The sequence below is a fragment of the Salmo salar genome, chromosome 09 (genome assembly GCF_965601325.2).
Source record: "Salmo salar chromosome 09, fSalSal1, whole genome shotgun sequence".
In the NCBI taxonomy this organism is placed as follows: domain Eukaryota; kingdom Metazoa; phylum Chordata; class Actinopteri; order Salmoniformes; family Salmonidae; genus Salmo; species Salmo salar.
Genome location: NC_138299.1, coordinates 16,431,066 through 16,552,961, shown reverse-complemented (window position 1 = coordinate 16,552,961; position 121,896 = coordinate 16,431,066). Strand labels below are relative to the sequence as shown.

The 121,896-nt window shown below is 43.6% G+C and overlaps 1 protein-coding gene across 1 annotated transcript; it reads right to left on the bottom strand.

The window, feature by feature from the left end:
• Positions 1 to 474: 474 nt before the first annotated feature.
• On the bottom strand, positions 475 to 52,176 carry dlgap2a (discs, large (Drosophila) homolog-associated protein 2a). Its single transcript, XM_082955637.1, has 12 exons — positions 51,026 to 52,176; positions 39,084 to 39,295; positions 29,889 to 29,957; positions 25,984 to 26,173; positions 24,658 to 24,877; positions 16,538 to 16,597; positions 11,406 to 11,791; positions 5,870 to 5,955; positions 5,257 to 5,699; positions 5,069 to 5,160; positions 2,505 to 2,675; positions 475 to 2,116 (listed from the first exon to the last, which is right to left on the bottom strand). Exons 1-12 carry the CDS (start codon positions 52,106 to 52,108, stop codon positions 1,910 to 1,912), a joined length of 3,219 nt encoding a protein of 1,072 aa, XP_082811763.1. The 5' UTR covers positions 52,109 to 52,176; the 3' UTR covers positions 475 to 1,909.
• Between the last annotated feature and the right edge of the window lie 69,720 nt (positions 52,177 to 121,896).

Genomic DNA, 121,896 nt, shown 5'->3' with positions numbered 1-121,896 from the left:
GCCGGTATCAAAAAGCATTAGTCACTAAATCAAATTCTGGAGAGGTTTCTTCCTTCATATCTCTTCCCTCTGGGACTGTTTCACATTATTACCTTGTAGCGGTTCCTAGAAAAGGTAAAAATACTTTTCACACACTGCACTTGCCTGGTAGGTAATCAACAATAGAAACTTTGTCCAAGATTGTGCAAGCTGTGTTCTAATCAATGAAACAATGTAACTTATGTGTTGTTTGAACAGACACTGTTATTCCTGGGTTGGCAGCAATGGTAGGAGAAGGGCTAGATATTTGAAGAAATGACAGCACTGCTTTGATACAACACGATATGTAGGAAGGCATGGAGATATGAGGTGAAAAAAATCAACCATGTGATTAAGAATATTAATTTCCTCTCTTACAATTCAAATACAACAATACTGTTGTGAACTTTGTTTGTACATTTCCCTTGGAAATACAGAGAATGATAAGTGCAAAAGTGCATTATTTTCCGTATATTTGATTTAAAGAGCTACGCAAACCTTCCATAGCATTTTTTCCACTGCAATGAAATGATGTAAAATATTTTTCTGAAAAAAAAGTATTACATGTTGTCTGCTTCAAGTAAATGTCATTACATGTGAAATGTCAATAGTATAGGAAAATGTAGAGTATAGTGTGGAACGGAGAAAGGTAGTGAGAATGATTTAGACATTTTTAAATCAAATTTTTTACCATGACCCTTGACCTTTACCTGACTGTGTAGAAAGCTGAATTTTCCAACTTTGACAAAACCAGAGCTTACTGTCAGTGCATACAACAAAACATTTCAGAAGGGATGACCCACCTGCCTCTTGGTCAGAAGCTACAGTGAGGCATGTACAGTTGAGGTATTTCAAGCATTGGCACTTTCAAATAGGTTCACTTTAATCATTGTGTGATTGTTATCTTGTGAACACAATTGGAAACAACAGTACAATAATTGTAGAGGTTTCCACCAAGAGTTGGACTCATCATGGGGTCATCAATTCGTAACTGGGTTTGTATTCTCTCTGGTTGCTGGTAGGTTTCAAAGCTACACTTTTTAATTGCACTTTGCAAATGTTGAAAAATACATACATACCCTTCCAGAATAATTGAATGAGAGTTTTGGGGGTTGGCTATTCTATCATGTAACACTATTCCACTAACAAAAACCTTTTTCATGGGAAAACCAAGGAGAAGATGAACCAATTCTTAGATATACACTGAGTATACAAAACATGCCCTTTTCATGACATAGACTGACCAGGTGAAAGCTATGAGCCCTAATTGATGTCACCTGTTAAATCCACTTTAATCAGTGTAGATGAAGGGGAGGAGACAGGTTAAAGAAGGATTTTTAAGCCTTTGAGACATGATTGTGTATGCGTGCCATTCAGAGGGTGAATGGGCAAGACAAAACAGTGCCTTTGAACGGGGTATGGTAGTAAATGCCAGGCACACCGGTTTGTGTCATGAACTACAACGCTGCTGGGTTTTTCACGCTCAACAGCTTCCTGTGTGTATCAAGAATGGTCCACCACTCAAAGGGCATGTAGCCAAGCATTGGGGTCAACATGGGCCAGCATCCCTGTGGAACACTTCGACACCTTGTAGAGTCCATGCCCTGATGAATTGAGGCTGTTCTGAGGTGTTCCTGATGTTTGGTATACTCAATGTATATCCACTAATACATATCTGTTAATTTGAAGAGGAGTTTTGTGATATCCTACTCAGTGAGGGCTGGAGTGGAGATGAACTCAGAAGATGATGATAGTGAAGTCATGAGGAGACAGATAAGGGAGGGAAGTGTACAGTAGATAGTCTAGAAAAAGGCTAGTTAAAGGAGAGTCTAGTTTAGGGGTAGTCTGAGGGGGGAGACGCCCCTCACCCCTGACCCCTGTCCCAGTCCTCTCAAAGGCGAGTCTGGGCCTCAGGGATGTAGATCTCGATGCTGTCTGCTCTCTCTGACACCGAGTTCTGACGGAAGGAAGCCGCCCGCTTGGCCTGCATCAGCCTCCTGCGTGCTTCTAGGCGGTGGCGGTCTGGAAGGTCAAGAGACTTCTCCCGTGTCACGCCTCTCTTCCCAATCATGGACTTCTTTGGTGCGACAGGTGGTAACTGGACACAGGAAGAAAGAGAGATGAGCTAGACCAAAACCCTGTCCGTATCGAAATCTATTCTAGAATTCAACTTGTATAGGCAGTAGTTGACATATCATCCATTTGAGTGGTTGGAAATACATCGGCATAGTTAAACACAATGTCAATGACATCCAGTGATGCTTCACTAAGCATTTGACCTCGCATACAGAACAGCTCCACCCTATACCACTACTACGTGGCTCTGAGTAATCTCACATCTCTGTTTAATAAGGCTCTGACTGTGCTCTATGTAGCTGAATCTGTGACCATAGAAATATAAGGATCCTATTTCTATGCCTGTCTCACCTGTGACTGAGACTACCCACCATAGACAACCGAAAAATAATACATTGTATTCTGTATACCTGAGTGCTACCCACCCTTTTCTCTGGGCTCTTCTCCACGGGCCTCCAGTCGTTGTTCTTTATCTGCTGCAGCTCGTTAAACTTGGCGGTGACGTCATCAATGGACAGCTGCAGGAGGTCCCAGAATCCAGCCAGGTCCTGAGAGGTGGGGCGGGGCATGGCACTGGGGTCCTGCGAGGGGTTATAAAGGACCACATCAGTGCCTGAATTACAGATACTCAAATCCCAGTGTACATCAGGAGTTATTTGTTGCACTTCTACCAAAGCCCACTAGATGTCCATATCAGACCTCAAACAGAGGAAAACCTCAATGAATTACGGTATATTTTTCTAATAATAAAACAAATTTTTCCAGCAAAGTCATGGGAGCAAGAAGGTCAAAGTTCAGAAGAGACAAGCATCTTATTCCCATCGTCATCTCATGGTTAGACTATAGGACTTGGAGGACAATCCATTGAAATGAGCCATAACAAAATGTGATCAGTAAGTAGCAATCCCTCCTAATCCCCCTGAGGAGGGGAAAAAATGAAGAGGGCTCACATTTCATTCACTGCCAGTCAGTCTTATTCATCACATCACATCGGCTAGAGTCACAATCAGTCACACTATTGACCCCACAGACAATACTAGCGAGACTATAGCCTAAACCAATACCTCCAACTCTGTTATGAAGTTAAGAGTTGAGAAATAAGATCCATAGCATCCCACTGGTCGCGGGTCACCATCTCCCCCCATTAATTCAGTGACTTTATGTGCTTCATATATTGAATGGCTGGAGGGCACAACAATATCCCAGCCGACTGTCTGGTGGCATTTCAGACTGCTGCATTCTGGATGTAGATCTGAATATATAGGCTCTGAAGTAAAGGCCAGGTTCACTCTGAATTACAATGAATAGTGGAAGGTCTCAGAAAGGAAAAATGGTAAGCAGTACTTACTCAGTGTTAAGAAATACAGTTACTGTACATTGGTAAAAAGTAATTGCACAAGTTATAAACGCAATAGTTTAGGTCACTGCCACTAGAAAGTGATGCTAAGAGCTACAGTACTTACATACCAGGTAAAGCTTTGGTAGTTATATAAGTCCTAAAGCTGTAGTATACCCTATACTACAGTACATACAGTAAGTACCTGCTAAAGGGTAATTCAATAAGTTGTGAGACTATAATTCAACTACAGTTAGCCTGGGGGTAAGTTTAGCCAGTTTACCACTATAGTATAGAGTGGTGGGGTGGGGCGGGGCCTGGGTGTAGAGGCACTGAGGCACTATTCTGAATGCACAGCACCAGATCAGACCTGATGGTTGACTCATAGCAGTGTGGAGAGGCTGTGACAGGCTGAGATCTCACCCCATCACTGATCTACCTCATTCATCGTCTCGGTCTGAAACTTCACAGGGGAGATACATAGAGACCCAAAGGGGAAGTAGCGGAAGACAGCGCTGGGCTCATCTCATCAATATTGCTGGCGGTTCAAAAAGAAGGCTGCACACAATCCAGCATAAGCAAACAAATACAAAAGCAGAAACTTATACTGGGGGAGTGAATGAGGCTGACACATTAAACGATTCTGGGAAATATAAGCCTTGCCTGTGTCAGTATGACTTAATCCTGTAGCTCCTCCCACAATAAAACTTGCTGCTATGCTCTGCATCTGTCTTTGAAAGCTTGTTCAACTCCAGCTTATGTTATCGAGGAGAAAAAAGGGGGGGGGGGAAGACGGCTCGATAAAGCGCAATTAGACATCTCCTTAAGCCTCTTATTTGCGGACGCCACTTCTTCAAACGGAATCAAATCCATGTTCTGAAAGTGTATGCAGTATTATTTGTAAACTGTCTTTGTCATATGGGGAGATGCAGCAGCTTGGGTAAGCTTTAATAACTGCTCTCCTCTCCCCTACAGTGAGGGAAATAGAAGCAGGAAAACTCTATATAAAAGACTAGTTCAAACTAAATAATCCCTGTGCACTTTTCAGCCTTTCCTGAATGCAGCAATTTCTGCTGTATATGGCAAAAAATAGCAACACATTTTTTCATAAGCAAAGACAGGCTTAATCTCAAATATTGGATATTTGGATGATATCAATAAAGAGGGGTAAGATTAGAGGCAAGGAAAGTATCAGCCAGATATTCCAGCCCTTCCGAGTGTTTTTTGACAGGATGAAGAGAGAGGACTGCGGCAATAGTTCTTAATGTAAAAGGCGGGCATCTCAGTATTGTAGTTAGATCTGTGAGTGCATCATTGGGAACGCGTACATTCACAGTCTCTCATTGTTCTCCTCAAGACGTTCTCATCTCAGATAGAAACGCGCAATAATAAATAAAAAAAATTCACACTCAATGGTGCATTTAAAGGCTTCTGACCTGTTGGCCTAAGCCATTCTATGTAAGAGACAGGAGAACAGTGCCGGTGGATACAGGAATGCAGCCGATATAACTGTGTCCTTTCCTTTCACAACCCAGAGTAGTGCAATAGTTTTTTTTAAACACACACTCACAAACACGCTCACATACCATATGTACACAGACACACACAGGGTCATTGTTTCAGTGACTTGTTACTCACCAGGTTCTGCTGACACAACCAGTAAAACTGCTGGAATTTCTGAGACATGAGGAGCTGAGCACTGCCCACCGCACTCCTGATTTTACCTAGGACTGAAAGACAGACGTTCAACTGATCATCTGTTATATGAAAGTCTTGCGAGTCTCTATGGGAGAAAACGTCTGCTAAATGACTCCTATCCCACTCACTGTCCTCAGAGAGGTCGTTCTCCTCCGCCTCTGCCTCCATCTCTTTACACCATCCCTCCATCCTCTTGGTCTCTGCGTGGAGCAGCTGCATGAACCAGCTTCCATCCCTCAGCAAGGCGGGGGACGTCCGGCCCGACTCGCCCGACGACTCTGCTGGCTCCCTGGGGGAGGGGGGCTCTAGCTGCCAGGTGGTCTCGCTGGAGGTCTGCTGGGGGCAAGGGGGCTCCGTAGGGGTCCGGTAGTCCTCCCGGTAGCTGAAGAGGCCCTGGGTGCGGACGGTGCGCACCCCATACTGGGTGGGCGTGCTGGGCTCAGAGTGCCCCCCTAGGAAGCCCCCTCCAAATTGTAGGCCCTTGTCCTCCATGGTGGGAAACCCCTCCATCTCCATGTCAGCCTGCACGGAGGCTGTTACACTATTGGAGCGCTTCAACCTGCCCTGCCCTCTGAGACACAGATTAGGGAAAGCAAATATTTAGGCCATCAAGGGATATTGTAAACAAACACACACAGGTAGAGAAAGAGGAAAGGCTGGTGACTTTAATAACAACACATTGTTAAAGATTAGCACAAATCCAGAAATGGGAAAAAGAACCTATTAAAAAAGTAATTTTACCGTCTGTCAGCTTCCACCTGGATCCCCACAGAATGGTATTCCTTCGACCCTTTACTTTCTGAGTCCGAGTCGGTGGCTGCTTCCACCTAATGCAGCATAATAACATAGCAACAGTATTCTCATTATTACCACTCCCAGATGTCCGTGGGGTTATTGGTTTGGGGCCGGCGCTGCACCTCCTCAACTCTAAGCGGCCTGTCAGAACATAACTGCAATGTGATTTATGGAGGCAGAGAACCCAACCGAACACAACCAGTTTGTCCACACCCTCAGCACAATGATTTTATACCAACAACAAGCTGCCGTGGTGGAGATACACAGTGGTGGTAGTTTAAAAAAAAAAAAAGAAACCTATTACAAAACCTGATTAGGGAGTTAGCGAGGTGTGATCACCAGGGGTTTGGTGTGTGACACAGACACATAGATTTTGGTTAGTGTTCATTGGTGCATGGTGCTGGCCAGGGATGATAGAGACTGATCCCCGTTTGTCCTGAGGGTGCACGGATCCTCTTACTGAGCCCCACCCTCACTAGACTGACTCTCTCCATATGATTGGCACCCTTAATAAAGATGAGCAAAAAAAGTCTGCATTACAAAAATTTGGTGGGGCATCTCTGATGTTATGGGACTATTTTGCTTCCACTGGTCCTGGGGCCCTTGTTAAGGTCAACGGCATCATGAACTTTACCAAGTACAGTGACATTTTTGCCAAAAACCTGGTTGCCCTAGCCAGGAGGCTGACACTTGGCCACAAGTGGATCTTCCAGCAAGACAATAACCCCAATTGAGCAATTGCATTAGTATAAAATAATATAATTTCCCAATTTTTTGGAGCATGAAATATAGCTCAGTGTTTGTATTATTCATTTTATAGTCTTTTTTTAATCATTTTATCAAAGCTGCCAATAATTATGGACCTGACTGTATTTCAAACAAGAACCATGCATCCTGTATGGCTGGCCCTTTATTAGATGTATTGTCAATAAAGGTTTTATCCTGAAGTTACATATAACCTACAGTCTGCATGGACTAGTAATATTTGGGAGGCAGGTGTGTGTGATAGTTAGAATTAGTCCTTGAGAAGCCCACTCCCAGGCTCTCTGATGAGTAACACAAGTGTGAGAACAGCACACTTCTAATTTTACAATTTACTATATGATTAGCAGGGTAATTTGAAAATCAATTCATCCACATTTTAATCCTCCTTCCCTCTGAGAGATCACACCTTCCCCCAGTTCTGAGTTAATGGCCTGACCCTGACAGAGTGTTCCAGCCGACGCAGGCAGAATCCTGACTAGGGCAAGCTTGGAACGGCTGTCTGTCTGAGAGCCTTAAGCCTTAAAAGCTCCAAACTCACATTAATAACTCTTTAGCTTTAAGTGGTTTGAAATGAATGGAGGAGTGTGTGTTCATGTCTAGCAGGCACGTGCATAGATAGAGCCCTTTTGCCCTTTTACTAAATACTTTTTATGAAATGTTTTGTCTACTTTCTTTCTTGCTACTATAAATGCAACAAATTGCCTATCAAACTAAATCATTTCTCATGAACTCATTCATCTTGACAAAATGTCCCCTCCACCGCCCTTCTGCCACCACGAGCGTGGCAGTGCCTTGCTGCACTCTTCCTCGTCACACGCACATCCGCCGGACAGTGAGTTTGAAATGAATACCGCAAGTAGGTGTGCTTCGCAATTGCTATCATGTGTCGTCTCACGGACAGGGACAGGGAAGAAACCAACAGCAATTTGCATCTGTCAATAGCAGAACAAATTCAAATCAAGTAAAGACTAGTGAGTTTGTTGTGACAGCATAGCCTCATTAACTAGCTCATTCATCTAGCCTATACTAGCGATGATCAGCTGTTACAACCCACCCCGTAGTGGTTTGAGCAAAGAAGTAGTTATTCTTCCAGCTTCCTTTCATCTGAGGTCAAATGTGAACTATGTTACACTGCAGAGTAGCCTAGTACAAACAGCACAACAAGTGACAGTGCTCTGACCCCCCCCCCCCCCCCTCCTCCCCCCTTGTCTTTCCCAGAAAGAAAGTCAGCGGTGAGTTGCTGCTGGTTGAGGTGACCTCTGTAACTTTCTGGCACAAAGCAAAGTCCATTTCAGAGAGACTGCTGCTCTATGATGGATGAGGAGATATTTTGGAGAGCCCGGGCAATGTTCAAAGTGTGCTGGCAGAGACAGAAAAGAAAAACTGGTTTGGTGAACACACACACACCATGCTGCACACACACACACTACGCTCCACATATACTACACACACTGCACAGGTGTGAAAACTTTGGAAACTGTAGGCATCAGCATTTCACTCAGACATGGCTTAGTCTCACTGAGATGAACGTAGGTTGGTAGTGAGAGTAAGGTCCTGCTACCGGATCCATTCTTACACTGTCCTAATACGGACACTGTACACTTTAATGGCCCCCAGAAGATGAGGGGTCAAAACTCAAACACAGCGGGGTCAAAAATCAAAGTGCAGAAAGAGTCAAAGGCTAAAGATTAAGATTGGGGTCCTGCCGGAAGTAAGGGGTGAAAGGTGAAATTATAGGCTTTAGGCTACACTTCCAGAGGTTAATTATACTGTACTGTATATCCCCAGGAGGTCTGTGATGATGCAGGTGAATTTAAATGTATCTTACTACATCGGCCAAATACTAGTGGCACAGTTTAAAGACAAACTTTGGAGGAGGTTTTGATGCATTTTTTGCGTTGCATGCAGCCCTTGTTTCAATAACCGTGGACCTTCACACTGCCAGCCATCACTAATCAAAATGCTTTTGTATTTTACACACATCACTGGAGCCAATTTGAAAACCGATATAATTCAGGCCCACCACGATGAGCGTAACGACGTTCAGCTCAGCCACTTAAAATCATCATCATTCATCCTCTAGGATAGGCTGCCTGATCATCTCTGGGTGACTGAGACTCACCTGTCTCCACAAACAAGCAGAACAACTCTAATATTCTCTATTGATGAAAGGCTGTGTGCAGTCTGAAGGGATGTCTGTCTACCGGTCTGTCTGTTTTATTCAGGGGCATGGACACATCTGTCACGCCCTGACCATAGAGAGCCCTTGGTTCTCTATGGTGTAGTAGGTCAGGGCGTGACTAGGGGGTGTTCTAGGTTACAGTGAGGGAAATAAATATTTGATCCCCTGCTGATTTTGTACGTTTGCCCTCTGACAAATAAATTATCAGTCTAAAATTTTAATGGTAGGTTTATTTGAACAGTGAGAGACAGAATAACAACAAAAAAATCCAGAAAAACGCATGTCAAAAATGTCATAAATTGATTTGCATTTTAATGAGGGAAATAATTATTTGACCCTCTCTCAATCAGAAAGATTTCTGACTCCCAGGTGTCTTTTATACAGGTAACGAGCTGAGATTATAGCACACTCTTAAAGGGAGTGCTCCTAATCTCAGTTTGTTACCTGTACAAACAACACCTATCCACAGAAGCAATCAATCAATCAGATTCCAAACTCTCCACCATGGCCAAGACCAAAGAGCTCTCCAAGGATGTCAGGGACAAGATTGTAGACCTACACAAGGCTGGAATGGGCTACAAGACCATCGCCAAGCAGCTTGGTGAGAAGGTGACAACAGTTGGTGCGATTATTCGCAAATGGAAGAAACACCAAAGAACTATCAATCTCCCTCGGCCTGGGGCTCCATGCAAGATCTCACCTCGTGGAGTTGCAATGATCATGAGAACGGTGAGGAATCAGCCCAGAACTACATGGGAGGATCTTGTCAATGATCTCAAGGCAGCTGGGACCATAGTCACCAAGAAAACAATTGGTAACACACTACGCCGTGAAGGACTGAAATCCTGCAGCGCCCTGCTCAAGAAAGCACATATACATGTGTAACAGTGTAGGTTCCGTCCCTCTCTTCGCCCCAACCTGGGCTCGAACCAGGGACCCTTGCACACATCAACAACTGACACCCACGACGCATCGTTACCCATCGCGCCACAAAAGCCATGGTCCTTGCAACGCAAGGGGAAACCCTACTTCAAGTCTCAGAGCGAGTGACGTCACTGATTGAAACGCTATTAGTGCGCACCACCGCTAACTAACTAGCCATTTCACATCGGTTACACATGCCCGTCTGAAGTTTGCCAATGAACATCTGAATGATTCAGAGGACAACTGGGTGAAAGTGTTGTCGTCAGATGAGACCAAAATGGAGCTCTTTGGCATCAACTCAACTCGCCGTGTTTGGAAGAGGAGGAATGCTGCCTATGACCCCAAGAACACCATCCCCACCGTCAAACATGGAGGTGGAAACATTATGCTTTGGGGGTGTTTTTCTGCTAAGGGGACAGGACAACTTTACCGCATCAAAGGGACGATGGACGGGGCCATGTACCGTCAAATCTTGGGTGAGAAACTCCTTCCCTCAGCCAGGGCATTGAAAATGGGTCGTGCATGGGTATTCCAGCATGACAATGACCCAAAACACATGGCCAAGGCAACAAAGGAGTGGCTCAAGAAGAAGCACATTAAGGTCCTGGAGTGGCCTAGCCAGTCTCCAGACCTTTATCCCATAGAAAATCTGTGGAGGGAGCTGAAGGTTCGAGTTGCCAAACGTCAGCCTCGAAACCTTAATGACTTGGAGAAGATCTGCAAAGAGGAGTGGGACAAAATCCCTCCTGAGATGTGTGCAAACTTGGTGGCCAACTACAAGAAACGTCTGACCTCTGTGATTGCCAACAAGGGTTTTGCCACCAAGTACTAAGTCATGTTTTGCGGAGGGGTCAAATACTTATTTCCCTCATTAAAATGCAAATCAATTTATAACATTTTTGACATTAGTTTTTCTGGATTTTTTGTTGTTGTTATTCTGTCTCTCACTGTTCAAATAAACCTACCATTAAAATTATAGACTGATCATTTCTTTGTCAGTGGGCAAACGTACAAAATCAGCAGGGGATCAAATACTTTTTCCCTCACTGTATATATTTCTATGTTGGTGCTCTTGGTATGGTTCCCAATTAGAGGCAGCTGATGTTCGTTGTCTCTAATTGGGGATCATACTTAAGGGTTTCCTGTTCCCACCTGCTTTGTGGGATATTGTTTTTGAGTGAGTGCATGTTGCACCTCAGTACTGCACGGTCGTTGTTTGTTTCTTGGTTTGTTTTAAGTTTCACTAAAAATAAAGATGTGGAACTCCAATCACGCTGTGCCTTGGTCCGTCTCTCCACACGAACGTGGCAACATCTGACGTCTGCAGACTGCATGTGTGATCAAGCCCATTATTCTCAGGGTCACAGAGGCAAGAGAGAGCGAGAAAAGATAGAGCGGAAATAGAGTGAGAGATGGCGAGAGAGACTCATTCAGTAAAGCCTCATTCATGAGTTGAAAACAAATTAATGGATTGCAGTAAGATGACTCATTGGTGCCATTTTTAGACCTAGAGGAGAATGGGATGTGTGAGTGTGTGACTTTATGAATGTGTGTGTGTGTGTGTGTGTGTGTGTGTGTGTGTGTGTGTGTGTGTGTGTGTGTGCCCCTCACCTGTATCCCTATGGAGGAGCGTGGTGTTTTGAGGTACTCCTCAGCCTTGGATACCAGGATGGCTTTATCACAGGTTATCACTGAGCTGTGACTGTGACGATCTGTGGACGGGTGCCTCTTCTCAGACCTCAGCCCAGCTGCCTCCATGGCTATAGTCACGGCCTTGGCACTGTCCAGGCTGTCTGTGGAGTTATACAGGGCCCTGCCCAGGCTCAGGCCCAGCCCGTCCCCCCACCCTCGAGGGTGCCTGCCCTCATGGTACGTGTCCTGGGTGGACTCTGTACTGCTCTGGGCAGTGACGGAGATGAGGGGCTTGGAGCCTGAGGTGGAGCGGGGTGGGACCGGTGGAGGGGTCGTCTTCTTGTAGTTGTTCGTGTACGTGACCGCTGAAAGATAAGAGGTCAAAGTTAAAAGGAATGCACAGTTGAAGTCAGAAGTTTACATTACACTTAGGTTGGAATCATTAAAACTTGTTTTTCAACCACTCCACAAATTTCTTGCTAACAAACTATAGGTTTGGCAAGTCGGTTAGGACATCTACTTTTTGCATGACACAAGTCATTTTTCCAACAATTGTTTACAGACAAATTATTTCTCTTATAATTCACTGTATCACAATTCCAGTGGGTCAGAAGTTTACATACACTAAGTTGACTGTGTTTTTAAACAGCTTGGAAAATTCCAGAAAATTATGTCATGGCTTTAGAAGCTTCTGATAGGCTAATTGACATAATTTGAGTCAATTGGAGGTGTACCTGTGGATGTATTTCAAGGCCTACCTTCAAACTCAGTGCCTCTTTGCTTGACATCATGGGAAAATCAAAAGAAATCAGCCAGGACCTTATAAAACAAATTGTAGACATCCACAAGTCTGGTTCATCCTTAGGAGCAATTTCCAAATGCCTGAAGGTACCACGTTCATCTGTACAAACAATAGTACGCAAGTATAAACACCATGGGACCACACAGCCGTCATACCTCTCAGGAAGGAGACGCGTTCTGTCTCCTAGAGGACTATTGGTGCGAAAAGTGCTAATCAATCCCAGAACAACAGCAAAGGACCTTGTGAAGATGCTGGAGGAAACAGGTACAGAAGTATCTACATCCACAGTCAAACGAGTCCTATATCGACATAACCTGAAAGGTTGCTCAGCAAGGAAGCTTTTTGGAGAAATTTCCTCTGGTCTGATGAAACAAAAATAGAACTGTTTGGCCATAATGGCCATGGTTATGTTTGGAGGAAAAATGAAGGGGTTTTGCAAGCCGAAGAACACCATCCCAACCTTGAAGCACGGGGGTGGCAGCATCATGTTGTGGGGGTGCTTTGCTGCAGGAGGGACTGGTGCACTTCACAAAATAGATGGCATCATGAGGTGGGAAAATTATGTCGGTGTATTGAAGCAACATCTCAAGACATCAGTCAGGAAGTTAAAGCTTGGTCGTAAATGGGTCTTCCAAATGGACAATGACCCCAAGCATACTTCCAAAGTTGTGGCAAAATGGCTTAAGGACAACAAAGTCAAGGTATTGGAGTGGCCATCACAAAGCGCTGACCTCAATCCTATAGAAAAATGTATGGGCAGAACTGAAAAAGCGTGTGGGAGCACGGAGGCCTACAAACCTTACTCAGTTACACCAGCTCTGTCAGGAGGAATGGGCCAAAATTCACCCAACTTATTGTGGGAAGCTTGTGGAAGGCTACCCAAAACGTTTGACCCAAGTTAAACAATTTAAAGGCAATGCTACCAAATACTAATTGAGTGTATGTAAACTTCTGACCCACTGGGAATGTGATGAAAGTAATAAAAGCTGAAATAAATCATTTTCTCTACTATTATTCTGACATTTCACATTCTTAAAATAAAGTGGTGATCCTAAGACAGGGAATTTTTACTATGATTAAATGTCAGGAATTGTGAAACTGAGTTTAAATGTATTTGGCTAAGGTGTATGTAAACTTCCGACCTTAACTGTATATTATACCAACATGTTTGGACGCAATTAGCTTTTACCACATGTAGGCCAAATTATTTAATATTTTTAAAAATGAAGCCTGATGAAGTAATGTAAGTCAGCTAGGTAGTTTTATATTTGTATGAGAGGGCTAGTAGGCCTAATTTTTGATAGGCTAACGTTACTTGATGAGGACAGGCTGTTAGCAACTCTGCTTTTGTCTTGAAGCTAAAATGTGATGAGTATTGCCTTCAGATGAGAAAAGAACCCTTTATTTTCTGCACATCCTTGTGTATTGTTGCATTATTCAAGAGTGTGATGTGGTTTGGTTCCATTTTTCAATCGTGTAATATCTTAAAATAAAGTGGTGATCCTAACTGACCTAAGACAGGGAATTTTTACGTGGATTAAATGTCAGGAATTGTGAAAAACTGAGTTTAAATGTATTTGTCTAAGGTGTATGTAAACTTCCGACTTCAACTGTATATGTATATGTGGTAGTTGAAGTAGGTGAGGTACTGTAGGGCTTTGCCGTTGACTATCAGAGAGAGGAAAGGCCACTGAGTGCTATTCACTGTGGAGGGTTGACAGCCCTTCTCCTAACATGTATTTGATGAGCAGTGGATTCTAAGAGAATACAGTTTTAAATCCACAGACATGGACTGCTGGACTAATAAATTACTTTGGGTTTGATGTGTCCTCTTCTTTAAAACAGAGCTTTGTAGGAGCTGCCTAATACAAACAGCTTGTCCATTTAAAGAACATCTAATGATCAAAGCCCAGAGTGGTCTTGGCTCATCAGAACTCTCAGAGAGGGAATGAGGAACGCCCTGAATTATACAGTAGGTCAGCACTTTGTTTCCCATTCTCAAAATTATCTCAAAGAGGTCACCAAGATGAGTCAGTAGAGAGAGAGTGTAACAAAGAACAGATAAAAAAAAGAGATAGACATGGAGGGAAAGCGAGAGAACAAGAGAGATAGAGAGAAAGAGAGGGTGAGGAAGAGAGCGAAAGAAAGAGAGAAAGAGAGAGAGAGATGATTCAGCAGAAGGACAAAAATAGACACATTATTACTAAGCAAGTCATGCAATGGGGACTCATAGCTCTTGCCCCCATCTTGGCAGTGTTACTTAGCATTTAGCCTGTCCCTTCACGTCCAGGCACAGTTTGAGGCATGTACACAAATATATATATCTTTTTTTAAATTCAACAAGAACAAATGATTTCAAATTAATATTGAAATGCAGAAAAGCCTGTGGGTTGCTTGTAAAAGGAAAGAAGTATCTTAGGACCTGAAGGTCAGAACTACAATGGCAACCATACCAGGCAGACAGGTGGTTTACTTTACCTTTAAATCACACAATAACTAACCAGACAGAAAACCTGCTCTTCATCTCCATGACAACAACATGGACACATTTTCTTCACACTAAACAAGAACATTGTGCTGACAAGAATGCTGCTGAGTTAAGTGGTAAACTGTGCTTTCTGAATAGAACAATAGTAACTGTTTTTTCTTTAAATATTTTCTTCAAACTCAAGAGGATTTCTTATGGAAAACTTTAGCATTACAAATTCATCATGCTGAATCGTTTTGTGGTTAAACACCCCCAACACACACACACATCCGGTTTAATTAACTTGAGACACAATGAGTGTGATTCAAGTGCTCGGTCTCTGTTAGGGAATCTCAATTTATCAGGTCTGAATTGTATGCTAATACTAGAGAGAGCGAGGGACTTGAGGGACGTGACATTAAGAGCATTTCTTCCAGATTAAATTGATCACTCTCAGAAAACAGTGCTTTATTTCACAGGCTTTTAAGGATATGTAAATTATCTGGGAAGTGGATGGATGGAGAACTCTATTATCATCACTGTCAAGAGTGTTCCAGCCCAAAAAACAAAACAAAAACTAAGATGGGAACTACCTCAGACACTAACTAAACCTACTTCAGAGAGAGGGGAGGGGGAGAGAGAGAGAGCCCTTAGCGAGTGCCTAGAGAGAGAGCAGAGAGAGAGAGCATGAAGCGAGTGCCTAGAGAGAAAGCAGAGTGTATGGAGAGCAGGAGCACAGGGGCATGGAGAGAGAGCATGGAGAAAGCAGGGAGAGAGAGCACAGAGAGAGAGAGCGGGACAGAGCACAGACAGACAGACAGACAGACAGACAGACAGACAGACAGACAGACAGACAGACAGACAGACAGACAGACAGACAGACAGACAGACAGACAGACGAGCAGAGATAAAGCACGGAGAGCAGAGAGAGAGAGAGCATTGAGAGAGACAGAGCTTTAGTCAGACAGGACAGGACAGAAGAGAGAAGTGTGCCAGACACCAGTGACTTCCTCTCTGTCACTCCATAGCTGACAGCACAGCATCTGCCATGGTGGCTGATATAAATATCCTTGCCTGAACTCCATCCTTTAAAACAAAATGACTTGACAAAGTGCTCTGCCCGCCATATGGTTCAGTAAGGCCCAAGGATATAAACATAGAAACCTTGGCCTGTACAGAGGAGAAGGGTGGTGTGTGTGTGTGTGTGTGTGTGTGTGTGTGTGTGTGTGTGTGTGTGTGTGTGTGTGTGTGTGTGTGTGTGTGTGTGTGTGTGTGTGAGGTGGGTTGCTGCAGTCCTGGCTGGACCTGGGTAGAGAGAGAGAGGGGGCATGAGGGGTGTCTGGTTGAAGGGAGGGGTTGAGGGAGGGAGGCAAGGGGGCTCATAACTGACAGACCATCAGTTATGTGGGCCAATGTCCGGAAAGTGTTCGTCATCGATAGAGCACTCACGACATCTCTCACTCCCTCAGCGCATTTCAGGAGGGGGAGAGGATAACGGCGTAGAAGAGGAGTGGGTGCGGGACCATTTTACATTCCACTGTCGTTTTTCAATCTACCTTTGAGATAAAGGCTTGTGCCTGATGAATCAATAAGGTAGAGAGATGCTCAAGGAGAAAACAGCCAGGAGTGACCAAACAAGAACACAGAGATAGTCGCTGGGTCTTAGCAGTAAAACAATGTGGTGGTGTTGCTGTGTTTTGTCTTGATGAATTTGATAAGCCTGTGTGAGGGTGGGGACTGTTCTTTCACAGCATTTTAACTGTATTTCATGAATAAATGATAATGACGCTGGTTCAAAACATATTATTCATCACCACCTATTGGCTCGGACAGGAGGTTTACCTGGGGTTTCGTGGGTCGTCCGGTCAATGGTGCAGGTAGAGGGAAGGCGGAACTGGATCCCTGAAACAAGCCAGCCAATCACATTCAACATCCTGGTCACATCTGCCTAGTGCCCAGAACATGCACCAATCACAGTACACTATACAGAAAAACAGCTACGTACTGTAAGTGTCCACAGAGACAGGATGACAATGGCAGATAAATCAAGGATAAAGTATCAATTCAAACACGATGATTGGATTGTGAGGAAGCAGCAGAATACTTTTTCCTTCAACAGTAAAATACAGGTAACTGCCAAAATAAAGGAAACACCAACACAAAGTCTCTTAATAGGGTGTTGGGCCACCACAAGCTGCCAAATCAGCTTCAATGAACCTTGGCATAGATTCTACAAGTGTTTGGAACTCTATTGGAGGGATGCCAACACCATTCTCCATGAGAAATTCCATCATTTGGTGTTTTGTTGACGGTGGTGGAAAATGCTGTCTCAGGTGCCGCTCCAGAATCTCCATAAGTGTTCAATTGGGTTGAGATCTGAGACGCGCGCACACACACACACACCCTAAGCATGATGGGATGTTAATTGCTTAATTAATTTAGGAACCACACCTGTGTGGAAGCACCTGCTTTCAATATCCCTTTGTATCCTTCATTTACTCAAGTGTTTCCTTTATTTTGGCAGTTACCTGTATATTCACACAGTGAAAAGAATGGTGACATTTGTGGCCATCTATCCATAGAAATATGCACTCAGAAGATAAGGCTTTTGGCTAATAATTAGCTGATTAAAGTTTTGGTTCCTTGATGATTACATAGATTAATTTAGTTTTTAACTAGCAATCAGTTGTACAGTACACTGCTACATTTCAAATGATTTAAATGTGAAATGAAAGATCTGTTCTTATACAAGATATGACCCTAGTTGACCCTGGAAACTGTAATAGGATCAGTAAGAGGCTATGAGAAGATGTACAAAGAAGAAGCAAATCCCAACAATCACGGTGAGACATTTACGCATCACTCCCAAGCTAAAGCAGCTGAGATCATTGGCTGGCTGGTAGACGGTATTAGCATCCTTGTAAGAAAACTGAGCGTTTAGCATGGCTAAACAGAAAAGAATGAATGATGGATGGGCAGTTAAAGGTATGGGCATTGGCAAGCATGGCTCACCTTCCTGGGTGGGCTTAGAAAAATAACTTCATGCACTGCCATGTTGATGAGCACTTTGAGGATTGCTAAGCAACGAACGGAACGCCACAGTAGGCAATGAGGGTGGAAGAAGAAGAATCTCTTCACGTTCCTAACTTGACAGTAAGCAGTAGGTGATAGTAATAAAAATAACTACTAAATGAGAGTATTTTAACTTCCAGTTATCAATGTTGGGTAAAATAGCCCATCCAAAACAACTAAGAACATTCTAGGCTGATCACTCGCTGTGAGGTGAAGTTCTCTACACCAACACTCTCATTCAATCATATGCGTCAGAGGTGTGTTCATGTTGCATCAAATGTTGCTGTCCTAATATGAACACCATACAATTGGTATGTCATAACATCTTGGCCTGCTTCTAGATGACACTGTATCTAATGAAACATCCAACAACGCAGCAACAGAGAGAGGAAGTCTGATGTATTAGGCAGTGGAAAGGAAGTAAATGAATGTGACAATACAACCTAATTAACTTCTCTCCTGTGAAAACCTTGTCAGATTCAGCCAATTGATCTAACTTTTCTAAACGGCAGCACATGAAAATAAGGAATTAAGCACAGTTTCTGCTCAAAACAATAGGACAGAGTATCACTTCTTAGACTCAAATACATTTCTAATCAAATACATTTCTAATCAAATACATATCTAATCTTTTTTTTCTCCCAGTGTACTTTATTAGAGCCCAGGATTTAATGGGCTATTTCATACACAGCTCCTTAATAAGGATAGCACAGAAGTCTCGTGTTTCATCTGGTTGGTGCCTTGCTGGTAGCAGAGCTGTCGTTCTATATTTTCAATAGTTTCTGGGATCTGTTCCCAACACTGGGCACAAAAATATACGACCCAGCACCAAACGCAGTACAGTAGGTGTCAAAATAATACGTCTTCAGAATCATCATAACCATGCAGTTTATCATCATCACTATCTCGGGTCTCCGGGTCAATAATGTCACCAGTAATTCTTAGAAATAATCTGGTGATTTACATATTGTGTTGTATACAAAAGGATGAACATTAACATTTGGATACACTTGAGTAGCAGCTGTTAGAATGACATTCCCAGTCTTTGGTTCCTGAGCATGAGGATGATCAGTGACAGTAGAGACACAGCAACATCACTCCCCTGCGGCAGACAGACAGACATGACCTCCATGCCATTGCTACCTGGGGATGGATGGAGTTGACATTGGAAGGGAAACATCCCAACAGATGTCTTTGAAGCTTCTGTCAAATATCTGTTGATGTATACAGTGTAGGTGTTGGACAAGACTGACTAAACTGACAAAAGCAAGGGATAGGCATAGTAACGGTGTGTGTGTGTGCATGTGTGCTAGCACTCTGGTACCCTGTAAACCATGACCTACAAGGACCTGTACATTGCTAGACATGACCGCCTTGTCGACCTGACAGCTAGTGAGGTGAGACCGGTAGTCTCCCCAACGGCACACATCCTTAAACATTCTTGTGTAAGTTAGTTTGATGTTGATGATAATGCATTTTCCTGTGTACCAAATACCCCAGACATTGTTGTTGTAGGGGAGGCCAGATGGAGGTGCTAACATGGAGCAGGCCTTTGGTGACACGCTTCTTAAATACCAGCCCCTCGTATCAAGCTTGGACAGCTTTGGTGCAAGCTAGTAGCACTGATAGTTGGCCGTCTTGGCCACCTACATAGGCTTACAGTTTGTGGCCTCCAGATTGCAGGCCTGCCAAAGACTAAAGAAAAGCAATTGGCTTGGTACTGCTCTGTTTCAGCTGTTATGGGCAGCCTAGCTGTTGGAGAACAAGGTGCTTTCTGTATCCTTAAGTGTCCATGCATACAAAAAACTGTTGACATGTTTGAATCCTTCTTGAATGTAATGTAATTTGTGGATTCAAATTGTCTTTAAAGTGTGTGTGCATATTTCTCTGTGGTGTGTTTCTGCATGTGTACAAAACATATAGTATTCCCAACAGTCCAAACAGCTACTGAGTACTTCTGTTCCATAATCAGATTTTATGAACAATGTCAATTCCCGAGGTTCCCGTTTGTTCCTATAGAGTAAATCCAATTGCTCATATGATCCAATAGCCAGTCTTTGGGATTTATGGTTATATGAAAACTGCCCAGATTTACTTTGCTCCATTCCGGAGTGACATTGAACAGAAAACTCAAGATATGTCATGGAAAAACAATATATCCACAGAAAAACAATGTATCCACAGTCAGAGCAAAGATTGTCAAGAACCATAAGCAAAGGGCAGTCTATTTAGTCTACCACAGAGCTTCACAGAGTCTTTGGTAAAACATGTGGTAAATGCCATTTGTGAGAGACGACAGACTCATCGATTTAAAAAGTATACACTCATTACTAGTCCTCTTAAAGAACTGTAAGGAACAGTTCATGTCAATGTTCACTAATGCGTACAGCAGTTCAGAATGCTTTGGTCCATCAGTTCAAGCCAAGTGCAATCGAAGTCTGATGTACATTCAACTTCTTTGATTGTTCATCACATTCTTATGGTACATTCCATTCAACTATGTGGTTGCTGCCACTAATGTAGTCATTTAATGTCAAACCACATTAATGGGCAGGGGGTTATCCTATGCAATAGGAAACATTCATACAGAGATTTACGTGGCCATGATACCCAGAAAATGCACCGCCTTTGGACATCAATACTAAATGTTCCCATGCTGTAATCTGCTACCGATCATTCATCGCTACATTATTCTTACTGTTCAGAGTGTCAGAGACATGTATGTTATCTCCGCGCTGTTGTACTCATATCTCCCACTCCATAGCTCTACACTAGAACTCCTCTTCATGGACCGTGGTTCCCACTGGGGAGCCTTCTGCTGCCACCTGTCCCACAGAAAGGCCTGGTCACAGTGAGACTTCCCTGGGTTGTCAGGAGTTGTCTCCCCCTCTGGATCTCCAGGGTCCTCAACGACATCCATGCCAGAGGTATCTGTGGCTTCCCCTGTGGCATCCTCTGGCTCCATGGGTGCCATCTCAAATGGGGACAAGCTAATGCTAGCTGGGTCTTGTAATAATAGTAGTGGATCTAGGCCTAGGATGACTGGTTCTGGGTGGCACATCGTGGCTGGGTCCAGGGCTACTGAGTCTGGGGTGAATGGACTGTCCAGTCCGAAGGAGACCAGACCAGGTGAATGTACTGTAACTTGGTCCAGTGGTTCTGGATCTTCAGGGAACTCAGTAGGTAGGTATTCATGCATTTGATCTAATCGGTACTCCATAGCTGAGTCCACAGATACTGATTCCATTTGGTATATAGAGGTTTGGTCCGGACTGGGGGGGCTCAGAGAAACTGGCTCTGGTGGAGTGTACATGGCGATTGGGCTGAGATCTGATGAACTCACACTAACGGTCTCCAGAGGTTCTGGCGGATCCAAGAAGACTGAGTCCAGATCAGATTCATCTGAGGAATTGAAGGTGGTTAAGTCCAAATGGACCATAAATGGATCAGATGGGCAATCAGTGGCCTGGTCCTCTGATTCTGGACAAGGTGGCCATTCTGGCTCCAGAGAGTCATCAAACTCATCAAACGAGTCGATGGTGACTGGATATGCATGCACTACTATTTCCGATGAGAATATGTCTAAATCTAAGGGGATTGGATCTGGCAGGTCTGGAAAGCAGACAGTGGCTAGGTCTTGTGATTCTGAATCAGGTGGGATCAGACACACATCCAGGGGTTCTAAATCAGTTGGGCTCTCTGGAGTAACTATGACAGTTGGGCAAATGGTAACTGAGTATTGATCAAGTTTCTCTGATGAGTACACATTAGTAGGGGACAGTGGTTTTATTTCTGGCTCTGTTGAGACTATGGGACCTGGGCCTAATGGTTCAGGGTCTGGCAGACACACAGGAACTGGGTCTTGAGACATTGGATTTTTCTGGCGCACAGTATCGTCTTCCACAGATTCTGAATCTGATGCAGACAAGTCAGAGTCTGACTCTTGTGGTGGGGACACAGTGACCTCAGGTACTGGATATGGTAGGTGCAGAATTCTTGGTTCTGGGACTAGGGGTTTCACATTAACTGAGTCAATTGATCCTGTATCTGAGGGGTTCAGATTAACTGGGTCCAGCTTGTCTGTTTCTTCAAGGTACACATTAGCTACGTCTGTGGGCACTGGATCTGGAGAGCACAAAGCCTTTGGGTACAGCTGCTCTGAATCTAGGGGGTCCTCAATGGCTGGATCCACTGACTGTGTTTCTGAGGAGCTCATGCTGACTCTGTCAGGAGATATCAGTATTGATAGCCTCTTCGTGTTCTGGTCTAGTGGTTCTGGGCAAACCACAGTGTTTGATGAGTTTACTGGCACTGATTCTGGTTGGATCATGGTGACTGGATCCACAAGTAATGGATCTAGAGTGATCGGGATAGAACCCTCCACAAACAGCGATGCCGGACGCCTTAGAATGGCTGGGTCCATTGAGATCTGTTTAGGAAGACGGCGCCTCACGATGGCCTGCTTCTCCTGCATCTCTCCCTCCTCAGGACAGTTGACGGCTGCGTCCGCCGTGCTCTGTCTCACCAGCACCTTGCTCCTGGCCTGCGTCCCTACTGACAATTGAGCCACTTTAGTCTGTTTCCCAGCCGCCCCTGTTCCCCCAGACGCCCCAGGCTGTGGAGACCACGTGTTGTAGTGCTGCGTGAAGCTGTTGAAGTTACTATTGAAGGCCCTGAGCTCAGTGCACAGGTCCCTCCTGAGATCAGACAGCTCACGACGCATGGCCGACACTTCCTCCTTCCACTGCATGCTGATGGTTGCAGCCAATTGGGCCGACTCCTTGATACTGGCCTGGATTGCTTTGGGTGAGGGCCTCTCTGGGGCCTGGACGCTAGCTTTAGGGGGCCTGAACAGTCTGGGTGAAACAGGGGGCCCAGACTGGGGTTTGGCTGTAGCACCGATACTCTCTTGGCGGTACAGTCTGTCTCTTCTGATAGGGCAGCCTAGATCGTCATGGGCCAATGGGCCTGTGTCTGCCACGTCTCGATGTACACTGGCCTGGTACTCAGGTAAGCTAGTGGCTTCCTGTGTATATTTTCCCTCTGGAAGACAAACGTAAATATGTGTAGTATGTCATCAGGCCACAGGTGTGAGCAGCTGGAGAGAATGTGCTATCAGAGCCACAAAGCACAGAAATCAAGTCATGCAGTTTTTAGGTTAAGAAATGTATGAGTCAAAATAAGACTTGAAATTGGCCTATATCTTTAGTGTCTAAAAATCATTATTACAGTATGTGCTTGAATCTACAATGCTACATAAGGAAACCTTCAGGAACACAAACTAAATGTTCATAGTCCCATTTTGACTCATATTTCTGATTATGGTTTACACTGCCTTCCCAATCTGAAATGAACCTGTATCATGCATGCTTCTCATCTTTTCACTGCACAGAGACAGCCCCCAAAACACATGACAAAGAATAAGACACTGTTAAAAACTACTGTATGCATGGTATTCAAAACCTCTGGTAGATTGACCACATATGACACAGGTGTAACTTTGTGCACTGGAAAGAAGCAAAGATGAACATCCCCGCCTCTATCAGGAAGTATAGTATGAACCCTATTGAATTTCATGATGTCCAGTATAACCTATCTACCTGAACTCAGAGGGGAGAACCAATCACCCAAAGACTCCTGACATCAGACACACCCCACTCTCCACACCATAGATTACATGAAATTGCAATTATACATTTTAAGATGCTGTTTTAGTTTGTTGAGAAAGCAGTGTAAATAACCTGGAAAAAGTCTATCAAAAGCACAATTCTCCAGATGGTCACACCTTCTCTTAACCCTTCCCATATATCATTGGTAGAACTACATGTCAGAAAGAATGGGTACAACTGAAAAACCGTCAATCTTCTTGTTGTGTTTGTGCAGATCCAGGAATGGAAAACAATAGCATGCCTACTATTTCTCCTCTGGCGAAGCAGGTGACCTTACGGGACCGTTTGCTGAAGTGCTTTTTAGTCACTCAGTGTCACACTCGCAGTTAATTTTATTTCACACAAAAAAAAAAAAAAAACATTTTTGTGACCTCAATTTTGTTGACCAGCGCAGTTATTACCCACCACATCTGTAGGAACTGAACTGTAGAATCTGTGGGAGAGAAAACTCAAAGCACAAGGTGTGTCCATCACTTTGTGGTTTGTAAGTACAGGTAAATAAAGCTGTGGTAAACCCATTCAGTCATGAAGACTCTGGAGTTGAAGGACTGTTCATCTCAGCCTTTTTCCACTGCCCAGAGTGTCAATCAAGCTGAAAACACACCCAAAGCACCCGTGGCTTATCATGAAATGAGGTTTAGAGTCAGATTGTGCTCAAGGCGAACAAATCCATCTAGTAAAAGAAAAACCAAAGGGAGAATAAAATCCATCATTGCCTTAATCTGAAAAGGTCTCATGATATAACGTTCACTTCATGTACCTGCAGAATGATTTCAATAGGGTTCATAACTTTACTCTCTGATATGAATGATGAATGAAGATATGAATTACTGTATTGAAAATGCAATATGATGGATTGGCTCAAAGCAACTCATAAACTGTACTTGAATACAATTTTTATATCAACAATCAGGAAATATGTAAAAGTGATTCATGCAAACGTATGAAGCCATTTCATAAAGCATTTCAAGAGCAGAGCATCACAAGAAATCTCATGTGCATGCTCTTAACTTCATCAATCTCACTTGATACAACATTTTGATATTTACAAATGGTAACCGTCTAAATTTATGTATAAGGATTACTTTGCATGGCTAATTAAACACATCATTCACTTTGGATACGAGCTGTCATCTTAATCAATTGTCCATACACTACTGTATACTTTATGCGTGGTGTCTGTCTATGTGCTGCAGTCCCCTCCTTCCCTGTTGGTCTTACCTGTGGTGGACCTGATGGTGGAGGTGACAGTGGAGGAGGTCATGGTGGGGATGCAGTCATCATCCTGGGAGTAGCCAGCCTGGATGGCCCTCAGGTAGCTATGACTCCGTGTCCGGAAACAGCCGGGCAGGTCCAGAGCCTCCACAGCCTGGGATTCCACCTCACTGAACACCGACTCACATACTGACTCAAACTGACCGTTTATATCTGTTTCACTCACCTGCAGGAGAGAACAACAGGGAGAGAAAGGTTCAATTCAACTTTCACTTTTCTTAAAGTTTTTGCCATCGTGGGAAAAACTTAATTGGTTGTTTACAAAGTTTGGAGTTATGCTCTTTTCTTCCACTTAATAGAAAAGTGTTTGATTGAAATGGGTGCCAGCTAATTGCCAGAGAGCAAATGTTTGAAAAGGATAGCGTCTGCAGAGAGGTAAACAAAATTGCATTGTTCAAATTCGGGTTTAATTTGAGCATTTTCTTGATACGCAATTACTTTGTGAAATGTCAAGCCTATGAGTTGCTCAGCAGGACAATGTTCTTTGCTTGTTGTTGTTTTTCTCAGTTTCTTCAGTTTGCCGCAGTAGCTCACATTATGCATTCTGTAAGCTAGATCTATGATGACATTTTTAAAGGATTGGAGGAATTCAAGGTCATATTCTGTAGTGGCATAGCATACTGTATGAGTGTTAGTTCCCTCTGGATCCCCTGAGAGAATGTGAGTCCTGACCTCGACAGAACCATTATTTGGCAATCTTATTATCCTCAGACAGATATGCATCTTGTGATTTAAAGATATCAATTTAGGGAAAATGAAATGGTCCGATTCTATCTCGCCATTGCTATTTGGCAATCTTTAAAATCAGAGATAAAGATCCTGTTCTATTGAAAGATGTATTATCTTGTAATAACCTCAGCAAGGTGCCGTGGAGGCAGAGATAGACCCAGAGAATTAGGGGGAGAGAGGTTGAGCTTTTAAGACTTCGGACAAATCAATACACCCCGACTTTAAGAGAGAGATTTAGATCTTAAATGAATATAAACCAGAGACATAACATACTCCATTTGGCTTGTACACATTAAAATGGATTTAATGTCCATTCTAAAGTGCCCTTCTAGCCAATCAGAAACGAGTATTCAACAATGCCATGGTATAAGATCAAAGTACCTGGATCTAAGGGAGGTTAAAGACAGCATTGAATAAAGGAAGAGAGAAAGAACGCGAAATCCATTGACAGGAGCCAGAGTCAGGGCAGACGGCCGCCGCGATATCTGACATAAGACAATGACAATATCCTGGACATATCATTGTTATAGGCCAGATACTCACCTGGCTGACCTGGCTAACACAGCTGGCCTGGCTGAGAGTGCTGACCGCCCGCATGTAGCTCTGGTTCCTGGAGCGGAACTGGGCTGCTGGGAGAGGTGGCTGCTGGGATTTGTAGTTGGTGGAGGGCTCCAGGGCCATGCTGCGGTGGTGGGGGTGCATGTCTCTTGAGGTCTGCAAGTGGTAGTTCTGACTGAATGGAGAGAGAGAGCGAGAGAGATACGACAGAGAGGGAGAAACGACAGAGAGAGAGAGCGATAGAGACACACAGAGAGAAATAAAGACAATAGTCATCAAGGTGCCGTAGAAATGAGCTTAATAGTTTGACTAATAAACAAGTAATTTGACACAGTTGTTACATTGAGGAAAAAACTGAAGTGTTATTAACTTCATGGCAGACATCCTCTGGGCGAACTGAACTTCAGACTGAGACTGATTATGACATTGCATTCCACAGGAGAGGTGGATCTTCCTCACCCCACTAAACCATTGCTGTGCTCAACAGTGTCCTCGAAATGGCAATTCGATTTGCTATTGTGCTGAAACATTCAATCAACGCTTGAAGATTAGGTAAATGCTAATTAGGAGCTAGTTAGCAAGCAGAGCAAGAATTTCTGAGAGAGCAGGAGAGTCAGCCAGGTCAATTAAATGTGCTTCCCCAGAAGGGCAAAATAGCCTTTAGTCACGGAGTCACAGAGAGGTTGGACTAGGACTGCTGTCAGAATGATCGGACCAAAATGCAGCGTGTTCGTAGTTCCACATATTTTATTTAACGTGAAACTGAAATGCAATACACCAAATACTAGAAATACAAAAAAACAACAAACCGTGAAACAGAGAGGAAAACACATTACTCAAAATTAATCACCCACAAACACAGGTGGGACAAACATCAACATAAATATGACCTCCAATTAGAGGTAACGAGGATCAGCTGCCTCCGATTGGAGATCAACCCAAACAACACCAACATAGAAATACAAAACTAGAAACTGAACATAGAAATACAAAAACAGACAAACACCCCCTGTCACGCCCTGACCTACTCTACCATAGAAAATAACAACTTACTATGGTCAGGACGTGACAACTGCTAGCATGACATGTTAAGTGCAAATAGACAGATGGAGGAAGAGATGGAAAGAGAACAGGTAGGTGAGGAAAGCATAGGAATACAAAATAAGTACACCTAATGTCAGATAGGGACGAGTAAGCAGTTTTCAAGACTTTGTGTAGGAACAAAAATTGGTATTTTTTAGTGTGACTAATGCCAGTGTGATTAAAATCCTGCCACTCCCTCAAGAACTGTCAGAGATGGACCTTTTACATGTATACAGCGTTCATAGACTATATCAATCATTCACACACTGTATGGCAGGTTATCCCTGAGTGAGACGACATCCAGAGATGAGCCTAGGAAAGAAGTGGATTCAGGTGCAGAGGCTCAGTTAAACTAACTAATATACGATTAAAAACAGAGATTAGTCACCGGTCAAGACCAGCTACCACTGATACATTCAATGGCAGTTAAAGACAGAACCAAATCCGTGTTGTCAATATAGCTAAGAGCCCATGTAGGTTAGACAGAGCCTTTGTTGTGTTCTACGATGCTGTATGGCTTGGCGGCATGGCAAGAGAAATAGGAGATTGGCCTGGCTGTCACGCCCTGACCACAGAGAGCCATTGTTTCTCTATGGTGAAGTAGGTCAGGGCGTGACTGGGGGGTATTCTAGTTGATTATTTCTATGTGGGGTTCTAGGTTACTATTTCTATGTTGGAGATTTGTATGATTCCCAATTAGAGGGAGCTGGTAATCGTTGTCTCTAATTGGGGATCATATTTAAGTAGTTATTTTTCCACCTGTGTTTGTGGGATCTTGGTTATGTGGAGTTGCCTGTGAGCACGCCATAGCTTCACGTGTTCGGTGCGCTTTATTGTTTTTGTGAGTTTCATTTAATAAAGATGTGGAACTCTACGTACACTGCACCTTGGTCTGAGTATGATTACAACGACGATCGTGACAGAAGATCCCACCACATCAGGACCAAGCAGCGTGTCCAGGAGGAGAAGGTATCCTGGACTTAGGAGGAGATCTTGGATGGGAAGGGATCCTGGCAGGACAGGATTGCCTTCCTTGGCGGCAAACGCAGGGAGAGAAGGGAGGACCGAGACGACGCCGGGGTTCGCGGCCTCAAAGACAGCCCAAAAGACAGCCCGAATGTTTTGGGGGGCACACGGGGTGGTCAGCGGAGCCGAGGAATGAGCCAGAGACCATCAGGGAGTCGAAGGAGGAACTCGCTGAAAGATTCCAGAGAGGTGGTGGTGGTGATGAGAGAGCTGCAGCGTGGGTGTGCTGAGGAGCGTGACACCAGTCTGGTGTCAGCTGCACCGGTTTCACGTATCTGGCCTCCAGTGTGCCTCCCCAGTCCGGTACGTCCTGTGTCTCTTCCACTCACTCGCCCTGAAATGCGTGTCCCCAGTCCAGTGTGTCCTGTGCCAGCTCCAGTGTGTCATCGAACCGGTACCATTGATGCCGGTTCTACGCACCAGGTCTCCAGTGCGACTCCACAGCCCAGTGCGTCCTGTGCCAGCTCCACGCACCAGGCCTCCAGTGCGCCTTCACAGTCCGGAACCTCCAGCGATGGTCAACGGTCCGGAACCTCTAGCGGGGGTCAATGGTCTGGAGCTTCCAGGCAAGGCGTCCAGTCCTGCTCCAGGGCAGGAGCCTCCCTCTGCGCCAATGCCCAGTCCAGGCACGGTGTCCAGTCCAGCTCCAAGGCCGGAGCCTTCCCCTGCGTCGATGCCCAGTCCTGCTCCATGGCCGGAGTCTTCTTCTGCGCCGGTGTTCAGTTCAGCTACGGCATCCAGTCCTGCTCCAGGACAGGAGCCTCCCTCTGCGCTGATGCCCAGTCCAAGCACGGCGTCCAGTCCTGCTCCATTGCCGGAGTCTTCCTCGGCGCCGATGTCCAGACGCGGCGTCCCGTTCCATGGCAGGAGTCTTCCTCTGCACCGATGTCCAGGCCAGGGCTGGTGTCCAGTCCCGCTCCTTGGCAGGAGTCTTCCTCGGCATCGAGATCCAGTCCAGGCACAGTGTTCTGCCTGGGTCCATGGCTGGATCCGTGGGATGAACGGTTTCTTCGGTCCGCACCAGAGCCACCACCAAAGATGGTGGATCTGCGAGCTGAGCGGGTTCTTTGTCCCACACCAGAGCCGCCCCTGATGCTGGTGGATCCGCGGGATGAGCGGTACTTCGTCCAGTACCAGAGCCACCACCGACACTAATCACCCCCCTACCCTACCTATTTGGTTTTTTGGTTTTGCTGCCAGAGTCCGCACCTTTTGGGGGGGGGGGGGGGGGGGGGGGTACTGTCACGCCCTGACCATAGAGAGCCATTGTTTCTCTATAGTGAAGTAGGTCAGGGCGTGACTGGGGGGGTATTCTAGTTTATTTCTATGTGGGGTTCTAGGTTACTATTTCTATGTTGGTGATTTGTATGATTCCCAATTAGAGGCAGCTGGTAATCGTTGTCTCTAATTGGGTATCATATTTAAGTGGTTATTTTTTCCACCTGTGTTTGTGGGATCTTGTTTATGTGGAGTTGCCTGTGAGCACTTCATAGCTTCACGTGTTCATTGCTCTTTATTGTTTTTGTGAGTTTCATTTAATAAAGATGTGGAACTCTACGTACGCTGCGCCTTGGTCTGAGTATGATTACAACGACGATCGTGACACTGGCTGACTTGCCATTGACTAGGAGTGAGTGTTTGCTGTATGAGGTGTCCATATTGAGTCTGTCAGCGGGGCTCAGTGCCAGCTGGCTTTTCAGCCTGACCACCGCAACATGGCAGCACCAGAGAGCGAGGGGGAGGTAGGAGAAAGAGAGGGAGAACACTGTGCTTGTACACACCTTAAGTCTGCAGCAAAATTGGTGATGTAGTTCCGCACGTCACTGTTCATTTTATCCACCCGGTAAGAGCTGTGGGCAGAGAAGAAGCAATGTTACTATGTCCACTGCTGGGGGAGTCAATGGATGCGGGTGGGACTGAGATCACAGTGCAACATCAATGGATTCTGAATTTGTATGTTTGTGGAGACATCAAATGTTTGCCTGTGATGTTCACCAAAGTGCAGCAAACATTAGGGTGATACAAGAACATGTTTATGGACAAACTGACCACCGTAACAGCAACTAATGGCCATGTGGAAGATGGTAAAAGGTGTAGACTGACAGAGTGGTGTCAGTAAATGGTGCTTCATGGCAGACAGTACCTCATGTTATTGGGAAAGTGAAAGGGGGATACCTAGTCAGTTGCACAACTGAAATTTGTCTTTCGCATTTAACCCAACCCCTCTGAATCAGAGAGGTGCAGGAGGGGGCTGCCTTAATCGACATCCACGTCTTTGGCGCCCGGGGAACAGTGGGTTAACTGCCTTGCTCAGGGGCCGAACTATTGCTCGGTGTCTGTATAACACACAGACAGACACACTAGACATCATGGGGGTATCCAATTATGATGACTTTTAGCTTTAACGTAAGGTGCACACAGTGGTACAATTCAAAAACAAAATGAGTCTTAAGATCATCAGCAATGATAAGTAGGCCATGGCTCATTTACCCATGAAGTGTAAAACACACCCAATTAAAAGACAGAGGATCTCGTCTTGAATAAAAAAAGTTATTTTCCTACGGCAGATTAATTGTGCGTAACTGAGGAGTAAAATACAACTTAAAGTTCCATCCATGAACAATGAAAGCAGCTCCAGCTTTTAGCTGACAACATCAGATGAAACCGCAGCACATTGACTGACGGAGATAATGTGCATTACTTCACCCATCCCCACAGCCACGGCGTAAAAATGACTAGTATAGTCGACAGAGCTTAGACAATCTGCTTCACAAAAAGGCAACTCTTCATAATTTTTTTTACCCCTGCACATTTGCCTTTAATGTCTCTAAGTGTTGCTAATGCACTTCCCATTGGTGACAAATATGAAACTATGATATGACGTGAATCTCTACCTCCCTTCTCACTTTCTCTGCCTGCCTTTCATGCTGGCTGTGACTGGGACCTTGTGTATTCTTTCAGTGGTTAAACAAAGATGCTTTTTAGATAAAGTCATTGTGCTGCGTTCTACCAAAACGGCGAGAGAGAGAGAGAGAGAGGGAAAAGTCATATGTAAGAGTACAAAGGAGAGGGAGAATACTGCAGCTAGGAGAAAGATAGTGTGTTATAAAGCTGGAGAATGAACTCCAGAGAGAGAGAGAGGGAGGGAGAGTAAAAGGAAGTGAGGGGGAGAGAAAGAGAGTGCATTAAACCTTGAGGGTGAACAGATGAGGGCAATAGGCACACACTAGGCATTATAACTTCTGGGAAATGTGTCTGCTCTATAACAGGAAGGACAGCATCCCAGACAACCAGAACTAACAGCAAAGCCCAATAGAAAATAACCACTGTCTGACTGTTTACTGTCCGTGGGACTGAAGATAATGAGTAGTGAAGTTTAGCCTCGACCCCGGAAGACAAGGGGTCAGGAGACAGTAAGGAAGTCAGAGGGGCCTACAGATGGGTTTAAGCCACATTATAAATCCATTATAATCATCAGCGTCTAATTATGATTAGCCATTATCATCATCATCCCCATCATGAACATACAGTAAGAGATAAATAACAGGTACATGGCAAAAAAAATATAAGGCAATGTTTACATGACCCATTTTCAAACAGCCCCTTATTTACCACTGTTTTTAAGAACCATTCACACAGACCGGAAACCTGTATTTTGGTTACAGGGTCTGGGAAAATGCAGGAATCATGACTAGATCTTTAGGTGGGTTTTAATTGACTATGTTTTTTACCCCTACCCCTTTCAGATATTCCAGAAAGCTGGTATAAAAAAAATCTGCCATGGTTAAATAGTGGGATTTTGGTCTGTCTATTCACTGTAGACTACCCGCATGTTGGTGTTGCAGTGTTGGCCTACCTGGTTCAAGCCAGGCTGAAGAATTCTGCCTGTAGAGGCTGTAGCTCGGTTAAAAGCGTTGGGCCAGTAACCGAAAGGTCGCTGGTTCGAATCCCTGACCAGACTAGGTGAAAAATGTGTTAATGTGCCCTTGAGCAAGGCACTTAACCCTAATTCCTCCTGTAAGTGACTAAAATGTATGAAAGGGATATTATAGTCCATAATGACTGTACCCTTAAAGGCAACAATGACTTTAACTATGAGGGAAAGTACCACACATATCTACTGTATATAGTAGAAGTCTTATGGGAACAGCTCAACAAACAACGAATCAGTGTCTCAAACAGCAACTAATCAATGGAATGGGATTTCTCTCCGACAATAAGATGTGACAAACAAGCGTTCATATGATCCGCAATCCGAATGACTAATTGCCTTATGTCACATCAGTAACTAACGAATGCTTCATGCATGTTCATTTTAATTCATTACGAATGCTACTCAAGAGGCTAATCATAATTTGGAGAAAAAAAAAACTGAGTTATTTTAAAACCTGCCTCAAATAGCTGGGATTGATTTTTGCGTGGTGTAGATCTTGTCCCCCCCCCCCCCCCCCCATTCCCAATGAGAAGGCAGCCATTAGAGAAAGTGTGCCTCTCTCCAATGAGTGGGGAGTGCTCCTCTATCAAGCGCTATGTGTACCATGCCTGATTGACTCATTAACTTTTCCTGCTATGCAGTGATGCTTTATTTAAATGCCTTTCCAGTCCTATATCATCACCAATAATACATCCCTTAAAAGAGTTTTGCTAGTCCCTTGTATCGCGGCGTGAAATCCGATACAAATTACATTCATTTATCTTAGTCTACAACCTACAGCTTGGGACCCCAAGGCACCTTTGTGGGGGGGTGAATTATTATTAATTAAAACATCAGTCCCCTCTTGTGGTGGGGCGTTTCAGCTGAACGGCCTAGAGACAGGCTTGTTGATGGTGATGGATTCTTTATTGGTGAGAAAGTGGATAAAGAGCCACCCTGTCAGCTATGAGAGGGAGGTAACACAAACCAAAGGCTGTTCTCACTTTAACACAATTAGCTACAGGAACCTCTGCCGTCAAATTTACACCCACCGCGACCCCGAGGGAGAGGAAATTGCTTCAAGTGGGAACAGAAATCCAACCTTGCTCACTCACACAGGTGCCTCAAATCCAATCCAATTCAGTCCAAACAAGCAGTGAGCCATGATATTATGAGAGCTTTCATGTCAGGTGCCACTCAGATCAGCAGTGCCACTCAGATCAGCAGTGCCACTCAGATCAGCATTACTACTCAGATCAGCAGTACCACTCAGATCAGCATTACCACTCAGATCAGCATTACCATTCAGATCAGCATTACCACTCAGATCAGCATTACCACTCAGATCAGCATTACCACTCAGATCAGCATTACCACTCAGAACAGCATTACCACTCAGATCAGCATTACCACTCAGATCATCGTTACCACTCAGATCAACAGTACCACTCAGATCAACAGTGCCACTCAGATCAGCAGTGCCACTCAGATCAACAGTACCACTCAGATCAGCAGTGCCACTCAGATCAGCAGTGCCACTCAGATCAGCAGTGCCACTCAGATAAGCATTACTACTCAGGTAAGGAGTACCACTCGGATCAGCAGTGCCACTCAGATAAGCATTACCACTCAGATCAGCAGTACCACTCAGATAAGCAGTGCCACTCAAATCAGCAGTGCCACTCAGATCAGCATTGCCACTCAGATCAGCATTACCACTCAGATCAGCATTACCACTCAGATCAGCAGTGCCACTCAGATCAGCATTGCCACTCAGATAAGCATTACCACTCAGATCAGCATTACCACTCAGATCAGCAGTACCACTCAAGCATGGAGCCCCATACTACAGCCAAATCGGGACATTTTTTTGAGCAATGGCAGAGATCAAAAGTATGGCACAAGCCCGGGTCTAAAACAACTAAGATATAAAGTCTCTTTTGAGTTCCTAATTAGTCAAAATTAACATGTACAATTAAAAGGGAAATTAGTAGAGCCAGGAGTTTTACTGACCATGTGACCTTACCAGGCAAAACTCTGGGCCTCAAGGTCAGCCTGTCACACCCTGATCTTTCACCTGTCCTTGTGATTGTCTCCACCCCCTCCAGGTGTCGCTTATTTTCCTCAGTGTATTTATCCCTGTGTTTCCTGTCTCTCTGTGCCAGTTCGTCTTGTATGTTCAAATCAACCAGTGTGGTTTTTCCCGTGCTCCTGCTTGTCTACTAGTCCACCCGGTTTTGACCTTTGCATGTTTCTGGACTCCATTCCTGCCTGCCTGACCATTCTGCCTGCCCTGACTTCGAGCCTGCCTGCCATTCTATACCTCTGGATCGCTGAACTGGTTTTGACCTTTCGCCTGTCCACGACTATTCTCTTGCCTACCAATTAAAGATTGTTAATAAACATCTTGGACTCTAACCATCTGCCTCCTGTGTCTGCATCTGGGTCTCGCCTTGTGCCCTTTTACAGCCAAAACTACTGGGCCCAGAGGTGAGGCTCAAACTTCAATAGATGCAATAGACAGACAGGCAATACCGGAGCAGTCCTGGCGTGTCACAGGAAGACATGGTAAGACAAAGAGAATATTACTAAGTCCATTCAGTCATGAAGTAAAGGCCTCCACAGCAGGCATTCTTCAGCCTGGCCTGAACCAGGTAGCCCAACACTAACATGCTGAGGTAGCCCAACACTGTCTACAGTGAATACAGGAGGAACTTCATCAACTGTCTCCATACTTGTGTTGTCAATGGACTCTGAGGCAGGGCACGGGGCCGGGCAACATAAAATGATCCATATAGATATTCCTCTTTCACTAAAAGCAGCAGGCTCCTGGACTAACTGCTGAGAGAGGCATTATCCAGAGAGACCCTCAGAGCATAATACGTGTAATGGATATCTGCTGCTCCATCTTCTAAATCACTCCCTTTTTAGTGGCATTCTTAATGGAGTGTAATTCTTAGTACCCAAATCCCAAAACTGTGTTGTTTTCATAGCTACTGGTTTTGGATCATAGGCAGATGAAGGGCATTAGCAAAGCCACTATCATCACATAATATAATAAACCTCTGCATTGTGTAGTACTGCGTGAGTGCGTGTCCAATCGCACTGACGTGCTTTCACACGTCAACGACATATACGCCCACAGAGGACTTTTAAACCGTTCAAAATTCATTTCAACTTGTTATCAGACAAAATAATAATAATCCTTTGCAAAAAAAACAAACAAGCAGTGTAAATGAAATGTAATTAACACCCCAGAATCCTGGGTAACTCATTTTAATTGTGTCATGCTGACAGTGGTGTGAGTACTAAGGGATAGTGTTTGCTACACTTGCTGTGATGTCAATATTTTCCAGGAAAAAGCCTTGCTGTACCCTAACGGTAATTTAGCAACCAGTGTTGAATGGTAATGAGTAGAGCTGCTGCAGCATGCAGGGGTTGGGGAGGAGAGAAACACACCACAGTCATACAGAGCGAGGTAGGCATAACTGGATCAAGACCAACATAGAGCTGATGCGGCAGTACAGCAGGGATACCACAAGCACCGTAGAAATGGATAGAGATACATAGAATCTCCATGACTGTCACGCCCTGACCTGAGAGATCCTTTTTATGTCTCTATTAAGGTTTGGTCAGGGTGTGATTTGGGTGGGCATTCTATGTCTGCTTTTCTATGTTTGGGATTGCTTTGTTTCGGCCGGGTATGGCTCCCAATCAGGAACATCGTTTTTGCTGATTGGGAGTCATACTTAGGCAGCCTGTTTTTCCTTTGGGTTTTGTGGGTGAATATTTCCTGTTTAGTTTTGTTACACCTGACAGAACTGTTACTGGTCGTTTTTGGTTGATTTTTGTGAAGTGTTCATTCGGTCCATTAAAATTATTCATGATGAACACATCCTCCGCTGCACCTTGGTCTCATTTTGACGACGGCCGTTACAATGACAAGAATTACAACAGGCACGTTTGCATTTACCTATGGCAACAGGTTTCACACTGTATTAACAACACAACTTTGACATCATGTTACATCAATCTCTATACTGGCACTTTTGCTGTTAAGTTTAAGGGTGTCAATCAAATGACCAAGAAGAAATATAGAATTTTTGGTATGCCAAAATATCACTGACAAAACATTCCCCCTTTCCAAATAGAAGACTGTGCTAGCACAAAGCAGCCTGTTATGCGAGTGCCAAGAAAATAATTAATCTAATAGTACATTGATAGAGTCCAGCACATGTCAGTCACGGTGTCGTACTGACTGACACAGCAGAATAGAATAGGCAGACAGAAATACGAGGTTCTGAAAGTGCTGGTCTGGGAGGAGGGTTTTACAATGGCACATTAATACAATGGACTCCTGAACTCTCCTGTTATTACTGTTTCCATATTCAACCATGAACAAAGAGAGACGAGTGGCCTTTGAGGAAGAATGAAAGGATGCTTGCACTGGCAGACAGTGGCGCTACATTAACAATTACATCAGGGAAAGATGGACTCGCCAAGTACAATTTAATGTATTTATGTCTGATATAATGCTTAAATTAAAAACGCAATAAAGAATAAACTATAGCTGTGGCTCAGAGAATAGTGACTTTCTCATACCTGCACTGACACAATGAAGAACACCTTTTATTCAAGACAAAACTCTAAAACCATTTAGACTGAACGTCTATGGGAGATGGATTTTACACTGAGATCCACCTTTGAACTACCACAGGATCTCATAAAATGACTATGCTTTTATTGCAATATAACTCTGCCACTGCTCTGTGACCTAAATTGACAAGGATATGAATGATATATGAGAGTGCCCCAGGGGTGAAGGTGAGGAAGTGCGGTAACAAGGAAATGGGAGAAACACTGGGCAAACACAGCAGCCATTGACAAGGACAATTAACAAACCATACAAGGACAAGAAACAGCTCATATGAAAAAATACTACAGTTTACAATAGAATACTACAGTACTTACTATAGAATTCTATAGTAAATTGTAGAATACTGTAGATTATTCTACTACATACTGTAGTACCCCTCATTCATGTGTAGTACTTACTATAGAATTTTGTAGAATACTAAAGTAAATACTGAAGTATTATCTACAAAAAAATATTACAGTAAATGTCCGCTAAAACACTACAGTCCGGGGCCTCCCAAGTGGTGCAGCATCACTACAGCCTTGGGTTTGATCCCAGGCTGTGTCAGAACTGGCCGTGCCTGGGAATCCCATAGGGCGACGCACAATTGGCGCAGCGTCGTCCGGATTAGGGGAGGGTGTGACCGGATGGGCTTTACTTGGCTCATCGCACTCTAGCAACTCCTTGTGGCGGGCCGTATGCCTGCAAGCTGACTTCAGTCGTCAGTTGAGCGGTGTTTCATCCGACACATTGGTGCAGCTGGCTTCCGGGGTTAAGTGAGCGGGTGTTAAGAAGCAGCGCGACCTTCACCTCTCCCGAGCCCGTTGGGGAGTTGCAACGATGAGACAAGATTGTAATTCGATAACACGAAAAGAGGGGCAAAAATCTAATCAAATGTAACACTACAGTCTGCAAAAACACTACACTTTTTTAACTATAGTAAATTATACAGTATTTCATTTCCATATACCCTGTCCATTCCCCTCCCCCATATACCAATTTGTGCCACCCATAAGTGAGAAACCTGCATGCCAAGTATGGACCATATTGTGTTCTATACAGGTTCTAGAATATATTATTATCCGTTCAAACCCCAGTCCTACCTACCAACAGGTTATGGAAAATTTGCTCGTTTAGTATTTCTCCAGTAGGTTTCCTGAAGGAGAAAGCCACCACTTCTATGTCAAAGATAATAAAACAAAAACACTATAGTAACTACTACAGTAATGTCTGCAAAAACCCTATCATAAACACTACAGTATACTACAATCTGAAAAAACACTACAATAAATACTACAGTATAGTACAGTCTGCAAAAACACTACAGTAAATACTACAGTATACAATCTGCACTATATTAATTACCATAGTAAATACTATAGTTCTTTTACTACAGTATTTCTACTATATTTAACAGTAAATACTACAGTAATTGTAAATACTACAGTACTGTAAAGTCCGCAAAAACATTTCAGTGAATATTATAGTATTATACCATAGTATACTATAGTATTTTTTCATGTAGAAGTAGACACAGAGGAAATAACCTGTGCGCCCCTTTAAACACTATGTGTAATTAATTCAAGGCTCTAAAACTATTCTGAAACCAGATTTGTAATGGGGAGACATTTCTATGGAAATAACAACATTGGATCGTTTTGGTTTTAATTTTCCTCACTGACTTTAATGTAAAGAAAAAGAGAACTACAATATGCAGTTTTATAATCCAATAACGACATTGCCTTCCAACAGAGTATGTAAAAAGGCAAACGGCAGCACTCTTGCCCCTCTTATTGAATCATCTATCTAGGATATGTTTTTGCTTGCGCCATTGTTAGTGTGTTAGAATTTTGCTCGTCTCATCCAAAGGACAAGTATTGTAATCTAATTTCATGTTAATCTGCTGCATTTGTTCTAACGTCATGCCATCATCATCCTAACTTCGTTTCTGTGATTGTGTCTGCATCATGGCCTATCTAATCCTTTCCAGCATTCATTCATTTTATGCCTCCAGTGCACACACTTAACAAAGCTTTATAAACAATGACACTAAAAACTTTTTGCTATAGAAATGAAATCTGATTAATTTATTAATTCATTTGGTATTTCTACAAGTTCTAGAAGTTGCCCTTATTAACCACAGATCTAGGATCAAACCTTTGGCATTTCATGTGTAATGGGGGTCAGTGTGCCGCTAACAGCTTAGCTTCCTCCCATGTCTGACTGCCCCATACTGGGCTCGAACCAGTGATCTTCTGCTTCGCAACATACGTGACCGCCCTCCTTGACAACGTTCCATCAGGTTGAGGCACCCAAAAGGTACCGATTTGGATGGCTCCATCCGCGACATTTCAAGCTAGCTGTGGAGTGAGCTTACGGCACGTTCTTAACTCAGTTACACATGCTAGGATACTTTACATGGCCTACCTCTGGGAGTCTAGGAGTGGTCTCTGCATGACAGACTTGACCAGGGCGTCTGGCCGGACCGTCTTCACGGGGGAGGTCTTGGGGCTGGAGTCAGACTCTCCACTCTCCTCATCACCCATGGCTTTGACGTAACTGCTGCTCCTCATCCTCCGACAGGGGATCTCATCGTCCTTACCTCCCCCTGGGTAACCACTCCACTCATCCTGAGGTACCTGCGGGGCGGGAGATAGAGAGAGGGTTAGAGAGAAGGGTTGGTTACCCTGTAACAGAAGTAGTAAGATTGTAGAAGATACTGTAATGTAATTATAGTAAGAGTACTATAGATACACAGGTTTACCTCAAAGTTTCTTTGGTCCGACTTGCAGTAACATGTACTTACCTACATGGTACAGTAGTTACTGTAGGTAGGTACAGTTTATCTTTAAACTGTGGATATTGTTACATAGACCTGAAAACAGTTAGCCATTAGCTGTTTGGTTTTGGTATGTCAGGAGAGTTGTTGTTTTCTCAATGTGGCTATTGGCTCAGCCGTAGTGTAAAGCAGACTGTCCTCGATCATGTTTATTGGTAAAATGAAGGTGGTGAGAGTGGGATCATAGCGGATCAAACTAAATAGGAGATTCATCCACAGTCACATTTAACCACAGCTCAGGCAAAGATAGGTACAGTACATCACTTGTAACATTCTGTTATCATTCTCTCTCTATAGCTAGTAAGACATTTGCAGCTGAGACAAGGCTCTTGCATGGCATCATCCCCATTGGCAAGATGTTTTCTGACTCAGACTTGTTCCCTTGACTGCAATCTGTTCCCAGATTGAAACTTAAAGCGAGGTACGTGCAGTGTGATCGTGCTGTGTTTACCCAAGGTTGCATTACACATCATAAGGCTCTTCAATATTGAATGTGAGAGCAGCATCAGAGATGTGGTGTCTCCTGCTTTCAGAGTGTTACATGTTGCCTGATAAACCACAGCAGAGCAGCGGTAACACTGTTTGACATTCCTGAGGGATGGTTTACTTCCTGACGCAAGACGTCTATGAGCAGTAAATAAACCATGCAAGAGAACTGTTCTAGTTCAGTTGAATAAAATAGAATTGGGTTTAATTCAATATAATTACTTCAAAAATATACAGAGTAATTGAGGGTCTATTTGTTACAAAAACCCTTCTGAAATTCAAAAGATCAAACTAAAATCCTAAGCCTAACACAAAAGTATCATATTCTGGTGTTCTGTTTGTATAATGGCAGTTGTTGAAAGGTTGTGGAAACTATTTGAAGCTGCTGGACAAACGGCTAGGGGTTAATTTAATCGAACTGATGACATCATGCTGTTTACAAACTCATTTAAATATCACAGGCTCGTTAAATAAAGAAGTTAGCACTAAAGTCTCTCTCTCTCTCTCTCTTCCTCTCTCTGGGCTCTATTTTCGGCTGGCAGAAAGGCGGTGCAAGTGTCATACGCACGTTAGTTAGCAATTTCGTCTGGCACTGACATTTTCCAGCCCTAACACCAGGTTCGGTAATTTACCTGTCTAACATCAGCTCGCTTGCACTGAGGGGGAGGGGTGGCAATATTTGAGGTTTGTCCTTAAAAACAAGCGCAAAAGTGACTATTTCATGCAGCGCTAATGGGCCATTTTACAGCGCTAATGGGCCATTTTAAGACCCACAAAAAGCAGGTCTTAACGGTAACGCAGTTGATAAAGGCATGAATTTAGAGAGCGCAAGTACAGCCTATCCAGCCATGAAGCACAGTGCCCATGGAAAGAGAGATGTGCTTTTTGTGCCGAGGAATCTCGTATTTAGAAAAAAATCTATGATTGGTTTCCCCCCATGTAATTTAACTTATTAGAAAGATACACCGTCCATTGGTAAATTCGTCTGCTATTTCTGGAGAAGTGCAAATATGATCTGTAAGATGGTTCCATGCTGTTTATAAAACATTACATTTGCGAGCAGTATAACGGTGAGTGGACATTCCCTCGATCTCTTTATATTTTTGGTATTGTGTTAGGTTTGTTACAATAGAGCCCTCTCTATCACAGTTTTGCTTTACTTCAAGTACAGCAGAGTTCAATTACCGCAACTATAACAGCCGATGCTCCAGTACCATTTTCCGGACGGTAGCAGAGTGAACAGTCTATGGCCTGGGTGGCTGGAGTGTTTGGCAATTTTTCGGGCCTTCCTCTGACACGGCCTGATGTAGAGGTCCTGGATGGCAGGGAGCTTGGCCCCAGTGATGTATTGGGCTGTCCGAACCACCCTCTGTAAGGCTTTGCGATGTATTTGCCATACCAAGCATTGATGCAGCCAGTCAAGAGGTTCTCGATAGTGCAGCTGTAGAACTTTTTGAGGATCTGAGGGCCCATACCAAATCTTTTCAGCCTCCTGAGGGGGAAGAGGCACTGCCGTGCCCTCTTCACGACTGTGTGTGTGGACCATGTTAAGTTCTTAGAAATGTGGACGCCAAGTCACTTGAAGCTCTCGAACCACTCCACAACAGTCCCATCGATGTGGATTGGGGCGCACCCTCTTTCTCCTATAGTCCACGAGCAGCTCCTTGGTCTTACTGATGTTGAGGGAGAGGCTGTTGTCCTGACACCACACTGCTAAGTCTCAAAATGAACCTTTATTTAACTTGGCAAGTCAGTTAAGAACAAATTCTTATTTTACAATGATGGCCTACCCCGGATGACGCTGGGCCAATTGTGCGCCGCCCTATGGGACTCCCAATCATTGCTGGTTGTGATACAGCCTGTAATTGAACAAGGGTCTGTAGTGACACCTCTAGTACTGAGATGCAGTGCCTTAGACTGCTGCGCCACTCGGGAGCCCTCTAGACTGACTCATTGTTGTCTGTGATTAGGCCTATCACCGTCGTGTTGTCAGCAAACTTGATGATGGTGTTGGAGTCATGCGTGGTCACGCAGTTGTCGGTGAACAGGGAGTACAGGACGGGACTAAGCATACACCCCAGAGGAGTCCCAATGTTGAAGGTCAGCGTGACGGAGGGGTTGTTGCCTACCCTCAGCACCTAGGGCCGGCCCGTCACGAAGTCCAGGATTCAGTTGCAGAGGGAGGGGTTCAGTCCCAGGGTCCCTAGCTTGGCGATGAGCTTGGCTTACCAATGATCTGACAGTAGAGAGCTGGCTGTAGTTAATAGGGCTTGTGTGTTGAAAGTCATAAGGCCCGTGGGACCACAGCGCTCTATGGCAGAAATTCATAATATTATGACTCCAGAGTAAGGGGCTTGCAAAATGTGCCATGATGATGCCACACAAATAAGCAAAACTGGGCCACACACACATACCAAGGGAGTTATCATTTTATATCCTTCAGACGACACACACACACACACACACACACACACACACACACACACACACACACACACACACACACACACACACACACACACACACACACCGTTTGTTGTACTATCCTTGTGTGGTCCAAACTATTTATTCCCATTAACCTAACTCTAATCTTAACCCCTAACCCTAACTCCTATCCCTAATTCTAACCCTAAAAACCGGAAAAATGTCCCCACTTATCTAAATTGTTCTTGTTTTAATACGCTTGTGAGGACGTCTGGTCCAAAACACACACACACACACACACACACACACACACACACACACACACACACACATTGAACGCTCACCAGAGTCGATGGGTTAATTAAGTCTTCAAGGAGTTAGATATTTTTAGACGTCTAATTAAGGAAGGAGCGCCAGAGGACAGCCATACACTGTGGTGAGATTTGTTTAATTTGGGATTTGCTAATAAACTAGATAGACGGGTGGATTCCCCCCCCCCCCCCCCCCCGTGTAGAGACAGCGAACCAGACATCTCTGTGTCTCCCATCCTAATGAATACACACACAGCACAGGGCTGTTTGCATGGAGGAAGAGAACATACAAATCTACACAGTCGTGGTCCAAATGGTTCATGCTGCTTGCAACATGATAGAATATACTAGAATGTGTACTTAGTTATCTATGGGCAGAATGTAATAAATTTACTCAAGTGAGGAGAGCCACTACAAACTAGACATGACGGCAAAACACGAGAGGCAGAAAAAGGACACATTCTGAGATATACAGTAGCTACAGTCTATCTCCTCTCCCAGACTATGTTTGGGCGTTCACCTGTATGTGGCCTCAGGTCTCAGCCTTGATCCTGTCCTAATAGGATAGACTATACATTCTAAATTCTAGTCCAGTTCTCCAGATAATATGTGAATGGCTTGTACTGAATGTGCATTTCCAGGCCTGCGCTCTCAGCCTTGCTCCTGCCCCATAGGCCTCCCCAGGGGGATGGGCTGTAGGCTGTAGGCCCTGCTGCTGCTCCTGCAGTGCATTTCATTGATTAACTCTGCAGCTCCGTTCCACTCAGGTCATCTCCCGCTAGGAACATAAGTCAGCGCCATTAAAACAGGACCCAGCCAGAGTAGAAAGGGGGAAAGACCTGGCTTCCCTGGCACGACGTCGCTAAACACCTCAATCAGTGATAATCCCTCCCCACTCCATCATTTCTTCAGAGAGGATTGTGGGAAGAGAATGATTCAGTGTGTTTTAGCGAGGGGTGTTATTTTTTTGATCTCCCCTCCCGTTCTGGCTCTCTCTCTCAGACTACCTTGCTCTACCTCTCTCTTTCTGTGTTTCTTGGTCTGGGTTATGTATTGGATGGTCCTGGGTCTGGGTCTCACTGCCTGGTAGGCTGCAGCTAATGGTCTTCTCTCCCGTCATAAGGTTGTTGGACTCCGTTGTCAGGGCAATGAAGGCTGGGGTCTCTATACCTTACTACCTCAGAAAAAACGTAAATATCACCTTTACACAAGTATTCAGACCCTTCACTCAGTACTTTGTTTAAGCACCTTTGGCAGCGATTACAGCCTTGAGTCTTCTTGGGTATGACGCTACAAGCTTGTCCCACCTGTATTTGGGGAGTTTCTCCCATTCTTCTTTGCAGATCCTCTCAACCTCTGTCAGGTTGGATGGAGAGTGTCGCTGCACAGCTATTTTCAGGTCTCTCCAGAGATTTCGATCGGGTTATAATCTAGGCTCTGGCTTGGCCACCTGAAGCCACGCCTGCATTGTCTTGGCTGTGTGCTTAGGGTCGTTGTCCCGTTGGAAGGTGAACCTTCGCCCCAGTCTGAGGTCCTGAGCGCTCTGGAGCAGGCTTTCATCAAGGATCTCTCTGTACTTTAATCCGTTCATCTTTCCCTTGATCCTGACTAGTCTCCCAGTCCCTGCCGCTGAAAAACATCCCCACAGCATGATGCAGCCACCAACATGCTTCACCGTAGGGATGGTGCCAGGTTTCCTCCAGACGTAACACTTTGCATTCAGGCTACAGCGTTCAATCTTGGTTTCATCAGACCAGAGAATCTTGTTTCTCATGGTCTGAGAGTCCTTTAAGTGCCTTTTGGCAAACTTCAAGCGGGCTGTCATGTTCCTTTTACTGAGGAGTGGCCATCTGGCAACTATACCATAATGGCCTGATTGGTAGAGTGCTGCAGAAATGGTTGTTCTTCTGGAAGGTTCTCTCATCTCCACAGAGGGACTTTGGTTCTCTGTCAGAGTGACTATCAGGTTCTTGGTCACTTCCCTGACCAAGGCCCTTCTCCATTGCTCAGTTTGGCCGGGTGGAAGAGTCTGGGTGGTTCCAAACTTCTTCCATTTAAGAATGATAGAGGCCATTGTGTTCTTGGGGACCTTCAATGCTGCCCAATTTTTTTGGTACCCTTCCTGAGATCTTTGCCTCGACACAATCCTGTCTCGGAGATCTACCAACAATTCCTTCGACCTGTCTTGGTTTTTGCTCTGACATACACTGTCAACTGTGGGACTTTATATAGACAGGTGTGTCTTTCCACTACATCAAGTTGTATAAGCATCACAAGGATGAACAATAGAAACAGGATGCACCTGAGCTCAATTTAGAGTCTCATAGGGTCTGAATACTTATGTAAATAAGGTATTTCAGTTTGTGTATTTTTAATAATTTAGCTAAAAATTCTAAAAACCTGTTTTCGCTTTGTCATTAATGTGTGTAGATTGATGAGAAAAAAAATATTTGTATACATTTTAGAACAAGACTGTAACGTAACAAAATGTGGAAAAAGGGAAGGGGTCTGAATACTTTCCGAATGCACTTCAGCTATAAAGGTATTTTATTATTATTTTTTTAACCTATGCCCTCCTTTGAGTGTAAGGCTTTCGAGCGAGGCTATAGCCCATCTCTGATGATGTGGGTTTATTTTGTCTGTCTGGTTCACCCTCACAGAGAGAAACTCTGTGATTTCTGCAGTGCTGCAACTTCACTCTGCCTTTAATCACAGGCTTTCTCACTCTGAACGATCCACCTTTGGCAAGTCAACATGGCAGTTCATTGGTTTATTAAATCCTGCCGCATTGCCTTATCAGCAAACCTATCAAAGCCTAATCCTTGCTTTGTACTCTTCTGGAAGGAAAAGAGAGTTGTGTTAAATGGTGAAAGTGAATTAATCAAGACTAAGACAAACCGTAAACAAAGATATTGTGTTGTGGCATTTTGGCCGAGCAGTGTGCCAAGAGCAGCAGTCGGTAGTAAATCTGTATCTTGGTCAGGTAAGCTGGTCACGTCCAGGGCTTAATTGCATTGTCACTGTCACGTTACTGCATCTAAATCAAACCTGCTGTTCCTCCCCAACAGGTACTAACGAGGGCCTGTGTGTGTGTGTGTGTGTGTGTGTGTGTGTGTGTGTGTGTGGGAATGGGTTCATGGCAGGGTAATTGGGACTAATTTGTGTAATCAGTCTGCCAGAGAGAGAGCGATGGTTGATGCCACATATGATTCCCAACATTTGTAATTTCAGGAAGAAGCCAACTGTACTCTATCTCTGTCCTGTCCTCTGCACACTAACGAGCTGCAAAATCTGGATCCCTACAAATCAGCTGGGCTAGACAATCTGGACCCTCTCTTTCTAAAATGATCCGCCGAAATTGTTGCAACCCCTATTACTAGCCTGTTCAAACTCTCTTTCGTATCGTCTGAGATCCCTAAAGATTGGAAACCTGCCGCGGTCATCCCCCTCTTCAAAGGGGGAGACACTCTAGATCCAAACTCTTATAAACCTATATCCATCCTACCCTGCCTTTCTAAAATCTTCGAAAGCCAAGTTAACAAACAGATCACCGACCATTTCTAATCCCACCGTACCTTCTCCACTATGCAATCTGGTTTCCGAGCTGGTCATGGGTGCACCTCAGCCATGCTCAAGGTCCTAAATGATATCATAACCGCCATCGATAAAGGACAGTACTGTGCAGCCGTCTTCATCGACCTGGCCAAGGCTTTAGACTCTGTCAATCATCGCATTCTTATCGGCAGACTCAATAGCCTTGGCTTCTACAATGACTGCCTCGCCTGGTTCACCAACTACTTCTCAGATAGAGTTCAGTGTGTCAAATCGGAGGGCCTGTTGTCCGGACCTCTGGCAGTCTCTATGGGGGTGCCACAGGGTTCAATTCTCGGGCCGACCATTTTCTCTGTATATATCAATGATGTCACTCTTGCTGTTGGCGATTCTCTGATCCACCTCTACGCAGATGACACCATTCTGCATACATCTGGCCCTTCTTTGGACACTGTGTTAACAAACCTCCAAACGAGCTTCAATGCCATACAATACTCCTTCCGTGGCCTCCAACTGCATTTAAATGCTAGTAAAACTAAATGCATGCTCTTCAACCGATTTCTGCCTGCACCTGCCCGCCCGACTAGCATCACTACTCTGGACGGTTCTGACTTAGAATACGTGGACAACTACAAATACCTAAGTGTCTGATTAGACTGTAAACTCTCCTTCCAGACTCACATTAAGCATCTCCAATCCAAAATTAAATCTAGAATTGGCTTCCTATTTTGCAACAAAGCCTCCTTCACTCATGCTGCCAAACATATTCTCGTAAAACTGATAATCCTACCGATCCTTGACTTCAGCAATGCCATTTACAAAATAGCCTCCAACACTCGACTCAGCAAACTGGATGTAGTCTATCACAGTGCCATCCATTTTGTCCATATACTGTACTACCCACCACTGCGCCCTATATGCTCTCGTTGGCTGGCCCTCACTACATATTCGTCGTCAAACCCACTGGCTCCAGGTCATCTATAAGTCTTTGCTAGGTAAACCCGGCCTTATCTCAGCTCACTGGTCACCATAGCAACACCAACCTGTAGCACACGCTCCAGCAGGTATATTTCACTGGTCATCCCCAAAGCCAACACTTCCTTTGGCCGCCTTATTATTATTTTGACGACATTGCTGTGAGAGACAAAAGTAAATGTATTGTTGTGTTAGAAAATGGTACAGGCGTGGCATGGAGATCAAAGGGAAAACCCCTACCAACTTGAAAGTTCACCTGAACAGCATCCACAAGAAGCATTCAAACAATTAAAGTAAAAAGACAAAGTGAGACAGCCACCAGCTAGCTGCACGTTGACAATGCAAACGGCAACCTCTTCCCGAGGACAACAGACTTTAGGAGTGTGCTTTAGACCTGGGTGAAAGTAGATACCATTTTTTTCCCGGTGTGGTATTTTGGTGTGTTACTATTTCCTTTTTTTATTTCCTTTCTTACTTTTTAACTCTGCATTATTGGGAAAGTGTTCGTAAGTAAGCGTTTCACAGTAAAGTCTACACCTGTTGTATTCGCTGCATGTGACAAATAACATTTGAGTTGATGTTCCTATATGTGAAAATGTGTGAAAAAAAGGTATGGGCCTAACAGTAAAGCCATGTCATTTAACTGTAAAAATGTATGGGCCTAACAGTAAAGCCATGTCATTTAACTGTAAAAATGTATGGGCCTAATAGTAAAGCCATGTCATTTAACTGTAAAAATGTATGGGCCTAATAGTAAAGCCATGTCATTTAACTGTAAAAATGTATGGGCCTAATAGTAAAGCCATGTCATTTAACTGTAAAAATGTATGGGCCTAATAGTAAAGCCAAGTCATTTAACTGTAAAAATGTATGGGCCTAATAGTAAGGCCATGTCATTTAACTGTAAAAATGTATGGGTCTAATAGTAAAGCCATGTCATTTAACTGTAAAAATGTTTGGGCCTAATAGTAAAGCCATGTCATTTAACTGTAAAAATGTATGGGTCTAATAGTAAAGCCATGTCATTTAACTGTAAAAATGTATTACCTTATAATGTGGCATGAACACAACCAGGCATGATGTTTTCATTGATTGTCAAACAAATCACTTCAAAAAGCAGGCTACCTGCGCACAGTCATCCACTCTTAAATAATTCCAGCATCTAAAACAGTGCACTTTGCACCTGTCATTTAATGAATGAAAAGGGGCATCTATTAAAACACCAAAAAGTGTAATGACATTCGTTGATTGTCATTAGGCAAACTTGTAACCTGAATAGATTGTTGTATGCACGGGTGTCCGCGCATGTTTCGGTCCCGACTAGTGATCTCTACTTTCTCAAAATGTTTGTGTTCCCCTCGAACCACACCGCATTTTAGTATACACAGCATTTTGGAGTTCATACCATCCGTTCTTAAGTCCATTCGCTCATTTCTCAAGCGGCTGCCAGGCGGTATAATAGCAGTTTACTTTTAATCTTTGTTTTAATTATAGAGATAGGCTCATGTTTTACCGGTACAACGTACCGTCACTATCTCTTTTGCCAATAGGCCTACACTGTACCGGACCGTACCGGCTTACTTCCCCCCCTGGCTTTAAATGAGCAGAAACCTGCCTCATTCCAATGAGTATAAAAAAAGAGACAAAGCTTTGGTTCAGTTATTCATTGAGTCTGGCAAGTCCACAAGACTAGCCTCCCACGCATAGGCCACTTTCTGTTCCTAACACTGAAATAAAATAAAATAAAAGCAAAATATAATATGCTATTATCAAACTTAAACGGAATAAAACTAGTAAATCAAGTCTGCAAACTAACTGAAACTAACCGAATTTCTAATAAAAGTTTTAAGAAATGTATTAAAAAAATGTAATAATTAAAAACCCAAAACTATAATACTCTTGCTGGCACATCAAACCATAATGAGTGCCACAAACACCCCACCTCCCACAACAGCAAACAACAACAACTATCTTTTTGGGGAAAGGAAAAGGGGATGCATAGTCAGTTGCACAACTGAATGCCTTCATCTGAAATTTGTCTTCCGCATTTAATCTATAGGATTGCACCCTAAAACCGAAATAGGAAAACAAAGCAGAACAGCAACAGGATGTTGCCTAAAGTTTGAGTTGTTAGACAAGAACATTATTCTATCTGCCTGACTCACTGCTCCTGTTGATAAGGAAAGGGAGAGAGATAGAGACAGACAGTCAGACAGCCAGTCAGCCAGCCAGAGACCAGAATAGTCTGTTTATTTCCCCCTGTCTCCCTGGTAGCTAGCTCACCTCTGAGAGAGGGCACCAATCCCCCAGGGGAAATGCGTCACCCGTGGCCGATTGACAACCGAGACTCAAAATAGCCCTGCGGCAGAGAACCAATAGAACGGGTCGGGCTATTTATAGAACAACCAACGTGTTTATGGATGTTCAGACACCCCATTTAATGATCAGATGAAGATTACATTACCGTCTCCTATCATCATTGTCTCAGAGAGAGCTTAGTACACTTAGAGAGATAAGAGAGTAGAGGTTCTAAGGCCCCAACGTTGTTTGGAGTTCATCACCTTTAAAAGTGTTTTATATACAGTTGCTTGGAATTAGTCACAGACCTCATGCTCCCGTTTTCCTGTTTACGTCAGCTAATAGTCAGATACAATGCCGGACTCCCCATTAGAATGGTGGGTGGGTTGAGTAATGTACCTTTTGTCCATTTAAGACAGCATCTAACAGTTACACCACATTCCACTTCATGGAGAGTCCCTGAGGAGTGTTTCTCTGAGTGTTGAGGAGTTCACATGGTTTTAGCTCCAGGCAGTAGCCCACTCAAAGTTCCCTGAGATTATCAGCAGATCATACCTCATGGGTTGCATGCTTACTGTAAAACATGTACTTTTCATTGTCTTAAGAGCTTTGATATTGATTCATCATACACAAATACCATTGTTTGATATACATAGTTATTTCAGAGTGCAGTTGGTAAGGGACTTGCCATTCCCAAGCAAATGGCCTACCCTTTACTACAACAACCCCAACATAAAACCTCTGGACCATCAACTACAAACATGCTGATTCCCTTTGAATTGATCTTAATGCCGTTCCCCACAATCCACCAGGGTTTCCCACAAAGCGGATCCTGGCCGTGAACTAAGTGCTCTCCCACACCGATACAGACCAACTGATAACTTGGAGAAACAGCACGACAACAAGCTCAAATCGGCATTGATCCTGAGTCTTTTCTTTGCACTCCCGACTTGTCACTGGTGTCATTCATTGATACAGTAATTGATTCGCTCCCACTGTGCCGTCCCTTTCACTGCTACTACCCTGCTGATCCCCTGACAGGTGATTCATATCCTGGACAGGGAAATACAAGTGATTATATCTCAGAACTATCAGAAGTCCAGCTGAGACAAACAACATCATAGTAACTCTGTCTGGACTCACTGTCTGTTGAATATAAGCCTCTGATACAATGGAATGTCATGTTAACGGCAGGCTTACTGAGATGAGTGCTAATCAATGAGCCTCATTGTTTGCAGTGTTTCTAAGTGTTAGCATGTAGCCTAGCTGGTCTTCGGTTCGACACTGATTGCTAATGACAATAAATCCTCTCTTCAATAGCTTCACTAAATCAGCCTACCAGCGGACCTATGTCTATCCGTACTGTACATATCTGTCTGCTTCGCTACCAATCCCATCCATCTCTCTGCATATCTATAACATTACTGTGGTTCCAGCAACATGGCTCCAGTAACGGACATACTAGGATTATACGAGTGACTCACCTGTAGATAGTGGCAGGGCCTGAGGTTGGGCTTGAGGTCTGTGGGTGTCATGGGTTTCTCCAGGTTGAGGGAAGACTTCCTGTAGGCCTCCTTGGCCTGGCTGACAGTCAGCGTTGACCAGGAGCTCCTCTTCATGAACTTCCCTTCAGGAGCCATGGCCACGCTCTCACACGCGGAACACTTCACATCGTTGTTGCTCTTGGAGGTCTTGAGCGACAGGTCCCCGTAGTGGCTGTGGACAGAGTCGGGGTAGCAGTGGCTGATGTGGTCCACCTGTTGGCGGGACATGATGCTGGGCGTCCGGTATGTACTGTCACTGTCCAGGTTATCGTCCGAGCTCCACCAGCCCGCCACCCCGGAGCGCTGCTTACCGCTGCTGTCTGATGACTTACGCTCTTTGCTCTTGCTGCGCTTGCTGTGTTTGTGGTGTCCATGGTGGTTGGGATGGTGGTGGTGGGAGCCTTCCCGGTGTGAGTCCCCCTTGGTGCCGTTCATCTTGGACGAGCCCTCCAGGGAGTGGGACTTGGTGAAGAGCTTCTGGACAGAGTGGACCAGGTGTCGGATCCTCCCGGGGCTCTCGTTGCGCTGCTCCGTGGTGGTGGTGTGCGTCTTCTGGTACTGCAGTGTGTGGAAGCCGTCGCGATGTAACGGAAGCTGCTTCTCAAACTGGTCCAGCAGGTTGGCCGGGATTCTGTTCATTTTACCGCTGCCGCCGTGCGACGAGCCACACTCATCTCGATCCCGTGATCCACCGCCACCACCTCCTCCGCCACCACCACTGTCCCGTGACACGCTGCTGTCGTGGTGGGAACTGTAATGCATCCTGGGAAAGGTGCTGCTGGAGATGGAGTGGTCTGTGTTGGCCATGGAGACGGAGACGGGCATTGCCATGCACTCAGAGTGGATGGAGCTATGGGGGGAGCAGCGGCGGTGCTCCATGGGACAGCTCTCTGTGGGGCTGAGGAGGTAAGAGGGGGTGCGAGAGTCATGGTGGTCCAGGGAGTGTTCGCAGTCGGCCAGGCCGCAGGTGTGAGCCGAGGTGATCTGGAGCTGGCTGGGCCGCCCGCCCGACAGAGCCTTCATGTTCCTGGGTGGAGGAGGGGAGTTGCTTTCTTCATCGAAGTGCTGAGAGGGAGACCATGAATACTGCTGGTCTGTGTGTGTGTGTGTGTGTGTGTGTGTGTGTGTGTGTGTGTGTGTGTGTGTGTGTGTGTGTGTGTGTGTGTGTGTGTGTGTGTGTGTGTGTGTGTGTGTGTGTGTGTGTGTGTGTGTGTGTGTGTGTGTGTGTGTGTGAGAGAGAGAGAGCAAGAGAGAGAGAGAGAGAGACATTATTAAATAAGCTGCTTATCAAATGTCATTGTCACTACAGCAGCACATTGTCCTCAGTCACCCAGAACAACAAGGTGGAAAACGAGAAAGTATGATCACAAAATGGCACAGTCCCACAGAGCTCAGGCCTCTTATTCCCAACTCCCTCCCCTGTCTGTCTGTTGGTGCCAGGCTGCGAGGCGAGGGAAGGTGAGGGGGACAGGTAGGAGCTAGCATTGCCATTTATCCAATGCAAAGTGAAATAATAGCCTATCATTCTGGAGCGGCGATGTCATCCGTCAAAGCCCTGACGAGAGCGCTTTGAGGTGCATCAGTGGACGGGCAGTGTTTGGCCCCCACCGCGGCCGCATCACTAGATGAAAACCACATTCTCTTTGATCTGTCTCCAAAGGCGGACATCCCAGCCCACCTCGCTACCGCATTTAACTTAATCAGAGGAAAGCTTTTCTCTATTTAGACAACCCACCACCATTATTTCACTCTAATTGCACATGCCCTCCACTTGAATAAAACATAGACAAAAGGGTCACAAGACAAAGACCATAGAATACTAATGGAATAGCATCAGCGGACGCAGATTGACACAAAGTCTTATTTTCATCTTTCTTTAAAAAGGACTCTTCAGATTAACTGTTTATTGAATTTCTGTCCAAGAACGCAAGTTCAGTGCATTGAATCAACAACAATGAAATGTTACAAACCCTGACTGAGTGTTATTAGAAATTAACAATACTTTCCTAAACTCATCACACACAGAAATGACAATCAGGCCAAATATAACAATGGAACAAAAGGTTCCTAGCCATAAAGTATTGTGTGTTTAGTCATAAAGAGTTAGACTGGCCATATTTCATTTACTTGACAGTAAACACCTGTAAATATATTAAGAACAAAAGTATGCATCTTCCAGGCAGCAATCCTCCAGTCATCTACACAGCCCATAAACTGCACTTCCACTCAAACTGTGACCCCATAAAGTAAAGGAGATACTATATTTCACGAGAAACCATAGAAATTGAAAGGCAAACAAACAGAAATCAGAGGCAGGGATGGATGCTGGGTTTTTTTTAATTGGAAGGGACACGTATGGAGGATTATATGAGAGAAGGGACCAAGCGGAAAGCATAGGGTGATCTATGTCCAACAAAGGCCAGAGTTAACCAATACAGTACACTCTTAGAAAAAAGGGTTCAAAAAGGGTTCTTTGGCTGTCCCCATAGGACAACCCTTTTTGGTTCCAGGTAGAACCCTTTTTGGTTCAAAGTAGAACCCTTCTTGGTTCCAGGTAGAACCCTTTTGGGTTCCATGTAGAACCCTCTGTGGAAAGGGTCCTACATGGAACCAAAAAAGGTTCTTTAAAGGGTTCTCCTATGGGGAAAGCCGAATAACTGTTTTAGGTTCTAGATGGAACCTTTTTTTCCTAAGAGTGTAGTCCATACTCTGTCATTTATATTATAGAATTCTATCATACTTTAACAGGAATTTACGGTCTTAATTCTTAGTCTGTGCTATTGGCGCCTGGAGCAAGACAAGGAGCTGTGAGACCAGCAGCCGTGCTGCTGTAAATACCCATCAGTATGAATGTAATGCATTCCTTATGTGGGACATGTTCCACTAGCCCTGGGTGAGCCTTGTCTACTTAACAGAACCATGCTAAATCTATCTAGTATAAGGAGCGCTAAAGGGAAACAGAAAGTGGATAAGTGAAACTCTGTAGTTGTGTAATTCAGAATCACGCCGTCAAATAAAACTGAGAGAGGAAAATGTGAATGCCGTCAAAAAGAAAAACAACGTACTGCTACAGCAATGGCAACTCAGGTCTAACCTTCTCGCTGGGTTATGGCAGTTTGGTTAAACTCTGTGCGTTTCCTTCTACAGACAGAAGGGAAAGGGGGATACCTAGTCAGTTGCACAACTGAATGCATTCAACCGAAATGTGTCTTCCGCATTTAACCCAAAGCCTCTGAATCAGAGGGAGCAGTTGTTGGTGCTGCCTTGCTCAATAGCAGAATTTAAAAAAAATCATTCTTGCCAGGCCAGGGATTCAAACCAGCAAACTTTTGTTTACTGGCTCAGTGCTCTTAACCGCTAGGCTACCTGCCATCCAGAGGATGACAACACGGCTACTGCTGTGTGAAATGATGCAATGATGTCTGAAGTTGACTATTCCACAAAGAATCTCTGAGAGACAAGTTGAATAAATTATCCGCCAGCAGAGCTTTGGCATTCCCTAGGATTATACTCCATACAGTGACAGACTCATCCTCTCTCTCTCTCTCTCTCCTCTGCCAGTATAGAGATTTCCTGTTTCACATAATGGGAAAGAAAAGGAATAGAGCATTTTGAAAGCAACTCCTACGACATCTCTCTATGAGCAAGCATCCTTCCAGCAAGTGCTCTCCAAACAGGCGAGTATCTATGACATCTGCTTCTCTCTCGGTCTCAGAGGCTGAAGGATGAATACTGCAGCAAAGATTGATGATTTAGAGAAGCTAGAATGCTATGAATTAAAATGGCCTATAGAATCTTAACGGTTTTAACAACTAAATTGGGTGTGCTAAGTCCTCAACCAGCTTAAACTACATCAGGAGACCACTTTTGAGGTCTGGGAAAAATGACGCTCAGATTTTTGGGTGTAGTTACCGTTTAATTCAACTGCCACCAGCCATAGACCGTTGGTTGGTTAGCGATGTTTCTGTAGCGCTCATGTGATTGCAGACTTTGCAAAACAAATGGCCACTAGATTGATGCAAATAATCATGATATCATTCTGTCAGGTAGACATAGGCTACTTTGTAGTTAACATTTCATTAAGAAGGTTTTTGGGAACTTTTCCATCTACCAGAAGACAGTTGTCATTACATTAGCATCAGTGCTAATGGCTACACAAAGTGGTAGCCAAACGCGCACACACAGACGGGGCATTCCTGTTCCGTTGCCTCTTCAGAAAGTTGATGGAAAATACGAATCACTGATGCATTTTGTTAATGTCTTATGATAGTATTAGGGCAAATGAATGCATTTTCGACCAAGTTCAATACATTTAGTTCATTTTCTACTAAATGTATTGAACTTGGTCGAAAATGAACAAAAAATATAAATGCAACATGCAAGTGTTGGTCCCATGTTTCATGAGCTGAAATAAAATATCTCAGAAATTGTTCATATGCAATTGCTGTGCACAAACTAGTTTACTTCCCTGTTAATGGGCATTTCTTCTTTGCCAAGAGAATCCATCCACCTTACAGGTGTGGCATATCAAGAAGCTGGTTAAACAGCGTGATCATTACACAGGTGCACCTTGTGCTGGGGACAATAAAAGGCACTCTAAAATGTACATTTTTGTCAGACAACATAATGCCACAGATGTCTCAAGTTTTGAGAGAGCGTGTATTTGGCATGCTGACTGCAGGAATGTCCATCCAGGGCTGTTGCCAGAGAATTTAATGTTAATTTCACTACCACAAGCTGCCTCCAACGTTGTTTTACGTCTCACAACCGCAGATCACGTGTATGGCATCGTGTTTGGGCGAGCAGTTTGCTGATGTCAACGTTGTGAACAGAGTGCCCCCTGGTGATAGTGGGGTTATGGTATGGGTAGGCATAAGCTACAGACAACGAACACAATTGCATTTTATCGATGGCAATTTGAATGCACAGAGATACCGTTACGAGATCCAGAGGCCCATTGTCATGCCATTCATCCGCCGCCATCACCTCATGATTCAGCATGATAATGCACTGTCCCATGTCGCAAGGATCTGTACACAATTCATGGAAGATGAAAATGGCCCTGTTCTTCCATGGCTTCCATACTCACCAGACATGTCACCCATTGAGCATGTTTGGGATGCTCTGGATCTATGTGTACAACAGCATGCTACAGTTCCTGCCAACATCCAGCAACGTTGCACAGCCATTGAAGAGGAGTGGGACAACATTCCACAGGTTACAATCAACATCCTGATCAACTCTATGCGAACAAGATCTGCCGCGCTGCATGCGGCAAATGGTGGTCACACTAGATACTGACTGGTTTTCTGATCCACGCCCCCTACTTTTTATTTTAAGGTAACTAGGCCTATGTTTTGTAACTTCCCCAGGTCGTTGCTGTAAATTAGAATGTATTCTCAGTCAACTCACCTGGTTAAATAAATTATAAATAAAACGGAAAAAAAAACACTGATCGTGTCTGGCTTAACACTTGGCACAGAGCCATCGGTCCAATATTTTCAACACTCCAAGAACACCCACCCCCCAAGTGCTGGAACTCTGACATGCAGGAGGCTAGAGAGAGAGAGTGTGTCAGTCATATATTAAGGGCTCCTGTCCAGTACGTAGCCGGCGCTGCGCAGAGAGTATGAATAAATGTAGTTTTGCTCCTCTTATCACATTAGCATTTAAATAGCATTATATCTGCTCAGAGTAACTCTGACAGGCACATACCTCCGCTCGTTTAGCCTGGAACAGGACTTGAAGTTAAAAACAGAATAATAAAGCAAGGAGAAGACTACAGAGCTAAAGGCCCACGACCTTCAGAATTGGCAGTATCAATTTACCTCAGTGTTACGTAACAATGGAGCAAATAAGGCCATACAGGGGGAGCTAAGCATCGGAGTAGTACATCATCACCAATAAATACAATAAACATTGGCTTACAAAGGAGGCTTTAGGTTGAGAGCAATTGACAATAACAGGAGCAACCGCTAGCTGAGAAAAGAGAATCCTCCATGCTCTCCCATCTAATCGAAGAAAAGAAGCACCATTTCTAAGCAAAGCAAATCGATAGAGCAGCTTGATTATCCATCTCCCAAAGGTTAAACGCCCTCTCCCCAGAATGCTGGCCTTTCCTCACAAAATCAAAGGCGGGAAATTGTGTCCTTAACCCCCAGGGGGTAAGCGATTGCCCAGGCTATTAGATTGGAGTGTGAACCAATGGAAAGCTTCAGGACCAGGGCAGAAGAGCAGTGGTGGCCAGAGCCTGATTCTCTACACTCTCCCCTCCCCTCTCTCAGATAGCCAGGATCCGACAGACCATCTCTGTCACTGACACGGCTCGACCATCCTCTCCAGCCCATCCCCACGCCCCATGCCAGCAAACATTATGGGGCTTTTCACAGGCGCAAAGAGAGAGAGAGAGGTCTGGAAAGTATCAAGAGGAGAGAGAGAGAGGAGAGAGCTAAAGACTTTGGGAGAATATGTGGGGGTTTCACTTAACATGCTGAGTCAGCGCGTCACAGATCATACGGATGCTATGTCTACTCTCTGAATGCAGTAAAGCCAGGGGGTATATATCAAAATGGCCGTTCTCACGCTGATCACTGGGATAATATATGGCCACTGTCACATGGACCACTGCTGCAGACATGACCGTGCTTTTCAAACAGAAACCCTTACTGAGGTTCTGCTATTTAATTAAGTTATCATTTATTGCTCTGCTTTAAGATAACCCAATAGAGTGCTGAATATTAAAACATAGCAACTATGCATGACATATACAGTCATTTCCCACTGGCACACACTGGTTGAATCAACGTTGTTTCCACGTCATACAGTGATTCATACTTTAGCCAGGCTTTTTCTGCACACTGAGTCAATGCTCACTGAGGAATCCAAAGAGGTCCTACAAGTCAAGTGTTTCAAATTCAGACAGCTCTCCCCTCCTGCATTGTGCGGGAGTGTAAGTGGCGCTGAGTCATGGGGAGAGGAGAGAGAGAGAGACTATAGCTTTGCTGGGTGGGTGTTGCATTGTGTTGCCTGGATGTGATGGAGCCTGAGGCGCATCCTGTTGCTCGTCTCATTGTGGTGTGTTGGTCCACAGAGCTGGCAACTCCGTGAGGATGTGAGTGAAGACAGATAGCCAGCCAACTGCCTGCTGGGCCTGAACAGAGTGAGATGGAGCAATCAGAGCAGCACCCCACCATCTCTTGCTCTGCATGAGGGTTAGCAGCACCGGGGCTAGATTAGACCAGATGTACACAGCTGCTACTGTTGCAGTGGGTTTGTCTAGTGGGAAGAGAGGAGCTGCATAACAGAACATCAATGAGTAGAGAGAGCGAGAGAGAGAGAGAGAGAGAGTGTGGGAAACTGAGGGTGTGTGAGAGAAAAAAAACGATGTGTGTGTGAGAGAGAGAGAGTGACGGAGAGAGGAGGGGAGAGAGAGTGACGGAGAGAGAGAGCGACGACGAGAGAGAGGAGGGAGAAAGAGAAGATCAAAATGAATGAGAGACTGAGAGGCAAGAGCAATGATTATAGAACCCAACTGTAACCAAAGACAAAAGAAGATAACCTTTGTATAGCCAATGTGGCCCATAATCCAGTAGAACTCCAGAGTCAGGAGCCAAGGGCACTCTTACCTTATTTTCCTATAAGATTAAGTTAGCCAGATAAGCAGGGCAGCACAATGCTTTAATACTTATCGGTGGCTCAGTGAATTAGCAGCGTAATGATTGGAGACAGTGTCTTATCTGTGCTGTGCTGTGCTCAGCGCATTGCGCTATGGAACTGTCTGTCAGTCAAGGGGAACAAAATCTCTGAAGTGACAGAATCAGCGTCCTCTTCAACTGCTCCTGGTACAGAATAGAGAATAGAGTCTCCATTTTGATATTATGACTAACACCATAGAAACTGGTATATCTTAACGTAGCAAAACATAGGATAACACGAGGCAAGTTTCTGTCTCTGAGAGCCCACTTCAGGATCAGGAGGTCCAGCTGAACACTCCAAGATGTGACAGACAATTCCATCACAGCAACACCCCTGTTCACCTGATCCTCCACACCTCTCACACACACCAAATTGAAAATTCCGCTCTGTGATTCTTCTCTCTCTCTCTCTGTCTTCATCTCTCTCTCTGTTTCTTTCCCTCTCCCTTTCTCTCGCTTTCTGTCTCTCTCTCTGCTGGCAGCAGCACCAGCCCAGAACACAGCGGGGGTGAGTGTAACGGTAATGACGTGAGAGACTGAGGTGATACAGGCAGTCAGGTTCCGATCCTTGTCTCCTTTTCAATGTGAACCAAAACATTAGAGGCACAAAATCAATCAGTGTGTTAAATCATTTGTTGTGATGTTAATTTGAGCTGCATCAGCTCTTGTGCTTATTATACGTGTGTCATGACGTTGGCCTGTGGGAGACTTCTTCATTTGCAGACACCCTACCCGGGTCGACCGCCAGATGGGGACCACAACGATGATCCACAACCAGGACAGCCCACGTTCATTTTTATGTTGGTTTACAACATGCAGGTTAATCGCAAGATTGAACCCAACATGGGGGGACTGTCATGACGTTGGCCTGTGGGTGAGGTTTATGACCCCCCCATAAATACCTTTCTCCCTTCCCCTCTCTTTCTGACCCTACTGAAGGACTTGAATAGCCTGTGTTAAATATAGAGAGTCTGGGAATATCAAACAAATGGGGAAAAGGAACCATATTTTGGTAATAAAACCAGTTGGAAATATGCTTGGGAACGTAATGAGTATGGATGTCAGTTCGGTTGTCATCTGAGACATTATGACTGATGACAGGACGACATAAACTGTACCTGAGAAAGTATACACCCTCTAGTTATCAGAGTAACATGGAATTGTTATGCAATTGAAATGTTTGATATTGAAATTGTTTGTTAGGATATTAAATGTAATTTTAGCTTCCAAATAAGAGAATTGGGTTTTCATAAGGAAAGTGCCCTGCTTGATCAGTGGCCCACCCCTGTGAAGAGACAGGGGTTATAAACGATGAAACACATCCTTCCCCCTCTCCACTATATAAGCCTTTGACGAAAAGATAACCACATGTTCCAGTACGTGAGGTCTGCAGCCTCTACGTTAGAAGGACACACGTCAAGTACAGAACTAAGCCAACCTCGGCGTGAGCTTTGGTGGCGAATGGTATGAACTTTGAGCTTATTCACTACAGAAGTGATACTTCCTAGCCGTTGAGTTAGCAGCGGCCGTTGTAGACGTGGGCTAGGAAAGGTCGGACGACGGATCCAGTCTAACAACCAGACGAAGATACCACCACGTATCCAATTTACCACCAGAGACATTCTTCCGAGGACAGGAAGATCTGTTGGCCAACCCGGCCAGCATCTACGACCAATCTACCGAAGCACAGCTCAGAGTAAATATTTATTGCATTTTCCTTTTCCAAATGGGCGGTAATTTAGAATGCATAAGATAATGTATTTACGATAGCATAGCTGCTGTTTCTTTGTTCCTAAATCTTCCCGCTCTTTCATTCAAGCCCAACCCCCTTTCCTTTGTGTAACCAGCCATCATGTATGACATCATTTGTATTCGGTGTATTTGTAATTCTGTGTGATAAGTTTAGGTATTTAGTAAATAAATAATTAAACCCAATTTTGTATTGCTGATTCAACTTGTTAGCCAGGGTTCGTGAAGATAGCCAAGAATTTACAACTTTCATTATGAGACTGAAAATAAGATAAGAGTTAATATTGACTGCTATCGATGTAAAATATGACTAAGTATTTTAAGAGTTTATTCGGAAGATAACGGCTCTATAAACGTTCTTCCGTGGTGCCCCGACTTTCTAGTTAATTACATTTACATGATTAGCTTAATCAGGTAATATTAATTACAGAGAAAGGATTTTATAGGTTAGCATGTCATATCACTTAATCCGGCATAGCCAAAGACACGACACGTGGTAGAATAGAGGCAATTGCCAGATATCTCATACAATTATGTTCTGTATCTAAGACATAAGATGATAAAGAAAGCTCTACTTTTTTTCTCCCTTTGAAATTCAACACAGGGTTGGGTAGGTTACTTTCTAAATGCAATATGTTACAGTTACCTGTCTAAATTGTTATCAGGTTCATAACTTTTGGATTACCCAAACTCAGTAACGTAATCTGATTACTTTCAGTTACTGGATTACTTTCCCCTTAATCACATTTTATTCATCACATGCTTCGTAACCAAACAGATGTAGACTAACAGTGAAATGCTTACTTATGGGCCCTTCCCAACAATGCAGAGAGAAAGAAAATAGAGAAATAATAGAAAAGTAAAACGCATAATAATAGAAGTAGTAATAGATACACAATGAGTACATTAGGTACCAGTACCGAGTCCATGTGCAGGAGTACAAGGTCATTGAGGTAGATATGCACATAGATATATATGTACAGTATCTCACAAAAGTGAGTACACCCCTCACATTTTTGTAGATATTTGAGTATATCTTTTCATGTGACAACACTGAAGAAATGACACTTTGCTACAATGTAAAGTAGTGAGTGTACAGCTTGTATAACAGTGTAAATGTGCTGTCCCCTCAAAATAACACAACACACAGCCATTAATGTCTAAACCGCTGGCAACAAAAGTGAGTACACCCCTAAGTGAAAATATCCAAATTGGGCCCAAAGTGTCAATGTTTTGTGTGGCCACCATCATTTTCCAGCACTGCCTTAACCCTCTTGGGCATGGAGTTCACCAGAGCTTCACAGGTTGCCACTGGAGTCCTCTTCCACTCCTCCATGACGACATCACGGAGCTGGTGGATGTTAGAGACCTTGCACTCCTCCACCTTCCGTTTGAGGATGCCCCACAGATGCTCAATAGGGTTTAGGTCTGGAGACATGCTTGGCCAGTCCATCACCTTTACCCTTAGCTTCTTTAGCAAGGCAGTGGTAGTCTTGGAGGTGTGTTTGGGGTCGTTATCATGTTGGAATACTACCCTGCGGCCCAGTCTCCGAAGGGAGGGGATCATGCTCTGCTTCAGTATGTCACAGTACATGTTGGCATTCATGGTTCCCTCAATGAACTGTAGCTCCCCAGTGCCGGCAGCACTCATGCAGCCCCAGACCATGACACTCCCACCACCATGCTTGACTGTAGGCAAGACACACTTGTCTTTGTACTCCTCACCTGGTTGCCGCCACACACGCTTGACACCATCTGAACCAAATAAGTTTATCTTGGTCTCATCAGACCACAGGACATAGTTCCAGTAATCCATGTCCTTAGTCTGCTTGTCTTCAGCAAACTGTTTGCAGGCTTTCTTGTGCATCATCTTTAGAAGAGGCTTCCTGGGACGACAGCCATGCAGACCAATTTGATGCAGTGTGCGGCGTATGGTCTGAGCACTGACAGGCTGACCCCCCACCCCTTCAACCTCTGCAGCAATGCTGGCAGCACTCATACATCTATTTCCCAAAGACAACCTCTGGATATGACGCTGAGCTCGTGCACTCAACTTCTTTGGTCGACCATGGCGAGGCCTGTTCTGAGTGGAACCTGTCCTGTTAAACCGCTGTATGGTCTTGGCCACCGTGCTGCAGCTCAGTTTCAGGGTCTTGGCAATCTTCTTATAGCCCAGGCCATCTTTATGTAGAGCAACAATTCTTTTTTTCAGATTTTCAGAGAGTTCTTTGCCATGAGGTGCCATGTTGAACTTCCAGTGACCAGTCAGTATGAGGGAGTGTGAGAGCGATGACACCAAACTTAACACACCTGGTCCCCATTCACACCTGAGGCCTTGTAACACTAACGAGTCACATGACACCGGGGAGGGAAAATGGCTAATTGGGCCCAATTTGGACAGTTTCACTTAGGGGTGTACTCACTTTTGTTGCCAGTGGTTTAGACATTAATGGCTGTGTGTTGAGTTATTTTGAGGGGACAGCAAATTTACACTGTTATACAAGCTGTACACTCACTACTTTACATTGTAGCAAAGTGTCATTTCTTCAGTGTTGTCACATGAAAAGATATACTCAAATATTTAAAAAAATGTGAGGGGTGTACTCACTTTTGTGAGATACTGTACATAGATAGATATGTACTAGTGGTTAAGAGCGTTGGGCCAGTAACCGAAAGATCGCTGGTTCGAATCCCCGAAATCCCAGAAAAGTTTGCAGTTCTACCCAGGGGCAAGGCAGTTAACGTCCTCTTAATCGAAGTGGACGTCGATTAAGGCATCCCCCTGCACCTCTCTGATTCAGAGGGGTTGGGTTAAATGTGGAAGACACATTTCAGTTTAATGAATTCAGTTGTGCCACTGACTAAGTATCCCCTTTCCCTTACATATAACTAGGAATAAAGTGACAGATAGTAAATAGTAGCAGCAGCATACGTGATGAGTAAAAAAGTTTGCACAAAAAGGGTCAATGCAAAGAGTATTTAGATAACTATTTAGCAGTTTTATGGATTGGAGGTTGAAGCTGTTCAGGGTCCTGTTGGTTCCAGACTTCCTGCATCGGTATCGCTTTCTGTGAGGTAGCAGAGAAAACAGTCTATGACTTGGGTGGCTGAAGTCTTTGACAATTTTTAGGGCCTTGCTCTGACACCACCTGGTATAGAGGACCTGGTTGGCAGGGAACTCGACCCCAATGATGTACTGGGCCCTACGCACTACCCTCTGTAGCGCCTTGCGGTCAGATGCCAAGCAGATGCCATACCAAGCGGTGACGCAGCCAGTCAAGATGCTTTCAATGTTGCAGCTGTATAACTTTTTGAGGATCTGAAGGCCCAAATCTTTTTAGCCTCCTGAGGTGGAAGAGGCGTAGTCGTGACTTCTTCATGACTGTGTTGGTGTTTTTGAACCATGATAGATCCTTAGTGATGTGGACACCGAGGAACTTGAAGCTCTCAACCCGCTCCACTACAGCCCCGTCGATGTTAATGAGGGTGTGCTCGGCTTTCCGTTTCCTGTAGTTCACAATCAGCTCCTTTGTCTTGCTGACGTTGAGGGAGCGGTTGTTGTCCTGGCACCACACTGCCAGGTCTTTGACCTCCTCCTTATAGGCTGTCTCATCGTCGTCTGTGATCAGGCCTACCACCGTTGTGTCGTCAGCAAACTTAATGATAGTGTTGGAGTTGTGCACGGCCATGCAGTGGTGAGTGAACAGGGAGTACAGGAGGGGACTAAGCACGTACCCCTGAGGGGCCCCCGTGTTGTGCCTTTTATCAATGCTGAATTGAATGTCATAGAGAAAACAAAAAGGTGCTACAATCTATTTCTTCACAAACATCCTTTCTGAATTTAAAATGAATCCAAGAAGTAATCACATTTTTCAAAAGTATCTGTAAATTGATTACAATATGTTTGCTGGTAACGTAATTGGTTACAGTTATTTTTTAAGCAGATTACATGTAACTTATTACATGTAATCAGTTACTCCCCAACCCTACAGGCACGCACACATACAGATTGAAAAGGTTGCTGTTGGCTCCAGGGGGAGATGGACACAAGCACATCTGACAGTAAAATGTAATTAGTTTAAGTGGGTGGCCCAGTGTTTTACTGGCTGTTTTAGAGGCAGTGAAATGAAAGGACTGCTATTGACCCTAGCCCTAGGAAAACTCACAACGCAGCACACAAAGGACTATTCACCACCACTGGACGACCAAAACTCTCAGAACCAAAAATGGGACTTGATGAGAGTGTATTGATAACTTTAATACGCTTTATGGAGTTACAAGGATCTACTGACTACAAGGATGTTACATGTCTTTATCACATAGAAAACATATTTATCAGTGTTCAATAACACCTGAAATATCGTATATTACTGAGAGAAAGAATTGTTTGTTAGCGCTTCTAGAGGTAGTGTATCAGATAGGTACTCAGACTAGGCAGTCAGCATCTGATTAGGGCCCTTTCAATAGAACCACACACACAGCCTGTAGGCCTCTAGGCTCCATCTCTAGTCACTCACTCAAGCCACATGATTCAACTAATCATTCAGCTGATTTAGTTTCCCTCCCCAGGACATGCAGTGGTAATAGGATGAGAGGAGAGCTGGGAAACCTGGCATCACTCTGTCTCCTGGAGGACCGGACTGGATCTGACAAAAGTCTGCTTTGGTGCCAGGAGGTTTTCCTGACAGGTTTTTCATTTGTGTTTGATCTATGTTCTTCATGGAGTAAAACAGTATAAGACAGGTCAGTTGAGTCAGACTTCTGTCCTTTCCCACAAGAGACCATCAAAATGAACACAGACGGCTAGCTGCAATGTTCCTATCACATAGGCAGAGGTGAAAGCAACAAATGTTTCATCCCGAGAATAAGCCATTTTTCTCCCAGGTAACCCGGTATTTCCCGACAAAACTGGAAGTGTCATTCTAAAGCATATAAAGTACATGTCTGGATTAGAGCTTTGATTGGCAAGAAAATTCAATCCTTATGCAACCTGATCCTGATGAGACATACGTTAAAGATATTTTATGGTCACAAGCCCAAAAAAGCCCAAATGATTTTACCATTATCCATTACATAGCCTATGATATATATAAGTTACCGCACATTACGCCTGACAGAAAAACATAAAAACCCATAGATGTAGCTATGCTCTCTTGGGTAAATAAATTAAACTAGCTCCAGTAGGCTAATCTTTTTGAGTGTGGACTGTATTACTGTACTGTATTGTATTCTGCTGTATTATATGGACTGGAATTACGGACCTCGTTCAAAACCATGAAGCTGGGGGAGAGAACATGTAATCCTGGTGCAGGACATGCAGCCTACAATTATAGTGTATTTGATTTTAATTTGATTTCTATTTAGCATTTTATAATTAGTAGGATGATGCATATATCGGCTACCTTTTGAAATATTTCCCCTAATGTTGTACGACGTGCATCTTAGCACACCATATTAGCCTCTTTCTGTTGGCGCTGTCACGCCTTGATCTGTTTCACCTGTTCCTGTGATTGTCTCCACCCCCTCCAGGTGTCGCTTATTTTCCCCGGTGTATTTATCCCTGTGTTTCCTGTCTCTCTGTGCCAGTTTGTCTTGTATGTTAGTCAAGTCAACCAGCGTGTTTTTCCCGTACTCCTTTTCTATTCTCTTTTGCTAGTCTTCCCTGCCTGACTCTGGACTACTTTCCCGCCTGCCTGATCATCCTGCCTGACCTGACCTTGATTCTGCCTGCCCTTTGGTACCTTTTGGACGCTGAACTGGTTTTGACCCTTTTTGCCTGTCCACGACCATTCTCTTGCCTTACCCTATTGGATTAATAAATATTGTAAGACACCAACCATCTGCCTCCTGTGTCTGCACCTGGGTCTCGCCTTGTGTTATGATAGTTGCTTTATTCCTTCCCTCGCTTTCAACAGTTAAATGAAGTTCCCTTGTCCTCATTTTCATAATTGTAATGACATGCTTGAATAATATAGGACTAGATGAGATGCAGATGGCTATCACTTCACAGTGACTGAATAATGAACTGCTATAGCCAACCGCCATCATGCATTCTCTCTTCTTTCAATCTCCCTGGGAGTTATATTGGCTGCTGTGTTTAACATTCAGCAAACAAGAGCTTGCATTCCTCTTTGAATAGTCTATTAGTAAAAGAAATGCTAATAAATCAAAAAATGTCCAGCAAGCTATTCCAGTCTAGCTTTTCCTGGGACAGCAACAGCTATGAAGCATTTTTTTTAAAGGAGAGAGGCCAGTGGAGCGCAGGTGCATATTGCGCAAGAGAGAGGCTATAACTTAGATCCTTATGCATAACCCATCATTCATTAGCTAAATATAAGGCTAATACCGCATTGCATTTATTACCTGAAAGAGGTAGGGTAGGACATCTAGACTGAATGAATGTTCCATATGCACATGAAGCTTTTCTCACACCTTTTGTGCACATTTGTTTTCTTTGCCAAGATAATCCACCCACCTGACAAGTGTGGCATATCAACAAGCTGATTAAACAGCATGGTCATTCCACAGGTGCACCTTGTGCTGGGGACACTAAAATGGCGAGCGGTTTGCTGGTGTCAACGTCGTGCACAGAGTGCCACATGGTGGCGGTGGGGTTACGGTATGGGGTAGGCATAAGCTACAGACAATGAACACAATTGCATTTTATCGATGGCAATTTGAATGCACAGAGATACCGCAACGACATCCAGAGGCCCATTGTTGTGTTTTTCATCCGCCGCCATCACCTCATGGTTCACCATGATAATGCACGGCCCCATGTCACAAGGATCTGTACACAATTGGTGGAAGCTGAAAATGTCCCTGTTCCATGGCCTGCATACTCAGACATGTGCACCAGACATGTCACCCATTGAGCATGTTTGGGATGCTATGGATCGACGTGTACGACAGCGTGTTCCAGTTCTCGCCAATATCCAGAAACTTAACACAAGAGTGGGACAACATTCCACAAGCCACAATCAACAGCCTGATCAACTCTATGCGAAGGAGATGTGTTTGCGCTCCATGAGGCAAATGGTGGTCACACCAGATACTGATTGCTTTTCTGATCCACGGCCCTACTTTTTTAAGGTATCTTTGACGGGGCGGCAGGTAGCCTAGCGGTTTGAGCGTTGGGCCAGTAACCGAAAGGTTTCTGGATCGAATCCCCAAGGTAAAAATCTGTCGTTCTGCCCCTGAACAAGGCAGTTAACCCACTGTTCCCAGGTAGGCCGTCATTGTAAATAAGCATTTGTTCTTAACTGACTTGCCTAGTTACATTTTTAAAAATTGACCAACAGATGCATATCTGTATTCCCAGTCATGTGAAATCCATAGATTAGGGCCTAATGGATTTATTTCAATGAACTGATTTTCTTATATGAACTCTAACTCAGTAAAATCGTTTAAATTGTTGCATGTTGCGTTTATATTTTTGTTCAGTGTATATATACACTGAGTATACAAAAATATTAAGGACACCTTTCCATGACATAGACTGGCCAGGTGAATCCAGGTGGAAGCTATGAACCATTATTGATGTCAATTGTTAAACCCACTTCAAGCAGTCTAGATGAAAGGGAGGAGACCGGTTAAAGAAGGATTTTTAAGCCTTGAGACAATTGAGACATGGATATTGGATATTCAGGGGGTGAATGGGCAAGACAAAAGATTGACGTGCCTTTGAACGGGGTGCACGTTCAGTTTATTTGCCCTAGCACTACACAGCTGATTCAAATAACCAACTCATCATCAATCTTTCATTATTTGAATCAGCTGTGTAATGCTAGCGCAAAAAAACGAAACGTGCACTGGGGGCAGGACCGACTTTGGGGAACCCTGTGGCATTAGGGTTTGTGTCAAGAACTGCAATGCTGCTGGGTTCTTCCATGCTCAACAGTTTCCTGTGTGTATCAAGAATGGTCCACCAACCAAAGGACATCCAGCCAACTTGACACAGCTGTGTGAAGCATTGGTTGTCAACATGGGCCAGCATCCCTGTGGAGCGCTTTCGACACCTTGTAGAGTCCATGCCCCGACGAATTGAGGCTGTTCTGAGGGCCCAAAAAATCTCAATGTTAAGGTGTTCCTAATGTTTGGTATACTCAGTGTATATCAATCTTGAACAGGATCTAGTTTGGATGCAATTTGAATGGAATTCACCAAGGGAAAGAAAAACAGTGAGAGAGTGCTCGCGTGCGCACTGATTTAAGCAACCATTTTCCAGTGCCGTTTTAAAATGTTGTAGATGCGATAATTAAAACAATTAATCTGTACAATAAAAAAAATATGGTGACCCCCGAAAGCCAGATGGAGATGTGTAAATTAGACGTGCATTCAGTCCTTACATTACTGCACCATAAGCTATGCTGCAGCAAATGTAGTCCTACCTTTCACAAGAAAAAAGTGACCGTGATGAGATGATACATGCGTTATGAACTGTGCTCCGTACTGAGATGCGCCCTGAGTATTGATGATTGATCATGCAGATAGCAGACTATGCTGTAGCCAGTAGAGAAGCCAGATTTAGACATTGCATAATAGTGTAACATTTCCATTTAACGTCATGCTGTTCATATAAATCATTTATTATCATTTACTGGTTTCTCACAGTTATTTATCCGGGGAAAAGGGAGTGGGTTTGGGCGGGAAATCTCGTTAAATCTCAGTAACCTGGTTCCCGCTATTCAACCCGAGTCTGGTGCTGCATTTCTACTCCTGTTATCAGCAACACTATGGGAAAAAAACTCTTCAGCCTTTATCATTTTTACTGTCCTTCCTCTCTCCCCAGATCTATCATTGATTTATCTTCTATCCGTATCCACTCCCCTCTACTCCCTCTCTCCGCAGGAAGCATTTTACAGGGGTAGTTTCAACAGGCTCAGCTTGAACCCTGGTGAGGCGAACACAAATACTACTCCATGTTAGACCACTTTGTGTGTGTATGTGTGTGAGAGGAAGGGGAGAAAGCGATTGACAGAGAGAGCGTAGGTGGGTGAGAGTGAGACTAATGAGAGAGGGATAGTGAACGAGAGAGAGAGACATGAGGAAAGCAATAAAGACAGTGTGAGCCCCTGCCACAACAGCTAACTACATCCACGACACTGTAACTGATCCCCTCAGAGAAAGTGATTGTGCTGCCATAACACCTAGTGGAGGAGCTGCCATCATCCAGCCGTCATCCGTCCCACCGAGGCCGCCCATCAGCCATGACTCACACACACTCTGTCATGTCACTCCTAACAGCCCTGAGTTAGCGGTTTCTTAGGAACATAAGGTTAAGCACAACATAGATCTCAGTGTTAGTCAGTGTCTGAGGCCACAGCGCAGGGAAATGTCACAATCCCAGTGTGGCCAGGTGAGGTGAGACATAAGGACTGAGTGTGTGGTCTCCCAATGACATTTGTCAATGTTGGTGTTGCCTTCACATCATGGCTCTGCAATGGAGTTGGTTACATAACAGCAGACCACTTTCTGGCTGGGGTTTTGAGTATTGTGTTTATTGCAAGCTTGCCATAATAATCTGAATGAACAAGCTATATCAACCGTAAGGCAGCAGACTGTATTTTGCAAAGATACCTGCCAACAACATTTTGCATCTCTCAGAGTATCATGATAATTTATTAGGACTGACTCAGCCTAACGATAAACTACTCATCTGCTTTAGGACTTTTGCAATGTTCTGAGAAAACCTTTCATCGTAAATTGGGCGTTGGGTATTAGACATTCTCGTATATTACGAGAGAAACAAACTGTCTAACAACCTCATGTCAACAAAGTCAAAGATTTACAACAACACTCAAGGACTCATACAAAAGCAGTGGCCCATTTTTAAATACACAGAGTCATCCTAATTTGGCGTCAAAGGATAGCATAGGATGATATTCAAAGTTAGCATCGTGTCATCTCTGTCGCCCAACGACACTTTGACGACGTCCCAGACATTACCACATAATGTGTCTGTCCAAGGACCACACAGTCACAGTGCCATGATCCGCCACTGTGGATAACACTGCCTCAGACTGACACGCTACTTGTCTGTACTGACAGTGACGGTGCACTATCATGCTTCTGTTGTCTATATGGGAGCAGCATCAGCGTTAGAGTTCATGGTTCTAATAGTGTGACATCTGCTGGTCTTCTATTGGAGTCAATTTAAGTCTTTGTGATACCACTGGCAGCCTAATTAGCATATCCAACAGTATAGGTCCCCAGGGTAGCAGCTGCCTCGTCACATCACACTGAATCACACAGCCTTGTTATTGCTTTCTAATGGGCGTCCTTCAGACGAAACCTTTGAAACGCCACTTTCATGTGTACACACTGCAAATAAATTAGGCTTCCAACTTTATTCCTTAATTCACCACATCCTCATTAAAAACACAACTGTTTATATAATGCAGAGTGGAGCTTATTCATGTATTCCCCATATTCCTTATGAAGATTACATAATACAAAAACACCAGAAAATATAGTATTCATAATTTGCAGGTGTGCATCTGTAAATCCCATAGAGAATTCAGAAAGTGCGTATCGAAAAAATCTCAATTTAAATCTGCATGAGTATGCAGAAAGTCGTTGTGAAGTGTATGTGTTGGTGTGTGCGTGTGTCCTGATTGAAAACCCACTGGTACACCATCGCATATCGTCATCATCATCATCTCAGAGGAGAGGTAGATGAATTAGCGCAGCAGAATTAGCTCAGGATGAGAAGCGAGGCGAGGCATGATTATGATGGATTAAATGTTATTTTGCTTGAATTAACAGGGAATATATGAAACACGCTGAGAATCTGTTTAACTCGCTGGTCAATTTAGTACGGTTGAATACCTAATTATGTTTCACTTGTCATAGTTTATGCTGCTTAGATTTTAACAATGTGAGGTGGGGATTTAATTGATTCTGGCCTCTTGCTTAGTGCTTAGAATGTTAATGCCTGTGTTTGATGTATTAGATAGCTGCTAGATAATAACTCATTAATGTTCCCCCCTTCCACCCACCAACAGTAGTATCACAGAATAACATCAGCAGCTTAACGGCAAACCACTCATCGATCACACATTGACTATGCCTCGATTACATTTACAGGTGTTGAACAGACCTGAGGATATGTGAGAATATAAAACACCCAAATTAAAGTATTTATTGCCTCTCAATGCCCTGATATTGATGACATGTTATCTGAAGTCACCTGACTAGTGGCCCTCGGGGCTAAGGTCAGTCCCAAAGGTCATAAAGGACTTGACCTCCTCTAGCACTTCACTCATTTATTCTCCTGACTCCCCAATTCACATAAGTTACATAACTGACCTAAACCTATCCCCATTCCACAGGGGGGCATTTACACACTGTACAGTGCATACACACTCTGTAGGAGCAGCAGCTCGAACCTTACCTCCCCAGTCCTCGGGAGAAATAGAGAGAACGCTCGAATCGATCGCAGCGCTGTGTCTGAGGGGAGGGGAGGAAAAGAGGGAGAGCGAAAGGGAGGGACAACTCCTACACCTCTATTGTCAGTCGATCTGAGCACTGCAACACTGATATGGGAAACATCCAGTCCCCCAGTGTTCCTCATAGAGTGCAGTGCAATATCAATATGGAGGTGGAATCCCTAGTGAATTCATACAAGGCATTGTTAAAACCAATGAAGAAACTGAATGATGAAAACGCAATCCCACAATATGAGACAGAAACATAGGGTGTAGGAGGTAAATTTTCCTTCCTTTATTAATTCCTGTGCTGCATTGAACAAAATACAAGCTAACTTTTCTAGCAGAGCAGCAGAGACGCAGTCTGAGCTGCCTTTTGATTCGCCCTCCCACTCCTTCCCACGGCTGCGCTCGCTGGGATAGACAGCGGCAGGAGTCTCAACGCAAACACACTGTCTGAGTAAGAGCAGGTTTGGTAGAAATATGTTCCGCCTTGCATTCACTGTTTAACTGCAGCCATTCATTGATCTGCGTTTCTATTTGGAAATGTGAAAGTACCTGTATGTAGTAAATTGACATACAGCCTTTGTCTTTTTTGGATAACTACAACCCTCTCTCGGAAACAGAAACACAAGTGCACCCACAGGCTCATTCATTAGCAAGTCTGCCTAGAGTTCAGTTCAGCAGAAAGGGTTTTGAAACCTGTCAAAACTAATGGCAGCTAAGTTTCAACCTGGGGTATTTGAGCAGTGCAGGTGGGCCAACTATCTTGGGGAATAGGTGGAATTACCTGTGTGAAAGTGCCACTTCAAAAGACAGTGATGGATTGTTTGTTTCTGTGAATCAACAGTAAATTGAGTGAGTGGGTGCTGTAGAGTAGAACTAAATGAGGTCGATCCTCAACATTTTATACATTCAATGAAACCAATTTAAGACTACCTCTCTTACGGAGAACCAGAGCAAGCCTACTGTTTGCATCTCCAGCACGACACGTGTTACTGTATTCTAACAATACTTCTAGATTATAAGTGGCATTGCATTACCCATAACAAAACACTACACTGAAATTATCCCTGTTGGAAAAACAAACCACTCGGTTTACCCACATGGAGCTGCTATACCCCAGGCTTTTGGTTTATTGTGACTGTACAGCCATAAATAAGATCTCTATTCACAGGTAATGTGCATATTACATTAGAACAGGCCAGGCAGGGGGATGGACCCATACATCCATCATACAGAGAGCCCTGGTGCCCTGGTCTACTGCCACACCACTGAACCCAGCGTGACCTCCACCGTCAGCAGACCTGGAATCAGCATTTCTGAAGCCCCAAGGAGGACTGTGGAGGAAGGTGGAGGAACCTGGGGGCCAGTGGGTGATGAGGCCCCTGTGGGGAGTGTGGCCCTCAGACCGGGGCCGAATGCATGCTATTAACCCCTCAGGTCTAGGATGGGATTACTATCATGTCTACACTGCTGGGAGCTTTGCTTATCCTGGTTATACCTGTCTGGTTACAATGTGATATCTAAAGGTCAATGCCAAAGGACTACCTGGTATGATGACTCCTTGCTGTCCCCAGTCCACCTGGCCGTGCTGCTGCTCCAGTTTCAACTGTTCTGCCTGCGGCTATGGAACCCTGACCTGTTCACCGGACGTGCTTGTTGCACCCTCGACAACTACTATGATTATTATTATTTGACCATGCTGGTCATTTATGAACATTTTAACATTTTAACATTTTGACCATGTTCTGTTATAATATCCACCCTGCACAGCCAGAAGAGGACTGGCCACCCCTCATAGCCTGGTTCCTCTCTAGGTTTCTTCCTAGGTTTTTGGCCTTTCTAGGGAGTTTTTCCTAGGGAGTTTTTCCTAGCCACCGTGCTTCTTTCACATGCTTTGCTTGCTGTTTGGGGTTTTAGGCTGGGTTTCTGTACAGCACTTTGAGAATATCAGCTGATGTACGAAGGGCTATATAAAAATAAATTTGATTTGATTTGATTTGATAAAGTAGTTTGTGGGCAAAAACAGACTTACAGAAAAAAATAAGTAGGCCTACACAGTCACACACTCTCTCTGTGCTGAGAAAATAACAATGTGTTTGGAGGGAGAAAGATGGTAATACAAACAGTAGGGAGAGGAAATCATTCTTTACATAACACGTAGAAAAGACCTAGAGTAGGAAAGTGCAATGTGTGGGAAGGTATACTTCTGCCATAGCTTGTGTGGGTGAGGAAATTAACACATTCTGTACTCATACAATTGGAAGCCACTTCACCCATGATTCAGGAGTGACTGGGTGACTCAAACAAGTAATTGTGCATATTCAGGATAACGGGGATACCCCGAAGGGCTTCCTGTGAGCAACCTCATCCCTTCCTTGTTAAATTTATGCATTTTACATCAGAAGCAAGCCAGTGTCTCCCTCCTGAAAATGTTGTATTGCTGTGTGTGAGTTGGATACTATTTTTAGCTATGAGAACGCTGTCTCCGGTTCTTTGGGCTTTACCTTAGAGGCATTCTCACTTCCCAGCCTGTCCTCATGAATAAGAATGAGTTGGAACATTAAAGGCTTTGGTTTGGAGTACAATGTGGAATTTATAACATCTAATATTTAACAATGGGAATGGAGAGTGAATTAACGGAGCATTGTTGTGTAGTAGCTAGCATAACATAGCACTGCATGGGTGGATACGTGGGAATAATTCATAGAATACCAGATTAAGTCATGTATGAAAAATATATTGTTATGTAAGGTCATTCGAGGTACTATGCAGCTGGTTTTAACTTGCCCAAAGCGATAGCGCAATGTTTTTCTTCTCAGTAGGCTATATTTTCCATTTAAATATTTGGTCTTTGTAATATATTACGTTTATGTCAACTCTTTTACGGACCAGAGGCAACGAATCAGAAGCCTATGGGAAATCTCTGTCTCACTCAACTAAATTTATATTAACCTGAGTTAGACCTGGGTTAATAGTCAGTGAAGCTGCAGGTATACGCACACACACACGTGCAAACTGACACAGTTCAGCATTAACCACGTGTGACATAGCCCATTGCCTAAAATGAAAACCAATATTTAAGTTTTAATGGGTTTTCAAATTAGCGGGGAGGACTGCTCACAGTTGGTAGGGGTGGCAGAAGAAAGGGAAAGAAAACAGATGAGAAAAATACCCTTCTTTTTTATGGACTCTGACATGTTTCCAGGAACTCTGCATTATTTGAATCCAATGACTTTTTCCTTTTTATTTACTTAACCTTTATTTAACTAGGCAAGCCAGTTAAGAACAAATTGTTATTTACAATGACGGCCTACTATTTTTCCTCCTGCTATTGAGTTGAGGCTCTGGCTAAATGATGGGTTTGCGGTGCATATTAATGGCCTTCTGGTGCCAGAGTAAACCCAACAAATCAAAACTGGTTCTGTGAAAGTTCCCAGAACATTCGTTAGGTCACAGCAAATGTTCTCATAACACAAAAACTGTCCAGTAGCACTGATGATCATAGAATGTTTGTATAAAACATACGCCTGATGTTGCAAGAACGTTCCTAGAACACAATAAATCTGTTCTTTAAAAGGTTCCCAGAATGTTTCATTAGATTGTGGGAACAGTCTGTTGAGAACAATGTGGGGACGTCACAAAAGATACGTTCCCAAAAACAGTTGTGCGTTTTTCAGAGCATACAAAATAAGACAGGGGGGACCATATCAAATGTCTCAAAGTAGGAATTCAATTTGGTGTGCGTTTTTAAAAGTCATTTTTACACCATGTTGAATTTTTTTACAGTTAGTCTAAATTCTGAATTTCTGACTGGATTTATACATCTGGATGAAATAAAAACATCCCCTCCTTTAGTAGATTATATTTGAGCCTTAATTTCACTGTTTTTTTTAAAGACTGATGGATTGAACCTGCAATCTTCAGCTCTGCAATCAGATCCTGAACCCGCTGTGCCACCAGTGGATACTGTAGCTGTGGTAATGCAGGGTTTTTTCAGTCTAATAAGGTCAATCAGGACACAGAATACATTCAAATGTTCCCATCCTCTTCATATGCTGTGCACTACTTTGATTTTGTTTCTTCATCACGTGTTGAAAGTCTTATGAAATGTGATTTTAGTTGGTTAGAGCTTCCTTTAAATAACTTGTGTTCTTGTCTATTCATATGCTTCTTAAATACAGACCTCTACAAGGTGTCAAAAGCGCTCCACAAGGATGCTGGCCCATGTTGACTCCAATAATTTCCACAGTTGTGTCAAGTTGACTGGGTGTCCTTTGGGTGTTGGACCATTCTTGATTCACACGGGAAACTGTTGAGTGTGAAAAACCCAGCAGCGTTGCAGTTCTTGACACAAACCGGTGCGTCTGGCAGTACTACCATACCCCGTTCAAAAGCACTTAAATATTTAGTTTTGTCCATTCACCCTCTGAATTGCACACAAATACAATCCATGTCGTAATTGTCTCAAGGCTTAAAAAACGTATTTAACCTGTCTCCTCCCCTTCATCTACGCTGATTGAAGTGGATTTAACAAGTGACAAGTGAGCAACAAGGGGTCATAGCTTTCACCTCGGCAGTCTATGTCACGGAAAGAGAAAGTGTTTTTAATGCTTTGTATTCTCAGTATACAAATGTATGCAATACCCATTCTGAAATATGATGATACATAATAAATATACATTTAAAAAAAATCAGGTTCATTGCAATAATCTTTAATTGACTTAAAGGTCCAATGCAGCTGTTTTTATCTCAATATCAAATCATTTCTGGACAACAATTAAGTAAAATGGTCAACAAAAAAAGTGCAATAGCAAAGAGAAAAATCATAAAATACAGTGTTACAAGTACACAGCGTATGAAAAGGATGGGAACATTTGAATAACTGAGATTTTGTTTTGTGTTCTGATTGGCAATATTAGACTCAACAAAAACCTACAAAGCCACAGAGGGCTTATTGATCTGGCTGAAAGTTGCAAGTTCAATCCCACATACTCTCTAACCATGTTTCTTTTGAATAAAAACTGAAGCTGAAGTTAAGATATACTCTACTAAAAGAGAGGATGTCTTTGCTTCATCCAGATGTATAAATCCAGTCATAAATGCAGAATTTAGACTAACTGTAAAAAAATGTAACATTGTGTAGAAATTGACTGATCAACTCTTTAAAAACACAATTCCTGTAATTCCTACTTTGAGACACTTGATATGGTCCCAAATGTTTTATATTTCATGATCTGAAAAGCAAAAGTAATCCTAGATCAGCACTCATAACCTTGGGTACCTTGTAAATATGGGCCCAGAAGTCCGCAGCATATAAAGAGGATGGGTGAAGTTATGGTGAATAACCTAGTTACTAGTATATCCCTGGCTTAGTTATGCCTAAGAAAGAAAAAAGGAAGTATGGAATTCCTAATTGACCATACTGCCACGGCTATATACTGTAAAAAGATGTAAGAGAGCTTCCCTGGTGGCGAAGAGGCTAAAAGACTTGGCTTGAGAGCCAAATATCGCCGGTTCAAACCCTACATGCAGATTGTTGACATATAAAGTGTAAAAAAATGGTTGTGTTGGTATGATTAAATACTGTTCCAAATGTCCTATGAATGTTAGGTAAAATTCTCTAAATGTTCTTCCATTCAGACACAAGAGCATTAGTGATGTTGGATGATTAGGCCTGGCTTGCAGTTGGTGTTCCAATTCCTCCCAATGGGGTTGAGGTCAGGGCTCTGTGCAGGCCAGTCAAGGTCTTCCACACTGATTTTGACAAACCATTTCTGTATAGACCTTGCTTTGTGCATGGGGGCATTGTCATGCTGAAACAGGAAAGGGCCTTCCCCAAACTGTTACCACAAAGATCGAAGCACAGAATAGTCTAGAATGTCATTGTATGCTGTAGAGTTAAGATTTCCCTTCAATGGAACTAAGGGGCCTGGCCCGAACCATAAAAAACAGCCATAGACCATTATTCCTCCTCCACCAAACTTTACAGTTGGCACTATGCATTGGGGCAGTTAGCATACTCCTGGCATCCGCCAAACCCAGATTCGTCCGTCGGACTGCCAGATCGGGAAACGTGATTCATCACTGCAGAGAGTGCGTTTCCACTGCTCCAGAGTCCAAAGGCGGCGAGCTTTACATCACTTCAGCCGTCACTTGGCATTGCGCATGGTGATCTTAGGCTTGTGTGCGGCTGCTGGGCCATGTAAACCCATTTCATGACGCTTCTGACAAACAGTTAATGTGCTGACGCTGCTTCCAGAGGCAGTTTGGAACTTGGAAGTGAGTGTTAACCGAGGACAGACAGTTTTTACGTGCTATGCGGTTCAGCACTCGGTGGTCTCGTTCGGTGAGCTTGTGTGGCCTACCACTTCGCAGCAGAGCCGTTGTTGCTCCAAGACGTTTACACTTCACAATAACAGCACTTGCAGTTGACAGCTCTAGCAGGGCATAAATTTGACAAACTGACTTGTTGGAAAAGTGGCATCCTATGATGGTGCCACATTGAAAGTCACTGAGCCCTTCAGTAAAGCCATTCTACTGTCAATGTTTGTCTATGGAGATGGTATGGCTGTGTGCTCGATTTTATACACCTGTCAGCAACGGGTGTGTCTGAAATAGCCGAATCCACTCATTTGAAGGGGTCTCTACATACTTGTGTATATACAATGCATTCAGAAAGTATTCAGACACCTTGACCTTTTCTACATTTTGTTACGTTACAGCCTTATTCTAAAATTGATTAAAAATAAAACATTATCATCAGTCTATATACATTACCTCATAATGGGAAAACAGGTTTTAAGAAATGTTTGCAAATGTATAAAAAAAACAAAAACAGCAATACCTTATTTACATAAGTATTCAGACCCTTTGATATGAGACTCGGAATTGAGCTCAGGTGCATCCTGTTTCCATTGATCATCCTTCTACAATTTGATTGGAGTCCACCTGTGGTAAATTAAATTGATTGGACCTGATTTGGAAAGGAACACACTTGTCTATATAAGGTCCCACAGATGACAGTGCATGTCAGAGAAAAAACCAAGCCATGAGGTCGAAGGAATTGTCTGTAGAACTCTGAGACAGGATTGTGTTGAGACACAGATCTTGGGAAGTGTACCAAAAAATGTCTGCAGCATTGAAGGTTCCTAAGAACACAGTGGCCTCCATCATTCTTAAATGGAAGAAGTTAAAAACCACCAAGACTCTTCCTAAAGCTGGCCGCACGGCCAAACTGAGCAATCAGAAGGGTCTTGGCCATTGAGGTGACCAAGAACCCGATGGTCACTCTGACAGAGCTCCAGAGTTCCACTGTGGAAATGGGAGAACATTCCAGAAGGACAACCATCTCTGCAGCACTCCACCAATCAGGCCTTTATGGTAGACTGGCCAGACAAAAGTCACTCCTCAGTAAAATGCACATGACAACCCGCTTGGAGTTTGCCAAAAGGCACCTAAAGGACTCTCAGACCATGAGAAACAAGACTCTCTGGTCTGGAGGAAACCTGGCACCATCCCTACGGTGAAGCAAGGTGGTGGCAACATCGTGCTTTGTTGATGTTTTTCAGCGGCAGGGACTGGGAGACTAGTCATGATTGAGGGAAAGTTGAATGGTGCAAAGTACAGAGAGATGCTTGATGAAAATCTACTCCAGAGCGCTCAGGACCTCAGACTGGGGCGAAGGTTCATCTGCCAACAGGACAACAACCCTAAGCACACAGCCAAGACAACACAGGACTGGCTTTGAGACAAGTCTCTGAATGTCCTTGAGCGGCCCAGCCAGAGCCCATACTTGAACCCTATCCAACATCTCTGGAAAGACCTGAAAATAGCTGTGCAGCGATGCGCCCCATCCAACCTGACAGAGCTTGAGAGGATCTGCAGAGAGGAATGGGAGAAACTCCCCAAATACAGGTGTGCCAAGCTTATAGCGTCATACCCAAGAAGACTCAAGGCTGTAATCGCTGTCAAAGGTGCTTCAACAAAGTAAAGGGTCTGAACACTTATGTAAATATGATATTTCATTTTTGTATATTTAATAAATTTGCAAAAATTGATAACCTGTTTTTGCTTTGTCATTATGGAGTATTGTGTGTATATTGATGAGGGGATAAAAACAATTTAATCCATTTTAGAATAGGGCTGTAACATAAACGTGGAAAAAGTCAAGGGGTCTGAATACTTTCCGAATGCACTGTATAGTGTATGTATTTTCATATCCCCATAATGTTCCCACAACCTAAAGAAACATTCTGGGAACCTTTAAAGAATAGGCAAAATGTGTTTTGGGAATGTTCTTGCAACATCAGGCGATTGCTTTATACAAACATTGTATAATTATCAGCACGGCTGGACAGTTTTTGTGTTATGAGAACATTTGCCGCAACATGTTTCCCGTTTGCTGGGAAATCCTAGGAAGTGGAAGGAGTGGAAGGGGCGAGGGCTGTTGTTTCTTGTCAACATCACAATCATACTGAACTACACCCTAAAATGATGTATTCAAAAGGTACTGTATTGAGAAAATCTGAACATCTGATGCCAGTGATGGGCCTTCTAAAGGAGTGGCTGTAATGAAAAAGACTGGAGATCACACTGGGCTCCCTGCCATGGAGGGGTTCATTTACCCACTGAGTCAGACTGGGGAGAGAATATCATACAGAGGCGGTGACACTGAAGGGACAGCAGCCAACCAGCACAGAACAGTATCAATATATACTGTACACACAAAAAGATACTCAGTTGTACCCTATTGTCAATGAATTGCACACACATCTGACTCGGTAGTCTATAGTAGATAGTCTATACACCCTTTCCAAATACAGCACTGCAACACACTGCACCTAGACAAGCAGTACTACAAGTTGTGAAACAGCTCCTGACTACTACACTACCACTGTATCTAAATGTTGACCACCAGGCTTATCCCCCACACACGTTTTCCAATGAGGGTCTAGCAGCACAACAGAGCATGATGCATAGTAAGTGAACTCATCCCATTTCTCCTAGTCAGACCTGTCTGATGCTTGGCCAGCCAAGTAGTTCAAACATATAGTGTGCTCATGAATAAAACTGCATACATAAACTGTGGTTATTGTCAAAAATGTGGCCCATGCACAGCACACAGATGATGTGAGGTCTGCAGAACTGTGTGCTCACCATGATCTAAGGGTGCATTCTTACAGACCGCTGTGATTAATGTATGTGTGGAGACTCGGCACACGTGAGTCATTGATCATAAAGTGGCTCAGTATAGGATGGTAGGGCAGGAATGACTAGAGATGATAGCACTGTGTGTCCAGTGGAGAGAAGCCTCATTCTGAATATCTAACGAGTTCACGCCTGGTGATGAAACAAAGCAGAAAGCGGAGAGAGAGAGAGAGGGAGAGTGAGCGAGAGTGAGGGAGAGAGGGAGGACTGGATAGAGTGGATTAATGACTAGTCATTAGTGATAGTCTTTTTACCTATAACTACATTTTAATTACCAATTAGTGAGGCCACTTCATGCTTCAGGATCAACCAGACCACTGCGAGAAAATGTTTTATTCAACATGGAAAAATTACACATTAATGTACCTGGCTTATGTGCATTTTGCCATTTGTAGTCCATTTTTCTCAGTCGTCTATCTATCCAGCCGTGGTTTAGAATGTAAATGAAACTGGCAGGCGGAATGGCATCGTTTAACCCCTCTCAGCTGGTGGCAGTAGACAGGTGAGTGATGCCATGGCTTATCATGACACGTCCCTGGGCCTATTTACACTGCATTGTCCCTAAGGACCGGGACAGGAGTGTTCCAGTCATTGTAATGGTACTATTTGCTCATGTTTAAAGCCCCTTTAGGTGGCCATACAAATGCATGGCCTCCAGAGCTCTGACAGCCAGTGACACAATCAGAGCTCAATCTCATTCCTTTACAGGTTAACATTTCATTTTGGTTCCAAATGTGTAAAATAAACAAATGATGCTAATACTGTAGTCTCTAACTTTATCATCAGTGAATCAGGTCATCCCAAAACACTTGTTGGTATTTGTGCTTTAAGCCCTGACCTTGACCAGCTTGGTGTCAAGAGTCAGATAAGCAAAGCTAAGAACATTCAAGTCAAATCCCATGTGCACTCTTACTTTATTCACTTCGTATTCCTACCCATTTCTGTCTACACAGCCCTGCTGGGCTTTCCTCTTTAATGTGTGTGGGCAGAGCAGCATGTGCAGCAGTCCCTACAGCGATTACCCAGTAGAGCACGAGCCTAGACAGCTGCTCATCTGGGACACAGACAGACAGACAGACAGACAGACAGACAGACAGACAGACAGACAGACAGACAGACAGACAGACAGACAGACAGACAGACAGACAGACAGACAGACAGACAGACAGACAGACAGACAGACAGACAGACAGACAGACAGACACACAGACACACAGACACACAGACACACAGACACACAGACACAGACACAGGCTAATCTCCTCTGCTCTACCTGCATCATGATTGGGAAGGGAATCCCTGTGTGTGTGTGTGTGTGTGTGTGTGTGTGTGTGTGTGTGTGTGTGTGTGTGTGTGTGTGTGTGTGTGTGTGTGTGTGTGTGTGTGTGTGTGTGTGTGTGTGTGTGTGTGTGTGTGTGTGTGTCCATCGTCCCAGAAACAACTCTTTCTCTTTGATGGTCCCTGGCCTAGTCTTGAACTGTACCTGGTATCTGCAACTCAGCTAATTGATTTTAATGATTCCATTCAATGTACAATTATAAGGCAACCAGCTGCACTATGATTGTGAGTTTGCTCAATTGTGACATTGTGGTTAGCTGGTTAGCTAACTCTCAATTTCATTGACCACGAAACGTTGCTAATGCTAGCTAGCCACTTAATATAACTTGTTTTCTTGAAATGTATGTTAGCTAGCTAAGATAACCATGTTATTAAAACAACTCCCATCTTCTGTCGACATCAGGATATGATTTGAGAGCACTAGTTAACTACAAAAGTGGTTCGTAGCATTGACTGCATGCTGGCAGTGAATTCAGAGCCTTGCCACACTACAAACATCATTTTACCAGGTTCCCATGAAGAAATTGTAATGACAGTCCACCACAACATACCCAAGAGTTTCCTGATTAGCAAGGGGGAGTATGTGTTTAATTTCATTGTGTATTAAAAAGTTTGAGATGATTGTGAGGGGATTTTTCCTGTGGTTAGAATGGAGAATTGGGCTTCCCGGGAAAATGTTGTCCGAATTTACCACAGTAACCAAGGGGCAGGGCTTAGCAAAGGGTCAATTGGAACTTTTAATCACCCACAACTTGAATTGAGAATGACTGTTGGAGTACAGAAGATTAATTATTAACACTACCTAAATCATATCAACTGGAATAGCCATCTCAGTAACGGGTGCAATAAGTCCAACTACTAACAGATTGAATTAGTTTAGAACAATTATGTTATTTATGTTTGTGTAGCATAAGATTATTTAACCAATTAATGCACATGCAAAAACACAGGTATTGAAACAAACAATTACTAAAATCAACCTGCAATAGAGCATGCTGGGAAATATGATAATTATAGGGTTGCAGGTAGCCTAGCGGTTAAGAGTGTTGGACCAGTAATCGAAAGGTCGCCGATTCAAATCCCTGATCCGACTACGTGAAAAATCTGCCGATCTGCCCTTGAGCAAGAAACAAAACCCTAATTGCTCCCGTAAGTCTCTCTGGATAAGAGCATCTGCTAAAATGTACAAATTATGGGTGTGATTTTGAGCAAATATTAATTTGTGATTTTACTCAACAAGCTTGTTCAAATTCAGCTCAGTAAGTAAGCAGCTCAGTAAGTTTACTGTTGAGTAAACAAACGTTAACACAGATACAATTCTTGTCTTTTTGAGGTCCACTTAACTTAGAATAAAGGTGATTAAGCAATTGGTTAAGTTGGCTTTTTTACAATGTGAACCTTTCACGTTAGAGTAACACTGATCGATCACAGCAGAGAGAGAGAGAGAGAGAGAGGGACAGAGGGAGAGAGAGAAAAGAAAGAGAGAAAAGAGAGAGAGAAAAAAGGAACAGCATTTCAGAAATCAGCTCAAGGTTATTGAAGAATCCATAGAATCGAACCACTTCTGGGAAAATTGGAACACACTAAACAAACAACAATATGAAGAGCTACCTATCCAAAATGGAGACCTATGGATAAACCACTTCTCCAATCTTTTTGGCCCTATAACAAAGAACAAACAGCAAAAACATATACTGTAGATGATCAATTACCAATCTTAGAATAAGCTATTATAGACTATCACAACTCACTGGATTCTCCATTTACACTGAATGAAAGGCCTGTTATGTTGATGGTATCCTAAACAAAATTATAATATGTACTGTACATACCACCAATTCAAACTGGCTAAACTTAAAGGGAAACTTCTACTTCATATTCATCATCTCCAGCACCACCCCAACATCATGGTGTATTTCTATGTTTTGTAGTAAAAAAGATAGAAACATGCCAATATATACAAAAGTATGTGGACACCCCTTCAAATGAGTGGATTTGGCTATTTCAGCCACACTTGTTGCTGACAAGTGTATAAAGTCGAGCACACAGCCATGCAATCTCCAAAGACAAACATTGGCAGTAGAATGGCCTTATAGAAGAGATCCATGACTTTTAATGTGGCACCGCCATAGGATGGAAGACCACAAGCTCACAGAATGGGACCGCCAAGTTCTGAAGAGCGTAGCATGTGAAAATTCAACACTCACTACCAAGTTCCAAACTGCCTCTGGAAGCAACGTCAGCACAAGAACTGTTTGGCGGGAGCTTCCTGAAATTGGTTTCCATGGCCAAGCAGCCGCACACAAGCCTAAGATTACTATGCACAATGCCAAGCGGTGGCTGGAGTGATGTAAAGCTTGTCACCATTGGACTCTGGAGCAGTGGAAACGCGTTCTCTGGAGTGATGAGTCACGCTAAACCATCTGGCAGTCCTATGGATGAATCTGTGTAATCTGTGTAATTTAACGGAGTTGTGTTCCAATTTGAGTAATAACATTACAGTTACTGATCAAAGAAATAGGTTGTTACTTTTGTCATCATTCCCTTCCTATTACAGTTATTGATCTATATAAATATTTGTGATTATTATTTCCTATCTGTTGGCGCAGTAAGATTCTAATTGTTTTTGTGCTCTCACCAAGTTCCTTTTCACGCACAGACACTACTACAAACGGCTTTAGTGAGGGAGAGGAAAAATGACGGCGTCTAAAACATGGACTTTCTCAGCGTCGAAATACTACCATTACTTTGACTTGGTAGGACAAAATGACAAGAGTATAACTGTAAAATGTAAACTGTGCTCAGGTGAAAAAAATCCCTCCACTGCTAGAAACACAACATCCAATGTCTTAAAGCAACTGCAACAGGCCAACACAAAACTCGTAGCAAAAGACCCATGAGACCTGACCATTGCTGCTGAAGATGACTGTAGGCCTTCCTCATCCAAACAACGAAGGCTTGATTTTAATTGTTCAGGAGGACAGACTGTAACCCAGGGAGATCTGAACAAGCTTGTAGCTGGGTATGTGCTGCTATGTATCCATAGTATAATCTGTCATTATTAGGCTACTTGTGTTGGTACATAGCCCTATTTAATGTAACTTTGAGATTGTTTACATCGAGTGCATTTTGGGGTATAAAGGCAAATATATATAACGAGTAGTATAACTAATTACTTTTCCCATGGAGTAATAAGTGCAGTAATTCGTTATTGTTGAAAGAAGTAACAAGTAATATGTAATATATTACTTTTTTGAGTAACAAACACTGCACCCTTTATAGATCCTCATTGACAAACAAACTAAACAAAAGCAAAGTCTTCTCATGCTTAGCTGCATTCCAAAAAAGCTTCTGACTCAATTTGGCATGAGGGCCAAACAACAAGTGTGTGGTTAAGATTGGCAAAAAAACACAGATTTCTTTCCTCAGGGCTGTGAGTTGAGACAGGGATGCAGGTTGAGCCCCTGCGTCTTCAACATAGTGCCTTGCAAAAGTATTCAGGACCTAGAATTTCTTGTGTTACAAAGCGGGATTCAAATGGATTGTCAACAATCTACAAAAAAGTGGAAGAACATTTTTTTAATATTTTGGGGAATAAATAAAAAATGTATGACTAAAATATAGTCATTGCATATAGTCAGCCCCTTTGTTCAGGCAAGCCTAAATTATTTTGGGAGTAAAATTTGGCGTAACTGTCACGTCCTGACCAGTAGAAGGGGTTATTTGTTATTGTAGTTTGGTCAGGACGTGGCAGGGGGTATTTGTTTTATGTGGATCGGGCTGGTTGTGTTTATAGGAGGGTGTTTGATTTATTATTCCGGGGTTTTGGGCACTGTTCTGTTTATGTATTTCTATGTTTAGTCTAGTCATTTGTATTTCTATGTTTAGTTTATTGGCGGTTGGACTCTCAATTGGAGGCAGGTGTTTTCTAGTTGCCTCTGATTGAGGGTCCTATAAATAGGTATGTGTTTGTATTAGTATTTGGTGGGAGGTTGTGCTGTGTACAGCTTTGTGCCTTACTGGCCTGTTATTCGTCGTTGTTTTTTTTGTGTACGTGTTTGTTTTGGTTTACCTTCTTTGTCCATTTTAATAAAAGAAGATGAGTGCACATATTCCTGCTACGACAACCGTCACATTAACAAATCACATAATACGTTACATGGACTCACTCTGTGTGAAATAATAGGGAAAGGGGGATACCTAGTCAATTGCACTTCCCCATTTAACCCAATCCATTTGAATAATAGGGGTTGACATGATTTTTTTTATGACTAAACCTTCCTATGTACCCCATACATAGAACATGTGTAAGGTCCCTCAGTCAAGTATTGAATTTCCCGCACATATTCAACTACAAAGACCATGGAGCATTTCAAAAGCCTCATAAAGAAGGGCAGTGATTGGTAGATGGGTAGCAATAAATCAGACATTGAATACATATATCTTCAAGAATGGAAGAGTTAATAATTATGGTGTGGATTATATAGTAATGTCACGATTGTCGTAAGGAGAGGACCAAAATGCAGCAGGGAAGTGTATACTCATCTTCTTTATTACGGACAAAGAAGGAAAAACCAAAATCAACACGTATACAAAAACACAAACGAACTAGACAGTCTTGTCAGGCGCACACACACAGCAAAACAAGAAACAATCTCCCACAAACACTAAACCAAACACATACCCATATATAGGACTCTCAATCAGAGGCAACTAGAAAACACCTGCCTCCAATTGAGAGTCCAACCCCAATTAACTAGACATAGATATACAACTAACCAGAAAGAACATAGAAATATTAACACAGAACATAACCCGGAACTAACTAACCAAACACCCTACTAAATAAACCACCACCCCGAACCACATAAACAAAATACCCTCTGCCACATCCTGACCAAACTACAATTACAAATAATCCCTAATACTGGTCAGGACGTGACAATTAAACCATCCAGACACATCAAAGATACAGTCATCCTTCTAAATGGAGCTGCAGGACAGGAATTAAACTGCTCACGGAGGTTATCATGAGGCCATTGGTGATTTGAAAACAGCTACAGAGTTCAATGTCTGTGACGGTAGAAAAAAGAGGATGGATCAACAACATTATAGTGACTCCACAAAAATGACCTAAATGACAGAGTGAAAAAAAGAATACAAATATACAGAATAAAAATATTCCAAAACGTGCATCTTATATGCAAAAGACACAAAAGTAAAAGGGCAAAAAAAATAACAGCAAAGGAATACACGTTTTGGCCTAAATGCAAAGCCTTACTGTGCATTCGGAAAGTATTCAGACCCCTTGACTTTTTCCACTATTTGTTAAATTACAGCCTTATTCTAAAATTGATTTAAAAAATGTCCCTCATCAATCTACACACAATACCCCATAATGACAAAGCAAAAACAGAAATATATTTTTACATAAGTATTCAGACCCTTTGCTGTGACACTCGAAATTGAGCTCAGGTGCATCCTGTTTCCATTGACCATCCTTGAGATGTTTCAACAACTTGATTGGAATCGACCTGTGGTAAATTCAATTGATTGGACATGATTTGGAAAGGCAAACACCTGTCTATATAAGGTCAAACGGTTGACAGTGCGTGTCAGAACAAAAACTAAGCTGTGAGGTCAAAGGAAAGCTCAGAGACAGGATTGCATCGAGGCACAGATCTGGGGAAGGGTACCAAAAAATGTCTGCAGCATTGAAGGTCCCCAAGGACACAGTGGCCTCCATCATTCATAAACGGAAGAAGTTTGGAACCACCAAGAATCTTGCTAGAGCTGGTCGCCCGGCCAAACTGTGCAATTGGAGAGAAGGACCTTGGTCATGGAGGTGATCAAGAACCTGATGGTCACTCTGACAAAGCTCCAGAGTTCCTCTGTGAAGATGGGAGAACCTTCCAGAAGGACAACCATCTCTGCAGCACTCCACCAATCAGGCCATTATGGAAGAGTGGCCAGACGGAAGCCACTCCTCAGTAAAAGGCACATGACAGCCCGCTTGGAGTTTGCCAAAAGGCACCTAAAGGACTCTCAGACCATGAGAAACAAGATTCTCTGGTCTGATAAAACCAAGATGGAACTCTTTGGCCTGAATGCCAAGCGTCACGTCTGGAGGAAACCTGGCACCATCCCTACGGTGAAGCATGGTGGTGGCTCAGGACCTCAGACTGGGGCGAAGGTTCATTGTCCAACAGGACAATGACCCTAAGCACACAGCCAAGACAAAGCAGGAGTTGCTTCGGGACAAGTCTCTGATTGTCCTTGTGTGGCCCAGCCAGAGCCCGGACTTGAACCTGATCAAACATCTCTAGAGAGACCTCCCCATCCAACCTGACTGAGCTTGAGAGGATCTGCAGAGAGGAATGGGAGAAACTGCCCAAATTCAGGTATGCCAAGCTTGTAGCGTCATACCCAAGAAGACTCAAGGCTGTAATCGCTGCCAAAGGTGCTTCAACAAAGTACTGAGTAAAGGGTCTGAATACTTATGTAAATCTGATATTTCTTTTTTATATATATACTGCTCAAAAAAGTAAAGGGAACACTTAAACAACACATCCTAGATCTGAATGAAAGAAAAAATCTTATTAAATACTTTTTTTTTTAGATAGTTGAATGTGCTGACAACAAAATCACACAAAAATAATCAATGGAAATCCAATTTATCAACCCATGGAGGTCTGGATTTGGAGTCACACTCAAAATTAAAGTGGAAAACCACACTACAGGCTGATCCAACTTTGATGTAATGTCCTTAAAACAAGTCAAAATGAGGCTCAGTAGTGTGTGTGGCCTCCACGTGCCTGTATGACCTCCCTACAACGCCTGGGCATGCTCCTGATGAGGTGGCGGATGGTCTCCTGAGGGATCTCCTTCCAGACCTGGACTAAAGCATCCGCCAACTCCTGGACAGTCTGTGGTGCAACGTGGCGTTGGTGGATGGAGCGAGACATGATGTCCCAGATGTGCTCAATTGGATTCAGGTCTGGGGAATGGGCGGGCCAGTCCATAGTATCAATGCCTTCCTCTTGCAGGAACTGCTGACACACTCCAGTCACATGAGGTCTAGCATTGTCTTGCATTAGGAGGAACCCAGGGCCAACCGCACCAGCATATGGTCTCACAAGGGGTCTGAGGATCTCATCTCGGTACCTAATGGCAGTCAGGCTACCTCTGGCGAGCACATGGAGGGCTGTGCGGCCCCCCAAAGAAATGCCACCCCACACCATGACTGACCCACTGCCAAACCGGTCATGCTGGAGGATGTTGCAGGCAGCAGAATGTTCTCCACGGCATCTCCAGACTCTGTCACGTCTGTCACGTGCTCAGTGTGAACCTGCTTTCATCTGTGAAGAGCACAGGGCGCCAGTGGCGAATTTGCCAATCTTGGTGTTCTCTGGCAAATGCCAAACGTCCTGCACGGTGTTGGGCTGTAAGCACAACCTCCACCTGTGGACGTCGGGCCCTCATACCACCCTCACGGAGTCTGTTTCTGACCGTTTGAACAGACACATAGAAATTTGTGGCCTGCTGAAGGTCATTTTGCAGGGCTCTGGCAGTGCTTCTCCTGCTCCTCCTTGCACAAAGGTGGAGGTAGCGGTCCTGCTGCTGGGTTGTTGCCCTCCTACGGCCTCCTCCACGTCTCTTGATGTACTGGCCTGTCTCCTGGTAGCGCCTCCATGCTCTGGACACTACGCTGACAGACACAGCAAACCTTCTTGCCACAGCTTGCATTGATGTGCCATCCTGGATGAGCTGCACTACCTGAGCCACTTGTGTGGGTTGTAGACTCCGTCTCATGCTACCACTAGAGTGAAAGCACCGCCAGCATTCAAAAGTGACCAAAACATCAGCCAGGAAGCATAGGAACTGAGAAGTGGTCCGTGGTCCCCACCTGCAGAACCACTCCTTTATTGGGGGTCTCTTGCTAATTGCCTATAATTTCCACCTGTTGTCTATTCCATTTGCACAACAGTATGTGAAATTTATTGTCAATCAGTGTTGCTTCCTAAGTGGACAGTTTGATTTCACAGAAGTGTGATTGACTTGGAGTTACATTGTGTTGTTTAAGTGTTCCCTTTATTTTTTTGAGCAGTGTATATATACATTTGCAAACATTTCTAAAAACCTATTTTTGCTTTGCCATTATGGGGTTTTGTGTGAAAATTTAGGATTTATTTATTTTTTAATCCTTTTTAGCAAAATGTGGGAAAAGTCAAGGGGTCTGAAAACTTTCGGAATGCACTGTATGTTTGGGGCAAATCCATCACAACACATCACTGAGTTTAACTATCTCCTTAAATTAAGGCATGGTGGTGGCTGCATCGTGGTATGGGTATGCTTGACATTGGAAAATACTGGGGAGTTTTTCAGGATAAAAAGGAATGGGACGGAGCTAAGCAAAGGTGAAATCCTAGAGGAAAACCTGCTTCAGTGTGCTTTACACCAGAGACTGGGAGAGAAATTCACCTTTCAGCAGGGCAATAACCTACAACGTAAAGCCAAATCTACACTGGAGTTGCATACCAAGAAGACACTGAATGTATCTGAGTGGCCAAGGTACAGTTTTGACTTAAATCTGCTTGAAAATCTATGGCAAATGTGTTTCTAACATGTATTGACTCAGGGATCTGAATACTTATGCAATGACTATATTTTGGTTATTTCATTTCTAATAACCTTTTTTTTTCTTAATTCTTCCACTTTGACATTAGAGTATTTTGTTCAGATAGTTTACAAAAAATTACAATTAAATAAATGTTAATCCCACTTAGTAACACAATCAAATGTTAAGAAATCTAATTGGTCTGAATTATTTTGCAAGGCACTGCATATCAATGAATTGGCGAGGGCACTAGAACAGTTTGCAGCACTGGGCCTCACCCTACTAGACTCTGAAGTCAAATGTTTACTGTTTGCGGATGATTTGGTGCTTCTGTCCCCAACCAAGGAGGGTCTACAGCAGCGCCTAGAGCTTCTGCACAGATTCTTTCAGACCTGGGCCCAAAAAAGGTCTAGTTGCCAGGACCACAAATACAAATTCCATCTACAAATCATTGCCTTAGAGCACACAAAGAACTATACTTACCTTTGCCTTAATATCAGCACCACAGGTACCTTCCACAAGGCTGTGAACAATCTGAGAGACAAGGCAAGAAGGGCCTTCTATGCCATCAAAAGGAACATAAAGTTCGACATCCCAATTAGAATTTGGCAAAAAACACTTGAATAGAACCCATTGCCGATGGTTATGAGATCTGTGCTCCACTCGCCAACCAAGAATTCACAAGAGAAACATCAGATTGAGACTCTGCATGCAGAATTCTGCAAAAACACCCTCAGTGTACAACATAAAACTCCAAATAATGCATGCAGAGCAGAATTAGGACGATACCCACTAAAAATCTAAATCCCAAAAACTGTAATTCAATTCTACAACCACCTAAAAGGAAGCAATTCTCAAGCCTTCCCTTACAAAGCCCTCACCTACAGAGAGATGAACCTGGAGAAGAGTCCCCTCAGCCAGTTGGTTCTGGAGCTCTGTTCACAAACAAAAACAGACCCCACAGAGCCCCAGGACAGCAACACTTTTAGACCCAACATAAATCTAAAATAAAATGATTTGACATATTCGATAGAATCAACCAAAAAACAGAGCAAACTGTAATGATATCTGGCTCTAAACCTGAATGACCTAAAATGAAGAAAAGCTTTGACTATGTACAGACTTGCTATTGAGAGTGGCCACCATAGGCAGACCTGGTTATGTGCTCACTTCTCACAAAATGAGGTGGAAACTGAGCTGCACTTCCTAACCTCGTGTAATTTGCACCATCTTTGAGACACATACTGTACTTCCCACAGATCACACAGACCCGTGAAGAATTTGGAAAAAAATATTTGTTAGGAGAAATACAAGAGTGTGTGATCACAGAAGCAAGATGTGTGTCTTGTTGCCATAAGAAAAGGGCAACCAGCGGAGCACAAACACCATTGTAAATACAACCTATATTTATCTGTTTATTTTCTCTTGCCATGTTTACTGTTAATATTTGATCTTTTTTTTTATCTCACTTAAGTTTATATGTAAACATATGTTTCCCATGTCAATAAATCCCCTTTGAATTGAACTGAGAGGAGGGTTTCTCTGTGTATCCTCTGTGATAGTGCAATTCTTCCATGAGACGGATTTATCATCACACAATCGTCATGCTGCGCTCACATTGAACTTGGATTTCATGACATGATGTTTTAGGCAATGTCAGCTATCGAGCCACAGCAATGACTTGCTGCCTGTGAACTCGCTTCTTACCGTGGTTACTTTGGAGCAGAAATGGGAAGGAATGATATGTAGGAAGTGCCTAGTCTTCTCTGGGTGGTCTAGAGGTTTGTTATACAAGTATTTTCTCAGACTCCATCAATTTTGCTTCGTAACTGACCTCAGTACAAATTGTACAAGAAATAACTCGGAAATGAGGGGAAAAGTGCTGCAGAAATGGTTGTGTTGGGAGCAAGCTGGGCTGAGAGCAGAGAGAGAGAGAAAGAGAGAGAGACGTTGCTTAGTTGACGATAAGGCTGGAGAGTGGGTCTGCCTTCCTGCGCCTGGTAAAAACTGCTTGCAGTTTTAATGGCATGTTTGCTTAATCCACTTCACTGGGCTGCTGGAGGCAATCTTTAGACGTTACTTTCTTTCTAAGATGGCTGTTGGTGACACAAAGCCCCTGCATTGGCATACTCAGAGATGCTAAGCCCTGGCAATGTTGTGTTCTGCTCAGAGCTGTGAAATTCACAGAAATCCACTGGTACACTATCCACTGGACCTGTTTTATTACTATGGTTCAGACCTAGCCTTCATAGGGCCTACTGAAACAGGGCATGTGTACAGTATTGTTATATTGGCTATGCTGTTGTTGCTATCTACAGTCCCATCCCATTTTACCCTGGTCTATAATGGGCATTGACCTTCGGCTGTAGCCTGGCACACGTCCTGCCCGTCTAGTCTCTAAACAATTTAAATGGCTTTTGAGATAAAAAAAATCCATGCGGCCCAATTCAATATGGAACAATGTTTTCTGGGCTCAGGGGGAATATGCATTAGGGCGAAATATACCAGGAGCTCCAGCACCCCCGTAATGCCCCGTGGGGCAAGAGCATACAGTAAAATGGTCTCCCAGAATGAAATTAGACCGGTGGTATTCAAGCTTTTCAGCTGGGTCTGAATCTTTTCCGCAATCATTTCTGGGGACCCCATTTTTTTTCAGCAATAATTTCTTGCGACACCACCTCAACCCAAACATAATGACACAACCTTAGTCATTAAGTTTAGATTTTTACATCAACAAATAACCTTTCATTACATTTTCATCTCTTATCAAAATAAAAAGAAACCAATAAATACATTTACTCAATTAAATTAAATTGTTCTAATTATCTTTCTCAAAAAAGTTTGAATATTGTCCCATAGAATAATCTGGACTCTTAATTTCTTGTTCCCACAAAATACATTATAACTATCATTTTCGCAACCCCACTACAGTTCCCTCGCAAACCAGACTTTGAATACCAATGAATTTTACAGTCTGGTAGGTAGACCCATAGAGCATATAAATATGAGTTATATTTTGTTGTTCTGGGATGGAAAATGTTCCAACAATATGAATTTACTTTCTGATATGGGATACTGAATTTGTCACGTCCTGACCCTAGTAAGACGTAATTTTCTATAGTATAGTAGAGTAGGGCAGGGCGTGACAGGGTGTGTTTTTGGTTGTTCTATGTTTAAGTTCTAGTTTTTCTATTTCTATGTTGGGATTGTTTGGGGTTGATCTCTAATTGGAGGCAGCTGATCCTCATTGCCTCTGATTAGAGATCATATTTAAGTAGTGCTTTTTCTCTTCCTGTTTGGTAGGTGAATATCTTTTGAGTAGTGTGGTTTCCTCTCTGCGTCACAGTTGGTTGTGTTTGTGGTTTCAAGTTATTTATGTATTGCATTCAGTTTCACGTTTAATAAATATGTGGAACTACGAACACGCTGCATTTTGGTCCAATCCTTCGAACAGCCGTGACAGAATTGCAGTATATTGCATCGCCATATGAGAAACTGAAGAGCCCACAGTAGGCTACATTATCATGTCCCCCACCCCTTGGGAGCATGTCCCCCACCCCTTGGGAGCATGGACGTTATTATTACACCATATATTTCACATCCGCTGCAATTACCCTTACATTGATTTTGGAACACTTTTTTTTTTTTTTTGAATATGTATACCATATAATTAATCCAGCAGAGACCTCGAAGTCACCTATAGGTAACGCACAACTCAAGGCCCTAAGAACAACAGCTTCCAAAAAATGTACTCCCCTTATGCCAATTTCTTTGGTTCATTGGTTAACAATTTACATTTTTTTAAGTACACACAAGCCTACTGTGGATGTTTCACCCAATATTGTAAATAGTAAATATGATGCTATATGTGGAGGCCTACTAACAGCGATGATCTCTTCAATATGAGGGATCTGTGCATCATTGACTGTGTGGGCTGATAAGTGTTGCTCTGAGGGCAGGTCATGACGCTTCAAAGACTCCAGACTCTGCTCTTATCTCTCCTGGCATTTACACACAGTGACATGCTCATTTGGGTCTCGACATGAGGCTCCCCCTCTCTCTCTCTCTGTTTCTCTCTCTCTCTCTCTCTCTCTCTCTCTCCAGGTTTCTCTCTATCTGTTTATTTGTTTCTCTGTTTCTCTCTCCCTTTTATTCTCCTCTTTGTCTCTCTTTCTCACTCTCCCTCATTTTCTCTCTGTCTAACCCCCCTTCTCTCTCATCAGTGACCTGCCTGCCTTAACAACCACAGTTGTCTTCCTGCGTCCCTGCGATGCCCACAGCATACCAAACCACGTACCCACCCACACCACCAATCTCCTCCACTCAGTCAGTCAATAGCCTCAGAAGGTCCTAAGTAAATGCCTTATTTATAGTAAAACACCTCCTGTTGACATGGACAAAAGGAGAAACCAGGCAAAGATTGGAGTAATGGCAAGTGAATATTAAACAACGGGTTGAAGGATAGGACACCTGCATCATTTCGCAGAGAGTTCGATGAACATGCTAGATATTGTGTTTTAAAAGCAAATTGAATTACTCACTTGCCCTACATTCCTGTTGTTGACAGCAGGAAAACAATGTGGTCTCTCTGCTACGATGATTGTTTAAAATGACCCTTTCCTTTGTATGAATGAAAGCACGTTTGCTAACTCATTATGGTCTCTAGGTCTTAAAAAGACCAATTTGAAGCTCATGTTTTCTTTTTCCCCCTCCACAAAACAAATAATTTTCAGACAGCTGGGCCAGTAATGTATTTCCATGTATTCATCAAACTAGATGAGTGTGCAGTATTATTGAAATGGTCCATCTTGTTTAGGTCATCTCATAGCTTATTTGAATATAAATTCAGGTCCCGGCACATTTCACCAGACTAACTACCCCACAGAAGATGTCATTTGAGTTTTTTGGATGGAAAAACCTAGTTAACAGTGGTTTTCCTGCACCTTGAGATATCCCCAACGGAAACGGCTGAGTATGAAAACAACAACATTTTATTCAAATTTGCATCTTTTTATCGCCACTTTTTTTAAAGCATAAACACTTCTAAACTGCACAGTTCCCTGTGGACCTTGAAAGAGTTTTGGATCCCAACCTGGGGCCCTTGTGTCAATCCCTGGTATTACCCTGTGAGTAACAGAGTAACAGAGTGATGATGAGCTCCCGAGGGACACAATCTTAGCTGTAAATCCATCTGATCAACACCGGGCATGATAGGAGAGGGACGATGAAAAGCCCACAATCCCTCTAGCTCAAAGGGACACATGACAGAAGATATGGCGCCTCTCTGCTTGCTCTATGCTGTGAACTATAGCATGTTGATTTATTTCAACAAGATAAAGCCTGCCAGCTTTCCCTTCCTGTCCAGGCTTTGGCTTTCTCCGTTGGCGTTTTTGGACGATGTCACTGTTTATTGTGTGTGTGTGTTAGGGCTGTTGCTCATGGCTCAGCACTCGGTGCATAAGCATGGAGATAATATGTGCATGTTGTCAGTTCTTTAAACTCTATCTCAGCTGGGATTACCTGGAGGGAATCAAGCTCCCTCACACATCCTCTAACACTTCCACTCTCTCTCACTCTTTCTCGCTCACCCTTTCTCTCTCACGCTTACTCTCTCCCTCTCACTCTGACTAACACGTCCTCCAGGCTGTGGGGGTCTAGGGGGACATCAGTCTCTTTGTGGCCTTGTGGCCCTCAGAGGCAATGAGCAGTGACATGAGCAGCCTGACTCTGGAGCATCAAGCCTGCTGGGAGCTCAAAATAAAGGCCCTGATGATCTGTTCCCTTCTGCCCGGTCCGGCCCCCAACTGTCCCTTCTGGACGCTCTCTCCCCTGACACTGAAGGAAGGTCACACTATCCTCCGCCACTGGCTCACCACAAGGGTGCATCCTTTCCCCTCTGTTGTTTGTACTGTATACTAATGGTTGTTAGAGTAATCACGACTCTAGACATATCATTTAGTTTGCAGATAACTCGGTTATCGTGAGTCTTTCACAGGATGAAGAGGTGAGGAGTTTGTTGGCTGGTGGCCCAGTGGTGGAGGAGTTTGTTGGATGGTGTGACCACTCCTATTTAGAATGTATTACTTAATGTCAAGAAAACCAAGGATATGGATATTGATTTCCGGATGAGCTCCCTGCCACCAATACAGACTCTGATTGATGGATAGCCAATGGAGATTGTTGATTAATACAAAGGCATGTAACTAGGCCACTAAGGAACATTCAATGTCATCTTGGTAAGCAACTCCAGTGTATCTTTGGCCTTGTGTTTTAGGTTATTGTACTGCTGAAAAGTGAATTTGTCTCTCAGTGTCTGTTGGAAAGCAGATTGAAGCAGGTTTTTGCTTATGCTTAGCTCCATTCCGTGTCTTTTTATCAAAAACAAACCGACCTAGTCCTTGCTGATGACAAGCATACCCATAACATGATGCAGCCACCACTATGCTTGAAAATATGAATGATTCTCAGTTAGTGGTACTCAGTGATGTGTTGTGTTGGATTTGCCCCAAACATACCTCTTTGTATTCAGGTCATAAAGTTAATTTGTTTGCTATTTTTTGCAGTTTTACTTAATTGCCTTATTACAAACAGGATGCATGTTTTGGATTTATTTTCTGTCATTTAGATTAGTATTGTGTAGTAACTACAATGTTGTTGATCCATTCTCAGTTTTCTCCTATCACAGCCATGAAACTCTGTAACTGTTGTCCTCTTGGTGAAATCCCTGAGCGGTTTCCTTCCTCTCCGGCAGTTAGGAAGGACACCTGTATTTTTGTAGTGACTGGGTGTATTGATACACCATCCAAAGTGTAATTAATAACTTCACCATGCTAAAAGCGAAATTCAATGTCTGCTTTTTTTTTTTTTTTAACCCATCTACCATTAGGTGGCCTTCTTTGTGAGGAATTGGAACACCTCCCTGGTCTTTGAGGTAAATCTGTGTTTGAAATTCCTTGCTCGATTGAGGGACCTTATAGATAATTGTATGGGTTGGGTACAAAAATTATGTTAAACACTATTATTGCACACAGAGTGAGTCCATGCAACTTATGTGACTTGTTAAGCAAATGTTTAAAACATCATTCCACTTTGACATTATGGGTGTAGGCCAGTGACACAAAATCTCAATTGAATCCATTTAAAATCCAGGCTGTAACACAACAAATTGTGGAAAAATTCAAGGGGTGTGAATACTTTCTGAAGGCACTGCACATTAAAATGTTTCTGCCATTTCTTGATTTCATACTTCTCAATTCCATCGGAGCAAAAGAGGTAAAAGCTGCCTACATGGTGTGCAGTTGTACAAGTAGGAAAACAGACAGAGAGGTAGACAAAATGTGATACAGCAACATACATTTTCAGTGAGCTGGTTGGATGAAGCAATGACAGGATAATGACTAGCACAAGCTTTCACATACAGCGGTGAGAAAAATGACACAAAAGCACTCCAACAATCAAAGCCTAATGCATGCAGACCTTACATAAAGACCATTAAAGGGGAAATCTGCAGTTTAAACAACAACAAAGCTACACCCCGCCACTGATTTGGTAAGCAGCTGAGGGATAGGGCTGGAGAAATGTAACCACTCTCATAGACAGAGCTATAGATGCAAGGACTGACCATCCATGAGATTAAAATTAAAGTTTAAACCTAAACCATGTTTTGAGGCAATACAGTGTTTCTTAACAATTACATTGTTTACAAACTCATTTGGAGTGTGATGGAATATGACAGTTGAACTAAGATCATGAGGCATTTATAAGTAATTTTATTATTAAAGACTAATTAACACCAATTTGAAATAAAATAAAATGGATGTAGCAGATGCAGATTTCCCCTTTAAGATGAGGGATGACATCAGCTGTGCCTTGGTAAAGTAACTGCCCAGTGTTTCCAGATTTCTATGAAAAATTACCTGTAATTACTTACAAAATGAGTGAAAGAGTTTTCCTTCCAAAATATCTAAATTAAGTATGTTAAACGGCAGCTTTTCTGTGTTGGCATGGTGTGGGTGTACCCCAACAACAAAATGGTGTGGCCTTATACTGGTAATTAAAAATATTCACGCAAGTAGATTGCTGATTGGCCACCTCATCCTCCTCTAGACCACTGATTAACCAGCTCATCCTGCTCAGGGAGGTGACATCATGTTCTATGAGGAAATAGTAAGCATTTTTGAAATGGTCTGTTTGAAAAAAAAAATTTAAGTATTTTTTTCTCCAATTTATGATTTAGCCACAAATACGAGTATAGGACGAGTCAACAGCATTATTTGAATATGAGTGAACAGAATGTGAACTTTTAAAGTGAGATTTCCACAGGGCAGTTACTTTAAGATGGCTTCCACTTCAAGAATGAGGATTTCTAAATGTCAGCCACTGAAAGGGGTACCGGTATATAAGAAGAAGAGGCTCAATGACTAAGAAGCTTTAAGACATCCGGTAACATCTAATATGTCTGTTAACAAGATATTACAGCAGCCCCCCAGCACATATCTCCCCAATGATTAGTTAGTGATGAAAAGCAGTTCTGACAGAATGGTTCATCTATCCTACTGGGTGTGCGGCATTTGTTCCAGCCCAGCACTAACATATCTGTTTCAAATTCTGTAATCAACTAATCACAGTTATTAATCTGAACCTGTAGCTGAATCAAGTGTATTAGTGCTGGGCTAAAACTGCTCCAGACCATGATCCCCTGTTCTCTCCCTTCCAACACTGCATAAACCTGCATTATGACAGAAGCTTTGAACGGCGAGGCACACTCACCTTCTGGCTCACCACACAGTGTGCACTGTGATTCTACAGACCAAGAGAGAACCAAGAGAGACAAGAGCACATTGTTACCATCAGATACTGTGCATGTGGTCAAGATGAGATAGAACAGTGAGATGGCATTGATTTGAGTGGCTGGTCAATTCATAACTCATTGATCAAACAAGGTTACTGCAAACAACAAAAGCACAACATACAAGGACAGCATTTTCAAGTGTTTTTTTTTTTTTTACCAGTTTTGTTACCATAGAAACTCAGAAACCATGCATAATATGGAGATAAGGAGAGACGTGAGTACCCACATAGATGATATGATGGTAGCATTGTAGAGACAGGAATCAAAGTAAAAAGCACAATATAGATTTATCACTGCCACTGCCATTGAATACAATGCCAAAACAACAGACAGGCAACCCAACACTCATCTCAAAATAGAAACATAATAATGAATATTGATTTACATCCACGTGCTATCAATCATTTATACCCTTTGTATTAGGCCCCCTCTTTAGGAGTGTCAAAATGCCACAGTATGATTACCATGCAAACACAAGCATTCGTTTTAGTGTGTTTATAGCTTTACAAAAGCATGTAAATGAGTTTGATAGGGCAGTATTTGTAATTACAATTGTTTATCTTTCTCCTCCTAAAGCATACAGTGGATATGTACCCTACAGTGGCTGTGTGTGTGTGTGTGTGTGTGTGTGTGTGTGTGTGTGTGTGTGTGTGTGTGTGTGTGTGTGTGTGTGTGTGTGTGTGTGTGTGTGTGTGTGTGTGTGTGTGTGTGTGTGTGTGTGTGTGTTTTACTTTGACAGGGAGTCATGCTGAGACCAAGGTGTCTTTGACAGATGAGCCCTGTATTTACATCAATACACATCAATACTGTGTACATGACACACATCAATGCATGAACGTGTGTTTTGGTCTCCCGAGTGGCGCAGCGGTCTAAGGCACTGCATCTCAGTGCTAGAGGCATCACTACAGACCCTGGTTTGATCCCAGGCTGTATCACAACCGGCTGTGATCAGGAGTCCCATAGGGCGCCGCACAATTGGCCCAGCGTCGTCCGGGTCAGGGGATGGTTTGACCGGGATGGGCCGTCATTGTAAAATAAGAATTTGTTCTTAACTGACTTTGCTGATTATTCCACAAGTAAGGTGCAAAAAAACTAAAAGCGAATTTACCTAACTTAGTAGAGATCAAAGGGATCTCCAGAGTTAGTCAGCCCTGAGACTGGGTCTTGTATTTTGTACGTCTAAGTTAACAAGGAAGTAAGGTACTGCGGAGGTTTATGCAGGTGGGCTTTATACACAAAAAGAGTGCCATGCATCGATCTACAGACTTAAAAAAGGGTCAGGCTACTTTCTGATACAGAATGCAGTGATGTGTACTGAACCTATCGCCCGTAATAAAGCATAGTGCGCCATGATAAACTGTGTCCAAAGGCTTCAATAGAGTGGCAGCTGCATTCATATAGACAATATCGCCATAGTCTATAACCGGTATGAATGTCAACTGAATTATGTGTTTTCTGCTATTAAATGAAAGGCATGAACTACTCCTATAAAAGAAGCCATTTTAATTTCAAATGTCTTCACTACAGTGGGGGAAAAAAGTATTTGATCCCCTGCTGATTTTGTACGTTTGCCCACTTACAAAGAAATGATCAGTCTATAATTTTAATGGTAGGTTTATTTGAACAGTGAGAGACAGAATAACAACACTCCTCCCACTCCTCTTTGCAGATCTTCTCCAAGTCATTAAGGTTTCGAGGCTGACGTTTGGCAACTCGAACCTTCAGCTCCCTCCACAGATTTTCTACGGGATTAAGGTCTGGAGACTGGCTAGGCCACTCCAGGACCTTAACGTGCTTCTTCTTGAGCCACTCCTTTGTTGCCTTGGCCATGTGTTTTGGGTCATTGTCATGCTGGAATACCCATCCACGACCCATTTTCAATGCCCTGGCTGAGGGAAGGAGGTTCTCACCCAAGATTTGACGGTACATGGCCCCGTCCATCATCCCTTTGATGCGGTGAAGTTGTCCTGTCCCCTTAGCAGAAAAACACCCCCAAAGCATAATGTTTCCACCTCCATGTTTGACGGTGGAGATGGTGTTCTTGGGGTCATAGGCTCATTCCTCCTCCTCCAAACACGGCGAGTTGAGTTGATGCCAAAGAGCTCCATTTTGGTCTCATCTGACCACAACACTTTCACCAGTTGTCCTCTGAGTCATTCAGATGTTCATTGGCAAACTTCAGACAGGCATGTATATGTATTCTTGAGCGCAGGATTTCAGTCCTTCACGGCGTAGTGTGTTACCAATTGTTTTCTTGGTGACTATGGTCCCAGCTGCCTTGAGATCATTGACAAGATCCTCCCGTGTAGTTCTGGGCTGATTCCTCACCGCTCTCATGATCATTGCAACTCCACGAGGTGAGATCTTGCATGGAGCCCCAGGCCGAGGGATATTGACAGTTCCTTTGTGTTTCTTCCATTTGCGAATAATCGCACCAAATGTTGTCACCTTCTCACCAAGCTGCTTGGCGATGGTCTTGTAGCCCATTCCAGCCTTGTGTAGGTCTACAATCTTGTCCCTGACATCCTTGGAGAGCTCTTTGGTCTTGGCCATGGTGGAGAGTTTGGAATCTGATTGATTGCTTCTGTGGACAGGTGTCTCTTTTACAGGTAACAAGTTGCGGTTAGGAGCACTCCCTTCAAGAGTGTGCTCCTCATCTCAGCTCGTTACTTGTATAAAAGTCACCTGGGAGCCAGAAATCTTTCTGATTGAGAGGGGGTCAAATACTTATTTCGCTCATTAAAATGCAAATCAATTTATAACATTTTTGACATGCGTTTTTCTGGATATTTTTGTTATTCTGTCTCTCACTGTTCAAATAAACCCACCATTAAAATTATAGATGGATCCTTTCTTTGTTAGTGGGCAAACGTACAAAATCAGCAGGGGATCAAATACTTTTTTCCCCCACTGTATGTACACATCGTATAATTTCATCAACATGCTTTTTGAAAGATAGCTTTTTGTCAATACAGATACTTAGAAGTGGAAACACGATTGATGTGCGCACCAACCAATGTACATACAGTGCATTTGGAAAGTATTCAGACCCCTTGACTTTTTCCACATTTGCTACCTTACAGCCTTATTATAAAATTGATTTAAATTGTTTTTTTTGCTCATCAATCTACACACAATACCGCATAATGACAAAGCATTAACAGGTTTAGACATTTTTGCAAAGTTATCAAAAATAAAATAGCTTTAATATCAAATGTACATAAGTATTCAGACCCTTTACTTAGTACTTTGTTGAAGCACCTTTGGCAGCGATTACAGCCTCGAGTCTTCTTGGGTATGACACTACAAGCTTGGCACACCTGTATTTGGGAGTTTCTCCCATTCTTCTCTGCAGATCCTCTCAAACTCTGTCAGGTTGGATGGGGAGCGTTGCTGCACAGCTATTTTCAGGTCTCTCTAGAGATGTTCGATCAGGTTCAAGTCCAGGCTCTGGCTGGGTCACTCAAGGACAATCAGGGACTTGTCCCGAAGCGACTCCTGCGCTGTCTTGGCTGTGTGCTTAGGGTCATTGTCCTATTGGACAGAGAACCTTCAGCCCCAGTTTGAGGTCCTGATCACTCTGGAGCAGGTTTTCATTAAGGATTCTCTGTACTTTGCTCCGTTCATCTTTCCCTCGATCCTGACTAGTTTCCCAGTCCCTGACGCTGAAAAACATCCCCACAGCATGATGCTGCCACCACCATGCTTCACCGTAGGGATGGTGCCAGGTTTTCTCCAGACAGGACGCTTGGCATTCAGGCCAAAGAGTTCCATCTTGGTTTCATCAGACCAGAGAATCTTGTTTCTCATGGTCTGAGAGTATTTATGTGCATTTGGCAAACTCCAAGCAGGTTGTCATGTGCCTTTTACTGAGGAGTGACTTCCGTCTGGCCACTCTTCCTGAAAACACTGATTGGTGGAGTGCTGCAGAGATGGTTGCCCTTCAGAGTGACCATCAGGTTCTTGATCACCTCCCTGACCAAGGCCCTTCTCTCCGGTTGCTCAGTTTGGCGGGGCGGCCAGCTCTAGGAAGAGTCTTGGTGGTTCCAAACTTCTTCAATTGAAGAGTGTTGATGGCCACTGTGTTTTGGGGACCTTCAATGCTACAGAAATATTTTTGGTGTTCTTCCCCAGATCTGTGTCTCGACACAATCTTGTCTTGGAGTTCTACGGACAATTCCTTCGACCTCATGGCTTGGTTTTTGCTCCAACATACACTGTTAATTGTGGGACCTTATATAGACAGGTGTGTGCCTTTCCAAATCATGTCAAATCAATTGAATTTACCACAGGTGGATCCTGATCAATGGAAACAGGATGTACCTGAGCTCAATTTAGAGTCTAATATCAAAGGGTCTGAATACTTCAGTATTTCTTTTCAATAACTTTTTAAAACCTGTTTTCGCTTTGTCATTATGGGGTATTGTGTGTAGATTGAGGAGGGAAACGAGTGATTTAATCCATTTTAGAATAAGGCTGTAATGTAACAAAATGTGGAAAAAGTAAAAGGGGTCTGAATATTTTCAAATGCACTGTATGCATAAATCATCAGATACATTTGTATGTGATTTGGAGAATAGCATATACTTTGTTTGACCTGCATTAAGTACCAATTTCAATTCAATAAAGGCTTTCTGCAAAGTAATGAAGGCAGATTGAACCTCCGAAAGATCCTGGTCAACCTTGGGGGCAATAACATACACAACAGTCTCATCTGCATACAGGTGCACGTAAAAAAAAACATTTGCAGGTCAACCAACATTGTTTATATAGACAGTAAAAAGTACAGGACCTAAAATGTATCCCTGTGGGACAGCTTTTGTAATATTAAGGAAACCTGACTTAACACCATCAGAAAAAACACATTGTGTCTTGTCGGTTGAGTAATTTTCTAACCAATTACATGACGCCTGTTCCATACCGATTGCAGACAATCTTTTAATCAATAAACAGTGATCAACAATATTGAAAGCCTTGGATAAGTTAATAAAGAGGGCAGCACAGTGCTTCCTCCTATCCATACCCTTAACCGGATAATTTAAAACCAAGGTTGCAGCAGAGGTGGTGCTATGACCAGGCCAAAAACCAGACTTGTGAACTCTTCGAATATATCTCGTAGCTAGGATGGATTTAAGCTGACAGTTGATTAAGGATTTTTTAGAAATTGCTAGGCAAGACAATTTCGACATTGGGATGATAATTATTTCAGAGGGGTCACCACTTTTGTGGAGAGAGAGAGCACACAGGCCGCCTTCCAAACCCTGGGGATAGCACCCAAGATAATAGTCAGATTCAAAATATGTGTCAATGACCCCGCAATCAGGGGAGCAGAAAGCTGCAGCAAGATAAGATCAAGCACATCAGCCCCAGTGGATTTTTTTAAGCGAGGCATCTAGCACATAACAAGCAGAGAGTTGTTGAAATGAAAACAAAGATGCGCTAGGTGACTGATCTTCCATCGAGCCAACTGGAGGCTGGGGATGGTGGAACAGTCGACTGACTGACCAGGGTCAATTAAACCACCATTTATTTGAAATTGAAAGCCTGCCGAGATAAAATGCTAAAAGCATCACTTCTCAAATGTTTCTCAGTAATGATGCCAGAGTCTGACACAGACTTGCTTAGGCAGGGAAGGAAAGGAAATGTGTGTGCATGTGTGTGCGTTCACTATACTCTAGGTCTGTCTGTATGTCTGCGCGTTTCCAATATGCTTTCAAAAACAAGGTTAACAAAATGTTTGTTCCTGGAGTCAGACACACACTCCCATAATGAACTCAGGCAGAATTGATGATGATGAGAATGATTTCCCCCCAGACTAATACGTCTGCTAGACTTGTTCTACTCCATGCTTTCTCTGAGGCCTATACACCAGCTGTGCATGTCGTGCCCTTAAAGCAGCTCTCCTTCCCCAGTTCACTGAAGGGGCCAGAGGAGCCTCTCTGTCGCTACACCAAGGGCCTCCTTCCTCTAATCGGATCAATTAGCTGCTAGATTAGATAAACAACAACCTTGTCCCCCCCAAGCTGAACATGAGAGATGTAGCTACAAACCAGCAGCACTACTACAGCTTGTCCCTGCAACAGCTGGGAAGGTATACACGCACGCATGCACACACACACACACACACACACACACACACACACACACACACACACACACACACACACACACACACACACACACACACACACACACACACACTTCGCCAGCAACCTGAACTGCACTCCTCCACTCTCCGTCTATCCTCTGCTGACCTTGCTCTGCCTGGGGTAATGGTAGTTTACAGTGCTTGGCAGGAGCACAGCACTGGTGTGAAGGAGCACCTTTTAAGGTTCAAGGCAATGTGTCACTGCTCTGCTATACTCTCATCACATGGACCACAGACAAGAGCCTTTCCTATCTAGTGCCTTGCTGTCCAGTTGGACACAGCACCAGAGTAATGGATGTTATTGATTAGGTGGGAACGCTACAGACAATGTGAGAACTGCACAGTACTGTTATTTGTGACTTTTGCTCCCTGGTTAAGTGGTAATTCCTTGAACAATAGCAGGACTTCAGTGTCATGCCTATATACTATATGCACAGACTCCTTCCCTATAGACATTTCCTATGCAAAGACTCAAGGAAATTGGTTTCATTAGGTCTTCCTGTCTGCTTGTATTTAAAGCAGGACAGGAGCCCCTACATTTCCTTTTGTGGACCTTACTAAGCTCTACATGGATGTTGGAGTCACCCCCCTAGTCCCACCCTGCGGTCTCAGGACAGGAGCAATGTTTCTGTACACCAATCACTCTCTTCACAGGAAGAAACTGTCATAATCTTTATCTCATTCTAGGGAGTAGACAATCCCCCGTGGCACTGTTTTCCCTGTCACTAGACTGGGTCTGGAGACCTTGTATCTGCCTGACTGGAAAGACCTGTTTAAAACACGTGTGCTTCCTCTCTACATGACTTATAATTCAAGCTTTTCACAGCTGATACAGTGGTGACACAGCACAACGTGTTTCCTCCATTGAGAAAGTTGAAATTCAAATGAATATTCAACCTCATGATCATATTTCTGAATCGCTGCCCGCACTTACAGCGACTGCCAAAATAATGGAAACACTTAAGTAAATGAGGGATACAAAGTATATTGAAAGCAGGCGCTTCCACACAGGGGTGGTTCCTGAGTTAATTAAGGAATGAACCCTTTACACTCGTGGGAATTGGCCTATATGGATAGGGGTCAAAATTGAAATGTTTCTTCCAGAAGACATATGAAATGCATATGCATAACCATGGTTGCAATTAAAAGGGAATAGTTTGGAGATAATGGAAACATTATTAGACACATCAGTTCACCTGACACAAGACTGAATCCAAACGTTACACTGTTGATGTTATGTGCATTTTACATTTACTGTACTTTTCGGTGAATCTTCTTCACAATAGACAAACAGGCTCATTCGGTTCAAAACAACCCAGAGTATGACGCCATGTCATCTATTAACTGTACATCAAACATAGTGGTCATAAACGCTGACACTGTATATGACACAAGTTTTATGATATGGAAATGTGAAGTGCGCATTTGGACTCGCAGGTGTTTGGCTTGCTTGTATGACATCAAAGCGGTATTTATTATAATCCTCAAAGACACATTTTTCAAAATAGATAGAGTCCTCTTAACTTACAGTATTTCCCTCAATCAGACAACAAACCATTTGCAGTTAGCGTGAGGTGCTCAATCATGAATTAAAAAAAATAAAAAAAGATACATATTGTTGGTCATAAAATACTAGAAAAACACCAGCAAATCAGTTCCAAGTGATTTTAATTTTGGTAATCTGTTCCAAAGTGTTTCCAGGCTGACACGCCTGCCCCATTCAAAGAATGAAAAATAAATAAAATAATATAGACCTAAATGCTCAAGCGCACACACATTCGTTCTGACTGTCTGCTCAGACTAACAGCCTCACCTGTTGTTCCTGTCAATCAGACACGCAGTGTCAACCAATGAACCAAAGATGCGTGAGGGAGGGCCGAGCCAACTCACTCACAGTCACACACTTAGCAGCCGAGGAGAGAGAGGAAGGACAGCTGTGGAAACAACAGCTGGAAAATGAGTTGGAAGCACAGTAGCATTTGGATGCATTTTAATAATGTAGACAATGTTAGAGCACAGTGTAGAATTTGCCAAAACAAAATCTCATATAAAGCCGGTTCTACGTACAACCTACTCCGGCAAATGCAAACTGTGCACCCAGTTGTGAAGCTAGCTGTAGCGGAGCTTGGAGAAACAAGCGGGCCTGCTAGTGATAGTGGTGGAGCCAGCACCTCCACACGTGGAGATGTACCCACTCAGTCAAGTAGGCCTACTCTGCGACCCACAGCAACGCAGTCTTCTATGGACCAGTTTATGCCAAAATCGATGTCTGTAGCAAAACAAGGCCAAATTGATATTGCATTGGCTAAAATGATTGCCACCGATTTCCAGCGATTTTGAATGGTTAGATGTATATGCATTTTTTTTATATACATTGAAAAGTTATATTTTAAATGGAAATGTTTAATAGCATTCTTTTTCATAAGAAACCAATGCATTTTTAAATACATTGTGGTTAAGGTAAAGTATGATTTCATTTAATAATTTAATTAGAATTGTTTTAACAGCAAACTGTTTGACTTGAAAAAATACAAAACTTATTTTTTTTTTAAGAGCCATTTGGGAGCCAAAAGAGCCGGCTCTTTTTGGTGAGCTGAGGCGAATGAGCCAGCTCGCTGAAAAGAGCCGGAATGCCCATCACTAGTAACGGGTACATTTCATGCGTCTGAAAGCACCACATTGTAGCCCCTCCCACCTTAATTTCCGTGAGTTTGACTTCTGGCCTGTTCCTAGGAATCGCTTACTCAGGGAGGGAGATATTTCAAAATATGGATCAAATTGTTACAATTAGTCAATTACATTTACAGAATGTAAACGCTACAGCAAGGCGTTGGTGAGAAAAATGGAGAAAGAAATTAAAACAACTTTTCCACATAGTATTACAACTACAAAGTTGACGCTGGCTATCTAGCATATTTTCATTGAAACAGCATTGCTAGCAATAGTCTTCTGTCTAGCCTGTAACTAATGGTTGTTACATTGTGGAACAGAGCAATAGTTATTTGTACTTATCATTTGGTTGAATAGTTTAGAAAATAATAGTTTAGAAAATAATTGTTTATTTTGTGTATATTTGTTGTGTAATTGGTTGGCTTTGCTAGTTAGCAAGCTGAGATGTATTTGCTCATGTTGGCTAACTTAGCTAATGTTTTAGGAGAACAGGCTAGCTCCCTGCAGAATCTAGACAATATAGAATTGGGAATAAGATCTGGCTGTTGCAGTGCCCAGATGAGTTGAGAGCATCTGCTACAGAGATTAACCTGTTAGGGCTAGGGGGCAGTATTTACACCGCCGGATAAAAAACGTACCCGATTTAATCTGGTTACCACTCCTACCCAGTAACTAGAATATGCATATACTTATTACATATGGATAGAAAACACCCAAAAGTTTCTAAAACTGTTTGAATGGTGTCTGTGAGTATAACAGAACTCATTTGGCAGGCAAAAACCTGAGAAGGTTTCATGCAGGAAGTGGCCTGTCTGACAAGGTGTTGTTGTTCTTGCTTCTGTTTATTGAAGAGTCAGGATCTTAGCTGTAACGTGACATTTCCTAGGGCTCCAATAGGCTCTCAGAGCCCGGGAAAAACCTGAACGATGACGAGGCAGCCTCAGGCTGAAACACATAATCGCCTTTGCCAAGTGGCCCATCAGAGGACAATGGAATTAGGCGCGTGCCCGATTCGACCCAGTGATATATTTTCCTTCGGCTGTTTATCTAATTGCAGATTCCCGGTTGGAATATTATCGCTTTTTTACGAGAAAAATGGCATAAAAATTGATTTTAAACAGCGGTTGACATGCTTCGAAGTACGGTAATGAAATATTTATAAATCTTTTGTCACGAAATGCGCCGTGCACACGACCGTTATTTACCATTGGGATAGTGTCTAGAACGCACAAACAAAACGCCGCTGTTGGAACATAACTATGGATTATTTTGGACCAAACCTACATTTGTTATTGAAGTAGAAGTCCTGGGAGTGCATTCTGATGAAGAACAGGAAATGTAAGACCATTTTTCTTATAGTAAATCTGATATTGGTGAGTGCTAAACCTGCTGGGTGTCTAAATAGCTAGCCCTGTGATGCCGGGCTATGTACTTAGAATATTGCAAAATGTGCTTTCACCGAAAAGCTATTTTAAAATCGGACATATCGAGTGCATAGAGGAGTAATGTATCTATAATTCTTAAAATAATTGTTATGCTTTTTGTGAACGTTTATCGTGAGTAATTTAGTAAATTGTTAGTAAATTCGCCGGAAGTTTGCTAGTTCTGAACGTCACATGCTAATGTAAAAAGCTGTTTTTTGATATAAATATGAACTTGATTGAACAAAACATGCATGTATTGTTTAACATAATGTCCTAGGTGTGTCATCTGATGAAGATCATCAAAGGTTAGTGCTGCATTTTGCTGTGGTTTTGTTTTTTGTGACATTATATGCTAGCTTGAAAAATGGGTGTCTGATTATTTCTGGCTTGGTACTCTGCTGACATAATCTAATGTTTTGCTTTCGTTGTAAAGCCTTTTTGAAATCGGACAGTGTGGTTAGATTAACGAGAGTCTTGTCTTTAAATAGCTGTAAAATAGTCATATGTTTGAGAAATTGAAGTAATAGGATTTTTAAGGTATTTGAAAATCGCGCCACAGGATTCAACTGGCTGTTACGTAGGTGGGACGAATTCGTCCCGCCTGCCCCATAGAGGTTAAAAGGTAATATCTCTATCTTGAGTAGCTATATTTCAAAGTTGAACAGGTATTTTATTGGCTTGCTAAATGAGCTGGTTTTCCTGAAAATGTCTACCTGATAAAGCTACACCAGCTTTTCTTAAAGTATGGGTCGCGACACGCTGTTAATGGTAAGTTGCGACATGTCCGAGTAAATTTATAATTATTTAATTAATTACAGAAATCGATTTGGCCAAGTGCATCTGCACTCTCTGCTTAGCAGGGGCGGTTCGGGGGGGGGGGGGGGGGGGCAGTGCCCCTGTGACAACAATTTTGGACCCCCTTGTGGCCCCCCTAAATGTGGAGTATGAAATAGTTTTTACATAACAAATCTTTGCTATCGTTCTTTTTTTTACATCCTTATTAGACAGCAGCAATGCGGAACACTAATGATTATGAACATGGTCTTTTGCCTGCTAATGCCTGCAATGCAGTGAAGAAAACGATATGACAACAATAACGTCTAATGTAACTGGCCCCTCTAACAGTACAACTGGCCCCAGCTTGGCCCCCCGAGTTGAAATGGTCTAGAACATCCACTGCTGCTTAGCAGCGGTCTCTGCTCAGTTTGGCAGCTGCGCGACTGTGAGAGGGAGATGCCCGTGTGCTTCGCGGTTTACCAGATCTTTTTTCTGCAGTTTCCTTGAAGATCACTCTGCGACACACACGATGCAGCGTTGTGGTTCAGCAGCAGATGATGCGCTGTCTGCCGCTGACTTGTCTGTCCCACTCGCCATCACTCACCGCTGTTATCAAATGGACTCATGCTAGCCACAAGTTCTGACTGAGCTCAACTGTCATGAAACGCATATACAGCGATGAGTTTCTCTCTCTTTCATACAAACTTATAACGAGGAGCGCCCACAATGTGTTTTGTGCGGGGAAGTGCTTAGTAATGAGTCTCTCAAAACAACCAAATGAATAAAACGACACGTTCTGACCAAACATACACGCCATGGTGGTAAACCCAGGGAGTTCTTTCAGAACAGGGCAGAATTCTTCAGGAAACAGTGCTTCGACAGTGGAAAAGTAAGACAGCCGGCAAGACATTGTTGTCATTTTATAACAGGTGATGATAAGCAGAAATAAGGGAGTACTAACTACCTTTCATAGTAGTAGATGTGAGTTTCTCTTTCAAACAATCCCCTGGCCTTGTCCACAGCTAATAGCTAACATTCACCAAAGCAAGCTAGCTACTGATAGTGCAACCCTAGTAACAGAACAGATGAAGATGAAAAATGATCAGGCCTACTGTACATCTTACTGTAGAAATTATTGTTGAAAACTAGTCTAGGTTGGAACTGTTGCTGTTAAAATTCAATAATAATTACTATTCTTAACTGGAATAAACTGATTGAAGCAAGATGCTTTTTGAGGCAAACACTCACACAGTTCTGGGTTGCTCATCTACTGTAGGAAGCAGTCTCCTGCCTGACTGAGAAAACAGTAGATGTTCTGGTCCAGTTTGGCACCACATACCTATGTGAGTCAGGGTTCTCAACTCGGAAATACTTAAAAAAAAACAAGTACAGAAACAGTGTCAATGCTGAGCATGACCTCAGTGTTACACTGTCAAAAACAGAGCCCAGAATAGACATGCTCGTTGAAAACACCTCTCATTACGACTGTGTACGTGTGTAGGTTTTCTGGTCTACATATGTGTGATGTGATCAATCAGTTTATTCCAGTTCAGAATAAAAAACATGTATTGTATTTTAACAGCAACAGTTCCAACCTAGACTTTCTTTCAACAATAATTTCTACAGTAAGATGTACAGTAGGCCTGATCATGTTTCATCTGTACTGTTACTCCGGGTTGCACTATCAAAAAGCCTGTGTGTGTGTTCTGTTATTCACCTGTGTGATGTGATCAATCAGTTTATTCCAGTTCAGAATGAAAATTAATTATTGTATTTTAACAGCAACAGTTCCAACCTAGACAGATATGTAAGAGTGTTTTAATGGGGGAAAATAAACAATATACAGTGGAGAGAACAAGTATTTGATACACTGCCGATTTTGCAGGTTTTCCTACTTCCAAAGCATGTAGAGGTCTGTAATTTTTATCATAGGTACACTTCAACTGTGAGAGACAGCCCTCCATGTGCTCGCCAGAGGTAGCCTGACTGCCATTAGGTACCGAGATGAGATCCTCAAAAATCCAGAAAATCACATTGCATGACATAAGTATTTGAACACCTACCAACCAGTAAGAATTCTGGCTCTCACAGACCGGTTAGTTTTTCTTTAAGAAGCCCTCCTGTTCTCCACTCATTACCTGTATTAACTGTACCTGATTGAACTCGTTACCTGTATAAAAGACACCTGTCCACACACTCAATCAAACAGACTCCAACCTCTCCACAATGGCCAAGACCAGAGAGCTGTGTAAGGACATCAGGGATAAAATTGTAGACCTGCACAAGGCTGGGAAGGGCTACAGGACAATAGGCAAGCAGCTTGGTGAGAAGGCAACAACTGTTGGCGCAACTATTAGAAAATGGAAGAAGTTCAAGATGACGGTCAATCACCCTCGGTCTGGGGCTCCATGCAAGATCTCACCTAGTGGGGCATCAATGATCATGAGAAAGGTGAGGGATCAGCCCAGAACTACACAGCAGGACCTGGTCAATGACCTGAAGAGAGATGGGACCACAGTCTCAAAGAAAACCATTAGTAACACACTACGCCGTCATGGATTAAAATCCTGCAGCGCATGCAAGGTCCCCCTGCTCAAGCCAGCGCATGTCCAGGCCTGTCCGAAGTTTGCCAATGACCATCTGGATGATCCAGAGGAGGAATGGGAAAAGGTCATGTGGTCTGATGAGACAAAAATAGAGCTTTTTGGACTAAGGAAGAGGAAGGATGAGTACAACCCCAAGAACACCATCCCAACCGTGAAGCATGGAGGTGGAAACATCATTCTTTGGGGATGCTTTTCTGCAAAGGGGACAGGACGACTGCACCGTATTGAGGGGAGGATGGATGGGGCCATGTATCGTGAGATCTTGGCCAACAACCTCCTTCCCTCAGTAAGAGCATTGAAGATGGGTCGTGGCTGGGTCTTCCAGCATGACAACAACCTGAAACACACAGTCAGGGCAACTAAGGAGTGGCTCCATAAGAAGCATCTCAAGGTCCTGGAGTGGCCTAGCCAGTCTCCAGACCTGAACCCAATAAAACATCTTTGGAGGGAGCTGAAAGTCCGTATTGCCCAGCGACAGCCCCGAAACCTGAAGGATATGTGGAAGGTCTGTATGGAGGAGTGGGCCAAAATCTCTGCTGCAGTGTGTGCAAACCTGGTCAAGAACTACAGGAAACGTATAATCTCTGTAATTGCAAACAAAGGTTTCTGTACCAAATATTAAGTTCTGCTTTTCTGATGTATCAAATACTTATGTCATGCAATAAAATGCAAATGAATTACTTAAAAATCATACAATGTGATTTTTGTTTTAGATTCCGTCTCTCACAGTTGAAGTGTACCTATGATAAAAAGTACAGACCTCTACATGCTTTGTAAGTAGGAAAACCTGCAAAATCGGCAGTGTATCAAATACTTGTTGTCCACACTGTATTTTTATATGGATATTTCATTTCATTGTTCTTTGTTTTTGTCTATATTGCATTTGTTTTAGGCACACAGGCAATGAAATGTACCAATATGTACGTATAGTTGCATATGTTCCTAAGCTTTGGTCCCAGGAAACACTGAATTTCTCATTTGGGTCCCAGGCTGAAGACGTTTAAGAACCCCTGAGCTACACTCTTAGAACTTAAAAAGTTCTTCAGCTGTCCCCATAGGATAACATTTTGAAGAACCCTTGTTGGTTCCAGGTAGAACGCTTGTTGGTTCCAGGTAGAACCCTTTTGGTTCCAAGTAGAACCATTTTGGGTTCCATGTAGAACCCTTTCCACAGAGGTTTCTACATGGAACCAAAAAGGGTTATACTATGGGGACAGCTGAAGGACCCTTTTGGAATCCTTTTATCTAAGAGTGTATCTAGTTGCTGTTCTAATGCAATGTCCACGATACAGCCACAACATGATGACCATGTAGTCAAGCATCTGAAGACTAGCGAGCAGGAGAAAAGCCTGCTTTGGATGAGCAAGGAAGAACAATTAGCAATGACAAGCAGCGAGAGAGCAAGCTAGTAGTAACATTATTATTTGAATCCATATATACATATACTGAACAAAAATATAAATGCAACATGTAAAGTGTTGGTCTCATGAGCTGAAATAAAAGATCCCAGACATTTTCCATACGCACAAGAAGCTTATTTTATCTCAAATGTTGTGCACCTTGGTCCTTCCTCCGCTGCCTCCGTAACAGTTTATAAATTCCTTTTTAGAAAACATTTGAATTCAGCCTTCGTGGTTTGGAAAGTATAGTGACTATTATTGCTTTAATTTATTCATCAAATAAATGGGGTTTGGTAAAGTAGGTACTTTTCACAAAACAATCCCATCTGGTGGGATTGTTTTATGTGTGTATATATATATATATATATATATATATATATACACACATAATATATATATATATACACATACAGACACTTGATACTTTACTTGATACTTCAGACAAGGAAAAATTATGGAATGCTAATTAAAATGAAAAAATACCTTTCTGAATTATGAAGCCTTTATGTGCTTTTTTTCAATTCATAAATACCTTTTAAAAAATCACAATGTGACGTTAGCTACCAAATACAAAATATGCTTGTAAATATGACCATAAGTGTTCAAATCGCCTGTAAACACACACTGGACAGGTGAAAAATCACGTGTATAAAAAATGACATTTGACAATTGAAAAAATCAAGAGAAAAATGATAATTACGTGTTCCGGGTAAGACGATTTTAAACTCTTGGCCTTCCATACTCCCCAACATTACGCTCACCTGTCACATCATTACGCACACCTGCCTTCCCCCGTGTGGCCGCAGAGGGCACACTGCTGGTCGGTGCTGGAGGGGTTCCTCAGGGAGTCGAGGCAGCAGGCAGGGCACTATCGTGTCACCCCAGGTGAGTTGGCACCAGGCTCACCCAGAGCCCCCTGTTGCTCACATGTATGTGTTTATCAAATTTCCTGAGTTTTCCCCGCATTCCCAGCATAAGGCGCTTGTAGATTCAGGCGCAGCTGGGAATTTTATTGACCGTTCATTTGCTCATAGTTTAGGGATCCCCCTTGTTCCTGTAGATATGCCCTTCCCTGTGCACACCCTAGATAGTCAACCATTAGGGTCAGGGCTGATTAGGGAATCCACCGCTCCACTAAGCATGGTTATGCAGGAGGGTCACAAGGAGAGAATCAGTCTCTTCCTTATTGATTCTCCTGCGTTTCCCGTGGTGCTGGGCCTACCCTGGTTGGCCTGTCATGACCCCACTATTCTGTGGCAACAGAGGGCTCTCAAGGGGTGGTCACGAGAGTGCTCAGGGAGGTGTGTGGGAGTTTCCATCGGTGCGACTATCGTGGAAAGTCCAGACTAGGTCTCCACCGTGCGCATCCCCTCAGAATATGCCGGTTTGGCTCTCGCCTTCTGTAAGAAGAAGGCGACTCAATTACCACCCCATCGACAGGGGGATTGTGCGATAAATCTCCTGGTAGACGCAGCACTTCCCAGGAGTCATGTGTATCCTCTGTCACAGGAGGAGACGGCGGCTATGGAAACATATGTCTCCGAATCCTGGGGCAGGGATACATTCGGCCCTCCACTTCACCTGCCTCCTCGAGTTTCTTTTTTTGTGAAGAAGAAGGATGGAGGTCTGCGCCTGTGTATTGACTATCGGGGTATCAATCAGATCACAGTGAGGTACAGCTACCCGCTGCCTCTCATTGCCAGTGCGATCGAGTCAATACATGGGGCGCGCTTCTTCACAAAATTGGATCTCAGGAGCGCTTACAACCTGGTGCGTATCCGGGAGGGAGACGAGTGGAAGACGGCATTTAGTACCACCTCAGGGCACTATGAGTACCTCGTCATGCCGTACGGTTTGATGAATGCTCCATCAGTCTTCCAGGCCTTTGTTGACGAGATTTTCCAGGACCTGCATGGGCAGGGTGTAGTGGTGTATATCGACAACATTCTGATATAGTCCGCTACACGCGCCGAGCATGTGTCCCTGGTGCGCAGGGTGCTTGGTCGACTGTTGGAGCATGACCTGTACGTCAAGGCTGAGAAATGTCTGTTCTTCCAACAGTCCATCTCCTTTCTAGGGTACTGCATTTCCACTTCAGGGGTGGAGATGGAGAAGGACCGCATTTCAGCCGTGTGTAATTGGCCGTCTCCCACCACGGTAAAGGAAGTGCAGCGGTTTCTAGGGTTTGCCAACTACTACCAGAGGTTTATCCGGGGATTTGGTCAGGTAGCGGCTCCCATTACCTCACTGCTGAAGGTGCGACTGCAGTGGTCGGCTGAGGTGGACAGGGCTTTTGGTAACCTGAAGGCTCTGTTTACCTCGGCTCCCGTGCTGGCTCATCCGGATCCCTCTTTGGCGTTCATAGTGGAGGTGGACGCGTCCGATGCTGTGATAGGAGCCGTGCTCTCTCAGCACTCGGGTACGCCACCGAAGCTCCGCCGCTGTGTCTTCTTTTCAAAGAAGCTCAGCCCAGCGGAGCAAAACTATGATGTGGGGGGTGGGGAGCTGTTGGCTGTCGTCAAGGCTCTGAAGGCGTGGAGACATTGGCTTGAGGGAGCGAGTCACCCTTTTCTCATCTGAACTGACCACCGCAATCTGGAGTACATCCGGGTGGCGAAGAGACTGAACCCTCGCCAGGCAAGGTGGGCCAAGTTTTTTTACCCATTTTGTGTTCACCCTGTCCTACCGACCAGGTTCCCAGAACGCTAAGGCAGACGCACTGTCCCGGCTGTATGACACAGAGGAGCGGTCCATGGATCACACTCCCATACTCCCGGCCTCTTGCCTGGTGGCACCAGTAGTGTGGGAGCTGGATGCGGACATCGAGCGGGCGTTACGTACAGAGCCCACTCCTCTCCAGTGTCCAGCTGGGTGTCTGTACGTTCCATCTGCTGTCCGCAAACGTTTGATTTATTGGGCACACACGTCACCCTCCTCTGGTCATCCTGGCATCGGTCGGACAGTGCGTTGTCTTAGTGGGAAGTACTGGTGGTCCACCTTGGCCAAGGACGTGAGGGTTTATGTTTCCTCCTGCTCGGTGTGCGCCCAGTGCAAGGCTCCCAGGCACCTGCCCAGAGGGAAGTTACAACCCCTACCCATTCCACAACGGCCGTGGTCGCACCTGTCGGTGGACTTCCTGACGGATCTTCCTCCCTCACAGGGCAACACCATGATCCTGGTCGTTGTGGATCGGTTTTCTAAGTCCTGCCGACTCCTCCCTTTGCCCGGTCTCCCTACGGCCCTACAGACTGCGGAGGCCCTGTTCACTCACGTCTTCCGGCACTACGGGGTGCCTGAGGACATAGTCTCTGATCGGGGTCCCCAGTTCACGTCCAGGGTCTGGAGAGCGTTCATGGAACATCTGGGGGTCTCGGTCAGCCTCACCTCGTGTTTTCACCCCGAGAGCAATGGGCAGGTGGAGAAAGTAAACCAGGATGTGGGTAGGTTTCTGCGGTCATATTGCCAGGACCGGCCGGGAGAGTGGGCAGCGTTCATCCCCTGGGCAGAGATGGCCCAAAACTCACTTCGCCACTCCTCCACTAACCTCTCTCCCTTCCAGTGCATCCTGGGGTATCAGCCGGTTCTGGCACCTTGGCATCAGAGCCAGATCGAAGCTCCTGCGGTGGACGAATGGTTTAAGCGCTCGGAGGAGACCTGGGACGCCGCCCATGTACACCTGCAACGGGCCGTGAGGCGGCAGAAGGTGAGCGCCGACCGCCACCGCAGTGAGGCCCCGGTGGTCGCACCGGGGGACCGGGTCTGGCTCTCGACCCGAAACCTGCCCCTCCGCCTGCCCTGCTGGAAGCTGGCTCTGTGGTTTGTGGGGCCATTTAAAGTCCTGAGGAGACTGAACGAGGTAAGATACAGGTTACAGCTTCCCCCAGATTATCGCATTAATCCCTCGTTCCATCTGTCTCTCCTCAGGCCGATGGTGGCTGGTTCACTCCAGGAGTCTGAGCGGGGAGCTCTGGACATCGACGGGGCCCCGGCGTATGCTGTTTGAGCCATCCTGGACTCGAGGCGTCGGGCGAGGGGCCTTCAGTACCTCGTGGAGTGGGAGGGGTACGGTCCGGAGGAGAGATGCTGGGTGCCGGTGGAGGACGTCTTGGACCCTTCGTTGCTGCGGGAGTTCCATCGTCTCCATCCGGATCGCCCTGCGCCTCGTCCTCCGGGTCATCCCCGAGGTCGGTGTCGGCGCACTGCTGGAGCAGCGCGTCAAGGGGTGGGTACTGTGTGGAAGTCGGTCCCTCCCCTTGTTCGGGCAGCGTTCGGCGGTCGACGTCACCGGCCTTCTAGCCATCGCCGATCCACTTTTCATTTTCCATTTGTTTTTTCTGACACACCTGGTTTCAATTCCACAATTATTTGTTCATTATTTAAACCTCTGTTCCCCCATGTTTGTTTGTGAGTAATACGGTCCGTTATTGTGGGCTCGCATCATTGCGTTGTATTTGTTTGTATTTTGAGTAAATACGTTTTTTACTCATATCTGCTGTCCTGCGCCTGACTCCTCCACACCAGCTCACACAGACTTTATTACATCAATCACCTCTGTCATTACCTCCCCTATATCTGTCTGGCTCCCCGCTCTGTTCCCTGCTTCAGCATTAATTGCCGTTTGTCGTTGTTTACCCGTGTGCTGACGATGTTCCTGTTTTGTTACCTGTCTGTCCTGAATAAATGTTGACTCCCCGTACCTGCTTCTCATCTCCAGCGTCGGTCCTTACACAGGCATTATAGAAAGCTACAGTATATGTTGTCATGACTGTCCTGATCAGGTCAGGTTACAGGAGATCATATCCCTACAGATTATCTCTCACCCCCAACAGAGGAGGAGAGATCTAAGGGTATGAAGATGTGGGGGTTTTATGACCCCTCACGCGCATTGTAAATCTTAGGCAACAGACAAAATTCCTTTGTCCTCTCACTATGGAGAACCGGCCTCAGAACATTAAACATTCAATAAATGTACTTTGGAACAATGGTTTCCGTCAGCCACAATGGTGGTAATGACAATAGATGGAATATGAAAGTTAATGTCATTTTTGTTTTGTTATTAAAGGTTAAAGGACATCGTTATTACGGAAACATTGTAACTTTAAGAGTTTTCCTAGTATATGCTTGATATTTATACATTGTACGTTGGGTGGAAAATGTCCAAATCAAAGAGAATGTTTTTGTAAAGATGAAATGTGAAGTTAGTTGTCTAAATTGGATCTGAGTAAAATCTAGACCTCCAGCCTCATAACTTGGTACGCCCAGAGAATTGCCCTAAAGGTGGTTACGCCCACTTCTGACCCGAGGGTATAAGACATGTGAGTTAAGAATTAACATATCAGATTAAGTGACCCGAGCTGCAGCTAAGGTCTGAGTAGTCAACAAACCCAAAACGCAACACGAGGTTGAAGACAAAGGAACCTTATTCTATCCATGCTATGGAGGAGTAGCTGCGTCTAAGAGGGTGAATTCAAGCCAGACCACCCGGACTCCACTCCCCATCGAATCGTATCTACACTGTTTCATTCCTACGCTGTGAGCCCTGAGCTACAGGGCTGGCTGTCCTCAGAAGACCCCTTTCAGAACAAGGGCGAGGAATCAGACCACTAAGACAAAAAGGACACTGACATCGTGAGGACAACCAGAGAGTTACACCAGAGAAGTGCATCATTGAGAAGCCTAAACGGTCCATGCGGAGACTCCACTGAGACCTTCAACACGTAATTACATCATTATATTCTGACCCATAACAGCGGCAGTTTGGGGCAAGGTTAGGGTTAAAATAAGCATAGCTGACAAATGCACCCAAATGTATATTTCTCTCGTGTGCTTTCTCTTTTTCTCTCTCTTTTAAATCCCCATTTCGGGTAACATGCGTCATAGTGGGTTGGCCCGTTGTACTAAGTTCTAATCAATAGCCTAGACTGTGTTTTTGTGTATGTGTATATTTTATTATCATTTTAGCTTTCTAGTAAATAAATAATCAACTAAAATTGGTGTGGTACGAACTCATTGGTGAGACTCGGGTTTGTGCAGATTCCCGGATTATGTGCCGTTCAGAATGAGACTGTAGAGGAAATTGATTAATTAGCGACTGTTGTAAAATCGATATTCTGATATTCTTTGAGTTAATTTGGGAAATGGAAACTCAATAAAAAAAAAAAATCCATGGTGCCCCAGGTTAATGAGTTAATAATTGCCTGATTCATTTAATCACGCAATATAACCCGTTAATCATTCGATGAGCAGCAGTCGTCACATTAACTAATACAACGTCACGACAATGTGCTCGTATACAAATGTAAGCAAGGTTTGAAATTATTATGCTTTACTCAAATATTATGTCTGTTTGGGCTTCTTATGGTCAATTTGCAGTCTACACATTTTTTGTAATTATGTTCCTGTCAGAAGGTGGGTGTAGCTGGTGCATGAAGCCAGGTGCAGGAGAGCAAAATGAGTGAGCAACGTACTTTACTCAAAAAATAAAGGCACAAGGTATCAATACACTTGACCAATAACCAACGGTAAACATTACACACGGGTGAACACAGCACCTGTGGAAAAACCAGCCATCATGCACCGAACTGAACATAGAAATAATCACACACAACAAACATGGGGGAAACACAGGGTTAAATACATGAACATGGAATTGGGGAATGAAAACCAGGTGTGTAGAAAGTAAAGACAAAACCAATGGAAAATGAAAGATGGATCAGCGATGGCTAGAAGACCGGTGACGTCAACCGCCGAACGCCGCCCGAACAAGGAGAGGGACCGACCTCGGCGGAAGTCGTGACAGCCCACTGACCTTCCGCTCAAGAAAAAAAATGGATTGCGGTTGAATCTAGTTGATGATCCCTGATGTATAACGTATTATACATTACCAGTCAAAAGT

Excerpts from the sequence above, each read along its gene's own strand:
- dlgap2a (XM_082955637.1), bottom strand. The coding sequence starts at position 52,108 with ATGAAGGCTCTGTCGGGCGGGCGGCCCAGCCAGCTCCAGATCACCTCG. Across the intron at positions 11,792-16,537 it reads GACGACCCACGAAACCCCAG|CGGTCACGTACACGAACAAC; the intron begins GTAAACCTCCTG and ends CTTATCTTTCAG. Across the intron at positions 5,700-5,869 it reads CAGGTGGAAGCTGACAGACG|AGGGCAGGGCAGGTTGAAGC; the intron begins GTAAAATTACTT and ends TCTGTGTCTCAG.